The 130,081-nt window shown below is 38.0% G+C and overlaps 8 protein-coding genes across 25 annotated transcripts in view; 5 read left to right on the top strand and 3 right to left on the bottom strand.

The window, feature by feature from the left end:
* Positions 1-9,510: 9,510 nt before the first annotated feature.
* LOC144963190 (proteasome subunit beta type-2-like) lies at positions 9,511-24,780 on the bottom strand. Its single transcript, XM_078896920.1, has 6 exons — positions 24,353-24,780; positions 17,676-17,798; positions 16,706-16,776; positions 15,524-15,686; positions 11,250-11,299; positions 9,511-10,212 (listed from the first exon to the last, which is right to left on the bottom strand). The coding sequence occupies exons 1-6, from the start codon at positions 24,441-24,443 to the stop codon at positions 10,105-10,107; spliced, it is 606 nt and encodes a 201-aa protein (XP_078753046.1). The 5' UTR covers positions 24,444-24,780; the 3' UTR covers positions 9,511-10,104.
* A 4,537-nt stretch (positions 24,781-29,317) lies between these two features.
* Positions 29,318-56,935, top strand: LOC144963200 (microtubule-associated protein RP/EB family member 1-like). Of its 17 annotated transcripts, none has more exons than XM_078896973.1 (9): positions 29,364-29,484; positions 33,533-33,664; positions 34,300-34,338; positions 40,513-40,619; positions 50,094-50,316; positions 50,971-51,077; positions 51,867-52,013; positions 52,561-52,596; positions 54,742-56,935. In XM_078896973.1, the coding sequence occupies exons 2-8, from the start codon at positions 33,544-33,546 to the stop codon at positions 52,561-52,563; spliced, it is 747 nt and encodes a 248-aa protein (XP_078753099.1). In that variant the 5' UTR covers positions 29,364-29,484; positions 33,533-33,543; the 3' UTR covers positions 52,564-52,596; positions 54,742-56,935. The 17 variants fall into 17 exon arrangements, with proteins under 17 accessions (XP_078753095.1, XP_078753089.1, XP_078753093.1 ...); XM_078896971.1 differs by having other exon boundaries at positions 50,968-51,077; XM_078896972.1 differs by having other exon boundaries at positions 29,366-29,496.
* A 7,440-nt stretch (positions 56,936-64,375) lies between these two features.
* On the top strand, positions 64,376-82,652 carry LOC144962911 (uncharacterized). The gene is given in 6 exon segments (XM_078896312.1): positions 64,376-65,625; positions 77,576-77,943; positions 77,976-78,308; positions 78,311-79,331; positions 80,455-80,489; positions 82,567-82,652. Coding segments are annotated over 6 exon segments (3,093 nt in total).
* Positions 82,653-86,261: 3,609 nt separating this feature from the next.
* LOC144963198 (uncharacterized) lies at positions 86,262-90,218 on the top strand. Its single transcript, XM_078896954.1, has 5 exons — positions 86,262-86,766; positions 87,308-87,563; positions 87,885-88,328; positions 88,955-89,204; positions 89,424-90,218. The coding sequence occupies exons 1-5, from the start codon at positions 86,454-86,456 to the stop codon at positions 90,015-90,017; spliced, it is 1,857 nt and encodes a 618-aa protein (XP_078753080.1). The 5' UTR covers positions 86,262-86,453; the 3' UTR covers positions 90,018-90,218.
* A 302-nt stretch (positions 90,219-90,520) lies between these two features.
* On the top strand, positions 90,521-95,274 carry LOC144962899 (uncharacterized). Its single transcript, XM_078896287.1, has 3 exons — positions 90,521-91,134; positions 92,207-93,945; positions 95,183-95,274. Exons 1-3 carry the CDS (start codon positions 90,521-90,523, stop codon positions 95,272-95,274), a joined length of 2,445 nt encoding a protein of 814 aa, XP_078752413.1.
* LOC144963199 (DGAT1/2-independent enzyme synthesizing storage lipids-like) lies at positions 95,254-107,470 on the bottom strand. The gene is made up of 8 exons (XM_078896955.1): positions 106,469-107,470; positions 105,776-105,943; positions 103,621-103,719; positions 102,353-102,447; positions 101,630-101,693; positions 100,717-100,792; positions 97,151-97,214; positions 95,254-96,611 (listed from the first exon to the last, which is right to left on the bottom strand). Exons 1-8 carry the CDS (start codon positions 106,728-106,730, stop codon positions 96,513-96,515), a joined length of 927 nt encoding a protein of 308 aa, XP_078753081.1. The 5' UTR covers positions 106,731-107,470; the 3' UTR covers positions 95,254-96,512.
* A 285-nt stretch (positions 107,471-107,755) lies between these two features.
* Positions 107,756-118,440, top strand: LOC144963197 (putative RNA polymerase II subunit B1 CTD phosphatase RPAP2). The gene is made up of 9 exons (XM_078896953.1): positions 107,756-107,985; positions 109,686-109,784; positions 110,359-110,424; positions 110,760-110,884; positions 111,226-112,225; positions 112,726-112,823; positions 113,743-113,823; positions 116,913-116,981; positions 117,513-118,440. Exons 1-9 carry the CDS (start codon positions 107,857-107,859, stop codon positions 117,673-117,675), a joined length of 1,830 nt encoding a protein of 609 aa, XP_078753079.1. The 5' UTR covers positions 107,756-107,856; the 3' UTR covers positions 117,676-118,440.
* An 8,553-nt stretch (positions 118,441-126,993) lies between these two features.
* LOC144963189 (uncharacterized) overlaps positions 126,994-130,081 on the bottom strand; it is a 6,654-nt gene continuing 3,566 nt past the window's right edge. For both annotated transcript variants that reach the window (XM_078896917.1, XM_078896919.1), the window contains exon 2: positions 126,994-130,081. This exon is cut by the window's right edge and continues 1,926 nt beyond it. In XM_078896917.1, coding sequence (XP_078753043.1) covers positions 128,749-129,321 — 573 coding nt within the window. In that variant the 5' untranslated portion in view covers positions 129,322-130,081 and the 3' untranslated portion in view covers positions 126,994-128,748.

Here is a 130,081-nt window from a genome sequence, read left to right as displayed (position 1 = left end):
CATTTAAATTATTTCTTTTTTTTTCTCGTTTTCATTAAGTACTTCTCAAAACTCATTTATTTAAATTGTTTTCTTATTTGTTTTTTGTTGTTTTTTTTTTGTTTTTGTTTTTTAACAAATTAATTTGTTAGTTCTTTTTTTTATTATTCTTAAAGTAATTACCGCTGTATTTTTATTGCCAGACTAAATAATTTTGCAAAACAATGTAATTTTCTATTGTATTCCCTCAAATAAAATAAAACACTTTTATTCAAAAGTCACGACTAAATAAATATATAAAATACAACCACCATTTTGGTTTTCTCAACAATTGAATTAGTATACGAGAAATACTCTTCTGAGTAAGGAGAGAGTTGAATTCTAAGTTATAGAGGAAATAAATACTTTTAAAGGAAGGGTGGGCAGATTCCGTACTTGCCCGTCCTGAAGCTAATACATAAGATGGTTCGCGACGAAGAGGCGGGAAGCTAGGGGTTGGTTGGGGAAGGAGTAAAGATAACACGGTCGTTATTGTGATAGTATAACGAATGCATGAGGAGAGATTGATAAAAATTCTTTTGTCTTAATTGTATTGTGTGAATTATTGGCGAAAGCCTAAGATTAAATAAACTTTGTAATATCGTATGGTGGTAACCATCATTGTCGACGACATCGTCGTTGTCATCATCATCATCATCATCATCATCATCATCATCATCATCATCATCATCATCATCATCATCATCACCATCATCATTAACAACAACAACAACAACAACAATATTAACAGCAAGTACAACAATCGTCTCCACAACTATCATTCCAACCAACAGCACCACCAAAACCACTATCATAATTACATCCTCCCTCACCGCCTCGTCTTCCTCCTCCTCCTCCACCACCACCACCACCGCTACCACTATTCCAACCACTACCACCACCGGCACAATCATTCTAACCACCAAGACAGCAGTAAAAATGATGCAATTTCAGCTCTGAATGAAACTCGAGTCATATCGCTGTTGTTGCTTTTCGATGAAAACTTTAAGGTTACTACATACTACTGAAAACCAGTAATGTAACAGAAATATTAATCTCGCCGTTGAGGGATTAAAGCATCTCTTTAATTTTTCGAGTGAACGAAATGGACTTCTATTGTCAAGGTGTTGTCGCATTATGTCTCGTCGCTTTATTTTTTAGTTGTATTCTCTTTCGTGATTATTTTTTGATTACTTTTGGAATAATTAAAATCTACTGGTATTGTCATTTCATTGTGAATGTGATTATTTGTGGTTGAAATATTTTTTTTTAAAGGTGAAAAAAAAATTATAATTTAAAAAAAAAAAAAAAAAAAAAAAAAAATATATATATATATATATATATATATATATATATATATATATATATATATATATATATATATATATATTTTATATTATTTTATTATATTTATATATTTATGATGTGTTGCAGGTATTCGTTCGGTACGAAAGTGCTCGATGTGGTTGGCTAATAAAAATGTTATAATTTTCAGTACATTTATTTTCAAGACGATTTCGTTTCTGTGTTCCCACTTCATCAGTCGGCAGAATCCATTTTAAAATATATATATATATATATATATGACCGGATCATCTTTGCCCAACCACTGTAAATAGGCTAGAACCGCCACTGCGTATCGTAATCATCATTGTCGACGACACGTCGTTGTCATCATAATCATCATCATCATTAACAACAACAACAACAACATTAACAACAAGCACTACAATAGCAATAAAAACAATATCAACATCATCATATAATTTCCATCATCGTCTCCACAACTATCATTCTAACCAACAGCACCACCAAAACCACTACCATAATTACATCCTCTCTCACCGTCTCCTCTTCCTCCTCCTCCTCCACCACCACCACCACCGCTACCACTATTCCAACCACTACTACCACCGGCACAATCATTCTAACCACCAAGAGAGCAGTAAAAATGATGCAATTTGAGCCCTGAATGAAACTCGAATCATATCGCTGTTGTTGCTTCTCGATGACAACTTAAAAGTTACTACTGAAAATCAGTAATGTAACAGGAATATTAATCTCGCTGTTGAGGGATTAAAGCATCTCTTTAATTTTTCGAGTGAACGAAATGGACTTGTATTGTCAAGGTGTTGTCGCATTATGTCACGTCGCTTTATTTTTCAGTTTTATTCTCTTTTGTGATTCATTTTTGATTACTTTTGGAATAATTAAAATCTACTGGTATTGTCATTTCATTGTGAATGTGATTATTTGTGGTTGAATTTATTTTTTTAAGGTGAAAATAAATAAATAAATAAATAAATATATATATATATATATATATATATATATATATATATATATATATATATATATATATTTATATATATATATATATATATATATATATATATATATATATATATATATATATATATATAATATATATATATATGACCGAATCATCTTTGCCCCACCACTATAGATAGGCTAGAACCGCCACTGCATACAGCTTCCTATATTCCAAACTCCCCTCCCCCTCTTCTAAGTTTGTAATTTTTTAAAAATCATGTTTATTTTATATCCTCCTTTCCTACTTGTTGGGGTCCGACTCATTCCGACATGATACTGTTCTATGACGGTTTGACAAAGATATGAAGGGTTGTATATTAAACAGTGACAAACAAGGCCAAATGAAACATATAAGAAATAAATTCATCCTAAAAACCCTCAAACCGATCCAAAACTGTAGTTTTTTTAAAATATATAAGTTTATAGATTTCGTAATACATACCTGCCTGCCCACATCCTTGCCCAAAGAGGCACCCATTGACAGGAAGATGACACACAACTGAAGCTTTGGGTATGGATGGAAGAGAAATAACTTGATAATTGACGTAGCAAAATTTCCACTAAACATGCTCAATCGCTTTACAGGTTCTTCCCAGTCAACAAAAACATTTAACATGTAGGATAAGACGTGACGCCCAAAAGGCAATATTGTATTTTTTTTCAGACACAATGCTGTTAATGGCCAGGTACTCATTATACACCTCAGTACGACTAGAGACTTTGACTAAAGAGCCTTTCCTAAGGACTCAACTATGTGTCGCTAACGGTGGGACTCGAACCCTTTACTTGACCTATCGGTCCAAAGACGTGCGTGCGTCATACCACAAGACCTCATTGCCGCACATATCTTAACTATAATCGTTGGTCTTCGTCCTTCTCAAATATAACGACTGACTTGGTACGACTGAATGTTACTCTCAATGTGATGGAACAATGAAAAAAAAAGAAGATAAGGACCTTCGTTATAGTCAGTCACAGTGCGTGTTTGGATGTCTCACTATTTTTCAGTATTCTTAATAAACTCATATTTAAAATTTTGGGTAGAAAACTCCTCCTTCCACATCGGAAGCTGCCAACTCACAACATCAATAGAATTATTGGAAAATCATCAAAAGTCAGAAATTCCGGTCCGATCGTGAAAGGTAGATTCTATGGCTCCGCGTACAAACCTAAAAAGCCAAATGTTCTTGAAAAATGTGTTAATGTTAAAAATGTATCACTTATTACTTATTAGGCATCGTTTCTTTACTTTAAAAAATCAAGCTTGGATAATTGGGAGAAAAATATTGTATTTTATCGAAACATAACTTTATGTTTGATTTTTCTCAGCTGGATTATAATGTACGTTTCAGGTTCATGCTTGTAGTCACAGTGATATTAACTTTTTTGGAGGTCTGATAACCCAAATTGTTAAGGACTCATTGAAACTTTCAAATATACACAAAATATTTTCCATTACAAAAATGTTAATCAAACGCACAATTGTTTTCGGTTATCAGACTTGAATGTATGCGAACGTAGGGTAACAGAAGTTTAAATTAGAAATCAACATTTAAAAAAAAAATTGAAATCAAAATAACCCAAGTTAGAATAACAAAAGTCTAATTTTTCTTATTTTGTTTTCGTTTTTGACATTAGAATTCTATTTCCAACACACAATTATTACGACCGACATATTTTCAAGGTCTGCTAACCAAATACAATCATGGGCTTAATAATGGACAATATTTAGCGATTGTTTGAGAGTATTTGCCTCTTAACAGTTTGGGTTATCAGCCTTGAAAATATGGACACGTCGATCACAACATAACATCACTTTGAAACAATTGATCTCACATTGAATTAAAGAACAGAAATAAAAATATAATACTCACCAACACGTTTAGACCCTTCATGATGACTCTGAATGAGAACGGTATAAACACAAAGACACGAGTTTGTCGGGTTTTTAATGATCAGAAGGGATCTCTGACGTAGTCAAGGTTTGACACCTGTCAATCACATGCCATGTGCCTAACTAACGGATTTATAATATATGTTGATGATGAAACATATGTTTTAAAACCGAAACATTATAAAAAGATTAAATTTCTAATTTCAACACATTTAGGAGAAGACACATAATTCTTGGTTGATACCAAGGTTGATATTTATTGTAAATTTGAAGCTGATCAAGAAGCTGAACTCAAAACAGTGAAAATCCGGGAGAAAAAATGTCTATTTTTTTAGGCTGCCAAGCCACCGATAGCCGATCGCCTCGAAGAATATAAAGCTCGACGGGATTTACGAGCGACCGACCGTCCCTCTGTTTCTCATTCAGTTATTTGACCATACACGTTTTGATTTCACTACGATTTCCTTCAGTCTTGCCTGTCTCCGGTAAAATTCATTACGTGTATGGGCCCTCTTAAAGGCCCCATATACCTGTCATCTGCATTTTTTGCGGCCGCAAATATCAGGGCGATCCGCAAATTTTGGCAAATTTCCCAAAATTGGCAAATCGTGGCAAATTTTGGGAAAATTGGCAAATCGCGTGGCAAATTTTGGGGAAAAAAAGAAGCGAAAACAAAATAACGAAAAAAAAAAAGGTGCGAAAGTTGAGAAATGTTGCAGCTTTGTCTGGGCCCAAACCAAGGGAAGCTACTCTCTACGGATAATGATCCTTTAAAATCTTTGTAACAACGCTATTGTGTAAATTAATAAATGTAGCCTCCTTAAATGTAATATATTGTCTTTTATATATCTTTGTTTCTGTATCGCGTGTTAATTTTTACTGAAACACTTAGTTCTCCTCTGCAAATTTTTTGGCAAATTTTGGTCTTTTTGGCAAATTTCTTGGCAAATTTTGGCAAATTTTAGGTCCCAATTTGGCAAAAAAATGCAGATGACAGAATATACGTGGTGATATCTACCAGTGACGATCTGGGGATAGACTCATTCTGCCTTGCTTAATATTTTTCAAGGCGATTGGCTATCGGGGGCGTAGCAGTATAAAAGAGTGGGCAATTTTTTCCCCCGGATTTTCGCTGTTTTGACGTCAAATTCTTGATCAGTGTCAAATTTACAATAGGTTTGATACCAAGAACTTTGTCCAAAAATGGTTGAAATTAGAAATCAATTTTAATTAAAGGTTAGGCTATGTGGTCGACAGAACAGTGCCCCTGTCGTCATGCCTCGTCATTCATATCGTGTTCTTGTTGGCTTGGGATCCATTGGAAAGCGCTTTGAGCGCGTCTAGTGTATATTGCGCCAAATAAACGCTGTATTATTATATTTTTAAAATAATATTTTTATAAATTTTGAGTCAGGGAGAAATAAATGAAGAAAATGTTTCGTTTTTCTTCAAGTTTTTGATCACCGTAAAATTAATAATGGGTTTCATACAAAATAATAAATTTCTTTGATAAATCAGTTTAAGAAAAATAGATTTCCGATTCTCGTAATGTTTATTGTAATAACTGGGGGGGGGGGGGGGGGGTATGCGGGAGGTAACCGAGAGGACTGTCAGCCCGCCATGGGAGCGCTGTCGATTTATTTATATAATAATAATAATAATAATAATAATAATAATAATAATAATTAATAAAATAATATATAATAATAATAATAAATAAATAAATAATAATAATAATAATAATAATAATAATATAATAATAATAATATATAATATATAAATAGTGATGATTGTTATGCACCAAAGGCAGTGCATACAAAGACTGACAGGGAGGACACTCATTGGTGGCCAGTCAACAAGTCATTTAAATTTCAAAGTCTTATAAATCATACTATTTCACAGACTTAGTAATATTTAACACGGTAGCATAAAATATACATAAACAGGAATATACGTTGTCTAATATAACGTCAATGCACGTTTGTAGGTAACTAATGATACGAATATAATGTATTCTTAAAATGTATTCAATTGTGACATTATTTAGAAGTAATTAAATGTAATTTAGTGTGTTATTTATGGAAATACAATATTGGCAATACAATTGCCAAGGTCGATCGATACCTCAATACACCATAACAATGATGATGATGACGACGACGACAACGGCGACGATGATGATGATGATGATGATGATGATAATGATGATGATGATGATGATGATGATGATGATTATGATGATGATGATGATGATGATGATGATGATGATGATGATGAACGTTGGTTTGGAGTCTTCTACGGACATTTCTTACAAATAGATTATGCCGACTGATGAGGTGGGAACACTGAAACGAATCGTCTTGGCAAGAATAATGTGAGTGAAAATTTACATTTATATATATATATATATATATATATATATATATATATATATATATATATATATATATATATATATATATATATATATATTATTATTGTGTGGTGTGTGTGTGTGTGTTAAGGAAGATGACTCTACGTTCTTTTAAGGACTCTAATTTTTTTATAGGTTTAATGGCGCTTATTGAGAGGTCATTGAGGTCATTTTAGGGCTAGTAGAATGGAAGAAGTGGGATACCAGTAAAAAAAAATCCTAGTTTTACAAGACATGATAGACAATGAACAATAGACTAGCCCTACATGCCTGTCCATTTATGATGATGCCTAACCTACAATAGGCTAAGCATCAATGTCACCAGTATTGATTAAGGTAAGTATCAACGATATTTGGTCCACTGGTGGACTGAAAACACAGTTCCTTCACTTTCTTTCACTCTTTCTCTACTTTCGTTTTCTAAATAAAAAGAAGTGGTTCTACATAATATGTCTTTACTAAAAAATTTAGTTTACGGATTCAAAGATGCTGGGTACCTGGTAGGCGATATCGGGCATTTGAACTGTTGGAGATATGTTGTGAGCGGGCGATTACGGGCGATTTGGACAGCAATGGGTTTAAAATGTTATATCTATGATTAATCTTTAAATAAAATAAATTCAATGGAGGAACTTAAATCGTTCTGACGTTCTTTCCTTGTCCTGAAAAGTTGTTTATGAAACTACCAGGCTGGGTGGGGTCTTTTGACCTCCCATGATGGGAAAGAGGTCATTTGCTGTGCCTTCTATACCCCTTGTGCGGCGATGTGGTCAATTGGTATGACACTCATTTTCAGATCGGAAGGTCCTGGGTTCAATCCTCACTCAGCGCACAGTTGAGTCCTTGGAAAAGGCTCATTACTCACATCCTCTTACTGTGCTCGGGCGTAAAATGAGTACCTGGCCGTTAACAGCGTTGTCTCTGATGGAGAGAAAATGTAATATCGCCTAACAGGCGTTTGCGTGTTGCTGTTGGTTAGTTACCCTTTGTAAAGCGCATTGAGCATATTTAATGGATATTGCGCAATATAAAAGCTCAAGATCTGTTTTCTGAGTTACTTTCTGTCTTTGTCTTGGAACGGGACTACTTGGTTTTGTCTGAACCTTTGCTGAGAGGGAATGTGTGTTGAATTCCTATTTTCTTCCTTTTTAATGGCGCTGATATGACGTTATGTGTTAAAGCGCCCTAAAACCCTTAAAAACAAACACTACACTGCCGGTTGGGGTTCCTGACCTCACATTGGGGGCAGAGAGGCACTTACTATGTCTTCTATCCCCCTATATCTGTTTTCCAACATGGTTTCTGTCTTAGTCTTTGAATAAGATTACTTAGGTTTTGTCCTAGCCCTGGCTGGATATGATATTTTTTGTCTTGTAAATCTCTGTTATGCACTGTATTATTTTTATATTATATATATATATATATATATATATATATATATATATATATATATATATATATATATATATAATATATATATATATGATTTGTAAACATTTGAGTGTGTTCCTCTTAGTGGGGACCTGTGCTTGTGTCAGGATGATACATTTAGGTGATCTCAAACTAAGTATACACTAATACAGTCGACTACGCTTGTAGCGATGTCGTCGGGGGACCAGAAAAAAGATCGTTACATCCAAAGTTCGCGACAGCGGTTGGAAGAATATTCAAGGGAAATAATTCTGACTATTCAACTTCGTTGTAGAGTTAATATATTGAGTTACTGCCCTTATCTTGACAAAAATTCATCGTGACCACTGTAGACAATTAATTAGGTTTTTTGGGGTTTTTTTTTTTTTTTTTTTTGTTTTTTTTTTTTTTAAAAAAGAACTCGTTGCGCTCTTTCAATTTCATTATTCCCGATACGGTGTTTGCTGATACTCCAAACTCAGATGCTGCATTCTTTTGCTTTTTTCCGTTCTCAATTGCACCAATCAGTTCTATTTTTCTCTTCAAAGAAAGCACAATGCATTTTCCTCCTGTCGCCATTGTTAAGTCGAGTTGTAGTTGTTGTCTGTGGTTGAGGCAACACACTTAATACGCTGTACACTAGACTACAACACATGCGAGACAGCACACAAAGGCACTTGGCGAAGTGAGAGAGGTATAGTCTATATCTAGTGAAAGAGAAGAGGAGTTTGTTTCGCTCTACTCTGACACAGCACGCAAGACAAGCAGCACATATTATATCAGTGGTACATTACACACACAAAGTGTATTGTATGTGTTGTATTGACACAGGCGCTTGGCGAAGTGAGAGAAGCAGTGAGGAGAGTGTGTTTCCGTTATATTTTTACTATAAAGTATTATGTTCGGGGATAAGAATACGCATCACTATAACCGTCATGACGGATGTAGCGAAGTCATTACAACCGTTTGTATTTTATTGAGTTTGTGTTACACGGGTGCCTGTTCTACAGAAAAAGATCGTTACTTCCGAAGATCGCTACAACCGACTTCGCTACAAGTGGAGTGAACTGTACTGACAAACTGATAGTGTGCTCTTGGAATCTACATCTCTTCCCTATTTGAACTTTTTACTATCCCATTTCCTTCCTTTTTACTGGCACTGATATGACCTAAATGTATTACAAGCGCTGTAAAACATACCTGATTAATCAGAAGGTCTGAGTTTCGATCCCCAGTCGAGGTAGATTGATTTTTTGGGATGGTTTTTTTTCTTCTATTTTTCTTTCTTCCTTTGTCTGGCACCTTTCATACACACTTCTTCAGATCTTTATCTAACACTGGTGCCTGCTCCTTAATTTCTTAATTGATATCCTAGCCATACCCAAGGCAAGCAAATAGCAGCAATGTCATATAAAAAAGAATTAAAGAAACAAAGGATAAGTACTTTTGTTCTCAAAATTTAATCACTTGTTAACAAAACCTTACAACTAATAATGTTTTCACCACAATCTCATACAGCCCAAAAATAATAAAATGCAATCTTTCAATTCTTCACCTGATTAAAATCAATCAATTACTTCAATCTAAACCAATCATTCAATAAAATACACATCAGACTAATATTGCAAAACTGCTGTTTGGGAAAATCTATGACAACCCAAAATACCTGATACCAACCAACTTTATTCAAATAGATTATAAAGGTAGTAGATTAGGGCAAAATCTGTAAGTGACAAATGTGCAACACTTCTTCGCCTTCAACTAACACAAATAACTAATAAAAATGTGAGCCAAACAGTCAATGTTGTCTTCGGGTTATGAATTTTCAACACAGTAAGTTGATGGTAATTTTTAAGCCATCGATATATAAATGTTTGAGTCGTTCTATTTAGATAAAGAAGTCGAAAAAGGTTTTGGGCCAAAATGTTGATCGGTGTATAGCAGGGTGCGACAAAGTCTGACTGTCATTCAAATATCGCACAATGATATCACATGCACACACAACACCATTCATTAAAACAATCAAAACAATAAATTACAATGAATTGGGCTCTGCTTTCATGACACCTTCATCTTGAACGCCATCTTTGCCAACGACCCTCAATCGAAAACTTCCAAGGTTCACAATAAAACGCCTTTGGATCTGATCAGAAGAGAAAAACAAAGGGATAACTCATTACACGATTTCAGACAATTACTTTTTACATAAATTTACAACCGTTACAAATGGAAGCAAAATCATTTTTTTAAAACAGGCAAGTCTCCATTTTCAAAAAAGTCTGAAATATAAAAACAGCATTAAGTGATATATGTTACAGTGAATGACATAATCAGTCGGATGGTGAAAAGGTTTGAATTGAGATATTGCCAAGTTTAGTTAGAAGGTCAATTTTTTATCAAAAATGAGTTCTTGTCATAAATGATTAAATCAACCCTTTTTGTACATCTTTGGGAAATATCAAAGCTTAATTTCACTTCTAAATATTTTTTTACAGGTAGTCAAGTTGAAAAAGTATAAAATTTGAGAAAAGTACTGGATACCTTTCCCATAAATCTGACCACAACATCATGAAAAATCACCCGCTTTACTTCAAATAAAGATTAAAATATTCTCGTGAGCGTATTCTTTAAGAAAATGAAAAAAAAAAAGCAAATCCAAAATTTTCAGCTTTCAACTGTTTTTGTCATGCAGACACATATATCAACTGTTATCAGTTCATCTTTCAATATTGAAATAAAGTTTCCATAAATATGTTGAATTAAAAATATAAAAATAAAATAAAATTCCCTTTTTTCATCCCATAGGGGACATTTGTCTCTAGGGTCTATTCCAAGGGAAGACTGGAATAACCCAGACGTCAGCTGCAAATTGAGCTAGGGCGAGGTGACTTGCTCCAGGCCAAACAGCGCAGTGGGTAATCTGTACTGAGTTTGACTACTCGCCTCGTTGTGTGGCCTTGAGCAAGTCATCTCGCCCTAGCTCACTTTGGGGCGCTGCACTGCAGCTGATGCCTGGGTTATTCCAGTCTTCCCTTGGGATAGACCCTAAAGATAAATTTCCCCTTGGGAATGAATAAAGGGAATGTTATTTTTTATTTTATTTAATTTAATCTTCATTGAAAGAAGTGGTGTTTTACTGTTGTGCATCAGTATATGTCAATAAATTGTTTAACAACTTACCTCATTTATACATTTTAGTAACAAGTCCTTTGCTCCAGCCAAATCAAGATCTGGAAATATCAAATTAAAAAATTAAGGAGCAGGCACCGGTGTAAGATTAAGATCTGAACAAATGTGTATGAAAGGTGCCAAACAAAGAAAGAAAGAAGAATACAAGGGGAAAAAACATACAAAAAAATAAGTGACTGATTTTTTGGTATGGTTTTTTTTTCTTGTATTTTTCTTTTTTTCTTTGTCTGGTACCTTTCATACACACTTGTTCAGATTTTTATCAAAATCTGGAAGAGGAAATGGGAGACATTTTCTTATACATCGATGATAAAAGTTTAAAAAAAATTTTAATCTGGAGTTTATCATGTTATGCTTTGCATGACGTTGTGTGTGTGTGTGTGTGTGTGTGTGTGTGTGTGTATGTGTGTGTGTGGGTTTGTGCACATGTCTATGAAACCTATTGTAATGAATGTTTGCTTAACTATAAAGAAAATATTTGTCTATTTCTTTTTTATTTACTTTTTCGGCACTAAACAATCGAACCAGCTATTCAATCACTACTCAGTGGACAGAGGTCAGGAAAAACCTCTTACACATCTGGGTCTCATACTAGGAGCACTGCTTACTGAGTAGCAAAACCTGTGTAGAGTATCATACTTACAAATTGATATCCTTGAATTATGCTTTTTCCTATACTAGGTTAAAACATTGACAATGCCATTAATATTAGAACAGCAACATGGGACCTCAATCAATGACTTAAAAGAATTAGGCCACTAACTAATAGGGTTGCTGATTCAAGAGGCAAAGATTTACTGAAATCTTACGAGAACACATCGAGCAGCCCCTATCTGAGCACCGAATTCCAATACAAAACATTAGTAGATATTTACTTTTTTTCCATTCAGAAGGTATTTGGAAAATACTGAGGTTTTTAAATATACTGAATTCCGTAAATATATGGAAAATCGGCAACCCTGCTAATATGACTAATGTTTAGTGACAGTTAAGCATTTAAAATCCCGTGTGGTGTCCGGGGTCCCTCAACTGAGAGGGTCAAGAATAGCCCAACGCCAAGCCAGCGTGTCATAAAAGGCGACTAATGGTGTGTGATTCCCCATCTTTGAGTCACCTGGTCCTCCAGGTTGGGGGTTGGCAAAGGGTTAACACCCCTTTCCGTTAAACTCAAACCGTTACAGAAACACAGACAGACAAACCAAATCCTTTTTTTTAGCTTGGGCGACCGAAGAGTTTCTGGAATTACAGAATTTATGAAGGACAACAGACAAAGCCGAAAGGACTCTGCTGACCCGATGACGTCTTCGCCAAACAAGCAGCTTCGAATTGCGTCGTGGAACGTTCGCACCATGTATGAAGCAGGAAAAAGCTCTCAAGTTGTGACTGAGATGAGAAGATACAGGCTGCATATACTTGGAGTAAGCGAAACCCACTGGATACAATCCGGACAGAAACACCTCAAGTCTGGGGAGAAGATTTTATATTCAGGAGAGGGGACGGGATTCATACACAGGGAGTAGGAATAATTCTAAGCAAGTTTGCCCAGAAGTCACTTAGAGGATGGGAACAATGCGGAGAAAGGATCATCATGGCGTCCTTTACAACACGGAGTAAGAAGATCAGCATGAACATTGTACAGATCTATGCCCCAACAAATGATGCAACAGATGAGGACAAAGATACATTTTATGGTCTGCTACAACAAGTCATTGACAAGTTGCCAAGGAAAGACATCAACATATTGATGGGAGATGCTAATGCAAAAGTGGGACAGGATAACGTAGGCTATGAAGGTATCATGGGACGTCATGGCATGGGAGAAATGAATGATAATGGTGAGAGATTTGCAAATTTCTGTGCATTCAACAGTTTGGTGATTGGAGGATCAGTGTTCCCCCATAAGAGGATCCACAAAGCAACTTGGGTCTCACCAGATGGTGTGACAGAGAATCAGATTGATCATTTTTGTATCTCTCGTAGATTCAGACGTTCATTGGAAGATGTGACAGTACGGAGAGGGGCAGATGTTGGATCAGACCACCACCTGCTATTGGCAAAGCTTAAGCTCCGACTCAGAAAACACGGGGCCAGATCACATACAAGAAGAAAATTCGAGGTGAATGCACTTGATGGGGAAAAGAATGAGGAATTCAAACTACAATTGAGTAATAGATTCCAACCTCTTACTGAGCTCGAGGAGGACATAGATGTAGAGTCACATTGGGCAAAGATCAAGGAAGTTTACATAACAACTTGCCACGAGGTATTGGGGGTAAAGAAATCGGAACATAAAGAATGGATAAGTCCAACCACCTTGGACCTTATTGAAAAGAGGAGAACAAGGAAGGAACAAGTGAATGCAAGCCGAACAAGGGCTTCAAGACTGGATGCACAAGAGCAGTATCGAGCCATAGCTAAGGAAGTCAAAAGATCTGTGAAGAAAGACAAGGAAGCATTCATGAACAGACTTGCAGAGAAAGCAGAAGCAGCAGCGACTGGAGGACACATGAGGATCCTTTATCAAACTACCAAGACACTTGCTGGAAAATATGGGAAACCAGAGGTACCAGTCAAAGACAAAGATGGGAAAACTATTTTTGGAAAAGAGGCTCAATCTGAACGATGGAGGGAACATTTCAACTGCCTTCTGAACAGACCACCACCAGACAACCAGCCAGAAATTTTGCCTGCAAGGAATGAGCTACCAATTAGCTGTGATCCACCATCGATAGCAGAGATTGTGGGTGCCATTAACAAGATGAAAAGGGGGAAAGCTGCTGGACCAGACCAGATTCCACCGGAGGCTCTAAAAGTTGATGCGGAAAGAAATGCTGAGGCCCTGCACCCACTATTTGAGAGAATCTGGAATGACGGGATATTCCCAAAGGATTGGAAGGAAGGACATCTTATCAAGCTTCCAAAGAAAGGGGACCTCAGTAATTGTAATAATTATCGAGGCATCACTCTTCTTTCTATCCCAGGAAAGGTTTTCAACCGTATTATTTTAGAGAGAATTAAGAATGCAACAGATGCTAAACTGCGGGACGAACAGGCAGGTTTTCGGAAAAACCGTTCAACCACCGACCAGATTGCCTCTCTGCGAGTCATAGTGGAACAGTCTATAGAATGGAACTCTCCTCTTATTGTCAACTTTCTGGATTACGAGAAGGCTTTCGACAGTATTGACAGAGCAACATTGTGGAAAATTCTGGCACATTATGGACTCCCTGAAAAGATAGTAAACCTCATTAAGGAAATGTATGAAGGATCAAGTTGCAGGGTTGTACATGAAGATCAGCTGACTGACAGCTTTGAAATTAAGACTGGTGTCAAGCAGGGATGCTTGCTCTCTCCATTCCTGTTCATCCTTGCCATTGATTGGCTAATGAAGGAAACCTCCAAAGGGAGAAGAAATGGGATACAGTGGACCCCCTGGACACAGTTGGATGATCTGGATTTTGCAGATGATCTGGCTCTTTTGTCCCACACCCAGGACCAGATGCAAACAAAAACCACAATTATAAACAGCCTCTCGGAATCAATTGGTCTAAGAATACACCCTGCAAAGTCAAAGGTCTTGAGGATAGGTACGCGTCAAAGGGAGCAGATCAAAGTAAAAGATCAGGAACTCGAAGAATATAGACACTTTCTGCTATCTCGGAAGTATAATTGACAAGGATGGAGGCACGGAAGCAGAGGTGAAAGCACGAATAGGAAAGGCACAGGCTGCATTCACATCTTTGAACAGAGTTTGGAGAACTAAAGATATCTCCCTTCAACTAAAGCTAAGACTTTTCAACTCAAACGTGAAGTCTGTCCTACTGTATGGATGTGAAACTTGGAACGCATCACAGGCATGTATAAGGAGGGTACAGATTTTTGTAAACAGGTGCATGCGTAAGCTACTCAGAATAAAATGGATGGATAGAATAAAAAATGAAGAAGTATGGAAAAGAACACAGCAGAAACCAGTAGGAGAGGATATAGGAAGAAGACGATGGAGGTGGATGTGACACACGCTTAGAAAGAATGACTCAACTATAACAAAGAAAGTATTGGACTGGAACCCTCAGGGCAGAAGATCAAGGGGAAGGCCACGAGGAACATGGAGAAGAATTAAAGAAGCTGATATACAGAGAAGTGGTAAGACCTGGAATGAGATAAAAAAGTTGGCTCAGGATAGAGAAGGATGGAAACTGTTTGTCTGTGGCCTATACCCTGACCCAGGGTGAAAAAGGCAATGATTAAGCATTTAAAAAGGTCACCTTTTTTGTAGTATTTGTCCATGATACTCAGGCCAAACAGACTTCCGTAACCATGAATTGCAAAGGGCAATTTGTTGAGGGATGCCAAATAATCCAAGAAATATAAGCATGGCCCAGTCTCCTTGTCATATCCAGCAATTAGCAAGTTTACTTGGTGACTTTTCTAAAAAGAGGAAGAGAACGGAAGTCTTACAGACATTTGATACTCACGACATGATGACAATAAAGATTAAATTAAATAAAACGACAACAACAACATCAAACATCAAACTCATTAAAGATTTCACATACAAGTCCTCTATCAACAAAACAACAATAACAAAAATCTATAAGTAAATATTGAAGTCACTGATGGACATATTTATACTAGATACATTTTTAAAAATATGTCAAAAATTATGCCCTTCTGCCACGACATCATAAGATATCGTCGTCTAGGCATTCCACAAAGAAATATAGATAATTCATCAAACAAGCTGTCTGATGTCAACAGGAATCACGCATGTTGTCCAGTGACCAAATTGGGGGTTAATAATCTTGCCCAAGCAAGGCTCGAACCCGGGACCATAAGGATCACAATGCAATGCCTTAACCACTCTGCCACTTTGCGCCCCCCCCCCTCCCCAGACACTTATAAACACATAGAAAATTCATTTTTTTAAATTATCATTCTGTACTTGTCTGCTACTTTCCCTGCCCATGGTAGGACATAAAATTACAGCTTAATCAAATTTTAATTTCAAGCCAAACTTACTTTTAAAATCTCAAATACAAACATGGCAAGTTTTTATAAATCAATAGTTGCATCTCTTGTACATAAATTTCTTCATAAGAAACCTTATCTTTTTACAGGCTTTCAAGTCATTTATATTCTGTGATAAAATTGTGAATTTAAATACACTTGAACACTGTTTCCTCAAACTCTTTGGGACATGCAAAAAAGTCCAAGAAAACTATTTTGAGGAAATCACATACAAAAAATAATTGTTTTTAAATTTGGGGCATTCAAATAAGTTCGGGGAAACCGTACAAGAGTACTGACTTCATTATTATTTACAAAAATTTACTAAAGTGAGGACATAAATGTTACAGTGAATGACATAATCAGTCGGATGGTGAAAAGGTTTGAACTGAGATATTGCCAAGTTTAGTTAGAAGGTTAATTTTTGTGATAAAAATTACCTGTGATCGCAGACTCTCTGCCATGTTTCTACGGGTGAAATTAGCAGCAGCATGAGGTGACAGTTCATAACCTGAAAATAAAAGTGAAGCAAAAAAAAATATTTATAAATCTCCGAAAATTGAAAATGTTGCAGTGGAAAACCAACTGTAAAAAATGAGCGCAGTACAAGAGACAATAATACATATCAACAATGCCTGAACAATTATGCCTCTCATCCCTTGATTTTATGAGGTCAATAATTTGCTACAAATACTTGTCAAAACATACATTTTTTTCTAAGTTTCAAAATAAAGAAAAATATTCAGTTTCAAATACATTTTCGTTTTGTTTAGTTTTTAAATAACATACAAAAGAGGAAAATATAATACAAAAGATGACAATAAAACAGCTTCAATAGAGAGTTATAATTTCTCACCATCTTTGACTTATCATCACATACGGCATAATTATTTTATGAAAGGTTGATCATTGCTATAGAAGGATCAATTTTGATGTTTATATAATGTGCTGACAAAATTGTTTTGTTTACAACAAAAATAACTCATCTGTAGGTAGCAGTTCATGTGCTGTGTCGTGCATTGAGTACAACTCTCACATAAAATAACAAATTATGTAATACGTGAATGGAATGACCAGATCAAGTGTCTGCATGCAGCTAAAAAAAATACTGAAATATTAATTTTCCACGTAACCCAAACTGTAAAAGCAGTGACAGGTGGCTTTTGGTAACAGATGATCTAGCTATATGTGGATGTATCTTCTCATTTTAAGTAGCCCTCTCTTTTTTTCCCCATGTTTTCACACTGTTTATTGATTCGATCGAAATGTGAAGAGGACAGCTTTAATAAAGCAAAAGATGTTTAAAAATAAACATTACAGGGTCAAACTATTCCCTTGCCAAAAAAAGAAACTGGGTGGGTATCCTGACCTCCCATAAAATGAATTATTTTGGAAATATTTCACACTTACCATTTCTCATTTTATACAGTTGAACATTTTTGGCAATGTACTCTGAAAATTGAATGCTGTCACCGGACTCGCCACAAACTGACATCAAAATGTTGTCACTCAAAGGATACATTTTGTCTTGGTCTGAATTTATTATTTTTTTTTTTAAATAACAGAGGAAAGAAAGAAAGAAAATTAGAACTTAAAAATTCCAAAGTTCATGCATTCAAATTCAAGCTAAGTCCAATCCACAGACAACAAAAAATTAAAGAGCATAGGAGCATTCCCCTTCATGAAAGAAGAGAATGTCTTACATGAATTTGAATGTTGTCTAAACAAAGAGTGGGTTTAGAGTCATAAAAGCCATTACATGAATAGTATGAGTTCATCGTAGAGGGCCGGTGACCCGTTGATGGTCTTTGGATCGGTCTCCACCAACTTGTGGAGGTCGAAAGGCTGGCTTCAATGGGAAATCAGTGCTGTATTTTAGATCCTGCAGAAAATTGTCAATTTGGCTTTTAAAGCTGTTTATGCTTGGCGCTGTAACTATTTTTTCAGGCAGGCTATTCCATGTCTCAACAATTCACTGACTAAAGACATTTTTTTGGATGTTTAAACGGCAATTTTGTTTGTCCTTGTTATATGTGAGGTAATCTTCTACATTTACTTTGTAGAAACTGTTGGTCAATTTATAATAGATCTCTGAGTCTTCTGTACATGAGGCTAGGGAGGTCTAATGCTCTGAGTCTATCTTCGTAGCTGAGGTTTGAAATTTCGGGAACAGGTTTGGTGGCTTGACGTTGGACATTTTCAATTAGTAAAGCATCTGATTTATTGATACACAGTTTCCATATTCCAAGTCTGATCGTATTAAACTTTAAAAAAGAGTGGTTAATATGGGTTTGTTTATATAGTCGAAAGATCTTCTGACAAGTCCCAGGATTCTATTTGCTTTGTTAACAGTCTTTTCACAGTGCTGGCTAAAATTCAATTTGGGGTCCACATATATTAGCAATGACTATCCCGCACAAATCTTTGGGCCTCTTTTTCGCTCACGAAGTGCCCAAATTCGCGACAAAATATGGGACAAAGCCAAGTGGTACATGCTATTTTAAAAAATTAATTACGAAGCTGTTTATCGATGAATATGACTGAAAGTTGGCACACAGTTAGAAAAGAGGTCATTTTAGATTATGTCAAGCGACAAAACTCGTACGATTACCAGAAGACCGTTAAAAATAGATTTTTACTATTTCGAGTACAATATTTCTAAAACTACAAAGAGGAGAGATTTTGTCGCTCATAACGTTATATATGCATATTTCTTCTATTTATATTTCAAATTTCATTGGATTGTGTTAAGTACTTTTCCCGTATTCTCACAAAACATCAACCCAATTTGCATTTCAATGAGTGAAAATATGGAGACGGCCATTTTGCTCCACCATCGCGCGACACGAAAATGACGTGAGCGAGGCAAGGCTGCCAGGTGGCCAGACTTTAACCTGACCAAATTCGACTTCAAAAGTGGCTAAATAGAAATCATATGGCTTTCACTATTAAGACTGGCCCACTTAAAATGAACTAAATTTTAACAAACAGAAAATTGAATAGACTAGGATAAATGTCAATGAGGCAAAAATAGATGAATAAAATTTAATAAAAGAAGCAAAATTATATATTTGGCGACACAAGTGGCCATCTGGCAACTTGTTCGCGGTAACTGACGACACAAATCCTCGCGCGCTGTTTTTAAATTAGAGGCATTGTTTCATTGTTATGTCATAGGGATAGTAGATTAACTCTCTCTCTCTCTCTCTCTCTCTCTCTCTCTCTCTCTCTCTCTCTCTCTCTCTCTCTCTCTCTTCTCTCTCTCAAATAAATACTAGAAATAACATAAGCCATGGTCTCACGGGACTGATTGATAATAATTTAGCAGGCATTTTTCGTTTGATTTGTATGTGCTGTAGACACAAAATTACACTTCGGAAAAGTTCCAAATGATCAATATTATGTATATTTGAAAACAAAATTATAGTTGACCCTAGCCATACAGCTCTAAAACTATACAAGTTAGAACTTTTCTGATGTCTTCATCATATTTTCTGATAATTTTGCCATAAAATTGCCAAGTTTTAATATCTAATTCCACGTATTAAGCGAGATACAGCCACAAACCAGAATAAAACGCAGAAAAAGCGTCCCATATTTTCCGTATTTTTTTCTATTTGTGAGTCATCCAAATAAATGACATTTGAAACTGCATAACTTTGTTATATATTAATGGATTTCCAAAATTCAAAAAGATTTTTACTCAGTGGAGATAGGGCTTTGATTTAAGAGGAGTATTTCCTACAAAAATAGAAAACAAAAATTTTCATAGTCATCGCTACATATATACACCAAGGTCTTTTTCACATAAAGTACTTTCCAATTTGATTTTAGCTCCCTTACTATCCTTCATCCTGTAGACATATTGGTGGCTGTTGTTTCCTAGGTGCATAACCTTGCATTTAATTGCATTGAAACCAGGGCTGGCGGAGTCGGTTATTTTTAAACCGACTCCGACTCCGACTCCAGCCTTGAAACCGACTCCCGACTCCTCAAGCATAGTATTAATAGGTAATAATATGCAACCAACACTCGCAGCTACTTTTAGCTTTTCCCCAGTATATGTATTATAACAATACAAGCCGCTTCATATTTGAAACTAGGACAAAAAAGGAACTGAAACTAGACAAAAAGGAAACTGAAACTAAGACATGAATAAAACTGTCATTAAGACCAACAAAAAGAGGAAAAGTGAAATTAAGACAATATTGAAACTGAAACCATTTATACTAAAATAAAGTCACTTCTTATGGTCTTATGGTTATCCCACTTTCTAATAACCTAACTTTAACATTGAAGAGTCAGCATCCCCACCCCTCCCTCTAGTCAGGTACGGGGTGATTGGCATTGATGCCAACTTAAATGTACAGCACGAGAGCATGAAGGTTGGGGAGGAAAGGGGGTTTTGGAAGCATAGTTCACCTTTAGCTAATACCAATGTAATTTTTTTCAAATTCTATAGGCCTGGATACTATCTATATCTAGTATCTAAAATATTACACATTGAATGATATAAAAATGCGGTGTGTCTTTTTTACGAAACCCGCCGAAACCCTGCGAAACCCGGCGACAAAGTTATGGGAAGTAGGTGGCAGTGGGGAGTGAACCTAGAACTCAGGGAAGTGTGCACCATTGGGGAGTGAACCTGGGACTGGGTTTCGGCGGGTTTCGTAAAAAAGAACTAGTGCTTTTTTACGAAACCCGCCGAAACCCGACAATATCCAGCAACGTTATGGGAAGTAGACAACTGTGGGGAGTGAACCCGAGACTCAGGGAAGTGTACATCAGTCGGGAGTGAACCTGAGACTAAGGTTATCGGCCGGTTTCGGCGGGTTTCGTAAAAAAGAATTAGTGCTTTATTACGAAACCCGCCGAAACCCGACAATATCCGGCAAAGTTATGGGAGTTTGACAACAGCGGGGGGTGATCCTGGGAATCAGGGCGGTGTACACCAGTGGGGAGTGAACCTGGGACTGTGTAAAAAGGATATCAGTGGGAAATAAACCTGGGACTAAAGGGAGATGGATACCATAGAAAGTTGATAGTTGGATATGGGAGTTGAGTACCAGAGGAGAATGAACCTGACACTATAGGAGATGGGCGCCAGTGTGGAGTGAACCTGGGACTCAGGGAAGTGCACACCAATTTGGAGTTAACCTGGGACTGTGGGAGATGGATAACTGTGGGTATCCGAGCCGAACTATAGGAGTTGGGTACCAGGGGAGAATGAACCTGACACTATAGAAGGTGGGCGCCAGTGGGGAGTGAACCTGGGAGTCAGGGAATTGCACACCAGTGGGGAGTTAACCTGGGACTGTGTAAAAAGGATGTCAGTGGGAAATAAACCTGGAACTAAAGGGAGATGGATACCATTGAAAGTTGAAGCCGGATATGGGAGTTGAGTACCAGAGGAGAATGAACCTGACACTATAGGAGATGGGCGCCAGGGTGGAGTGAACCTGGGACTCAGGGAAGTGCACACCAATTGGGAGCTAACCTGGGACTGTGGGAGATGGATAACTGTGGGTATCCGAGCCGAACTATAGGAGTTGGGTACCAGAGGAGAATGAACCTGACACTATAGAAGGTGGGCGCCAGTGGGGAGTGAACCTGGGAGTCAGGGAATTGCACACCAGTGGGGAGTTAACCTGGGACTGTGTAAAAAGGATATCAGTGGGAAATAAACCTGGAACTAAAGGGAGATGGATACCATTGAAAGTTGAAGCCGGATATGGGAGTTGAGTACCAGAGGAGAATGAACCTGACACTATAGGAGATGGGCGCCAGTGTGGAGTGAACCTGGGACTCAGGGAAGTGCACACCAATTTGGAGTTAACCTGGGACTGTGGGAGATGGATAACTGTGGGTATCCGAGCCAAACTATAGGAGTTGGGTACCAGAGGAGAATGAACCTGACACTATAGAAGGTGGGCGCCAGTGGGGAGTGAACCTGGAATCAGGGAATTGCACACCAGTGGGGAGTTAACCTGTGAATATCTAAAAAAGGATATCAGTGGGAAATAAATCCCGCTTCAACTCCCAATGGTATCCATCTCCCTTTAGTCCCAGATTTATTTCCTACTGATATCCTTTATACATAATCCCAGGTTAACTCCCCACTGGTGTGCAATTCCCTGAGTCCCAGGTTCACTCTCCACTGGCGCCCACCTCCTTTTGTGTCAGGTTCATTCTCCTCTGGTACCATACTTTCGTATTCGGCTTCAACTTTCAATGTTATCCATGTCCCTTTAGTCCCAGGTTTATTTCCCACTGATATCCTGTTTACATAGTCCCAGGTTCACTCCCCACTGGCGCCCACCTCCTATAGTGTCAGGTTCATTCTCCTCTGGTACCAAACTCTCATACCCGGCTTCAAATTTCAATGGTATCCATCTCCTTTAGTCCCAGGTTTATTTCCCACTGATATCCTTTTTTACATATTCCCAGGTTAAATCCCCACTGGTGTGTAATTCCCTGAATCCCAGGTTCACTCCCCACTGGCGCCCACCTTCTATAGTGTCAGGTTCATTCTCCTCTGGTACCAAACTCCTATAGTTCGGCTCGGATACCCACAGTTATCCATCTCCTGGTGTGCAATTCCCTGACTCCCAGGATCACCCCCAACTGTTGCCAAACTCCCATATAACTTTGCCGGATATTGTCGGGTTTCGGCGGGTTTCGTAATAAAGCACTAATTCTTTTTTACGAAACCCGCCGAAACCGGCCGATAACCTTAGTCTCAGGTTCACTCCCGACTGGTGTACACTTCCCTGAGTCTCGGGTTCACTCCCCACAGTTGTCTACTTTGCTGGATATGGTCGGGTTTCGTAAAAAAGCACTAGTTCTTTTTTACGAAACCCGCCGAAACCCAGTCCCAGGTTCACTCCCCAATGGTGCACACTTCCCTGAGTTCTAGGTTCACTCCCCACTGCCACCTACTTCCCATAACTTTGTCGGGATTCGTCGGGTTTCATCGGGTTTCGGCAGGTTTCGTAAAAAAGACACACCCATAAAAATGCAATGTCTGAAAGTGGTAAGGAGTCGGAGTCGGGACTTCTAAAACCGACTCCGACTCCGACTCCACCCTCAAACAACCGACTCCTACCGACTCCGACTCCGACTCGCCAGCCCTGATTGAAACGGAGTTGCCATTTTTTTAGACCACAACTGAAGCCAGACTCTTAAGTGTTAAACAGACAGTAATGAATAACAATAACAATTGCTTTTGACTGTCTACCATCTGGACAATAAATGAAGTGAGTAGGAAAGTGCCAGACGACAGAATAAAAATTTAGCAGCGGCGATGGGGGCTCGAACTCGGGACCTTATACTGGTACAACAACCCCACCTGGCCGGGGATAGCGTGACTATACCGTTTGAGCTATCCACCACTCTAAAAAAGTGGTTTCACACCCTATGTCTATCTTGAGCCACTCTACCCGACTTCTTGGGGTCACGGATTCAACACACACAAGACAAACGCCGTGAAGTTAGTTGGTCATTGAAGCTGAATAGCCAATATTCTCAACACAAACATGTAACATAGAAACGATTGAGTTTGAGACATTGAGTATGCTCCGGTATTTGAATTTGGGATGAAATTTACAGAAAAGTGAGTGGAGCAGGCCCTTGCCGTGCCTTTACTCATGTTGATAATAACTAATAACAGTAAATGACAAACAACTAGGCGGCGTTTGTGTGTGTTGAACCCGTGGCCTCAAGGAGTCGGGTAAAGCGGCTAAATAGACATAGAGTTTGAAACCACTTTTTTAATTTATTTTTTTTTTTTTTTTTGGAGTAGTGGAGCTCATTCACTCATTTCATACGGCACGGCAGACCGGTAGAAGTAGAAGAGAAGTCAGGTAGTCACGCTCTCCCCAGCCAGGCGGAGTTGTACCAGTAAGGTCGCGGGTTCGTGCCGCGCGAATTTTTTATTCTCTATTGTCGTCTACTTCTGGCACTTTCCTACTCACTTCAGTCACTTTATTTCTTGTTATTATCAACATAGTATAAATTGCCTGCACCACTCCAACTCTGAATCTCAAAAAAAAATTTGTCAAGTCTAGATTCTAGATCGAGCGGTATACCGTTTTTCATAGCAACAACACTCCTGGCAGATGTCATATCTGATGCCATGAGAACAAAGTCTTTCCCTTGGATTCCAATGAGACATTCCATTTTCACAGTCAAGAAATTGTTATTTTTAATTAATAGAGAATAAATAATACAGTGGTAACGACGATAAACGAAAGTGAATCAGCCTTTATTTTGCACTATCATGAAAGGAAATATCAAAAACTCAAAGCGACGGAAACGAACCACGAACTCAGTTAAACTGGGAAGATAATGTTTTGTGAGATCTCTAAAATCGTCATAGTAAATAAATCAGCCTTCAGTTATAATACTAGCTGAGTACATATTCGTATATGAAGACAAAATTTATATTTTAACATTTTAATCATTTATCTAATTTCGATTTCTATAAACATTTTTCTTGTTAGTTTTTTATTCAACCAAAGAAAGAGACATGTCAATCAGCCAATCTGGCTAAAACTAGCTGAATTGAATTTTTTTCTCCTAACTTGAAACATAAATCCTCTTACAACGGCATTGATTCAGATGTAGTCACGAGTAAGGATGTAAACTGAGTGCATTCAGTTTCTTGCCCTCCATTTGACCTTTCCTCTCAGTCGGTCTATTGTTTTATTATAGCAAACTGAGTGCAACTCACTCGTTTTAGTTGCCGAACCGAACAGGAATCGAATGCGAACGTTTTATCTCGGAATTAAAATTTCTTTCAATTTCCTACCATCAAAGCGAAACTACACACTGAGTTTCTTTGCTATGGTTTTAAGAACACCTTTGGGTGATCAGTTCTCACAAAATAAATGTTTGAATGATAATATAAACGTTTTAGGTCACGCGTAGTTTTGTTTGCTGACATGTTTCATGTTTTTGTTGTGAGTGAATTACCGAAGTGTGGTTATGCGGTCTTGTGGGATGACACTCGCTTTCATATCAGAAGGTCTTGGGTTCGAGCCTCGCTCGGCGCATATTTTTGAGTCCCGTGGAAAAGGCTCTTTACTTACATCCTCTCATCGTACTCGGGTGTAAAATGAGTACCTGGCCGTTAATAGCGTTGTCTCTGTCGGAAAAAAAATTGTAATATCGCATAACAGGCGTCATGTCCCTTTCTACATTTACGTGTTGCATTTGGCAAGGGACCCTATGTAAAGCGCTTTGAGCACGTTTAGTGGATATTGCGCGATACAAAAGCTCAAGCTTTTTTTTTTTTTTTTGTTATGGGCTCAGGCCGATTTGCACTTATTTTCAGGTCTGATGACCCAAATCGTTCTGGGCTCATTGTTGTAATGGAAATACTCTCAAACCAACGCAAAACATTTGGAAAGGCACCTATAAAAAGTCATGGCCTAGGCTTGTTGAGGCATGGTCTGATGATTGTCCAAGAGCTAACTCGACTACATTTATAATATAAAGATGTCATAAATAAGGCCCCCATGATTTACTAGTTACATTTTAAAAAGAACATATATGACGATTTGTTTAAGATGATATGAATGGAAAGTTGAATTTTAATGATGTTAGTTTTCTTATAAATGAATATTGATCAAATGAGAAATGAACGAATTCGATGGTTGACTGAAGTGAAGAATGTATCAATAAAGATGAGAGAAATGGACGATTGAAATGGTTCGAATATGTAAAGAAACGAGAGAGGGAGTACGCGTGAAGGAAAGTATTGGACTTTCAATTACGGGAAAGAGAAAAAGGGGACGCCTAAAGACTAGATGGTTGGATAAGGTAAAGGATGATATGAAAGAACTGGGCCTGAAGGAAGATGATGCTTTGAACCGAGATGCATGGAGATGTGGCATTCATTATGGGAACCCTGCAAGTATGATGATCACAGTTACAAATGAGAATATGATGATATTACGTTTCTTATACGATCTTGATGACATGATGATAATGTTAGAAATTGCCTGCGGACCTGGGTTCCACTTCCAGTCTGAGAGTAGTTGCAGTTTTTCCTCTAACCGGTCCGGGCTTGATAAATTATTGACAGTAATCCAATTTAAAGAGAAAGCTATAAAAGGAATGATAATCTAATATTATTAGTAAAGCTCTTCTAAACCTACCGAAATATATCTGGAGTGAGATGAACTCCGTTCTTATTTTTATATATTAAAATAAAAATTTAGAAAAATAAAGGTAAAGCATTTTTTTTTTTTTAATGAGCTTTTATATAGAGCAATTTCCACAAAACATGCTCAAAGCGCTTTACAAGGTTTCCCTGGCCAACAGCAACATTTAACATTTAAGACAGGACATGACGCCGGTTAGGCGATTATTACAACAACAAAAATTCGAACAGAGACAACGTTGTTAACGACGAGGTACTCAAATTACACCTGAGTACGGTGAGAGAATGTAAGTAAGGAGCCTTTTCCAATGACTCAACGAGGCTCCAACCCAGGACCTTCCGATCCGAAAGCGAGTGTCAGACAAGACCACATAGACTCTTGTTGTGTGACAGTGTGGTCTAGCACCTTTTGAATATAAGGGCTCAAACAGAGTCGAGGCCGAATCGACGCGGAATCGTTTTTTAGACTTCTTTTTGATGACGGCAGCAGCCGCCTCTCATGGTTCTCACACTACTATGTTATCACGATCGACCCAATCAGCAAAGTCCGGTCCGCATTCGTGTACCGTCGCGAACCCGCCCGGTAGCATCGTCACAACACACCGTTCAACTGGATGCACTGCCGTTTCGGGTTCTTGCCAACATCGGGTACATGTAGGACAGGTGGAAAGTCCCCACTGATGAAGCGCACTTGCTGTTAGGCAGCTCCTCGACCGAAGCCGATTCGCAGCCACCCAGTGTCTCCTCTTACTGGTATCAAAGCCTGGCGACTTCTCACCAAAGCTTAGAGGAGTGTACGTCCCCACCCTCACGAGGGATTGAATTCGTCCAAACAGACTTCCACCTCTGTCCGTAGTCAGGGAAGCTGCGTACAAGGGTTGCCGGGACTTATTTCGGCTCGAAACGGGGGCGTCGTCCATAATGCGCTTCAGAGGGGTATCCCCATTCCCTCTCTCTCGGATCTTATTTAGCCAGTTTACCGTAATCGTCTCCCTCCGGACATCGGGAAGGGGGGGGGGGGGGGGTGGTGGATTGCTGCCATTATCGGGCCCCATTCTCTAGGCGTTGTTGCCAGCGTCCCTGACACTATGTGCATTGACTTGCGAAGTTTTACATCAACCTTCTCAACGTTTCTGCTTCTACCCCACACTGGAGCGCAGTACTACGCGGTGGAATAGCATAGTGCCAGGGCGGACGTTCTCAGGAGTGCTGGGTTAGCGCCCCAAGTCGATCCCGCCCAGCTTCCTCAGAAGACTGTTGCGTTTCACTATCTTCCGGGCAACTCCTTCGAGATGCACCCGATAGGTAAGACTGCGGTCCAGCGTCACCCCTAAGTATTTTGGATGCGGCTCATATGGGAGTGGCTGGTCCCGATTCAGTTTACGATATTACATTCACCGCTGCTATTGATATAGTTGTGGTATACGTTTTATATATGTCATGTAACTTTTGTATATATATTTATTTGTAACGTGCATTGAGCATCACGCGAAGATGAAAATGTGCGATATAAATGCCATGTATTATTATTGTTATCATTATTAATTTATGTGTAATATTGAGCGTTTATAATATGATTAATAAAATTTAGTGAGAACTATTTTAAAAAATGAAGTGGTTATTCAGTATCAGATACTGAATAGTGCTTTGCCACTATTCAGTATCCATAAGGAACTCTTTTTTATAGAGAGAGTGAAAAGTGCGACAATCTCGGTTGAACTGCTGACCTACTTCCAGATTGAACAAGCGCAGTAAATGACAGCCCGATTCAAAGTTGTAAAAATATTTTGATCGAAATTTTTAAATTTCTGCTATCGTGCAATTAACATAGTTCAAAATATAAAAATAAGAGAGGCAGTCAAATACATTTTTTAATGTCTGAATAGACACGATTAAATGTCTCTAAAAGTTCAGTGACACCATGGCATGGTGGATATAAGCTGTTTGACTCTGAGCTTAAGGTTCGAGAGTTCAAATCCCGGTAAGAGTAACTTTTTTTTTTTTTTCCCAATATTTTTTAAAAATTCCTTCTGTCTATTTATATCCCCCCTATTTTGTTATTGCTTTTTTACAAAACCCAGAGTCCCAGGTTCACTCCCCACTGGTGTACACTTCCCTGAATCTCAGGTTCATCCCCTCCTCCCCCCCCCCCCCCCTACACACACACACACGCTGCTGCCTACCTCCCATAACTTTGTCGGATATTGCCAGGTGTCGTCGGGTTTCGTAAAAAAGTAATTGCTTTTTATTACGAAACTCGCCAAAACCCAGTCCCAGGTTCACTCCCCACTGGTGTACACTTCTCTGAGTCCCATATTCACTCCCACAGCTGCACTCTTCCCATAACTTTGTCAGGTTTCGGAAAAAAAAAAAAACACCGTATTATAGTGCAAAACCACTATTCAGTGTCAGATACTGAATAGTGCAAAACCGCTATTCAGTATCTGATACTGAATAGTGCAAAACCACTATTCAGTATCAGATACTGAATAGTGCAAAACCACTATTCAGTATCAGATACTGAATAGTGCAAAACCACTATTCAGTATCAGATACTGAATAGTGCTAGCCTTTAAAAAATGGCTTGCTACGAACAATGACAAAGAGCTGGGTGGGGCCAATTTCGTTTCTTTCCATCTGTGAGAAAAGTTCAACTGAGTGATTTGATGACTGAAAGTCGCTTCCACTCCGTTTGTGTCAATCGGCGCGTAAACGAATCAATATAAAGAGGCGAGTAAAACGCCAGCAAAGCGACTCCACTCTGTTTGAGCCCTAAGAAAATTTTGTTCGAGGCGTTTCTCTTTTATGAATAGTTCTAGTAGCTACTTTTTGCTTCAGCTCCTCGTCTTTTGCCTATCAAAACCAAGTGTGGTGATGATTAACTGCCAAAATATTTTGCAATTTTCGTAAATTCGTAGAACCTTTCTTATCTGGCAATTCATTTCAAGGGATGGTCGGTTGTGTCAGAACCGCAATGTACGTTCATGACTGATTATAGCACTAAATCGGAAGTTCCATATATTGCAGATAGACTCTGTGCTGTATTATTTCGGGGTTTGTAAATAAGTAAGATCGATGGCATGTGTATAATGAAATGATTTTGTCTATGACAATATAGGTCAACCTTACTCTTTATATCTGTATCTCGCTCACTTTTTTGGTCTTTTCCGGTGTTATTTTCTCATTCCTCCTTTGATGTGTCATCTCTTGTTTCTTTTACTTTTCCTTTTTTTTTTTTTAAATCATGGATATAAATTTTAAATATAATAAATTGCGAATATCTTCGATGGATTCGTACATCTTCTCATATTATCAAACCCAAGAGTAGTTTTAATCATATTCTTTTCATTTTCTTCATTGAGTCGAGATTGGAGATTGCTGAGCAAACTGCAGAAGCAGAAGACTCACATCAACGTATACCGAACCCGTGACAGTGACGGTAAAAAACTTGCTGAATGACATTTTTTGTGTCATCTACTCAGGTCTCTGTCAATATGTATCCTTTTCATTTTCACACGAAATAAACTGATTCAGCAGAGTTGATAAATTCCATAATTTAAATTTAATTTACCTTCTTTTAAAAAACTACTCATTTTCATTTTCATGGGTATGATTACGTATAATTATGGATATATATTTATAATAATATGTGTATGATTCTTGTATCATGGATATAACTTATGGATTATAATTGAATTTGAATACTGACCTACCCCAAACATTCCCCAACATCACGTGCACATCTTATTAGTATTATTAGCAGGTCTGATAACCTTATACTAGGGAGTTTAATAGAAATTCTAAATGTAACTCACACACTTGAAACCAATGTCATATGAAAGAGCTGGCAACACAGATTACAAAACAGTTTGAATTTTGTATCTATCTTGATTTGAGTTACGGCAGTTCAAAGTCTGAAATTTTAGACCGACTTTTACCCCAAAATTACCATTGCAAAGTTGTGACTGAAATCGCGTGATGTTAATAAAAAATGGTTAAAACAGTCAATATGGAGTTCTTATCATATATTGTATACCAAAATCATTCGTTTTATTGAGGACAATGCATTTACATTAATAAAGAGGAAGATAAACATTTCAAATTGTCACATTATTACATAATATGACGCAAATGTTACATAATTAAAAGACGTAAGAAACAATTTGCTATATATCACTTTTGGATTTATCCCCAATATCTCACTGAAACAATTGCAAATAATTCCCCTCCTTTGATTTAAAACATAGAGAATAAAAAGGGTTTGAGAGTTTCTAATAGGTACTTTGGTAAAAAAATTCAAATTGTATTGAGCTCAATGGATCCTATATCATTTTAAAGTGCTTTTCAACACGATTCTAATGATACCAAAATTGTGAAAATCAGATAACCAGAAGAAAAGTTATGTTAATTTAAAGGCTGAAAAATGGTCTTCTATTTGCCTTTGTTATTTACTGACGGACTTTGTGACCTGAAAATTGTTGCATTTCCGGTAGTAACCACCATTTGGTTTTTAAAACTGGTCTAAAATGGCCGCTAAGATTTGAGTAAGGATTTTGCTGGAACGAATTTCATGGATGCGGTATACAACTTTGCCCTGAAATTAATTTTGTATTAAAGTTAAGATGTTTAGTAAACTTTATTTTATTAAGTTCTAATCTTTTAATTATCCAAAGCTAAATTATACCTTATTTTATCCACAATCAAAAGATATACTAAATTGTCATTGATTTTAAGATAAACTACACCAAACGATAGAGTAATTTCTCCTGAAGAAAATAAGACATATAAATCATTAAAATCCATCCATAAACAAAAAATCTATGGAACTTTTTCTGAGACCCATCACTCAAAAGTCCATAAAATCGGGTCACAGCCACTATCCCATTTATCGGCTCCCTGCTGGAGGGCCAAATGGACGTTTACCAAAGTACCTATTTCTAAATGAAAAGATATAAACATGTTGCGTAATGACATAATGAGTTTATTTTTACCTCTGGCAATTTAATTGCATATAAATAAAATGGTAGATTGAAAACGTTCAAATAAATTGAAACTGATTCCCTATTTTAATTAGAAGGAAATTTCTGGCTTTAGGTTTATTGCTATTACATCATTTGAACTGACAATTAATAAAATTTTTTTCGCCCCCCCCCCCCCCCCTTCTCTCTCAATGTGCAGGGGTGTCAAAATTTTTAACTATAGAACTTCTTACCATAATAAGTATTAAGGCTAAGGCCTCTAGAATATGGATACAAATGATAATACACATATCTAAAAATATGGGAAAGAAACTTGATGACTTGATTAAATTAGCAATTGGTATTTTTAAAATATCGATATTATTAATATTGAATTTTACAAAGAGAAGAAATATACAAACTTTTAAAACAAAAACCACAAAATGCCCATGAAAAAAGTTGGAAAGTATGTATTCAAAATGAAAACAAAGTAAATAATAGTACTGAAAATATTATGGACTAAATTTAAAATAATATAGAACTAAATTAAAATATCGATATGAATATCGATATCGTCGGGCAGCCATGATTAAAAGATGATGTAAATATGGCATTTCGGCGCAGAGTTAAAAAGTGTCTGCACATAGATATAGAGCCCTGAAATTTGGCATGAATAAAGTTTAGATGTTATTCTAAAAACAAGCGTTTTTATTTTAAAAACACACGCGGTAAATAAAAAAATAAATGCATTTGAAAATTGCCAGATTTCTACTTCATATAACTTCTGTAATTTTTTATGGATTTTTCCTTAATTGGCACCATTTAAAAGGAAATTGAAAGACGAAAATAATGATACCAAAATATCTGCGATATTACTCTTTATAACGAAGTTATGCATCTTTAATTGAACCCCCCAAAACGCGAACGGCAATTTCCAGTCACAACTTTCCTATGGGCGAATTGGGTCACAATTTGACTGCCACTGCTGCTGCTCACTGAACTGCCTACTTATATAATTATGGGATTTTAAAAAAACGTAAGTGTAAGGGGCCATATTTTGCTTTGCATTTAAAGTATTTCCATAACAACAATGAGCTCATAGCATCAGACCACCCCTTCCTCTCGCCACACCAGGCTTTCGTTTCATTCCGACTCCATCCCACAAGGAGTGCACACTACTGACACTACATTCTGTTTATTTGTTGAGACATTTTTTTTGTTTTGTTATGCAGACGAAGGGTTTACATAATTTACATTCGAATTGTTCATTGTTTGCTTTATTTTATCCCTAAGCATTTTGATTCGTCCCTGCCTTCAGAAAAAAAAAATTTTCATTCTCTATTGTCTTCTGGCACTTTTCTATTCACTTCATATCTTGTTGTTACCAACATAAGTGCCTGCTCCACTCACTTTTCTGAATTAAAAATTCACCCCATACACCGGAGCATACTCAATGTCTCAATCGTTTCTATGTTATATGTTTGTGTTGAGAATATTGGCTATTAAGCTTAACTGCTGGTCAAAATTATTCGCGATGGTGGTGTACGAACGAATCGGCGGTCTCAAGAAGTGGGTGAGAGAGGGATCTAGTAATGACTTTGAGTTTGAAACGAATATTTTTGTGTTCGTCGATAGCTCACATGGTAGAGCCACGCTCTCACCTGCCAGGCGGAGTTGTCGTACCAATAAGGTCGCAGGTTCAAACCCCACCACCGCCGCGAAAAATTTTCATTCTCTATTGTCTTCTGGCACTTTTCTATTCACTTCATATCTTGCCTTCAGACAACCATTTAGCTCTACCACCATGCTGATAAATTCACACGACAGAAGTTGTTGAGGGTAGCTAATTTTCAACTTACGCGTGCGCGACTCAGGTGTCGAATAATCTGGTGACAAGATGCACCCAAGTTTTGGATGTCGAATAACACTGTTAAAAAAAATAATTATACATATATTATATATATATATATATATATATATATATATATATATATATATATATATATATATATATATATATATATATATATATATATATATATATATATATATATGTATATATATATATATATATATATATATACCATCTATAGCATTCGGTTTTAACTTTTTATGTTGTTGTTGTTGTCATTTTCATTTTCTAGTTTAGGCAAAGATGGCGGTAAATGTGCATAGCACGAATGCAAACGACAACAACCTCAGTCGTCATGACATCATTCAATGGGTAAATGACACACTACAAACAAATTATGGAAAAATTGAAGAATTATGTTCAGGTTAGTACATTCATAATTTGTACATTTATATAGCTCCAACATCTCATGCACTAAAGCTCTTGGCGCTTTACAAAAATAGATAACATTATATAAAATTATATCATTTTACCCATTAATAGCTCTTAGATTTAGACGGATACATATTCAATATTTTAAAGGCTATCAACATTCTACCTGTAAAATGTACATTATAAAAATATAAAAGAAGAAATCGAGCCAAGAAATGTTTTCTAAATAAGCAATTTGTCTTTTATAAATAATTAAATGGTTTATTAATTGTAGTTGTACAGTGATATATGTTGTTAAATGACCAACCTGGCAAATTAGTGGAGTGGGCTAAATTTAAACCATTCATTTCTAGTCATTTGACTAATCCAGTTGGAACTTTTTACAAGGTTTCTTACATTCTCCACCAATTTACTTGCTTTCACTGATATCTTAATGCATTTTTCAAATTGCCAACTGTTTTGGTAAACAAAGATTTTATTGGTAATGGTGTTTTTTGTGTGTGTGTGCATTTGGCATTAATTTTGTCTTTCAGGTAATACTTCTTTTTATTTTAATTAAGTTTTAAGTTAATACGAGTCCTTTTTAAAAAAAAAAAAATTTTTATATATATATTTTTTTTTTTACAGGAGCTGCCTATTGTCAATTTATGGATATGTTATTCCCAGGTAAGCCAGAAATGTCAAGTATTGAACAAGAATTACGTTGTGAATTGCAAGTCGCCTATAATGGCACTTTATGGAATAAATTCTCATTTCAATATAGCTGAATTCATTCATACGCGACCTTTGTTTTGGTAAAATCTTTTCATCTTTGGTCTTTGTTTTGACATTTTTACAAAATTTATAAAGCCTGAATGTAAAAAAGTTCACTTTAGTATAATTTAATATCCCTAAAAGACTGCTCTTTTTAATCACCTGGGGCAATTTTGTATTCATAGAATATGAAAATCTCTTAACTAATATAACAGACCAAAGCCAGGTTCAGCATGAAACTAGTCTCATATTTTAATCTGGCGTACACAAATTGTTTTAAGATCGTTTTTTGAAATTTATCTCTTAAAATTGTCAGTGAGATTATGAGGAAAAAAACAAACTTTGAAACGAAGAACTTGATAAAATTATTAAAAGCATCCCATGTCCAGTCCCTGATACTTAGAAAGGAGCTTTCTTAAATTTTGTTTAGTGCTCAGTGTGAAATGGTAGCCATTTAATCAAATGTAATGTTAACAACATACCACTTCGGTATTAAGACTGCTCATATCGAACAGATTAAAGAATTTTTTAGCCTGCCCCTAAGCATGGAATTTTTATTTGTAATCATTGAATTTTGAAAGTTTTCAGTCATCCTTCAGGAAAAGAAGCATACTTTTAGCACTTATAACTTATAGATGGAGCTATATTGGGTAAGTGTGGTTAAATAATATATGCAGAAAATTTGGCTATTACGCGTCCTGTGTGCATATAGCTTGACTATGCTTACACAGCAGATCAACGTAGAATGACGTTACAGCAAATTTACATTGGTTGCCCGTCTTGTACCCCGTGTGGTGTCCGGGGTCCCTCAACTGAGAGGGTCAAGAATAGCCCAACGCCAAGCCAGCGTGTCGTAAAAGGCGACTAATGGTGTGTGATTCCCCCATCTTTGAGTCACCTGGTCCTCCAGGTTGGGGGTTGGCAAAGGGTTAACACCCCTTTCCGTTAAACTCAAACCGTTACAGAAACACAGACAGACAAACTAAATCCTTTTTTTAGCTTGGGCGACCGAAGAGTTTCTGGAATTACAGAATTTATGAAGGACAACAGACAAAGCCGAAAGGACTCTGCTGACCCGATGACGTCTTCGCCAAACAAGCAGCTTCGAATTGCGTCGTGGAACGTTCGCACCATGTATGAAGCAGGAAAAAGCTCTCAAGTTGTGACTGAGATGAGAAGATACAGGCTGCATATACTTGGAGTAAGCGAAACCCACTGGATACAATCCGGACAGAAACACCTCAAGTCTGGGGAGAAGATTTTATATTCAGGGAGAGGGGACGGGATTCATACACAGGGAGTAGGAATAATTCTAAGCAAATTTGCCCAGAAGTCACTGAGAGGATGGGAACAATGCGGAGAAAGGATCATCATGGCGTCCTTTACAACACGGAGTAAGAAGATCAGCATGAACATTGTACAGATCTATGCCCCAACAAATGATGCAACAGATGAGGACAAAGATACATTTTATGGTCTGCTACAACAAGTCATTGACAAGTTGCCAAGGAAAGACATCAACATATTGATGGGAGATGCTAATGCAAAAGTGGGACAGGATAACGTAGGCTATGAAGGTATCATGGGACGTCATGGCATGGGAGAAATGAATGATAATGGAGAGAGGTTTGCAAATTTCTGTGCATTCAACAGTTTGGTGATTGGAGGATCAGTGTTCCCCCATAAGAGGATCCACAAAGCAACTTGGGTCTCACCAGATGGTGTGACAGAGAATCAGATTGATCATTTTTGTATCTCTCGTAGATTCAGACGTTCATTGGAAGATGTGACAGTACAGAGAGGGGCAGATGTTGGATCAGACCACCACCTGCTATTGGCAAAGCTTAAGCTCCGACTCAGAAAACACGGGGCCAGATCACATACAAGAAGAAAATTCGAGGTGAATGCACTTGATGGGGAAAAGAATGAGGAATTCAAACTACAATTGAGTAATAGATTCCAACCTCTTACTGAGCTCGAGGAGGACATAGATGTAGAGTCACATTGGCAAAGATCAAGGAAGTCTACATAACAACTTGCCATGAGGTATTGGGGGTAAAGAAATCGGAACATAAAGAATGGATAAGTCCAACCACCTTGGACCTTATTGAAAAGAGGAGAACAAGGAAGGAACAAGTGAATGCAAGCCGAACAAGGGCTTCAAGACTGGATGCACAAGAGCAGTATCAAGCCATAGCTAAGGAAGTCAAAAGATCTGTGAAGAAAGACAAGGAAGCATTCATGAACAGACTTGCAGAGAAAGCAGAAGCAGCAGCGACTGGAGGACACATGAGGATCCTTTATCAAACTACCAAGACACTTGCTGGAAAATATGGGAAACCAGAGGTACCAGTCAAAGACAAAGATGGAAAACTATTTTTGGAAAAGAGGCTCAATCTGAACGATGGAGGGAACATTTCAACTGCCTTCTGAACAGACCACCACCAGACAACCAGCCAGAAATTTTGCCTGCAAGGAATGAGCTACCAATTAGCTGTGATCCACCATCGATAGCAGAGATTGTGGGTGCCATTAACAAGATGAAAAGGGGGAAAGCTGCTGGACCAGACCAGATTCCACCGGAGGCTCTAAAAGTTGATGCGAAAAGAAATGCTGAGGCCCTGCACCCACTATTTGAGAGAATCTGGAATGACGGGATATTCCCAAAGGATTGGAAGGAAGGACATCTTATCAAGCTTCCAAAGAAAGGGGACCTCAGTAATTGTAATAATTATCGAGGCATCACTCTTCTTTCTATCCCAGGAAAGGTTTTCAACCGTATTATTTTAGAGAGAATTAAGAATGCAACAGATGCTAAACTGCGGGACGAACAGGCAGGTTTTCGGAAAAAACCGTTCAACCACCGACCAGATTGCCTCTCTGCGAGTCATAGTAGAACAGTCTATAGAATGGAACTCTCCTCTTATTGTCAACTTTCTGGATTACGAGAAGGCTTTCGACAGTATTGACAGAGCAACATTGTGGAAAATTCTGGCACATTATGGACTCCCTGAAAAGATAGTAAACCTCATTAAGGAAATGTATGAAGGATCAAGTTGCAGGGTTGTACATGAAGATCAGCTTACTGACAGCTTTGAAATTAAGACTGGTGTCAAGCAGGGATGCTTGCTCTCACCATTCCTGTTCATCCTTGCCATTGATTGGCTAATGAAGGAAACCTCCAAAGGGAGAAGAAATGGGATACAGTGGACCCCCTGGACACAGTTGGATGATCTGGATTTTGCAGATGATCTGGCTCTTCTGTCCCACACCCAGGACCAGATGCAAGCAAAAACCACAATTATAAACAGCCTCTCGGAATCAATTGGTCTAAGAATTCACCCTGCAAAGTCAAAGGTCTTGAGGATAGGTACGCGTCAAAGGGAGCAGATCAAAGTAAAAGATCAGGAACTCGAAGATATAGACACTTTCTGCTATCTCGGAAGTATAATTGACAAGGATGGAGGCACGGAAGCAGAGGTGAAAGCACGAATAGGAAAGGCACAGGCTGCATTCACATCTTTGAACAGAGTTTGGAGAACTAAAGATATCTCCCTTCAACTAAAGCTAAGACTTTTCAACTCAAACGTGAAGTCTGTCCTACTGTATGGATGTGAAACTTGGAACGCATCACAGGCATGTATAAGGAGGGTACAGATTTTCGTAAACAGGTGCATGCGTAAGCTACTCAGAATAAAATGGATGGATAGAATAAAAAATGAAGAAGTATGGAAAAGAACACAGCAGAAACCAGTGGGAGAGGATATAGGAAGAAGACGATGGAGGTGGATTGGACACACGCTTAGAAAGAATGACTCAACTATAACAAAGAAAGTATTGGACTGGAACCCTCAGGGCAGAAGATCAAGGGGAAGGCCACGAGGAACATGGAGAAGAATTAAAGAAGCTGATATACAAAGAAGTGGTAAGACCTGGAATGAGATAAAAAAGTTGGCTCAGGATAGAGAAGGATGGAAACTGTTTGTCTGTGGCCTATACCCTGACCCAGGGTGAAAAAGGCAATGATGATGATGATGCCCGTCTTGTGGAGTAAAATAGTCTCATAAATTCTTGAAAATTTTTAGATATTCTTTTCTTCTTTGTGCTCTTTAATTTTCGAGCCGTGTTGTTAAGAATAGAATGTTGAGTTTGTTTTTAAGTTGATATTGGAAGAGATTTCATTTTTTTTTCCAAGCAAAAGTTTTTTGATCTGTTATCTTGGTTTCCAGAAGAACTATATTTGCCAACAACGAAATGAATTGTATGATTCATGTCAATTGCATATTTTCATTTGTTGGAACACAGGACATCTTAGAAGATAAAGAATTTGCACAATAGGGAGGGAAGCAAACTATTTATTGCTGCAATTCAATACCTCGCTAAACCCTTGCTCCTGCTATTTGCCTTCCTCACCAATTGCCTATTTAATGCAGAGAGGGGCTTTATTGAAACAGTGGTAAAGCTTTACACGACCTATTGTCTGCTCGCCCCAAGCATGGCAATAAATGATAAGAAAATTGATGTGTCAATTTCAGCATAATAATAATATCTTTGGTGAGACAGCACAGGAAATGCCTACGAAAATTCTCAGCACAATATTTGACATTTCTACATTCATTCTGAATGTGTTAGGCTTTAATTCATTCAGTCTTTAACTCCCTCCTTACCAGCCATTTCCAGAATTTTCCGTGCACCATCAAGTCAACCCAAAACAAAAGTAGATTTTTCTTACTCGCGTATATTCTATACATACTATAAAATGAACTCTACAACACAGTGTCAAGTTTTTATAGCTATAACAAAAACTTTTCTCTAAATTTTGTGACATAAAGAAGAAACTAGAATGAAAAAATTGTTGATTTCATTGTAACGAATGTGACGATTTCCCTATGGTTGGTAAGGAGAGGGTTAAATAGATCCAAAGATACAATATTTTAAAGATGGGAGGGTCTTGAAATAAGAAAATGGCATCTTAAATGATCATAAACAACATTTCAACACTGGCGTTTACATACAGAAGTTACTTGTTAATGCAATTATTTGGATTTTTGAGTGGCAAGTTGATTTATGCTTAGCTGATTTATATGTCAAACTTGTTTTATTTTTAAGATATCCCAATGTCGGGTTTGATATCCTCTGTTTTGTCTCCTGTGACTTAGACTTGTGTTTCCATTGCTGCCTCATATTTACATTTAAACTGTTGAAACGGGTTATGATTTGTTACTGAGTGTGAGATGAACAGAATGAGCTTTAAAAAAATAGAACTTTTATTCTGCGCAATATCCACTAAACATGCTCAAAATGCTTTACAAGGGGTCCCAGACCAACAGCAACGCTTAACATGTCGGACGAGACATGAGGCTTGTTATATTACAATTTTTTCGGACAGAGACGATGTTGTTAACGGCCAAGTACTCATGGTGAGAGAATGTGAGTAAAGAGCCTTTTCCAAGCACTCAACTATGCACCGAGCGAAGCTCAAACCCAGGACCTTCCGATCTGAAAGTTGAAAGTGACTGTTGTACCACTAGACCACATAGCTGATTGGGTAGTTTGGTCTGGCATAAGTTAATACAGAGATTGCTTTTCGCTAGATTAATGTCTCTTTCAGAGGATGGCGAAGAAATGGAACTGTCTGATTCCGGCTTCAGATATTAGCATTCATTCTGGCTCCACAGGTCTGAAGAATTCCTTTAATATTAATACTTGTTAATGGAGATGTTCTGTTCTAATTAATACAGAAAGAAAAAAATATGATTTAAAAAATATAGTCAGTGTTATAATAATAATAATAAAATATATTTATATAGCACCAATCCCATGTTGCCACAGCTCTAGGTGCACATTGACAGGAGTGGAAATCATACATCCTACATACAACAATTAAAATTACACAATTATATACACACAGTTCCATTCATAACATTATTGATGTAGAAATACTATAACAAAATTTCCAGAATTGTTATTTTACTTTTAGGCTCTGGTTTCTTTTTAATCATTATTGCACAGACCATCCTTAAAAGGGATTAAGTTTTGAAGTGATATTGTCCCGAATAACGAGCCAACTTTGGAATTGCTTCTCAGGTTCATTAAGCTTAAAAAAGGTGAAGTTCAACACAAAATTAGAACATGAGTACATCCAGAATTGGAAGCAGGTGCAAGCCGGCTTTAAAAGGCTCGGGGTGGACAAGGTGAGGTATCGACCAACTCAAGCTGGTTTCAGCAACTGCAAACTGCTTTTGTATCTTTGACTTGTTAAGCATTAATAACTGAAAAAGCTTTGAAGCATTGTGCATGGACAAGAACCCTCTATCTAATAATAAAGATAAGATGTCCTTGCCGTCAGTGAGTAGTGGCATAGGATTCGTCTTATTTTTAAAAATATATATTTTATTTTTTTTCCTAACATGGAGCCAAACATAAAAATAAAAAAGGGAAAGACACGAGTGTCCTTTTTAATTTTTTCGTGTGGTCAGTTTCTTATTAATATTAACGAAGGTTCATGGGGTTTTCTTTTAAAGTTTTTACTCTTTTCTCAATTTTGGTTCTACGGATGGAAATTGTGATTTATATTCACCATGACCATGGAGTTGAAGTTTGCCATCTTGCTTCACTTTCTTCTTTGGCTTGGTTCCAATTAGCACATTGTATTCTTGTAATTTTGAATTCCACTTATGCATGTATTCATTACTAATCTGGTTCATACGTAATCAACCTCCCCCATTTCGCTGTGAATGGTCATGATGATGCAAAGCTTCCAGGATCAGCAATAAACCATGCAAGAAGTAGAATGCAATCCAACATGTATTCGTCGAGCATGCATTCGCTAAAATTGGCCATCCTATGAACGTTATTTATTTATTTATTTTTTTACCTCTGCGAGGTGCAAATGTAGCTGCTTGAAGCTCTAAAAATAAAATAATTTTGTTTTTTAAAATGATAAACTTCGTGCTTGTATTTTAAATATTATTGTCATCATGCCGTCTCAGATCATATATTTGGTGTCATTTTATTTTAGTTGTTAAGTTGTGTGAATATTTCCTTTTTCTCTGGAATTTTTCATCATTTTATCAATCTGTAAGAAGGAGCTACTAACCAATATATTTTACTCATCAAAATCGTGTCTATGAATTAAAATTTAAAAAACAAAAAAAAACAAAACAAAGCCAAATCCAATTTCCACTAGCTCCCTTTAAAAGGAAAAGAAAAGAAAAACACTGAAGGGATTAGATGTTTTAGCTGAGAACAAATACCCTGCCCAGGGATTGAAGATGTCTGGTTTATTTACAATCCATTGAAAAACGATGGAACATTTTTGAAACACAGCGGTCTTGACAAATGCTTGTTGGATTGTGCCTTCTTAAAGATCAGCTTACTCAGCCATATTCTTGTGATGTGAAAATTATGCTTTGTCATTTTGTTTTTTTTTAAGGGCAAAGTGACTTGATTTTACAGCCTTGGGTTTTACATGACCATGTTTGTTTCATAATCTTGATGTTCAAATTTTAAAAAACAAACAAAAGAAAACAAAACAGGAACCCAAACGCTTGAATATCAATTGATAAAATTAAGTACTGCAGGATGGATTTCATTAAAATATCTAAATATATGATTGCAAGATCACTTTTAATAAATACACTTAAAATAAAAAACAATGCCATGTGTTCCTGTTTTGGCAAATTGTAAATGCTTTTTAATTTTCATGTCTTTCGTTTTGATTTAGTTCGTCATCTGTTCAACAATACTAATTTCTCACAGGCATCGTACGTCACATGATCCAGCAGGATGACCTCTTTGCCCTTTCCTCCTCTTTGTTGGACGTCTGCTGATAGATATTTTAGTAGTTCATGTGTATCCCAAAACTGAGCCAAAAATTTCTTGTGTCATATTGCAGGGTCGGTGCTCTTAAAAAAAGTAAAATTCAATACAAAATTAGAGCACGAATACATACAAAATTTCAAGCTGCTTCAAGGGTCTTTTCAAAAATTGGGCGTAGACAAGGTGAGTGCATGAAATCATCCTGTGATTACTATGTGCCTCACATTTTTTAAAAATCTTTTTTTTTTTTTTCCTTTTTTTTTTTCCATTTGATTTTTGAGTCATATGATGTGATGCTGTGGATGTTGTGAGTTCTCATCAGATTTCATGACTTTGTCGTTAATTGACGTTTTTCAGACCTCTTGCTGTGGTTCGGGCACTCATTCATTCCATTTTTCTTTTCTTTTTTTTTTTTAAAATAAAATTTTAAAAAGTCTTTTCCAATGTCTCTTTATCTTTGAAATCTCATCGTTACTGGTCAGTTGTATTCGTAATTGTTTGTTTTGGGTTTTTTTCCTCCCAATATTGGAGATTCATTTTGATCTGTAAAAAATAATACAACTTTAGTAAGTTTCCAATTTGATTTGACTAATGTTTTGAAAATCACCTCGTGAAATCCCCACCCCCCTCAATATTTTTTTTTTTGGCTGTTCTTGTAAGATAAATGATAAAGAAAAAGAATTTTGGAAAATTAAAAAAAGATTTATTTGTAATTTTTAGCAAATAAGTCGAAAAGAGATTGATGTACTCAAGATATCATTATTTGCATCTTCTGCAACTTTTCGACAGAAAAACTCGGCCCGCCAGAAGAACTCAAAAAGACGAGTATCTTCACCTTTAAATGGGACTCCAGACATAAAGGCATACGAGAAGAAGAAGATAGATTTCTTTTCATTTCTGTATTTTTCCTTATTTTACTCAATCGAGGTATTTAAGTAAGGCCCCGTCAATATTTTACCGTAATGGATCAGACTGCCAGTTTTAAAACCCCTCTCAATAGCAAAAAGCTTTTGAAATATTGTATGTTTGATTTAATTATTTTTATTTGAAAAGGAATTTTAAGGTTCTTGTGACACATTTCTTTGCTGTTTTAGAATCTCTTTTGACAATAGAAATTAATACCGGTAATTTAAACAATAGGCAGTGGACACGCATTCCTCATCCTTTAGGATCTGTACTATCCGTCTCAATGTCTGTACATGATGTCTTCTTTGTGCCAGTTTCACATAGTTCTCGTCTCATTTCAGGTCGGATCAGTTGCAAAATAGGTTTCAGTTTCAGTCACAAGAAACTAATAAAAATCATCTCTCCACCACCCACCCCACTTTCTCCCCCTCCTTCTTGAGATCTTTAGATACCCGGTCTTAATCCTCTCACTTTCACTATCACTATCAACACAACACGACTTCACATGCTTTGCCTGTGAGTCAGTAGGCATGATAGCAATAACACTAGTATTGTGATGTCATTACAAATATTAACAGACTTTGTATGCATCTCAAGCCACTTGACGAGTTGATAGAAATAGAAAGACCCCACTCCATCCCTACAACCCCTACACCCAGCAGACTTGAGATTAATCAGCGCTGCTCTTCAGCTCCAATGCTAAATGTAGACCAATGGAATGATAAAGGAGGATACATTAGTCACTTATACAGGCATGCGCTTGTTAGTGGGCATTGCCTCCAGTCACTCGTTACTATTCGTCAGTGCCATCCCTGCTTCTTTCTCATACTCATATTGATACTGTGTGTGTCAGTGCATGACAATAATCAGTCAGAAGGTGAAAATTTTGGATTTGCATTTTTTTTCCCCCATTTTCTGAAGGAATATGCTCCACACAGCATTTTAATCTTTATATGAAGTAAATCGGGTGATTTTTCATGACATTATGGTCAGATGTATGGGAAAGGAATCCAGCAACTTTGCTCAAATTTCATAATTTTTCAACTTGACTACCTGACTGTAAAAATTAATTAGAAGTGAAATTAAGCTTTGATATTTCCCGAAGATGTACAAAAAGGTTTGATTTAATCATTTATGACAAGAACTCATTTCTGATAAAAATTGAACCAACTAAACTTGGCAATATCTCAATTCAAACCTTTTCACCATCCGACTGATTATGACATGCACTGACACATATATCTTCATCAATGGCACATACACCATTGCCTGCCATGATCAAAATTCTGTTTTGTTTGCTTCCTTGTTTCATTGATTACTTGTCCAAATATACATAGTTTTTGTCCTGTCAAGGATAAGGAATGCTTGTCGCACTGTAGTTACTAAATATGCATACGCATTCAGGATGACATCTGAAATGTTTGGTTGCTGTCATGTGCTACATCATGTGCTGTCAATGTCCCATCATTTTCATGTCTATTCCTCTCTTTTTTCCTGTAATTTATCAATGTATTTAGTTTGATTTTTTTAAACCACACTCTTCATATTATTGTGTTCAATGATCGTCTCTGTATAAAGGGACTCTTGTCATTCAAATCATAGTTATTTTTTAACGTTAACTGGAAAAGCATGTTATTTAAAAATTTGGTCAGAAAACTTGTCCTTCAAAAATAAATTAATTTAAATGATCCTCATCTTTGTAAAAACTTAAACCTGGGACTTCTCTTTGAACTAGATTTTTAAAAAATCTGTGTCTTTGACTTTTGTGATTATATAGATTAGATAAGTGGAATATGGTTGCTCAGCAAGAATGTAAATTCCTTCCCCCTCCCGTTTCATGAGATGGATTTTTGTTTTAATTTTAACAGAGTTATGGTTATTATATCAACAACTAATTCGGTTTGCATGTTTTGGGTAAAGGTTTTTGATCATACTTCCCTCACATAATCATCATTGCCTTTTTCACCCTGGGTCAGGGTATAGGCCACAGACAAACAGTTTCCATCCTTCTCTATCCTGAGCCAACTTTTTTATCTCATTCCAGGTCTTACCACTTCTCTGTATATCAGCTTCTTTAATTCTTCTCCATGTTCCTCGTGGCCTTCCCTTGATCTTCTGCCCTGAGGGTTCCAGTCCAATACTTTCTTTGTTATAGTTGAGTCATTCTTTCTAAGCGTGTGTCCAATCCATCTCCATCGTCTTCTTCCTATATCCTCTCCCACTGGTTTCTGTTGTGTTCTTTTCCATACTTCTTCATTTTTTATTCTATCCATCCATTTTATTCTGAGTAGCTTACGCATGCACCTGTTTACGAAAATCTGTACCCTCCTTATACATGCCTGTGATGCGTTCCAAGTTTCACATCCATACAGTAGGACAGACTTCACGTTTGAGTTGAAAAGTCTTAGCTTTAGTTGAAGGGAGATATCTTTAGTTCTCCAAACTCTGTTCAAAGATGTGAATGCAGCCTGTGCCTTTCCTATTCGTGCTTTCACCTCTGCTTCCGTGCCTCCATCCTTGTCAATTATACTTCCGAGATAGCAGAAAGTGTCTATATCTTCGAGTTCCTGATCTTTAACTTTGATCTGCTCCCTTTGACGCGTACCTATCCTCAAGACCTTTGACTTTGCAGGGTGAATTCTTAGACCAATTGATTCCGACAGGCTGTTTATAATTGTGGTTTTTTCTTGCATCTGGTCCTGGGTGTGGGACAAAAGAGCCAGATCATCTGCAAAATCCAGATCATCCAACTGTGTCCAGGGGGTCCACTGTATCCCATTTCTTCTCCCTTTGGAGGTTTCCTTCATTAGCCAATCAATGGCAAGGATGAACAGGAATGGAGAGAGCAAGCATCCCTGCTTGACACCAGTCTTAATTTCAAAGCTGTCAGTAAGCTGATCTTCATGTACAACCCTGCAACTTGATCCTTCATACATTTCCTTAATGAGGTTTACTATCTTTTCAGGGAGTCCATAATGTGCCAGAATTTTCCACAATGTTGCTCTGTCAATACTGTCGAAAGCCTTCTCGTAATCCAGAAAGTTGACAATAAGAGGAGAGTTCCATTCTATAGACTGTTCCACTATGACTCGCAGAGAGGCAATCTGGTCGGTGGTTGAACGGTTTTTTCGAAAACCTGCCTGTTCGTCCCGCAGTTTAGCATCTGTTGCATTCTTAATTCTCTCTAAAATAATACGGTTGAAAACCTTTCCTGGGATAGAAAGAAGAGTGATGCCTCGATAATTATTACAATTACTGAGGTCCCCTTTCTTTGGAAGCTTGATAAGATGTCCTTCCTTCCAATCCTTTGGGAATATCCCGTCATTCCAGATTCTCTCAAATAGTGGGTGCAGGGCCTCAGCATTTCTTTCCGCATCAACTTTTAGAGCCTCCGGTGGAATCTGGTCTGGTCCAGCAGCTTTCCCCCTTTTCATCTTGTTAATGGCACCCACAATCTCTGCTATCGATGGTGGATCACAGCTAATTGGTAGCTCATTCCTTGCAGGCAAAATTTCTGGCTGGTTGTCTGGTGGTGGTCTGTTCAGAAGGCAGTTGAAATGTTCCCTCCATCGTTCAGATTGAGCCTCTTTTCCAAAAATAGTTTTCCCATCTTTGTCTTTGACTGGTACCTCTGGTTTCCCATATTTTCCAGCAAGTGTCTTGGTAGTTTGATAAAGGATCCTCATGTGTCCTCCAGTCGCTGCTGCTTCTGCTTTCTCTGCAAGTCTGTTCATGAATGCTTCCTTGTCTTTCTTCACAGATCTTTTGACTTCCTTAGCTATGGCTCGATACTGCTCTTGTGCATCCAGTCTTGAAGCCCTTGTTCGGCTTGCATTCACTTGTTCCTTCCTTGTTCTCCTCTTTTCAATAAGGTCCAAGGTGGTTGGACTTATCCATTCTTTATGTTCTGATTTCTTTACCCCCAATACCTCGTGGCAAGTTGTTATGTAGACTTCCTTGATCTTTGCCCAATGTGACTCTACATCTATGTCCTCCTCGAGCTCAGTAAGAGGTTGGAATCTATTACTCAATTGTAGTTTGAATTCCTCATTCTTTTCCCCATCAAGTGCATTCAACTCGAATTTTCTTCTTGTATGTGATCTGGCCCCGTGTTTTCTGAGTCGGAGCTTAAGCTTTGCCAATAGCAGGTGGTGGTCTGATCCAACATCTGCCCCTCTCCGTACTGTCACATCTTCCAATGAACGTCTGAATCTACGAGAGATACAAAAATGATCAATCTGATTCTCTGTCATACCATCTGGTGAGACCCAAGTTGCTTTGTGGATCCTCTTATGGGGGAACACTGATCCTCCAATCACCAAACTGTTGAATGCACAGAAATTTGCAAATCTCTCACCATTATCATTCATTTCTCCCATGCCATGACGTCCCATGATACCTTCATAGCCTACGTTATCCTGTCCCACTTTTGCATTAGCATCTCCCATCAATATGTTGATGTCTTTCCTTGGCAACTTGTCAATGACTTGTTGTAGCAGACCATAAAATGTATCTTTGTCCTCATCTGTTGCATCATTTGTTGGGGCATAGATCTGTACAATGTTCATGCTGATCTTCTTACTCCGTGTTGTAAAGGACGCCATGATGATCCTTTCTCCGCATTGTTCCCATCCTCTCAGTGACTTCTGGGCAAACTTGCTTAGAATTATTCCTACTCCCTGTATATGAATCCCGTCCCCTCTCCCTGAATATAAAATCTTCTCCCCAGACTTGAGGTGTTTCTGTCCGGATTGTATCCAGTGGGTTTCGCTTACTCCAAGTATATGCAGCCTGTATCTTCTCATCTCAGTCACAACTTGAGAGCTTTTTCCTGCTTCATACATGGTGCGAACGTTCCACGACGCAATTCGAAGCTGCTTGTTTGGCGAAGACGTCATCGGGTCAGCAGAGTCCTTTCGGCTTTGTCTGTTGTCCTTCATAAATTCTGATATTCCAGAAACTCTTCGGTCGCCCAAGCTAAAAAAAGGATTTGGTTTGTCTGTCTGTGTTTCTGTAACGGTTAGAGTTTAACGGAAAGGGGTGTTAACCCTTTGCCAACCCCCAACCTGGAGGACCAGGTGACTCAAAGATGGAGGAATCACACACCATTAGTCGCCTTTTACGACACGCTGGCTTGGCGTTGGGCTATTCTTGACCCTCTCAGTTGAAGGACCCCGGACACCACACGGGGTTTCCCTCACATAATTCTACTAAAATGATATGGATTCAATCATGTGGATTTATAGTGGTATTTTTAGGTGATTGTTGACATCAAAAAAGTTTTTTCTCAAAGTCTACCTTTGTAATTGTAATAAGATATATTTTAAGAAAAGAATTTTCGCTACGTCTTATTCTGATCTTCATCACTGTTTGTGTCCATAGATTGTTTTATTTTAAATTTATCTGACTCAGGAACACAGCATTTCACGAAAGGGCATGGGATCTCTTTTTTGAATGGTTGTCATTTCATCAATATATTTGATTTGAAAAAAAAATTGTTACTGAATGATGTTGACAGCAGTTTCAAACCTGCTTACATTTTTTACTTGATTACATAATGGTCGAAATTGTGCTTTCCATGTCTGCAATGATTGCTCTCTGCCCTGTCTATCTATGTGACCCACTTACTCAATTTGGTATCGTATTGGATGGAGCAAGATGTTGAATTAATGGTTCATTCTCTTGGAATAGCTTGTACTATCGTCTTGTCAACTGTCAAGCCATTTTAGTAGATTACTGCAACCGACTATCTCCATTCTGTGCAGTTCAAGACATTCTTTAAAAATAAAAGACAGTTCCATTGTAGTTATGACTATTCCATTATTAAATAACGTCTCTCCAATTCTTTTGTCTGAGAAAACAATTATGTTTAACTCATATTTCATAATTCATGCTTTTAATTCATTCTGATTATCTCATTCACCTGGAAAATTGTCCTGTTTATGTCATGATCCATCAATAATGGTTGAAAAAATTTTTTTTTTATAGATTAAAGAAAAAGAAATGCAATCCCTATCAAATAAAAAAAATCAAAATTTTGCTCGGCTATGATAGTTTTTCTGCATAATTATCAGTTAACAAAAAGTTCTGATTCTGATTTAACCAAATGATTTGAACGATATGTTTATCATTTTCACATTGTCCTAATACTCATTAACTTCATTTTTCCTTTCACTTTAACCATCACATCTTGTTCTCTATAATCTACTTCAGCACACTTTTTAATTTGTTTAAAACATTTTTAAATCATTTGTGTGGTGGCCCATGAAAACCAACAGGAAGATGCACTGGCTTTTTTTTTTTTTGTTTGTTGAGATTTGGGTAAAGTTCACAATTATTGGATCACATAAATCTTGACCTAAAAAAACTTAGTCTTTCTTAAAATAATTAATAGATAATGTGATGAAATAAAGTGCAAAATGATAAAATAATGAAATTTAATTATCTCAGAACATGTAATTCCACCCATAGAGTGAGAGTTATTCCTGGGCTACTACACACTTACTGTTACCTAGACATTGGTTTCATCTTTTTCATATTTGTATTATTTTAGTAAGGTTGTTTATCAGCCTAATAAAGAACGTTTACAGTAATCTTTCATAACTATTCTTAAGTTCTGTGATAATTATACAGTTTGAACTGTAGCCTTTGGAAAAAGAAATTTGTGAGATTTATGTCACTACAAACTGGGTATTTCAAACTAATAGTCATGATTATACATCTCCTTACGACTTTTCTGGTTTAAAAATTTCAAAATATGTTTTAAATGATTGGAAAACTGTAATGTACTCTTTCATTATTAAAAGTTCTTTCTTTCTTGTTTTAAACATTAAAATCTTTTTTATATATATGCTCCTTTTTATAAAATTCATTTTTGAAAATGAAAAAGTGTCATATATAAGGCAGAAAAGGGAGATAAATTCGAAAATTAAATGTTGCAGATGGTGGTGGTAGAAAGGCTTGTAAAAGGAAAATTCCAAGACAATTTTGAGTTTATCCAGTGGTTCAAGAGGTTCTTCGATGCCAATATGGATTCGACTTGTGCTAATGAATATGATGCTGTAGCAGCAAGAGGAGGAATTCCTATGGGGTCTGCCAAGCAAGGTGCCCTTAACCGTCCCCCACAGACAAAAGCCTCCGCCCCATTGGCCAAGCCAGCCAGAGGTTTGTGTATATTTGTGTTGGACGTACAGTACTGATTGGATTCTAGCGTGCTGAAATCTAGCATACCAAAATCTCTAGCTCATGGAAGGTAACCAATACATTCGGTCACACAGCTCCACTGTGTCGTACTGCATAGCGTGCTGGAATTTGGTATGCTAGAATTCAGCAAGTACTGTATAGATTGTTTATTTGTACGGTATAGATTTTATATTTAAAAGGGTGAAATAACATTTTTTTCCCCCAGGGAGAATCAAACTGCAGTGATATTATTTTTGTATTCTTCTTATTAAATATTATATAGTAGCTTTTTTTTTTTTTTTGAAACAAATTGCTACATGAATGATCAGAAAATGCTAATGTACAAAAAACAATCCTGGCTTGATTTACTAGGTTCTCCATAGTGTGTCTTGTTACATGTCGATGTGATGTTAAACTATTATTTCCATAAAGGAAGACTAAATTATATCTTAACTGATCTTATTTTCATGTAGCGCTGTGGATCATATGATTTTTTAACTGGTCAATTGATGACAAAATTACTATAGCAATAAAAAGCCTGTTGTAGTAAAGGCAGTTTAGTGTAATATTTTATTAAGGTTGATAAAGTTCTAACATTAATTCCCCCCCCCCCCCCCCTCCCCTCCCACACAGCAGCTCCTGCCCCAAAGCAAATGATGAGGAGTCCCCTTGCTGGTGTAAAAAAATCTCCAACACTTGGTAATGGAGCAGGCGGTCAGATAGTGGAAGAGCTGAGAGCCCAGGTAAGTCACAGGGTTGCCTCAAGGTGACTTTCTTTTTGTGTGTGGAATTGTCCTTCAGGAACATCAGACATTTACAACCAATCTGAATCTGAATACAACAGCTGGAAATAGTTATTTTATGAATTTATTTTTTCTTCAAAGTTTCAAAGCCATGTGAAATTATGCAGTTCCATCTTGTAAAAGATATTGTTGATGATTGTGTGTGGGTGTGTGCAGCCATGCCTACTACTAATCAAAACTAGTATCTTTACGAAATGAGTGTCTTAAGTCATTAAAACTTATTGAAAATGAAAGTTGATACCAGACTACATGATTGTAAGGATTTGTGCAAGTGTTGTTTTCACCCACATGAGGGTAAATTGTTGATCTCTAAAGTTAAATATAGTGACTTCTATTTTTATTTGCTTAAAACTACGAATTTTTAAATGTTCAGCTAGGCAGCTCTGCGTGTGTGTGTGTGTTCAAGCATTATTTTATCCCTTGGTTTCCAATAAAACATGTTTTATGTAGTAGTAAAATACTAAGTTATCAGAGTTCTGTTAATTCTAGTAATGATGGTGGTGAATGTTGTCATAATTATTATCATTATTATTATTACTACCACCAGCTAATACCCGTTCATTGAACAGCTTAGTTTTTATCACTCGTAGCTTCGCTGCATCACTGCATATTCTAAAGATGAAGAGAATTTATTAGGTTCCTTGATTCATATTGGACTATTTTATATTATTATTAGTTTGTTTTGCTCAAATTTTATTTTTTTTATCCTTTTCATTCTCCTTTTGCCAGGTTGATAATTTAAATATTGACAAAGAAGGTTTAGAAAAAGAACGGGATTTTTACTTCAACAAATTAAGAGACATCGAGGTGATCTGCCAAGACCACGAGAGCGAGGCCTGCATCAAGGAGATCATGGAAGTCTTATATGCAACAGAGGTTTGTGGCTTATTTTTCATCAATAGTATCTGGATGGGGTATTTTCTCCTCCCAGAGCGGGCAGAGAGGCACTTACTGCGTCTTCTACCCCCTTATATCTGTTTTCCAATTTGCTTTCTGTCTTTGTCTAGAGTTAGATGACTTGGATTTGTAAAGGCCATGGCCAGAATCCTTGGCTGAGAGGGAAACATTCAAATGTATAGTATAATTTTGAGAGGTGATATTTTTTCCATTGTAAATCTTCTATCTGTTATGTACTGGTATAATCAGGGCTGCCAGATGTTCGACGTTGAAAGCGGTTTCATGAATTTTCGAGGCCATAAAAAAAAAAAAAATTTTTTTTTACAAAAAAAAATAGCGATTGTTTTTTTTCTCCCGAAAATTAACTGGCGACATTATTATGGTTAGAAAGAAGCTCCTTTTCGAGGAATGAGTAGAGATATGTAGATAATATTAACATGGGGCAGTAAATGGTTACTTTTTGAGGATTGGTGGGGCCTTTGAAATTGACGTTGTTTAGTTTGTTTAATATATTTCTTCTACACAGTAATCCCTCTATCTACTCTGCACTCTCTTGTTTAAGGTATGTATTGTACAATAATCTTTACTAAATTATATTGAAATGCCTGGGTGGGGATCCTGACCTCCTATAGTGGGCAGGGAGGTACATGCTGTGTCTTCTATCCCCCCAACCCGTTTTCCAATTGTTTCCTGTCGTTGTCTTGGAATGAGATTACTTGGTTTTGTCCTGGTCCTGGCCGGAGTTCCTTGGCTGGGAGGGAAACAGTCAAATGTATAGTTATAGTTTTGGGAGATGATATTTTTTTTTCATTGTAAATCATCTCTCTGTTATGCATTGTATTATGTTTAGTTGACATATTATATTATATGATTTGTAAACATTTGAGTGTATTTAGTTGGGACCTGTGCTTGTGTCTGGATGAGACTTTTAGGTGTTCTCAAACTAAGTACTTTGACGGAATGCTCTTGGAATAAATCTACATGTTCCCTATTTGAACCAATTCCCCTTTGTCTCACCTTTTCTTTTGTGCTTTAATTGTAATTCTAGAACTTTTTATTATCCCATTTTCTTCCTTTTTACTTGAGCTGATATGACCTCAATGTGTTGCAATCGCCGTAAAACCCTTAAAAACATTTTTTTTAAAAACATATTGAAATGCTAATTTATAAAGAGTAACATTTTTATGTACCTTACTTCAAAATTCAGTTTTCGTAGTGATTTCTGAAATTCAGTCCGTGCCCAAGAGACACCCCGTTTGGTTGGAGCGGATTTTTTCAAACCTGCCTGGCAGCCCTGATATATATAAATTTATATATTTATATATTAGTTTTGAATAGGAATCATGGTTTTTAAACATTTGAGTGTGATCCTTTTAATGGAGACTGTGCTTGTGTCTGGATGAGACTTTTAGGTGATCTAAGTACACTGATACTGTGCTCTTAGAATCTACAACTATTTCCCATTTGAACCATTCCCCTTTGTCTTACTTTTTCTCATGAGCTTTTGATTATAAATGTAGAATTTTTCGACTCCCATTTTCTTCCTTTTTACTGGCACTGAAATAACCTAAATGTGTTGCAAAAAACCCCTTAAATTCAAACAATTGGATGTGTTATGTGTTAAGCGCTAACAAGCCACTTTTCACAAACTCTGTGATTCTCTCAAGTTATTCTTAAATTCTTGCGGATTTTAATTTGATTTGGAATTTTGAAACGGAACAACAACAAAACAAGACACTCTGCATTTAATAGCTCATATGGTAGAGTGACAATCTCCCCAGCCAGGCGGAGGTGTTGTATCACTGATACTATCAGTAAGGTCACAGGTTCAAGCCCCCATCACCGCTGCAAAGTTTTTATTCTCTATTGTCTTCTGGCACTTTCCTACTCACTTCATTTCTTGTTATTACCAACATAAGTGCCAGCTTCACTCACTTTTCTGAATTATAATATCAGATAGTGCCTTTTCGTACGTTGCCTACTTTTTCTGACATGGCGTCCGTATAACTTTTGTTTAGTGGTCACAGTGGTTTGGTGCTCCTTTTCTCTGATGAGTTCTACAGACTTGCCTATTACAAAGAAGAAAATAATAATAGTAGCAATACAATTTGTTAGACGTAGCTATAGAATCACATTAGGTTCTTAAAAATCAACGACACTGAAATGTAAGACTTGGACGTGGATTTTAAAAGTGGAGAGCAGAGAAAACTGATAATTTGCGGAAAAGTAAAGAATAATGCATCATACTTTTTTTCCCCAAGGAAAGCTATACAATTTTTTTTTTTTTTATTGAATTTTATTTATAAAGATCTGAACAAGTGTGTATGAAAGGTGCCAGACAAAACAAGAAAGAAAAATTAAAGAAAAAAATTCATGCCATATAATCGTCCATCTCGACTGGGGATCGAACCTCAGACCTTCTGATTAGCGGTCAGACGTGCTACCATTACACCACAGGGGCTCCCGATAGTTGGGACACTTTTAGTGTGTACCTATATTCTTATGGTGTAATGGTAGCACATCTGACCAGTAATCAGGTCTGAGGTTCGATCCCCAGTCAAGGTAGACTGATTGTTTGGTCTTTATTGCTTTGTCTGGCACCTTTCATACACACCTGTTGAGATCTTTATCTTACACCGGTGCCCACTCTCTAGTTTCTTAATTTTATGTATACATTCTAATTGGTAGTAATTTATTTTCTATACAGGAAGGATTTGCACCACCTGAGGATGCTGATGGACAGGAGCTGTATGGAGAACAAGAGGAATATTGACGACATCTGCATAATCCTAAGCTATGTTATTTAATTAATTTTAAAAAAACAGCTTTTTTTTTAACTTCTCCTAAAAATAAAAAATAAAACCTATAAAAAAATAACATCAATCATTAACATAATAGGTATTGAAAGCGTGTAGCTTTAAATGTGAATTGACATTTTTTCTTCTTTTCATTTTGTCAATTCTCATTGCTAGTATTAAACTTAACTTGTAAAATTTTATTGCACTTGTCAGGAATGCTATTTAACATCACGTCAATACTTTTGTCATTTTTGTACCAATTTGTTTGACTTAGGATATTGGTTAGGCACTATAACTTGCTGTCCAATGTCACGAGATTACCTATGTATTGAATTTGATTTAGTGGGGGGTTATGTCAGTGATAGAAGCTGTCTGTATTCCACTTGGTTGTTTTTTGTTTTTTTCCTACTTGTGTATCTAACCCAATCACTGAGTTAAGCTTGATGTGGATGTGTAAGTGTGGCAAGAAGTTGTTAATACTTTGTATTTAATTCATAATTTTTAAAGTTTTGTAAGACAGGCTGTCTTAAACGAATGTAATTTAGTAAATTCATGTACCTGTTTGCCTTATTCTGCATTATAAATAATAATAAATCAGGGTTTATTTATTGTCCCAAACCCCCATTTTTTTTGTTTTGTTTTGTTTTGCCTTTTATTCTTCTACCTTTTTGATACATCCGATAGATGAAAGAACAAACAGATCACGGGCTAGGTCTGCACGGGTTGGGCTAGGCGGGTACAGAAGAGGGAGACTAGAATGGAACTTTTTACACTTACTTACTTAGATATGTATTCGTGTGGATATAACGATTTTAAACGAGTGCAAATGGGCTTGAAATTATCGGGGCCTTGTATAATTTATCAATAAAACTCCTTTGAATGTGTGCTCACACATATGGCACCTTTAGTTTTTTTTTTTTTTTTTTTTTAAGAGATAAGTCTTCCTCCCACAAGTTGACCGATATTCCCTTGTGATTTAAAATATTTTTAATGAAAGAAAACACGATTGCCGTCAAGGGTTGCTGAACTGAAAATCTGCAAAGCATAAAAAACTAGAAAGGAAAGAAAGAATGCGATTCTCGTTGTTAATAATTTTTTGCTCCTCTGTTTGGGTTTCTTAGTGAGTGTTATGATGCAACTTATTGTTTTTATGCATTTATCTAACCAATGTTTTGTGATAGATGTATAATTTCATCCTAAACTGCCTCTTTTTGCGTGATTCATTTTTCTTTTTTTTTCTCACCAAAGTTTTTTATTTTTTTATTTGCGAGATCCCAAAGTTGTATTTAGTGACAGATAATCAGCCAGATATCATCACATTTATAAAATGGTCAATATTTTTGTTCTATCACCATTTAGTTATTTTTTTCTCTCTTTGACTCCCAGTTATATTTAATCCAAGAACAAGTAGAAGGTGATTAGATATTGGATATACTCTATATATCTTTTATTTTCTGAGATACTTGATTTTGATATTATATGGTCGCAGGTTTTATACACAACCCTTTTGTTTTATTGTGTCGTACAATATGCTGAAGAATGAACTTAATTTTTTAAAAGCTTTATAGTAAATAAATGCATTTTTGATGAAAAATATGAAAAGAAAACTGGGACAGCATATAAATATAAAAAGGCCAGTAATGAATAATAATAATTAGAGGACAACATTTAGGTTGAAAATTTTTTGTTTGTTTTTTTTTTTTTTTTTTTTTTGTAAATTATTTGAAATGAAATGAAATTTGTATCACCAGAAAATATAGATTTATTTCAGTACATGGCATTTCACAATATTCTTACCATTGCCTTGTGTAGCAAAGGAGACAGAGAGAACTGATATCCTCGGTGGGTCATCGTATTCTATCATCCATTATGAACAAGATACTGCCTGGCACCATTTTTTATCCTCGTTTGCTTGCCTCCGATTCAATGTCAAGTGGTTACTTTTTGAATGAAAGACTGAGCGAGATGGTTGATCTACTCTGGCTCTTTTTTTTACTCTTTCTTTTCCTGGTTTTTTTTTTTTCAAGGTGCCACAAAATTCATTTACAGGGCGCATGTTACTGATTTTGAAAAGATATTCAAATAAAATCCATGCTACTACAACTACCTATTCTTCGTTTTTTTTATAAATTACAGTAATTGGATTGGTCTTTTTTTTTTTATACCTCGCATAGTGGGCAAGGAGGTCACTTGCTGTGTCCTCTACCTCCCCCCCTCCCCTATGCTTGTTTTCCAACTTGCTTTCTGTCTTTGTCCTTTCCCTAGCTGGGAAGACTCAGGCTCGGGTCAGGACATAACCCTGGGTGGGGTTTCTGATCCCCCATAGTGGGCAGGGAGGTACTTACTGTGTCCTCTATCCCTCTATATCTGTTTTCCAACTTGCTTTCTGTGTTTGTCGTGGAATGAGATTAGTTTACCCTGACTAGGAGTGGGAGAGAAACAGTAAAAAATATAGATACAGTGCAACCTCGATATAACGACATCGTCGGGACCGGGAAAACGTGTCGTTATAGAGGGATGTCGTTACAGAGAGGTTTCCTATGTGTGTATATCAGGAGGTGTTTTGGGACTTGTGTAGTGAATGTATACTTTTTCATTTTCCCTCTGTTGTTTATCCGGGCTTGGGACCGGCAATGAATGGAGAGTGGACAAAGGATTTATAAACAGTCCAGTGTTGACCTGTCACAGGCATTCATTGGATGAAAGGCGAGCCTTCTGATCGGTGAAAGGCGAGCCTTCTGATTGGCTGCGGTGTTGTACAAATGTGACTATTGATTGGCTGAAAAAGAAGCATTTTCATTGGCTACAATAAGAACTAGCTCTGGGCTTATTACGAGTAGACAACATACATAGAATGGAAGATACCACTTGTAATAGTTACGAACAATTTCATGGTGGACAAACACCTTCAAGGTTTGTCGGACCAGAAATGTCGTTATACAGGGGTTTTGCTGAACTGTACGTCGCTATAGAGGGGTTTTTATTACTAATGATATATAGTAAAATAAAATGGGACCTGAGTACCATGACGTTATACAGGGAATGTCGCTATAACGGATGTCGTTACATCGGGGTTGCACTATGTTTGCCCTTGGCAAAAAATCTCACAACATTGCCATCCGGAAGTATAACGCACCAACACAAAAAACTATGTGTAACCTTGAACATTTATAGTCTAGATAATACAGTTAAGTGAAAATTACTCCTAAACGCGGATGGCAAAAAACAATAACAAAGACCTGAGTGACGTCATCTTCGCTCTATCTGTAGTTTTGGAAGATGATATATTTTTCCTTGTAAATCATCTCTCTGTTATACACTATTATGGTTTGTTTATTATATATGATTTGTAAACATTTGAGTAATTTGAGTGTATTCCTCTTAGTGGTGACCCGTGCTTGTGTCAGGATGAGACTTTTAGATGAACTCAAACTAAGTACACAACTAAAACTATACATTTGACGGTTTCCCTCCCAATCAAAGACTCTGGCCAGGCAGGACAAAACCAAGTAATCCCATTCCAAGACAAAGACAGAAAGCAACTCAGAAAAGTTACAATGTGATAGAAGACACAGCGTAACCTCCTGCCCACTATGGGAAGTCATGATATGATCCCCACCCAGCTTATCCTAGTTTCAATAGCGTGAAACAGACAATAGTAATTGCTTGATATCCTTTGGATACGATGCTAGTCTATCACAAAGTACTTTCCACCAGATCTAACAGACCCAGCTAGCTTCACATTCGCTGCTGGTGAGTGCTCTACCAACTGGGCTACCGGGATCCCCTCCAAAGGCAGAAAGCAACATGGAAATAGAAGACAGCAAAAAGTGACCTCTCCGCCAAGGAAGGTAAAAAAACCCCAACAAAAATCCCTGTTGATTGAGCGACAATGACTTCTATAGATAGGTCAAAGTTGACGTCACTCAGGTCTTTGTTATTGTTTTTTTGCCATCACGTTTATGAGTAATTCTCACTAAACTATTAACCAGACTATAAACAATCATGGTTACACACAGTTTTGTGTGTTGGCCAGTTATACTTCCAGATGGCAATGTTGTGAACTTCTTTGCCAAGCGCATACTTTCTATATTAGTATTGGACCTTGGATGCAATGAAAAGTTCATAAAACAAATAGATAATCAATTAGGATATTTTTATTGGCCACCATTCACGTTGCTCTGTACTACATACATTATTTTGATATTGAAAAAAAAATTCCACTCAACAATAAAATCTATTAAAATATGTAAATATAAATCATATACGAAGTGAATGAAATTCGTATGAATTATTTTAGGTCACTTTAACCCAAGAAATAAAAAGAAAACAAATAAATAAAAAACAACAAAGGCTGGAAATGAAATGTATGTAAATAAATTCAAAATCAATGTAAATGGCTTTGGCCCCAAAATGGCAGGAATGGAGAAATAATAGAACTACCAATAAAAATACATGCATTGAAATACATTCATATATTTCTTCAATTCAACAATTTTTTTCTGACTGTAAGACATTCATTCATGACAATAAATGGGATAAGTGCAACAGTTTGGTGATTGGAGCTGATGGAGCACGTCCAGATCATAATATTGGGGGCGGGGGGGTTCTAAAAATTTATTCATTGCATCGTTTCTCAGTCGCATTCATCAAATTCTCTAAAAGGACTTTGTAAAGTTCTTTTTTTCCTTCTGTGCATTTATATCCTTAACCTAGCAATTATTCTAATATCAAACATTCTACAGTAGAGAACAAGCAACAATGACAGTAGAGCACCCTGAAAACTAAACTTATAGAAATGTTAGTTTTGTTTTTAAGGGTTTTACGGCGCTTGTAACACATTTAGGTTATATCAGCGCCAGTAAAAAGGAAGAAAATGGGATGGTAAAAAGTTCTAAAATTACAATTAAATTGAGCACCCAAGAGACAGTAAGACAAAGGGGAACTAAAGCACCTAAGAAAAAGTGAGACATAGGGGAACTGGGAACAAATAGAGATCAGATGTAGATTCCAAGAGCACACTATCAAAGTACTTAGTTTGAGACCACCTATAAGTCTCATCTGGACACAAGCACAAAATCCAACAAAGAGGAATACACTCAAATGCTTACATTATAAATTCATAACAGAGAGATGATTTACAAGGACAAAAATATCTCCCAAAACAATAACTGCATTTGACTGTTTCCCTCCCAGCTAGGACTCCGGCCAGTGCCAGACAATGTATGTTTGTTTTTAAGGGTTTTACGGGGCTTGCAACACATTTAGGTTATATCAGCGCCAGTAAAAAGGAAGAAAATGGGATAGTAAAAAGATCTAGAATTACAATTAAAGCACCGAAGAGAAAGTAAGACAAAGACAAAGGTGAACTGGGAACAACTAGGGATCAGATGTAGATTCCAAGAGCATACCACCAATGTACTTAGTTTGAGATCACCTTTCAGTCTCATCTGGACACAAGCACAAAATCCAACAAAGAGGAATACACTCAAATGCTTACATTATAAATACATAACAGAGAGATGATTTACAAGGAAAAAAATATCATCTCCGAAAACAATAACCATGCATTTGACTGTTTCCCTTCCAGCCAGGACTCCGACCAGGGCCAAGAAAAAACCAAGTAATCTCATTCCAAGACAAAGACAGAAAGCATGTTGGAAAACAGATATAAGGGGATAGAAGACTATGTACCTACCTCCCTGCCCGCTATGGGAGGTCAGGATCCCCACCCAGACCCTTTATTTCTAATGGAAGAAAATTAACTACAAACTACAAGTAAAATTATATGATACAAAACTGCTAGAGGCGGTGGACTGTAAAAAAAAATAATTAAAAAATGAAAATAACAGCTTTCAAAAAGAACAAAATACCAAACATAGAACGTTTCGGGCTCAAAATCATTTTCAGTCAATAACAAAAAAAAAAACCCACACAAAAAAACTCAAAAGTGAAAAGATGGTATGTAATTATTTTGTGTTATTCGATGAAAAACAAATTGAATGATTAATGTAAGCAAACAATGAAGACTTTAAAACAGGCATTGATAACATTTCTTCTTTTCCTACTTCATAGGCCAGTAACAAATTTTATATTATTGTTTGTTTGTTCGTTTTTAAGGGTTTTACGGCGCTTGCAACATTTAGGTCATATCAGTGCCAGTAAAAAGGAAGATAAAAAAGACATATTAAAAAGTTCTTGAATTATAATTAAAGCACCCAAGAATAAGAGCAAAGGGAATTGGTTAAATTCAAATAGGACAAATGTCAATTCCAAGAGTCACACTAATCAAAGTACTTAGTTTTGAGATCACTTAAAAGTCTCATCCAGACACAAGCACAGGTCCCCACCACAAAAGGAACACACTCAAATGTTTACAAATCATACATATGTAAAAGGAAAAATAATACAGTGCATTACAGAGAGATGAATAAGGGGAAAAAATATCATCTCCCAAAACTAACTATACACTTGATTGTTTTCCTCCCAGCCAAGGCCAGGATAAAACCAAGTAATCTCATTCCAAGACAAAGACAGAAAGCATATTGGAAAACAGATATAGGGGGATAGAAGACAGTATGTACCTCCCTGCCCACTATGGGAGGTCAGGAACCCCACCCAGATATTTATATTGCAACACCCCCCCCCCCCCCAAAAAAAAAAAAAAAAAACAACAACAAAAAAAACAAAACAAACAAATAAACCAGTAATATATGAGCATTTTGAACTTATAAATAACAAACGGCAGTACTTGGCACTACCTACCTGGCAGTTCTTTCATCTGAATGTGACTCAGTTGTAAAATTTATCTTAATCTTAATTTCGAATTGTAAAAAATCTCAAAATGGAAATCTTGAACTGAAAATAAATATAAAAAATTAAGCAAATGAAATTATAAAGAGTATTATAAATAATGCTTTGTGACGTTTCACATATCAACAAACTTGAACAGTGATAAAAGGGCAAGTGTGGCTCAGCCGACTGGCGTTTACTTCATACCCAAAAGGCACGGAGTTCGATCACCCGTTGCGCAGTGTGACCTTGAACAAGTCACCTTGCCCTAGCTCACTTTGCTGTGCTGCACTGCGGCTGATACCTGGGTTATTCCCAAAAGACAAATTTCCCGAAAGGGATAAATAAAGGGAATTTTATTTATTATCATTTTTAAATAAATATAACAACAATAACACCATAAATAAGTCTTTCCTAACAACCTGGTGTTCAGACATTTCCTGAATATCAAAATTCCCAATACCTCATCAGATGATTGCATTCAAAAAGAGTGGCCCAGCACAAGAGAAGGCTTTGTTACAAAACATAGCTTAATTAAAACTATAAGCCATTTGTCTGGGATGATTATCTTGGAGAGTCTTTTTTGTGTGTGTGTTTTTAAGGGTTTTACGGCGCTTGCAACACATTTAGGTTATATCAGCGCCAGTAAAAAGGAAGAAAATGGGATAATAAAAAGATCTAGAATTACAATTAAAGCACCGAAGAGAAAGTAAGACAAAGGTGAACTGGGAACAAATAGGGATCAGATGTAGATTCCAAGAGCATACCACCAATGTACTTAGTTAGAGATCACCTTTCAGTCTCATCTGGACACAAGCACAAAATCCAACAAAGAGGAATACACTCAAATGCTTACATTATAAATACATAACAAAGAGATGATTTACAAGGAAAAAAATATCATCTCCGAAAACAAGAACCATGCATTTGACTGTTTCCCTTCCAGCCAGGACTCCGACCAGGGCCAAGAAAAACCAAGTAATCTCATTCCAAGACAAAGACAGAAAGCATGTTGGAAAACAGATATAAGGGGATAGAAGACTATGTACCTACCTCCATTCCCGCTATGGGAGGTCAGGATCCCCACCCAGACCCTTTATTTCTAATGGAAGAAAATTAACTACAAACTACAAGTAAAATTATATGATACAAAACTGCTAGAGGCGGTGGACTGTAAAAAAAAATAATTAAAAAATGAAAATAACAGCTTTCAAAAAGAACAAAATACCAAACATAGAACGTTTCGGGCTCAAAATCATTTTCAGTCAATAACAAAAAAAAAACCCACAAGTGAAAATATGGTATGTAATTATTTTGTGTTATTCGATGAAAAACAAATTGAATGATTAATGTAAGCAAACAATGAAGACTTTAAAACAGGCATTGATAACATTTCTTCTTTTCCTACTTCATAGGCCAGTAACAAATTTTATATTATTGTTTGTTTGTTCGTTTTTAAGGGTTTTACGGCGCTTGCAACATTTAGGTCATATCAGTGCCAGTAAAAAGGAAGATAAAAAAAGACATATTAAAAAGTTCTTGAATTATAATTAAAGCACCCAAGAATAAGGGAGACAAAGGGAATTGGTTCAAATTCAAATAGGGAACAAATGTCAATTCCAAGAGCACACTAATCAAAGTACTTAGTTTGAGATCACTTAAAAGTCTCATCCAGACACAAGCACAGGTCCCCACCAAAAGGAACACACTCAAATGTTTACAAATCATACATATGTAAAAGGAAAAATAATACAGTGCATTACAGAGAGATGAATAAGGGGAAAAAATATCATCTCCCAAAACTAACTATACACTTGATTGTTTTCCTCCCAGTCAGGGCCAGGATAAAACCAAGTAATCTCATTCCAAGACAAAGACAGAAAGCATATTGGAAAACAGATATAGGAAGATAGAAGACAGTATGCACCTCCCTGCCCACTATGGGAGGTCAGGAACCCCACCCAGATATTTATATTGCAAACACCCCCCCCCCCCAAAAAAAAAAAAAACAACAACAAAAAAAAAACAAAACAAACAAATAAACCAGTAATATATGAGCATTTTGAACTTATAAATCACAAACGGCAGTACTTGGCACTACCTACCTGGCAGTTCTTTCATCTGAATGTGACTCAGTTGTAAAATTTATCTTAATCTTAATTTCGAATTGTAAAAAATCTCAAAATGGAAATCTTGAACTGAAAATAAATATAAAAAAATTAAGCAAATGAAATTATAAAGAGTATTATAAATAATGCTTTGTGACGTTTCACATATCAACAAACTTGAACAGTGATAAAAGGGCAAGTGTGGCTCAGCCGACTGGCGTTTACTTCATACCCAAAAGGCACGGAGTTCGATCACCCGTTGCGCAGTGTGACCTTGAACAAGTCACCTTGCCCTAGCTCACTTTGCTGTGCTGCACTGCGGCTGATACCTGGGTTATTCCCAAAAGACAAATTTCCCGAAAGGGATAAATAAAGGGAATTTTATTTATTATCATTTTTAAATAAATATAACAACAATAACACCATAAATAAGTCTTTCCTAACAACCTGGTGTTCAGACATTTCCTGAATATCAAAATTTCCAATAACTCCGCCATTGCCGGTCCCAAGCCCGGATGAGAAAGGAGGAGGGTTAGGCGTAGGGCCAGCAACTCCACCCTGGAAAACACAAGCCGCTACAGAAACGTCGACGAAAGAAAACCCAACTACTACTGTTCTGGGAGAGGAAGGGTCTTTGCGACACATGACGCTTTGCAGTGAAAGCCGAGAGGAAGCTACAAGGCCGACTTTCCTTCTTTCGACCAGAACCATCAACGTCGGAACATGGAATGTGAGGACCATGTATGAGACGGGAAAAACCAACCAAGTAGCAGCAGAAATGAAAAGCTACAACCTCACACTGCTTGGAATCGGTGAGACCCGTTGGACCCAGTCAGGGCAGAAGAAACTGATCACAGGAGAGCTCTTACTGTATTCCGGGCACGAAGAAGAGAACGCTCCACACACAGAAGGTGTGGCACTCATGCTGTCAAAATCTGCACAGCAGGCCCTGTTAGGATGGGAAGCACATGGACCGCGAATTATCGGAGCTTCCTTCAGAACAATGAATATAATACAGTGTTATGCACCAACAAATGAACATGACGAAGAGGTAAAAGACAGGTTTTACAACAGATTGCAGAATGTCCTGGCCAAGTATCCAGAGAAAGATGTGAACATTCTCATGGGTGACATTAACGCAAAGATAGGGACAGATAATACAGGGTTCGAGGAAGTGATGGGAAAACATGGACTGGGAGTAATGAACGAGAATGGGGAGAAATTCTGTGCTATGAATAACCTGATCATTGGAGGTAGCACTTTCCCCCACAGAAGAATACATAAGGCTACATGGGTATCACCCGACCTTGTTACCGAAAACCAAATTGACCACATCTGCATAGCTAAGAAATTCAGAAGGTCCCTGATGGATGTACGGGTGAAAAGAGGAGCAGACGTTGCATCGGACCACCACCTGGTTGTAGCAAGGTTGAAATTAAAACTGAAGAGAAATTGGATGGAAGCAACGAAAAGAGAGAAGTACAATGTCAATTTGTTGAAAGATCCAGATACCCGAGGAAAATTCAGTCTGACTCTCACCAATATGTATAAAGTATTAAAAGATCAGTTTTTGGAAGAGAGCAGTGTGGAAGATGATTGGCAGAAAGTGAAAGAAGGACACAAGACAACCTGTCAGGAAGTGCTTGGGCCGATGAGACACCACCATAAGGAATGGATTTCAGCCAAAACACTGCAAAAGATCCAGACAAGGAAGCAAAAGAAGGCAGTCATAAACAATTGCCGGACAAGAGCCACAAAGGCAAAGGCACAGAAAGACTTCATAGAAGCCAACAGAGAAGTTAAGAGGAGTGCAAGAACAGATAAGCGCAAATACATTGACAGCCTGGCGGAAGAAGCAGAGAAAGCAGCAGCCAGCAACAACATGAAACAGCTGTTTGTTTGTTTGTTTTTAGGTGTTTAACGGCGCTTTCGACACTATTTAGGTCATTTAAGCGCCCGTTTCTGTCTTTCATCAATCTTTTATCGGCCCCGAGGGGCCACAGCTGATCAAAACGTGTACTGTTGTAATAAAATCTTTATAAAATCATAATAGTTACATGTTTGTTAAGTAAAAATATCTATTTACAATTTCTGCAGGAGTTCACATTCCTGCAGATACTTTAAAATTGTAAGCGGATCGACCGACTGGAACAGAGACTTCAAGTCTCTGTTATCATAATGTTGTGACCTTATCTGTTCTAATTCTGTACATTCAATTGAAATGTGTTGAACTGTCAGGTCACAGTTACATCTTCTGCAGAGGGGTTTTTCATCCCTCTCCAGAAGGAAACGGTGAGTGAGGGCAGTATGTCCGATCCGGAGTCGAGTTATTTTTACCTCGTCTCTTCTTTTTAGCCCCGAGTTGGGTCTGGGGCCGAGGTCACTTTTAATTTGTTTTAATTTGTTATGTACATCTCGACTCCAGGATCGTTCCCATTCCTTTCGGACATGTTTTTTTATATTGATCTTTAAATCCGCGTGTGGGATTTTACTGCCCTCTTGTAATTCTTGGCTCACCGCCTCTTTTGCCAGTCGATCCGCTTCTTCGTTCCCCTGGATACCCACATGACTAGGTACCCAGAGAAAACTAACTTTCTTTTTCTTAATAAATAATTTATTTGCACCTTCCAAGATACTTATGAGTCTTGGATCGGTGCAATAAAAATTTGAGATCCCCTTAAGTACGGACAGCGAGTCAGACAAGATCAAGAATTTATTTTTATTCGATCTCTCAGCCAAACGGAGAGCATTTAGGATTGCTCTCGATTCCGCTGTAAAGATCGAAACATTTCTATCCAGGCGAAGTGATCCTGTGCCTTCCAATGAGTGATAGGCACATCCTACTGCATCTGCGCTCTTTGAACCATCCGTAAATATGTGAGTATGGTTTTTGTATGTTTGTAATATTGCTTTTAGTGTCTGTTTGTAAATATGTGGGTCTGTTTGTGATTTTTCCAGTTTTGTTAGGTCCAAATTTATGTTTGGTCTATGTATGGACCATGGTGGTGTCTTTGCCTGGACGTATGGATGTATCCTATCTAGACTGATGTTCATGTCTGCGATGTCTTTTTTTATTCTGCAACCTAATGGTGGTGTCATTTTTGGGTGCTTGCGAAATTTTTCTTCTAGTGTCCTATCCGTGTAGTGTACATGTTTGTGTGCTGGGTTGTCGTGCAGCGATGTGACCTTAGTAACATACTGGAGAGCCAGTTTTTTCCTCCTGAGATGGAGAGGTGGCTCATCTGCCTCAGCATAAAGGCTTGCCACTGGAGAAGTGCGGAAAGCCCCGAGTGCCAAGCGCAGTCCCTGATGATGAATTGGGTCCAGCATGCCTAAGTAGGATGGTTTTGCAGAGCCGTATACAAAAGATGCGTAGTCCAGTTTTGATCGAATAAGGGTTCGGTATATCTTTAGAAGAGTGTTTGTGTCCGAACCCCATTCCATGCTCGACAGAACTCTCATTATTCTCATTGCTTTCATGCATCGCAGTCTGAGATCTTTGATATGGGCGAGGAAATTTAGTTTCCTATCAAAGATCAAACCCAGGAATCGGGCTTCGTCCTTTACCTCAATTCTGGAATTGTTGAGATAAAGGTCAGGCTGTCTAATGCAGGTGCGTTTTCGGCAGAAGTGGACAGCTACTGTTTTTGATGGGGAGAAGGAGAAACCATTGAGATTTGCCCACTCCGACAGTTTGTTTGTTTGTTTTTAAGTGTTTAACGGCGCTTTCGACACTATTTAGGTCATTTAAGCGCCCGTTTCTGTCTTTTATCAATCTTTTATCGGCCCTGAGGGGCCATAGCTGATCAAAACGTGTACTGTTGTAATAAAATCTTTATAAAATCATAATAGTTACATGTTTGTTAAATAAAAATATCTATTTACAATTTCTGCAGGAGTTCACATTCCTGCAGATACTTTAAAATTGTAAGCGGATCGACCGACTGGAACAGGGACTTCAAGTCTCTGTTATCATAATGTTGTGACCTTATCTGTTCTAATTCTGTACATTCAATTAAAATGTGTTGAACTGTCAGGTCACAGTTACATGTTCTGCAGAGGGGTTTTTCATCCCTCTCCAGAAGGAAACGGTGAGTGAGGGCAGTATGTCCGATCCGGAGTCGAGTTATTTTTACCTCGTCTCTTCTTTTTAGCCCCGAGTTGGGTCTGGGGCCGAGGTTACTTTTGTTTTTGTTTTTTGTTTTTAGGTGTTTAACGGCGCTTTCGACACTATTTAGGTCATTTAAGCGCCCGTTTCTGTCTTTCATCAATCTTTTATCGGCCCCGAGGGGCCACAGCTGATGAAAACGTGTACTGTTGTAATAAAATCTTTATAAAATCATAATAGTTACATGTTTGTTAAGTAAAAATATCTATTTACAATTTCTGCAGGAGTTCACATTCCTGCAGATACTTTAAAATTGTAAGCGGATCGACCGACTGGAACAGAGACTTCAAGTCTCTGTTATCATAATGTTGTGACCTTATCTGTTCTAATTCTGTACATTCAATTAAAATGTGTTGAACTGTCAGGTCACAGTTACATCTTCTGCAGAGGGGTTTTTCATCCCTCTCCAGAAGGAAACGGTGAGTGAGGGCAGTATGTCCGATCCGGAGTCGAGTTATTTTTACCTCGTCTCTTCTTTTTAGCCCCGAGTTGGGTCTGGGGCCGAGGTCACTTTTAATTTGTTTTAATTTGTTATGTACATCTCGACTCCAGGATCGTTCCCATTCCTTTCGGACATGTTTTTTTTATATTGATCTTTAAATCCGCGTGTGGGATTTTACTGCCCTCTTGTAATTCTTGGCTCACCGCCTCTTTTGCCAGTCGATCCGCTTCTTCGTTCCCCTGGATACCCACATGACTAGGTACCCAGAGAAAACTAACTTTCTTTTTCTTAATAAATAATTTATTTGCACCTTCCAAGATACTTATGAGTCTTGGATCGGTGCAATAAAAATTTGAGATCCCCTTAAGTACGGACAGCGAGTCAGACAAGATCAAGAATTTATTTTTATTCGATCTCTCAGCCAAACGGAGAGCATTTAGGATTGCTCTCGATTCCGCTGTAAAGATCGAAACATTTCTATCCAGGCGAAGTGATCCTGTGCCTTCCGATGAGTGATAGGCACATCCTACTGCATCTGCGCTCTTTGAACCATCCGTAAATATGTGAGTATGGTTTTTGTATGTTTGTAATATTGCTTTTAGTGTTTTTGTAAATATGTGGGTCTGTTTGTGATTTTTCCAGTTTTGTTAGGTCCAAATTTATGTTTGGTCTATGTATGGACCATGGTGGTGTCTTTGCCTGGACGTATGGATGTATCCTATCTAGACTGATGTTCATGTCTGCGATGTCTTTTTTTATTCTGCAACCTAATGGTGGTGTCATTTTTGGGTGCTTGCGAAATTTTTCTTCTAGTGTCCTATCCGTGTAGTGTACATGTTTGTGTGCTGGGTTGTCGTGCAGCGATGTGACCTTAGTAACATACTGGAGAGCCAGTTTTTTCCTCCTGAGATGGAGAGGTGGCTCATCTGCCTCAGCATAAAGGCTTGCCACTGGAGAAGTGCGGAAAGCCCCGAGTGCCAAGCGCAGTCCCTGATGATGAATTGGGTCCAGCATGCCTAAGTAGGATGGTTTTGCAGAGCCGTATACAAAAGATGCGTAGTCCAGTTTTGATCGAATAAGGGTTCGGTATATCTTTAGAAGAGTGTTTGTGTCCGAACCCCATTCCATGCTCGACAGAACTCTCATTATTCTCATTGCTTTCATGCATCGCAGTCTGAGATCTTTGATATGGGCGAGGAAATTTAGTTTCCTATCAAAGATCAAACCCAGGAATCGGGCTTCGTTCTTTACCTCAATTCTGGAATTGTTGAGATAAAGGTCAGGCTGTCTAATGCAGGTGCGTTTTCGGCAGAAGTGGACAGCTACTGTTTTTGATGGGGAGAAGGAGAAACCATTGAGATTTGCCCACTCCGACAGTTTGTTTAGTTGGAGTTGTAACTGTCTCTCAATGGTGTCCATACTCGATTTACTTCGATAGCATACAAGAAAGTCATCAACATATAAGGAACAGTCAACATTCTGTCTCATTGCATTCACTATTGAGTTTATTTTAATCTCAAACAGAATGGGAGACAGAATGCTACCCTGTGGAACTCCCTCTTCCTGATCAAATGGATCAGAAAAGGTGGATCCTGCTTTGACCTGAAAGGATCTGTTGTTTAAAAATGCTCTGACAAACATTGGAAGGTTTCCTCGTAGACCAAGATTGTGCAGATCTTTGAGGATTCCGAATTTCCAAGTTGTGTCAAAGGCCTTCTCAAGGTCAAAGAAGATTGCTACCAAGTGCTCACCTTTGGCAAAGGCCTCACGAATGAAGCTCTCTAGTCGAACAAGGTGATCAACAGTTGATCTGTTCTTTCGAAAGCCACATTGGAGGTCGGAGAGGGAGTTGTTGTGTTCCAAGTAGAACATCAGACGCTTGTTGACCATTTTCTCCATCAGCTTGCATAGGCAGCTGGTGAGGGAGATTGGTCGGTAGTTTGAAGCGTCCGAATGGTCTTTCCCAGGTTTTGGGATTGGAATCACGGTGGCCAGATTCCAACTAGGTGGAAAAGTCTGTGTTGTCCATATCTTGTTATAGATATTCAAAAGGACAACCAGACTATCTTGTGGAAGATGTCGGAGTATTTCATAACTGATGTTGTCAGGACCCGGTGCTGTGACATTTGTGTCACGGAGGCAGGCACCCAACTCCTCAAGTGTAAATGGTTTGTTGTAGTCTTCAGTGTTTGTAGATGTAAAGTTTATTGGTGTGTTTTCTGCGTTTTGTTTATGGCGCAGAAATTGTGGTGTGTGGTGTGCAGACGAGGAGCTGTGCGCCAGCCTCTCGGCCAGAGTGTTGGCAATTTCTTGTTCTGTTTCAGCCACGGATCCATCGGGACGTGTCAAGTGATTTAGTGAATCACTATCGGATCCCTTCAGTTTCCGTAACATCTTCCACACCCTATTCAGGGGTGTCTGGCTATTTATTTTTGAGACAAAGTTTTGGAAGGATCTCCGTTTGTTTTCTCGGAAGATCTTCCTACACTTTGCTCGTAGTTTCCTAAATGTTGCGAAATTCTCAGGGATTGGGAATCTCATCGCTTTCCTGTATGCTTTTTTCTTCTCCCGTAGGGCCGCTCGACATTCCTCTGAAAACCAGGGATTGTGTTTTCTCGGTCTACCAGAGGTTGTTGGTATTGTCGAGCTGCAGATATTTGTTAAAATATTTTTGAATTTGTCATAGCTGTCCACCTCTGTCGTAAGGAGTCTGTGACACTCCTGTGAGAAAGTTTCCCAATCTGCTCGCCGTACACTCCAACGTTTGGGCTGTGGGGCCCTTGAAGTCGGGGTGATGTCGAGGCAGACTGGAAAATGGTCAGAACCGTGATCGTCATCGATCACAGTCCAGGAGAGATCTGGAGCTAATGTAGGATCACAGAAAGTGAGATCGATGGCAGACGTGGTAAGATTGTGAATATTTACCCGTGTTGCCTCGAGACCGTTTGCCAAGTATACATCCATTTTCATTATGAAAGCCTCCACTGCCTTTCCCCTCTGGTTTGTGTCTGTGTTTCCCCAGAGAGGACTGTGAGCATTGAAATCTCCCATTATCACATAGGGAGGGGGGAGTTGGTTTAGAACTCCCTCTAGCTCGGCAGACTGGAGGCGATGATCTGGTGGGATGTACACAGAGCAGATGGTGATTGGTCTGTGCAATGTCACTCTCACTGCTATTGCCTGTAGATTTGTTTTCATTAGTATCAAGCGGTGGGGGGTGCTCTTCTTCGTGAGAATTGAAACTCCCCCACACGCTATCTGGCCATCAGAGTGAATCAGATGATTGGCCGTATATCCTTTTACTGTGTAGTCGTCTGCTGGTAATTTTGTTTCCTGCAGACAGACTACATCAGGATTCCTCTGGAGGAGGAGGTCCAATTCTGTTCTATTCGATCTGATCCCTCTGATGTTCCAGGAAATTAATCTTGTCTGACTAGGTATCCTAATTTTTTGTGGGGAGGTTAGGCAGTATGCCTGCCTTCAACCCTTTTACTTTTATTCTCCTAGGAGGAGAGACTTCCATAGGAGAAGGAGGCCCTGTGGAGGGCCTCTCGGTTTTTTTAGGGCTGAGTTTTTTTGAACCCTTGGGATTTTTAGGTCCCTCTGGGTTCTTAGATTTTTTGGGGCTTTGAGGCCCCTCAGGGGGATTTGTGGATCCCCCGACTGGTGTTGGTGGCTCCATATTCTGGGAAGGGGTGGAGTTTTGTTTTTGGGGGGATAGAGAGGGCTCACGGGAATGGAGATGGGGGGTGGGTCCAACATCCACGCCCATGAGGGGGAGAATTTTTTTGTTTGGGGAAGGAGGGGGGGTGGAGGTCGCCTTGGAGGTGGATGTGGAGGGGGCTGCAGGTTCCACATCTTGAACCTCCAATGTGTCAAAAAGATTTTTTGACACATTTGCGACCTTGTTTTTAGGTCTTGATGGCTTTTTCTTTTGAGGACTGTCTTTTCTAGTCTGTGTGATTTTGCCATGGCTGTTTTGGTTATTACCAGCAGCCCTGGCAACTTCTGCATAACTCTTGGCAGAAGCAGCGACCTGCCGAGGGGGGCAGATCACTGCTTTTGCCTGAGCAAACGTACCGCCGTAAGTGGCTCTGTATGTCAAGATTGCCTTTTCTTCTTGCCACTTAGGACAATCTTTCGAATGTGCTGCATGCTTGCCTTGGCAGTTCAGACAACAAGGGTCCACTTTGCAGTTTTCCTCATTGTGGTCTTCTTTGCCGCAGCGGGGGCATGTAGCTTTACGGCGGCAGTTTGTTTTCGTATGGCCGTACCGGTGGCAGTTAAAACATCTCATGGGGTTCGGGACGTAAGGCCGAACCTCCAAGTCGAGGTATTCAATTCTTATTCTCGACGGGGGTCTCGGGCTGTCAAAAGTCAGGATCCAGGTGTTGGTCTGGATTGTGCTGTCGCCGCGGCGGATGCTAACCCGCCGAGCTTCGACAACACCCTCCAGTTCCTCAACCATCTCCTGCTCCGAACAGCCTACCAGATCTCTGCTTCTTATGACACCTTTTGACCTATTGAGGCTCCTGTGAGCCTCAACGGTGACTGGGATGTCAGAGAATCTGGTACATTTCAAGAGGTTCTCACTCTCTTGTCGACCCTGCACTTGTATCATTAAAGTGCCAGAGTTGTTCCTGTTCACTGCCTTTGGTGTACCGGCGCCATTTGCTTTGAGTGCCTTGCTGATGGTGAAGATACTCAAAGTGTTCAGTTTGATGTTTTCCTCATTCGGTTGAATTACCAGGAACGGCGAGAATTTTGGGGTTGCCATTCCTGGTAAGTCATCAAGAGTCATCGGGGCAGTTATCTTTCGTTTTTTACCTGTCTGGGGTGGGGCTTTAAGGGGAGAGTTTTTCATATTTTTGGCCATGATATATATAAATTTTTATTCAACCCGGCTATATTGTGCCCACTAGCACGGCTCAGTCCCACACTTGGGGGGTAAGGCACTCACGAAGCTATACTCCTCAAGTCTGGCCTCCTCTTGTCCTTCCATGGTCCTTGGGGGGAAAAAAAAAAAAAGGACTCGAGGGGTGGAGTTGGGGGACGTCCCGCCTCCAGGCCTTTCTCTCGGATTGACCCTAATCTTTGCGTTGCACAAAGACTGACTGCTGATTCAGAGATGACAAACCATGATTAAAAAGAAATTTCATGGGGGACAGGAACTAGATATGGTTTTAAATCTAGTCCTTCCAATCTCTTTGCCTAAATGGAGGGGAGTGCCAAAAAATAGATTTGGCATCTCTGCGTTGGGTAGCTCGGGCCATCTACAAGGTAGGCTACCCACCCGTCTTTAGAGAAGCGTCAAGCCAAAGAGGAGTGTTGGGGTAGAAACACCTCGCAAGGTGAACCCCCCTCAGCCTCCAGGATCAATAGCTCCTCCTTATCGGGGTCCTCTCGGAACTGCGCACCCTCAGCAGAAAGGTGCCTGCTGTGCAGGATTTGGAAAGGAATATCTCCTCGTTGAACCTATTTCAACGGTACAGGGTATAGAGATACTGGGGGATAGAAGACAGTTAAGAAGGCTTGTTTTCCTCCGTTCTTTCTCTCTCTCTGTCCTGGCAACTCAATTTTGATAAGGAAGGGAAATTTGGAATCATTGGGGAAATGGGGTATGGAATGGAAATCATAGCTCAAATATGGTAAAAGGGGGTGGGATTTGTGCTATGCCATCGCCTTCCCTTGCTCTCTTTAAACTGAAACCGTCATTCCTCAAAACATCTTTTATATACTACGTTCTTGGGATTTGGGGGGAGAAAAAGTTTGGGGATGATTGCCAGGACAAGAAAAATAGCAAAATGGGTGAATGAAGCCATTCTCATAAAAAGGGCTGGGGTATGGGTCTGTGGGCAGCCATTTCCCAGTCGGTGGTTTTGTGTACACAACGAATGGCTCTTAGTCCTTCTAGAACGCATGGCTTCGGTGCTCAATCTTTTCCTCTCAGTTGAGGACCGAGACCAGGGTCGGGTTTGTTGTTTATTTCGTTGGTTACCATCCAGATACCAGAATGGTATCCTCTTTTAGTCGCCTTCTCACGACATTTCGCATGAGCTTACGAGTGACTTGAACATCAATTCTTGTCATCTCCTCACATATAGTTGAGGAGAGCGGAGCCCGTGAGACCCATCGATCAGATGGTCAGAGGGATCTGCTTTGACTGAAATTTGTTTTAAATTTGTTCAACATTGAAGTTTACCCTCTCGACCCAGGATCTGTAGATCCATTTCCTTTCGGACATGTTAGTTTTTATAGTTGTAAACCTGTCTCTCAATGGTGTCCATACTCGATTTACTTCGATAGCATACAAGAAAGTCATCAACATATAAGGAACAGTCAACATTCTGTCTCATTGCATTCACTATTGAGTTTATTTTAATCTCAAACAGAATGGGAGACAGAATGCTACCCTGTGGAACTCCCTCTTCCTGATCAAATGGATCAGAAAAGGTGGATCTGCTTTGACCTGAAAGGATCTGTTGTTTAAAAATGCTCTGACAAACATTGGAAGGTTTCCTCGAGACCAAGTTGTGCAGATCTTTGAGGATTCCGAATTTCCAAGTTGTGTCAAAGGCCTTCTCAAGGTCAATGAAGATTGTACCAAGTGCTCACCTTTGGCAAAGGCCTCACGAATGAAGCTCTCTAGTCGAACAAGGTGATCAACGTTGATCTGTTCTTTCGAAAGCCACATTGGAGGTCGGAGAGGGAGTTGTTGTGTTCCAAGTAGAACATCAGACGCTTGTTGACCATTTTCTCCATCAGCTTGCATAGGCAGCTGGTGAGGGAGATTGGTCGGTAGTTGAAGCGTCCGAATGGTCTTTCCAGGTTTTGGGATTGGAATCACAGTGGCCAGATTCCCACTAGTGGAAAAGTCTGTGTTGTCCATATCTTGTTATAGATATTCAAAAGGACAACAGACTATCTTGTGGAAGATGTCGGAGTATTTCATAACTGATGTTGTCAGGACCCGGTGCTGTGACATTTGTGTCACGGAGGCAGGCACCCAACTCCTCAAGTGTAAATGGTTTGTTGTAGTCTTCGGTGTTTGTAGATGTAAAGTTTATTGGTGTGTTTTCTGCGTTTTGTTTATGGCGCAGAAATTGTGGTGTGTGGTGTGCAGACGAGGAGCTGTGCGCCAGCCTCTCGGCCAGAGTGTTGGCAATGTCTTGTTCTGTTTCAGCCACGGATCCATCGGGACGTGTCAAGTGATTTAGTGAATCACTATCAGATCCCTTCAGTTTCCGTAACATCTTCCACACCCTATTTAGGGGTGTCTGGCTATTTATTTTGGAGACAAAGTTTTGGAAGGATCTCCGTTTGTTTTCTCGGAAGATCTTCCTACACTTTGCTCGTAATTTCCTAAATGTTGTGAAATTCTCAGGGATTGGGAATCTCATCGCTTTCCTGTATGCTTTTTTCTTCTCCCGTAGGGCCGCTCGACATTCCTCTGTAAACCAGGGATTGTGTTTTCTCGGTCTACCAGAGGTTGTTGGTATTGTCGAGCTGCAGATATTTGTTAAAATATTTTTGAATTTGTCATAGCTGTCCACCTCTGTCGTAAGGAGTCTGTGACACTCCTGTGAGAAAGTTTCCCAATCTGCTCGCCGAACACTCCAACGTTTGGGCTGTGGGGCCCTTGAAGTCGGGGTGATGTCGAGGCAGACCGGAAAATGGTCAGAACCGTGATCGTCATCGATCACAGTCCAGGAGAGCTCTGGAGCTAATGTAGGATCACAGAAAGTGAGATCGATGGCAGACGTGGTAAGATTGTGAATATTTACCCGTGTTGCCTCGAGACCGTTTGCCAAGTATACATCCATTTTCATTATGAAAGCCTCCACTGCCTTTCCCCTCTGGTTTGTGTCTGTGTTTCCCCAGAGAGGACTGTGAGCATTGAAATCTCCCATTATCACATAGGGAGGGGGGAGTTGGTTTAGAACTCCCTCTAGCTCGGCAGACTGGAGGCGATGATCTGGTGGGATGTACACAGAGCAGATGGTGATTGGTCTGTGCAATGTCACTCTCACTGCTATTGCCTGTAGATTTGTTTTCATTGGTATCAAGCGGTGGGGGGTGCTCTTCTTCGTGAGAATTGAAACTCCCCCACACGCTATCTGGCCATCAGAGTGAATCAGATGATTGGCCGTATATCCTTTTACTGTGTAGTCGTCTGCTGGTAATTTTGTTTCCTGCAGACAGACTACATCAGGATTCCTCTGGAGGAGGAGGTCCAATTCTGTTCTATTTGATCTGATCCCTCTGATGTTCCAGGAAATTAATCTTGTCTGACTAGGTATCCTAATTTTTTGTGGGGAGGTTAGGCAGTATGCCTGCCTTCAACCCTTTTACTTTTATTCTCCTAGGAGGAGAGACTTCCATAGGAGAAGGAGGCCCTGTGGAGGGCCTCTCGGTTTTTTTAGGGCTGAGTTTTTTTGAACCCTTGGGATTTTTAGGTCCCTCTGGGTTCTTAGATTTTTTGGGGCTTTGAGGCCCCTCAGGGGGATTTGTGGATCCCCCGACTGGTGTTGGTGGCTCCATATTCTGGGAAGGGGTGGAGTTTTGTTTTTGGGGGATAGAGAGGGCTCACGGGAATGGAGATGGGGGGTGGGTCCAACATCCACGGCCATGAGGGGGAGAATTTTTTTGTTTGGGGAAGGAGGGGGGGTGGAGGTCGCCTTGGAGGTGGATGTGGAGGGGGCTGCAGGTTCCACATCTTGAACCTCCAATGTGTCAAAAAGATTTTTTGACACATTTGCGACCTTGTTTTTAGGTCTTGATGGCTTTTTCTTTTGAGGACTGTCTTTTCTAGTCTGTGCGATTTTGCCATGGCTGTTTTGGTTATTACCAGCAGCCCTGGCAACTTCTGCATAACTCTTGGCAGAAGCAGCGACCTGCCGAGGGGGGCAGATCACTGCTTTTGCCTGAGCAAACGTACCGCCGTAAGTGGCTCTGTATGTCAAGATTGCCTTTTCTTCTTGCCACTTAGGACAATCTTTCGAATGTGCTGCATGCTTGCCTTGGCAGTTCAGACAACAAGGGTCCACTTTGCAGTTTTCCTCATTGTGGTCTTCTTTGCCGCAGCGGGGGCATGTAGCTTTACGGCGGCAGTTTGTTTTCGTATGGCCGTACCGGTGGCAGTTAAAACATCTCATGGGGTTCGGGACGTAAGGCCGAACCTCCAAGTCGAGGTATTCAATTCTTATTCTCGACGGGGGTCTCGGGCTGTCAAGTCAGGATCCAGGTGTTGGTCTGGATTGTGCTGTCGCCGCGGCGGATGCTAACCCGCCGAGCTTCGACAACACCCTCCAGTTCCTCAACCATCTCCTGCTCCGAACAGCCTACCAGCTGTATGACATATCAAAGAAACTGTCGGGGAAAAACAATAGGCCCGAGCGACCAGTCAAAGACAAAGAAGGAAACACCATCCTGGGAAAGGAACAGCAACTAAATAGATGGGCTCTTCACTTTGAAGAGCTTCTGAACAGACCAGCTCCGTCGAACGCCCCAAACATCAACCCAGCTGATACAGACCTTGACATCAACTGTAGACACCCGACTAAAGAGGAGATCAGGAACGCTATCAAACTATTGAAGAATGGCAAGGCAGCTGGGCCAGACAACATTCCGCAGAAGCTTTAAAGACGGACTTAAAAACGACCACAGAAATGCTTTATCCTCTCTTCAAGAAGATCTGGGAGGAGGAAGAAGTACCAACAGAGTGGAAGGAAGGGTACCTCGTCAAACTGCCTAAGAAAGGCGACCTCAGCAATTGCAACAACTACCGAGGAATAACGCTTCTGTCAGTGCCAGGAAAAGTCTTTAATAGAATAATCTTGGAGAGAATTAAAAGTGCTGTTGACCCCCTCCTTCGCGACCAACAGGCTGGCTTCCGCAGGAATAGATCATGTGTCGACCAAATTGCAACCCTACGCATCATAATTGAGCAATCATTGGAGTGGAATTCCCGTTGTACATCAACTTCGTTGATTATGAAAAAGCGTTTGACAGCGTGGACCGAGAAACCTTATGGAAAATACTCCGCCACTATGGGGTTCCAACAAAAATAGTCAGCCTGATCCAAAGTTCCTACGAGGGAGTGACCTGTCGAGTAATCCATGGGGGACAACTGACAGATAGCTTCAATGTGAACACTGGAGTCAGACAGGGATGTCTTCTGTCACCCTTTCTCTTCCTTTTGGCGATTGACTGGACAATGAGGTCAGCAGTGGCAGGTAGGAGAAATGGGATTCAGTGGACATTGTTCGACCAGCTCGAAGATTTGGACTTTGCAGATGACTTGGCCTTGCTGTCCCACAATCACCAACAAATGCAGGACAAGACAACAGAGATAACAGCAAAGTCATCACAAATCGGACTCAGGGCCCATGAGGGTAAAACAAAGGTCCTCAAAATAAACACAAATAGTAAAGAACCAATCAAACTGCACGAGAGCGAACTGGATGAGGTTGACCACTTCACGTATTTAGGCAGCATATTAGATAAACAGGGTGGCACAGATGCAGACGTAAAGGCAAGAATTGGCAAGGCGAGGGTAGCATACTTGCAGCTTAAAAACATCTGGAGCTCCAAGGTGGTGTCAACCCGAACCAAAATAAGACTCTTCAATTCAAATGTCAAGTCAGTCCTTTTGTATGGAGCGGAGACCTGGAGGACCACGAAGACCACCACCGGAAAAGTACAGACCTTCATCAATAGCTGCCTCAGAAGGATCCTCAAGATTCACTGGCCAGACAGGATCAACAACGCAGACCTGTGGCAGAGAACATCTCAAATGCCAGCAGAAGACGAAATCAGACGCCGCCGATGGAGATGGATTGGGCACACCCTGAGGAAGCCAACCAATAACACCGCTAGGCAGGCGCTGAGATGGAACCCCCAGGGAAAACGGAAGAGAGGGCGGCCTAGAAACACCTGGCAGCGAGACCTGGAGGCGGACATGAAGAGGATGGGACACACCTGGGGAGAGTTGGAGAAGATGGCCCAGGACAGAGGAAGATGGAGGACTGTTGTCGATGGCCTATGCTCCACTAGGAGTGACGGGCATAAGTAAGTAAGTAAAATTTCCAATACCTCATCAGATGATTGCATTCAAAAAGAGTGGCCCAGCACAAGAGAAGGCTTTGTTACAAAACATAGCTTAATTAAAACTATAAGCCATTTGTCTGGGATGATTATCTTGGAGAGTCTTTTTTGTGTGTGTGTTTTTAAGGGTTTTACGGCGCTTGCAACACATTTAGGTTATATCAGCGCCAGTAAAAAGGAAGAAAATGGGATAGTAAAAAGTTATAGAATTACAATTAAAGCACCCAAGAAAAAGTAAGACAAAGGGGAACTGAGAACATATAGGGATCAGATGTAGATTCCAAGAGTATACCATCAATGTTCTTAGTTTGAGATCACCAATAAGTCTCATCCGGACACAAGCACGGCCCCCACTAAGAGGAACACACTCAAATGCTTACATTATAAATTATAACAAATATAATAATACATAACAGAGAGATGATTTACAAGGAAAAAAATATCACCTCCAATACAATAACTATGCATTTGACTGTTTCCCCCCCAGCCAGGACCCCGACCAGGGCCAGGACAAAACCAAGCAATCCCATTCTAAGACAAAGACAGAATGCAAGTTGGAAAACAGATATAGGGGGATAGAAGACAATAAGTACCTCCCTGCCCACTATGGGAGGTAGGAACCCCACCCAGAGTCTTTTTTTTTTTTTTGGTTTGTTTTTAAGGGTTTTATGGCACTTAACCCACATTTAGGTCATTTCAGCGAGCGCCAGTAAAAAGGAAGCAAATGAGAAAAAGTAAAACAAAGGGGGATTGTTCAAATACGGAACATATATAGATTCCAAGAGCACACTATCAGTAAGTATCAGTGTACTTAGTTTGATATAACCTAAAAGTCTCAGCCAGACACAAGCACAGGATCCCACTAAGAGGAATCCATTCAAATGCCTACAAATCACTATACATTCAAAACAAAAGATGTAGCAGTACAAAACAGAGATAATTTATAAGGAAAAAAATGTCATCTCCCCAAAAACTCTTATTATACATTTGATTGTTTCCCTCACAGCCAAGGACTACGGCAAGGGCTAGGAGAAAACTCAGGTAATCTCATTCCAAGACAATGACAGAACGCAAAATCAGAAAACAGATATAGAGGGATAGAAGACACAGCAAGTGACCTCCTGCCCACAACGAGAGGTCAAAAATCTTACCCAGAAGATGGATTTAGAAAACAGTTGAATTTCACATGTTAGATCCCTCTTGCCTGTTGATACAAGTCAGAACAATAGTATCATCAATGAAGAAGCATTTTGGATCTTTTTGTTCCCATTCATTTTAGAAATCAATTTTAACCAGTAAATTATGTACATCAAGTTGCTTTTGATTGTACGCCTAGAGTTGATTCTAAAGGTTTGGGAACATTACAAATAATTTGCATTATTATTGAATCTTCTACACTCAACAAGACCTCTTGACACAACTAAACAAAGCATCAAAATAAACAAGAGGAAAATCTGAAAACGTGTGAAGGATTTTATAGTGGGAAAAGAGACTAGATAATAGAGAAGACTATATCAATAGTAGGTCGATAGGAACATCAGGGAGATGCCATTTTATCCACATGACCACCTTTGTACAGATAGTGTTTGTTTTTGTTTTCTAGGGTTTTACGGCGCTTGCAACATATTTAAGTCATATCAGCACCAGTAAACAGGAAGAAAATGGGATAATAAAAAGTTCTAGAATTACAATTAAAGCACCCCAGAAAAGGTAAGAGAAAGGGGAATTAGTTCAAATAGGAAACAGGTGTAGACTCCAAGAGTACACTATCAAAGTACTTTGTTTGAGATTACCTCATCAAGTCTTATCCAGACACAAGCACAGGATCCCACTAAGAGGAACACATTCAAATGTTTACAAATCATATAGTTTATACACTGTATGTAAAACAAAATCTATTTCAACATATTACAGAGAGATCATTGAATTAAAAAAAAAAAATATCATCTTCCAAAACTCGAGCTATGCATTTGACTGTTTCCCTCCCAGTCAGGGCTAAACCGAGTAATCTCATTCCAAGACAAAGACAGACAGCATGTTGGAAAACAGATATAGGGGGATAGAAGACACAGTAAGTGCCTCCCTGCCCACTATGGGACCTTTGTAAAGATAGTGAACATGATTAACATCAAGCAATACAAGTGAATGCTATCTTTTGACTAGGAATTCAACACATGTCCCGTCCTACACGTTAAATGTTGCTGTTGACCAGGGACCCCTTGTAAAGCGCTTTGAGCACATATAGTGGATATTGCGCTATATAAAAGCTCAATTAATTATAACACATCCTGTTTGTATGCAAACCTCTGACACACCTTCGTCCCATCAAATCCAAGCATCAGCAATTCCTTTTACAGTCACCCACAATATGTCCAATTCTGATGCTATGGCACAAGACTAAAGGGCGAGAGCTCAGCTTGTTAAATTAAAGGGTCTATCTAGTACGTACATAAGTAAGTAGGAAATTTCATACACAAATTACTGACCTTTATAGTAGAGATAATTGAAAAGCCTAAATCATGTGGCAATTCATTTATTTCTTATATCTATGAGATAAAACAGTCACAATGTAGAACAGATATTTGACAGTACAGGTCAAAAACTTGTTTTCTCTCTTTAACATTAGAAAATGAACTCGTATAATGTCAAATTTTACCAGGATGGTTAAACCGAAATATCAATGTCGGTGACACTCAGTCTAAAAAAAAAAAAAGGAATACAATTGATGACTGGCTAACAAAATCCTGCTAAGAGGTAAAATATAAACGTCCAATGAAAATGCAGATATCCCACAGTGAGGTTGTTACTGGTTCTAGTAAGTGAGAAGGTAATTTCATGTACACAATATTACTGACCTTAATTCTTAATAGTAGAGATATTTGAAGAGTGTAAATCGTGTGGCAAGTCATTTATTTCTTACATGCCTGAAAGAATAGTTACAATGTAGAACAGATATACCGACTGTACAGCCCAAAGTCCTGAGTTTAGGGATTTTAGTTTAGCTCTCTATAACATCAGAAAATGAAGCACTGGTATATTGGTGTAATGTTTCCAAGTAATTAATTTAATGAATTACATCCCCTGTTTTACAATTTACTTTCACTTTCAATACTTCCAGTCTTCTACTTTCACTTCCTGTTTTTTTGGTTATCTTTGTATCCTGCCGGCAAGCAGCAACCAACTCTGTATCATGCTTATCAATAAACTTTAATCTTCATCCATCCATCTTTGCATTATTAAATTATCATTTAATACCCATTCAAACATTACATTGGCGACGAGAGGGTACATCCACGCAAGTATTTACTACTTCAAATAGAGTATTTTATCAAATGCTTAACCTATAGTTCATCACAATCGTGTTTGTAAACAATGGCTTCTCTAGGCTTGCCTACCTACCCAACATTCGACTGTGCATCAGCAGGTCGAGCTGTAAGATGGCAGAAGTGGGTCTCTCGTTTGAAAAACTTGTTTGTTGGCTATGGAATAGAGTCCGTTGAAAGACAAAAAGCGCTGCTACTCACCTTTGCCGGTGACGAACTCAATGACATCGTTGATACCTTCACTGAAGAATAACTAACTCCGAGAGGCAATGAGACACACTTTTCAAAACTTTGTGATACAATCACCAACCATTTTAGCCCACAAAGCAATAGGGAATACCAACGATATGTTTTTCGACATACACACCAGTCATCTGATAACATCGAGGAATTCTACGCAGAACTGAAACAGTTATCTCTCACTTGTCAGTTCCACGACGCGGATGCCGAAATTAAATCGCAGCTAATATCAGGATGTAAATCGCAAAAAGTACGTGAAAAAGGTTTATCCAGTCCAGATATTAGTTTGGCTGACCTTCTGACTTATGCCCGCACCATGCAACTAACCACAGTCCAGGCAAAGCTCATGGCATCAGATTCTCCTGTAAACGCAATCAATACGAACTTCGGTCAAAATCACAATAATCAAAGACAACGATCTACCCTACCCCGCAATCAACGTCATCATCATGGCAAATGCAACAATTGTGGAGGTGAATGGCCACACATTGGAGGTCAAAACCACTGTCCCGCTCGAAACAAAACATGTCGTGCATGTAACAAACTGCATCATTTTGCCTCGGTATGCAAATCTACTACAACACGTCATCAAGACCAGCCATCTCAATCGCAATCTCATTCCAGAAGACAAGGTCAAAGTCACAACCTAAGGCGTCGCGTCCACGTCATAAATTCAGACTCAGACAGAAGACAAGGTCAAAGTCACAACCTAAGGCGTTGCGTCCATGTCATAAATTCAGACTCAGACTCGGACACTCCAGTCAATCGTCTCAACACCACCGACACGTACAATTACAATGATACAGAATACGTGTTTGCCACAAACAAGGGAAGTAACCTTCCTCACTTCGCTGTCTCGATAGGAGACCATGAATTTCAGTTTCTTGCTGACTCAGGTGCTACGATCAATCTCTTAGCAAAGGTTGACTTTGACAAGTTAAATCCCAAACAGATGCTACAAACATCATCCAAACGAATTTCAGCATACGGCTCTCCTTCACACATTCCTGTGTTGGGCATCTTCCATGCTACACTGCGACATGGTACCACATCAACTACGGCTCCTATTTACGTCGTCGATCGGAATGAACGCCCCATCTTAGGCTGGCAAACATGCCGTGATTTGCAATTGATTGACACCATCAATCATATCTCACCAAACCAGAGTGCTCTCGTACAAGAGTTTTCAGACTTATTTACCGGTCTAGGCTGCTTGCAAAACACTCAAGTCAAACTACACATAGACCAAAACATTCAACCTATAGCGCAGCATTACCGACGCATTCCATTTCATATCCGCCAAGACGTTGAAAAACAACTCAACAAAGATGAAGAACGGGTGTCATCGAGAAAGCTACTGGCCCTACCCCATGGGTATCTCCTATCGTTGTTGTGCCAAAACCCAAGCAACCTGGTAAAGTGCGTGTATGTGTGGACATGCGCTCTGCCAATACAGCCATCAAACGTGAACATCACGCGACACCTACACTCGACGAGCTAAAAACTGAACTATCCGGAGCGAAAATATTTAGCAAAGTAGACCTGAATCAAGGATACAACCAAATTGAATTAGACGAGGCATCAAGATACATCACAACATTTGCCACGCACAAAGGACTCTACAGATACCGCCGTCTTTTCTTTGGAGTAAATTCCGCAAGCGAAATCTTTCAAGAACAGATCAGACAAGCACTCACCGGTCTGCGAGGCGTCATTAACATCAGCGATGACATCCTCTGCTTTGGCAATTCGCAACAAGATCATGATGCCAACCTACGGGCATTGTTCCACCGCTTACGAGAAAAATGTCTCACTATCCACAAAGAAAAGTGCAAGTTCAACCAAACAGCAGTTGAATTTCTTGGACACACCTTCAGCAAAGACGGAGTCACTCCAAGCCACGAGAAGGTCAAAGCAATTCTCAACCTAGCTACACCCACAAATGCTTCTGAGGTGCGTAGCTTACTCGGCATGATAAATTTTTGTGGTGCACACCATATTCCACACTACGCATCACTCACACACAATCTGCGCCTACTCACCAAAAAGACCGTCCCATGGGAGTGGACAACCATCCATACCACCGATTTTAACTCTCTAAAAGCATCTCTGAGCAAAGCAATCACCTTAGCCTACTTCGACCCAAACAAGCAAACCGATATTTATACAGACGGAAGTCCCATAGGGATATCGGCAGTACTTGTTCAAGACGGTCGCATTATACAGTTTGCAAGCCGCCCACTTACACCCAAACCGAACAGAGATACTTGCAAACAGAACGCGAGGCTCTCGTAATAACTTGGGCATGTGAATATTTTCACATTTACATCTTCAGATCACCCTTCAAAATACACACCGATCACAAACCTCTTACCACCATCTTTTCAAATCCTAAAGCCAGGCCATCGCCAAGGATTGAACGCTGGATGCTACGCATGCTACCATACCACTTCACCATTTGCTACAGGCCAGGATTTGACAATCCTGCCGACTTTTTAAGTCGTCGCCCAGTCACACACTCTCAAAGCTGTAGAGAACAAACCATAGCCGAAGAATACATTAACTACCTCACACATACATCCACACCAAAATCCATGACCCTAGAAGAAGTGGCACACGAAACATCACAAGACCAAACCCTAATGCTCGTTATCCAATCAATACGATCCAATAATTGGTACACCAATTCTCAAGAAGTCAACCAAAAGCTTTTTCAAACGCTCTATCTCTGCCGCTCTGAACTCGCCATTGCAGACAATCTCCCTGTCATACTAAAGGGTCATCAAATCGTCGTACCACAATCGCTTTATGAAACAGCCATCAAACTAGCACATTCTGGATATCAAGGCATAGTCAAAACTATATCCTTACTTAGGGAAAAGGTCTGGATACCAAACATGCAGAACAGAGTAGAGAACACTGTAAACAACTGCATGCTGTGTCAAATTTCTACACCGAAAACACGCAAACCGTTACAAATGTCCTCGCTTCCATCAGCCCCGTGGACAGAACTCTCAGCAGATTTTGGTCATCTGCCTAATCTGTCATCGTGGTTTTTCGCGGCCGCAATGGCAAATTTGCGGCCGCAAAATTCGCACTTTTCCGCAATTTACCGCAAATTTTACAAATTTCATGAAAAATCTAAATTTTTCACCATTATTTAACCCGAGTGGTTTTTTTAAAGTGGCGAATTTCCGAAAGTCAGCATCGTCCCTTTCTTTCATTTTCTCATAGCTCCTGGTCTGTTTAAACTGCTACTGGAAGCTGCCCAGTCTGGTTTTTAAACTGCCATACTACTAACAGACGTTACATTGCAATTAAAAGGAGTTTTTCTACTTTCACTTTCACCTTAGTGACGAGTGACGCTATTATTGTTATCTTCAATTGGTTTCGCTACCGGCGTTCTTTTCTCTTACATCTACTTGTTGATTACAAACTCGCTATGGACAAGTTCCTTGGTTTAGACATGAAGAAGGCAAAATGTGCTCGCCATGTCACTGCACACCAGCGACACTCAGAATACAGCCAGTGGACCCACGTCAGTGGTTCAAAGCTATTCTGCACACCATGCAACAAGGTTATTGACCACTTACGAAAGTCTTCTGTGGATAGCCACCGCAATTCCGCAGACCATAAAACAAAAGAAGAAAGAATGAAGAGGTCACATGCCACTGACGTGGATGAGAGTGAAGCGGTGAAGAAGCAGAGGACATTGGATTCTGTTTTGAAGAAACCGTCTACAGTTTCAACGCAAGGTGAGTGGTGCACCCTTTCCCTCTAAATGAGTACTTAGTTTTGGGTGGATATTGCTCTATAAATCTATACAATTACAACTATATAAAAGATGAGGGTATTATTATTACTATTATTATTATGATGATGATGATGATGATGATTATTATTATTATTATTATTATTATTATTATCATTGTTGTTCTTTTTATTATTACTTTGTGGTATAGTGAAAAGACACTCGCTTTAGGATCGGAAGGACCTGGGTTCGAGCCTCGCTCAGTGCATAGTTGAGTCCTTGGAGAAGGCTCTTTACTCACATTCTCTCATGAAATGGAGGTGTAAAATGAGTACCTGGCCGTTAACAGCGTTGTCTCTGTCCGAAAAAAATTGTAATATCCCCTAACAGGCTTCATGTCCCATCCTACCTGTTAAATGTTGCTGTTGGCCACGGACCCCTTGTAAAGTGCTTTGAGCACGTTTAGTGGATATTGCGCCATATAAAGCTTATTTTTTTTAAGCTATTCATATTAACAAACTATTTTTTAAATTTCTTTCTTTCAGCAAGAAATGATATCTGCAATGAAGTTGTTTCAATGTTTGCTGCAGCAAACATTCCCTTATCGAAGGTTGACCACCCAGCAGTCAGAAACTTCTTGCAGACAAGAGTTGAAAACGGTGGTGCCATTCCACAAGCTCATCAGCTGCAGGAATGCTACTTAAAGAGGGAGTTCACCAACAAAAAAGAAGTGGTGTATAAGAAAGTTATAAACAAGCCTGTGGCCATCATCTGTGATGAAATGTCTGATGATGTTGGAAGGTGGGTTTTGTTTTTTGTTTTTGACTGACAATGTTTGTAGAAACTAAAGCGAAAGAGTAATTTATATATAGGAGTAGGAGGCAGGTGAATACACACACACACACACACACACACACTCACGCACAATCATATATATATATATATATATATATATATATATATATATGGGCGTACTACACAACACAACATACACAGTGATCAGTTCGAATCCTTAGTTTGAATTCTATAATTAAATGCTGAGAGCAATTATGATATCACTTTTGCATCCTTCCCTATATGTTATTTTGTGTTTTCTCTTATTTGTATCGCCTATCTTTTCAGGTTTGTCCTCAATGTCTTAGCTGCACCACTGGAACCCTTGAGCGCTGATGTGGACAAAGTCCAAAGTTACCTCTTGGACACAAGATTTTTGTCTGTCACAAACCACACAACCGTTGCGACGGCCATAATTGAATGCTTAGTCTCCACTGGCATCAAGTTTACTGACGTTGTCACCGTAAACACAGACAATGCAGCATACATGAGGAAGGCTTTCAATGATGTATTGAAAGGGCTCATGCCAAATGCTACGCATATCACATGCATGGCTCATATCATGAGCCTAGTGGGTGATGCCTTCAGAAAGCCCTTCAATCGCACCAACAAATTCGTCAAAGCTGCAAATGCGATATTTTGGAACGCCAATGCCAGAAAGGCAAGATATCTGCGATTCCTGACACCACTCGTCAAATCTCCAAAGATGCCTCCAAACCCAATCGCTACACGGTGAGATTTTGAGAATTTTCCTTTCTTGGTCATGATTCATCTGGGTCTTTAAAAAAACTTTTTTCACCTAAAGGTGACACATTGTTAATATTGGATATTGACAAATAGGAGGGTCAGTCATTCTTATTACCTAATTTGATATGTTAGTAAACATATTTAGTAGTATCATGTTACAGTTATAGTAATCTGCTCCCTTTTTTTTGTTGAAAAGATGAGCTTTAATTAAGTATCTGACTGGGAAAGTGCTTGCTATGGCTTAATAGAATTGATTATTCCATTATGTTATCTTTTTAGATTGTCATCATTTTTTTATTTCAAAGTTAGTTTGCTTTAACCATTGATATAAGAAAATGCACTAGAATTTTTAAAAATAAATATTGGAAGCTATCTTGCACAATTATTTCGGGGTAAAGTAAGAGGGTCATAGTCAACCATTAAAGTCAATGCCTAACATTAGTCCTCACTAGGTCAAGTCATATGATGATGGTAAATTCAACAGACTATACTATAAGGCCAAAAACTGATAGATTAAGTAGGTATAATGTTATCTTCTTTTCAAATAAAAATTCAATTTAACAAATGAATTAAAAATGCATCATTTCTTTTACTTCCTTTTCAAAATCCAGATGGAATTGTTGGTTTGAAGCGGTCTCATACCATGAGAAAAATTTGCAGCACTTTGCCACATTCATTGCGAAGGAAATGGAGCACTGTGGGCGCACGGCTCCAGAGTCGTTAGTCTACTTGAATGATATCCTCTGCTCGGTGTCGGAGCGCCAGTTAATTCAAGCAGAGATGAGCTTTATAATCCAGCAGTCTCAGTCCATCGTTGTAGCTACTGATGTATTCCAAAGCCAACGTCCAATCGCCATGACAGTAAATATTCATTTTCTCCTCCTACCTTTAAATCTTATTTTATAAGATTAAGAGCAGGTATCATTATTAATGAAACGATTCCATCTTTGTTGAAACTCTGCCTTTGGACACAACATTATAGTTGAATGTCTTTGACTAGAGCAAGAAAAGAATTACAAAACAAAAATACTTTCTTATGTTTTTTAATCCTTGCCTTATTCTTATTTCTATTTTCACCAGGCGTGGTCAAAGCTCATGGAAATTAAGGACCAGTTTTCATCTTGCCATGTGACCCTACAAGATGTAGAAAGACACTGTCCGCATGACCTGGACCAACATCTCAAGCTTCAGCTCCAGGATAGTTTTTGTCAAGCTTTCTCTTTGGCCAATGAAAAGCTTGAGAAATATTCATCGACGGAAGGCCAACCAGGGATGGAATTATTGAAGGAGATACCTTTCTTCAATCCTTGCAATTTAGTGTTCATTGCTGACTCTGATATTGATTCTTTGACCATTCCTGGTATTCATGAAGTACCTCGTGTAGAAGTACTTCGATATAAAGAGTCTCTTGGTCCAAGAGCAGTGTCGGCATCTGGAGGCATTCCACTTGATCTGACTGTTTTTTGGAACAGTGTTAGCTCAGATGTTCCCCATCTTGCTACGCTGGCAAAGAGATACATATACACCTGCCTTAATTCTGCTGATGCTGAGAGGTCCTTCTCCATTTATAATCTTGTATTTTCAGACAGGAGAAGGCGGCTCAACGAAGCAAACTTAAAGGCTTTGGTGTTCCTTTATTATAACAGTTTTATTTCCTATGAATATCTTGTTTAATTAAATTTTGATACCTCTCTTTGCAGGTTTTTCGTACTTTTGTTTTGATATAAGATTAAGATTGATGTTTTAAATCATTTTTCATTCTGATCTGCACCTGAGTGACTTTTGTGTGCATCTTCAGATCATTGTAGTATTTGGGGTCCCCGGGAACGAAAAAAAGTTATCCGATTAGTTAACAAAATTTGCAAAATTTGGCAATTTTTACGGCAAAATGTGGCAAATTTTTCTATTTTTTGTGGCAAAATTGTCATTTTTTTGTGGCAAAATTTGGGATTTCAAATGGCAATTTTCCGCGATGCCAGCCTAATGGCCAGTACATATTGGTCGTTACAGACGAATATTCCCGCTACCCCATCGTGGAAATACTCGACTCCATTCCAGGTCATAGCGTTATTCCCCGCCTGGACAAAATTTTCTCAGAATTCGGCATCCCGGAATCATTGAAAACAGATAACGGTCCTCCCTTCAACGGACATGAATTTTCCAACTATTGTCACCACATGGGCATCAAACACCGCAAAATTACCCCATTGTGGCCTCGTGCCAACGCCGAAACTGAACGATTCATGAAAACGGTCAAAAAGACACTCCGAAATACCCCAACTCCACAGCTAAAACAACAACTGTACCGATTTCTAATATCATACAGATCAACTCCACACTGCACAACAGGCGTTGCTCCTGCAACCATACTTTTCGGCCGACAACTTCGAACAATGCTCCCACAAACGACCAAATCCTTCGAAGATAACTCATTGCGTGAACGAGACGTCCACCAAAAAGCCAAAATGAAGCATTACGCTGACAACATAACATATGTAAAGCCTTCAGAGCTCAAAATTGGCGATCCCGTTCTCCTAAAACACAACAACCTTACAAAACGCGACCCCCCATACGAATCACAACCTCTTGTTATAACCCAAAAGAAAGGATCCATGATCACAGCTGCAAGAGGTCAACAGCAAGTTACTCGCAACAGTAGCTTCTTCAAAAAGTCGCCTCGACCACCAACAACTGCTGAAATAGAACCAGATCATCCCGATCCAGACTCGACAGACAACACTACCCAAAATACCAATACCCTACCGCATTCCCCACCCGTGTGGTGTCCGGGGTCCCTCAACTGAGAGGGTCAAGAATAGCCCAACGCCAAGCCAGCGTGTCGTAAAAGGCGACTAATGGTGTGTGATTCCCCCATCTTTGAGTCACCTGGTCCTCCAGGTTGGGGGTTGGCAAAGGGTTAACACCCCTTTCCGTTAAACTCAAACCGTTACAGAAACACAGACAGACAAACTAAATCCTTTTTTTAGCTTGGGCGACCGAAGAGTTTCTGGAATTACAGAATTTATGAAGGACAACAGACAAAGCCGAAAGGACTCTGCTGACCCGATGACGTCTTCGCCAAACAAGCAGCTTCGAATTGCGTCGTGGAACGTTCGCACCATGTATGAAGCAGGAAAAAGCTCTCAAGTTGTGACTGAGATGAGAAGATACAGGCTGCATATACTTGGAGTAAGCGAAACCCACTGGATACAATCCGGACAGAAACACCTCAAGTCTGGGGAGAAGATTTTATATTCAGGGAGAGGGGACGGGATTCATACACAGGGAGTAGGAATAATTCTAAGCAAGTTTGCCCAGAAGTCACTGAGAGGATGGGAACAATGCGGAGAAAGGATCATCATGGCGTCTTTTACAACACGGAGTAAGAAGATCAGCATGAACATTGTACAGATCTATGCCCCAACAAATGATGCAACAGATGAGGACAAAGATACATTTTATGGTCTGCTACAACAAGTCATTGACAAGTTGCCAAGGAAAGACATCAACATATTGATGGGAGATGCTAATGCAAAAGTGGGACAGGATAACGTAGGCTATGAAGGTATCATGGGACGTCATGGCATGGGAGAAATGAATGATAATGGAGAGAGATTTGCAAATTTCTGTGCATTCAACAGCTTGGTGATTGGAGGATCAGTGTTCCCCCATAAGAGGATCCACAAAGCAACTTGGGTCTCACCAGATGGTGTGACAGAGAATCAGATTGATCATTTTTGTATCTCTCGTAGATTCAGACGTTCATTGGAAGATGTGACAGTACGGAGAGGGGCAGATGTTGGATCAGACCACCACCTGCTATTGGCAAAGCTTAAGCTCCGACTCAGAAAACACGGGGCCAGATCACATACAAGAAGAAAATTCGAGGTGAATGCACTTGATGGGGAAAAGAATGAGGAATTCAAACTACAATTGAGTAATAGATTCCAACCTCTTACTGAGCTCGAGGAGGACATAGATGTAGAGTCACATTGGGCAAAGATCAAGGAAGTCTACATAACAACTTGCCACGAGGTATTGGGGGTAAAGAAATCGGAACATAAAGAATGGATAAGTCCAACCACCTTGGACCTTATTGAAAAGAGGAGAACAAGGAAGGAACAAGTGAATGCAAGCCGAACAAGGGCTTCAAGACTGGATGCACAAGAGCAGTATCGAACCATAGCTAAGGAAGTCAAAAGATCTGTGAAGAAAGACAAGGAAGCATTCATGAACAGACTTGCAGAGAAAGCAGAAGCAGCAGCGACTGGAGGTCACATGAGGATCCTTTATCAAACTACCAAGACACTTGCTGGAAAATATGGGAAACCAGAGGTACCAGTCAAAGACAAAGATGGGAAAACTATTTTTGGAAAAGAGGCTCAATCTGAACGATGGAGGGAACATTTCAACTGCCTTCTGAACAGACCACCACCAGACAACCAGCCAGAAATTTTGCCTGCAAGGAATGAGCTACCAATTAGCTATGATCCACCATCGATAGCAGAGATTGTGGGTGCCATTAACAAGATGAAAAGGGGGAAAGCTGCTGGACCAGACCAGATTCCACCGGAGGCTCTAAAAGTTGATGCGAAAAGAAATGCTGAGGCCCTGCACCCACTATTTGAGAGAATCTGGAATGACGGGATATTCCCAAAGGATTGGAAGGAAGGACATCTTATCAAGCTTCCAAAGAAAGGGGACCTCAGTAATTGTAATAATTATCGAGGCATCACTCTTCTTTCTATCCCAGGAAAGGTTTTCAACCGTATTATTTTAGAGAGAATTAAGAATGCAACAGATGCTAAACTGCGGGACGAACAGGCAGGTTTTCGGAAAAACCGTTCAACCACCGACCAGATTGCCTCTCTGCGAGTCATAGTAGAACAGTCTATAGAATGGAACTCTCCTCTTATTGTCAACTTTCTGGATTACGAGAAGGCTTTCGACAGTATTGACAGAGCAACATTGTGGAAAATTCTGGCACATTATGGACTCCCTGAAAAGATAGTAAACCTCATTAAGGAAATGTATGAAGGATCAAGTTGCAGGGTTGTACATGAAGATCAGCTTACTGACAGCTTTGAAATTAAGACTGGTGTCAAGCAGGGATGCTTGCTCTCACCATTCCTGTTCATCCTTGCCATTGATTGGCTAATGAAGGAAACCTCCAAAGGGAGAAGAAATGGGATACAGTGGACCCCCTGGACACAGTTGGATGATCTGGATTTTGCAGATGATCTGGCTCTTCTGTCCCACACCCAGGACCAGATGCAAGCAAAAACCACAATTATAAACAGCCTCTCGGAATCAATTGGTCTAAGAATTCACCCTGCAAAGTCAAAGGTCTTGAGGATAGGTACGCGTCAAAGGGAGCAGATCAAAGTAAAAGATCAAGAACTCGAAGATATAGACACTTTCTGCTATCTCGGAAGTATAATTGACAAGGATGGAGGCACGGAAGCAGAGGTGAAAGCACGAATAGGAAAGGCACAGGCTGCATTCACATCTTTGAACAGAGTTTGGAGAACTAAAGATATCTCCCTTCAACTAAAGCTAAGACTTTTCAACTCAAACGTGAAGTCTGTCCTACTGTATGGATGTGAAACTTGGAACGCATCACAGGCATGTATAAGGAGGGTACAGATTTTCGTAAACAGGTGCATGCGTAAGCTACTCAGAATAAAATGGATGGATAGAATAAAAAATGAAGAAGTATGGAAAAGAACACAGCAGAAACCAGTGGGAGAGGATATAGGAAGAAGACGATGGAGGTGGATTGGACACACGCTTAGAAAGAATGACTCAACTATAACAAAGAAAGTATTGGACTGGAACCCTCAGGGCAGAAGATCAAGGGGAAGGCCACGAGGAACATGGAGAAGAATTAAAGAAGCTGATATACAGAGAAGTGGTAAGACCTGGAATGAGATAAAAAAGTTGGCTCAGGATAGAGAAGGATGGAAACTGTTTGTCTGTGGCCTATACCCTGACCCAGGGTGAAAAAGGCAATGATGATGATTCCCCACCTGCATATTCATCACCCGAAAATTGTGTAACAAATGGTCCCCCGATAAGACCACGTCGCAACATTCGTCGTCCCAAAAAATTTGACGATTTTGTACTAAATAATTAATTGTCTTAATTAAATCCTCAATACGTAGTGTTAAAAGTTGAAACCAATATTAATCATATATATATATATATATATATATATGGTGGATAAGAATTATTAAATAAAAAACCTTGTGCCCGTGTCTGGAAGGTTTTTTTCATTAAAGTGATAACTACAAGCATTTAAAAACTATATTTAAGATTTAGTCTTAAAATCTTGGCATGACATCAGTTCCCACTACACCATAATGTGAAAACCTTGTGCCCGTGTCTGGAAGGTTTTCTAATAAAAAACTAATACATATATAATATGTGTGTTATCAGTTATTCAAATACTCAAGTTAGCAGTGTACCACTATCATTAAACTCATCTTATTCTTACTATTATTTCACCCTGAGGAGGAAAGATCTATGCTATCATTGGAATAATATCAGAGTATACGACATCATCAAGTCTGGGACAATTAATTTACTTTGCTTTTCCTGATCTTGACATAACTGCAAGATGTTTGCAATTTATTTGTGAATCAATTTATTATTGCTACTATATTATATTCAACTCAGTTTCCCTGCTTTATCTTTAAACATTTTGTTGTTGTAAATATATCAATTAATCAACTACATTTTCTTTATTAAAAAGGGGAGTGATGTAATGTTTCCAAGTAATTAATTTAATGAATTACATCCCCTGTTTTACAATTTACTTTCACTTTCAATACTTCCAGTCTTCTACTTTCACTTCCTGTTTTTTGGTTATCTTTGTATCCTGCCGGCAAGCAGCAACCAACTCTGTATCATGCTTATCAATAAACTTTAATCTTCATCCATCCATCTTTGCATTATTAAATTATCATTTAATACCCATTCAAACATTACAATTGGCATCAATTTTACTAGAAGATGGTTATATAGAAATAGCGAACTATCAATGTCGGTAATAATCAGTCTTCTTCTTTCTACAAACACAAACAAACATTAATAAATGGTTGCAAGGTCAGTCAAAGGATGCCAGATGGATCAACATTAAATTCAACAAGAAAAAACAGTGAAAAAATAGTGAAATTAAAAAAAAACAATATTGCAATGTTTTTGTACAAACAAAATTGCATTTAATGAAAGATGTGGTTGAGATGTTGAGATTCCTCCAAAAATGAGGCTTTCACTTTTGACTTTCCTTGTCCAATTTCTGCATTCTTAATAGTTAAAATTTAATGTTCTTATTCATTCGGAAATAGTTTGCAATATATTTAGTCCTTGCAATGAAATGAAGGGGACTCTATAGGTATGAGTTATTAAATTATTACAAATTATAAAATCTTAAAAAATATAAGATCAAATTTATCATTTAAAAAAAAAAACAACTTAAATATTGGATGGGGGACGAGAAATTTAGTAGATTTATGAAGAAAAATAACGGTAGAACCTGGAGAGATACAGTGTGTTTTCAATACATATTTTGGTGATGACATTCTTTTAAAGCTTCTATGATTATAGTATGTTTTTAATCAAAGTTTAAAAGATAAATTTGAACAAAAAAATTCACTATTTAAAAAAAGAACAATAAATTTATTAGTGAGATAATATATCATGTTTAAGAATTGTATTTCAACTTCAAAATATTAAATAAGTTTAAAAAAAGGTTGAGAAATATTTTGGTATATTTTCAAATTACGGCAAACCTAATGAAATGGAAACAATGGGTGACCAAAGATGAAGAAAATCAAAAGTTCACCTACATCTGCCATTATACATATAGAAATGTACCAAACGGAAAAAAAAAGGAAAGCAACTATAAAAGATTACAGAAATCAATAGTTGTAAGCAGTTGTAAAGTTTTTATTTATTTATGATTTTATAAATATGGCTGGACAGAAATAACTGCTTGTTTGAAAACAGAACACATGGCCACTTCAAAACAACTTGACAACAACAGATGGTAATATATAAATTATTACATAACGCAGAATTTATGGACTCAATAGCTGCACTATAGGATTGATTGTATAAGAGGAGACATCACAGTATAAAGATGAATCTACAGCACGACTATCATAGTCATCTTCTGAACATGGGTATTCTTTCAAACAATGCTCGTAAAATATTACCAGGCCGCTTTTGATGGGTGTTTATCAAATTGTCAACATTTTCTTTAATCTGGACATGGATAGAAAGGAAAAAAACCCAAGATTGATTAAAAACAAAACCCATAAAAAAAAAAAACCCGGAAAAATTACATTGAATATGATTTGGCACAATGAAAATGTAAAATAAAGAACTGAACAAGTGTGTATGAAAGGTGCCAGACAAAGCAAGAAAGAAAATTACAAGAAGATAAAAACATCCCAAAAAATCAGTCGACCTCGAGGTCTGCTCTGAGCAATGCATAACCAGGTCCTTGAACGATTAGCTTTACTCACATTCTCTCATCACCCCTAAGTGTAAAATAAGCATCTGACCAATAATAATGTTGTCTTTGTTGAAAAAAATAATAAATCAATAGCACCATACAGGCGACATGTCCTATCCTCTACACGTATAGAGTTGATGCTGACTTTGGACCCATTGTAAAGAAAGTTGAGCACATTAAGCGGATATTGCTCTACACAAGGCTCGTTTTTTTGTGTTTTTCTTTCTCTCTTTTTTATCTGACCGTTACAAATTGATATCTAAACATACAGTTTCGAAATGCTTACAATTTGAGCAAATTCATGAGGTGTCACATTTGGGGTTGGAAAAATTGGTTCTCCAAATATCGTTCTGAAAAAAAAAAAAATTTAAATAAAAAAAAACATTTATGAATAGTAAATAACTCATTTCGACTCAAAAACAAGTTGCACAGTCACTTTCAATAACACTAACTATATTTTTCTAAATCCAAATAGCCATATACTTTGGAATAAGCCTTTATAGGAAAGATTCAAACTAACTCAATCTAATCAAACGAGAATTTCTCCGATCATTTATCTGAATGCATCCACAGTTGTTACTGTTTTTATCAAGTGAGTATTAACAGCAATCAAATTTAGCTAAAAAGAAGCCTATGTCACATTGCTGTGACTGTTCTCTTAGTGAAAATATAAGAAATATAATGCCTTGTAATGCATGATAAATTTTCAAAAATTTTGACTGTACTGAATATATTCAGAAAAGTGAGTGGAGCAGGCACTTATGTTGGTAACAACAAGATATGAAGTGAGTAGAAAAGTGCCAGAAGACAATAGAGAATAAAAATTTTTCGCGGCAGTGGTGGGGTTTGAACCTGCGACCTTATTGGTACGACAACTCCGCCTGGCAGGTGAGAGCGTGGCTCTACCGTGTGAGCTATCCACGAACACAAAACACAGCGTACACAACGACAACAGTTTAGTTGAGACGGGATCCCATTCCTGACACCTGCTGACCCGGTCACGGTGAGCGGTCAATCACCGAGAGGAATTTACCTAACGGGGATTGCCGTTTCACTCAATTTAACAATGTTTTGTTTTATTGTCTGTTAGACACCCATATTGAATGAGTTGAAATATCACTACTTGGTATAAAAGTTTATATTTTCTACTTTTACTGTGTGTTTTTTATTTTTTCATAGTATTACTAGATTTCTCAATATAAGTTATCAATGAACGGTAACAAATTACACAAAAAATATAGCGGGTGCAACATTTCAAAAATTAGAGAAAAAAAAACGTTGCTATGGATTTGTCTGAATTTTATGTATTATAAAGAGAAGATGTAAATACTTCTCCTCACAAAAACGTATTTTTCCTCAACACAAATATATCCGCTACGAGCATTCAAACTCGTCAGTGTAGTTTGGGGCTGGTCTTTAACTGAATTGCGTTGATGACAAATCGCATTTTATTCATATCATTGATAATGCCGGATGCTCTTTTTTTTCCAATTTTGCTGTTGTTTGGTGACAGGTCTCTGTGCCTTGTTCTCCAAGAAGTCTAAGTCCAAACTTATATTGAGTGATGTGTGGTATGCACTGGTACTCAAGGAGGTGTTGTTTTGGGATTATTTTGTTTGGAAAATATTTTCTGTATGTATCCGTGTAATGTTTTATTGCACTTTGAATATATTGGATCGTGTCTGCTTTGATCGATTTTGTGTGTGAAATAAAGTTGTGCACATGACTATAGGCCTTGTTTATATTGTCGAAAATTAATCCAATACTGCAAGCGTCGTCAATGATGAGTGGGTCGTGGGTGCAGTTCTTTGTTTGTTGGATAATTGTAAGTGTAGACTTTTTCTTGTTAGTATTTGTGGCAGTGGTTGCCAATGAATGATCTGCTGTGGTAAGCCTGTTGTGTAATGCGGTATTCTGTCCAATTCAGAGGCAATAAGACCATCCCTGAGGGTGAGTGGCTCGTGCATGAGATTTGAAAGTCTCTCCTGCGTTTTGGAGTTTGTTGTTATATTCTACTCTGTCGATATCAAACATGCAAGTGCAACCCGTTTCAAGGTTGATTTATTTATTATTAGCGTCTTGGCAATGAGAAAATACAAAGAAGCTAATGAGTCGTGTGTTCAATGTGCTTTATAATGTGTACTTTTTACACATAAATTATGAGTGTGCTCCTTGCTTGTCCAATGCCGTGTCAGTCCCATAGACTAAAAGAATGTTATTAGAATAATTTGAACATTTAAATGGTTTCTTGCGGGCACGTTTCTATTTCTGTGTTAAACAAAGCATACCACGACATGTCCTACATAATGAATTCACTGCTTGGTTATGACTTGCAATTGTGTGGTCCATGCTGTAAGAGAAAATTCAAAATTGACTGAGCGATGTAAGCAATGATATAGTGAATTAATGAATAAAATGAGTTTTAAAACACTCTGTATTACTTCTCATATCCATGCATACATAACAGCGTACATAAAATTTGGAAAAGAAAAACCAAATACTTCACCCAATTTGGTGAAAGAAAGGGGGGTGGGGGGGGGGGTGGGGCAGGAAAATTCTAACAAGCAGTTGAGCTAAGTTGAGGCCCAACACACAATGTCATTTAAAATTAAACATTAGCAAGATAATTCAAATTATGCAATTTAAAAATCAAATTAACTCATCATTGAAAAAAATAAAAAATAAAAATACAATTAACAATAAAACCGCAGCGAAATATTACGTTTCAATAACAAGGCTAAAGAGGTAATATCATTATTACCTGACCTACCACGGAAAAATAATCATTACAAAATAATGAAAACTGAAGAGTAAATGAAACTTACCTCATTTCGTAGTAAAACTTGTGCCTTGTGAATCACACCAAAAAAAAATTTAAAGTTTATAGCAACGTTTTTTTAGAATCCTGAGGTAATTACAAGTAATTTTATTTAAATGTTATAGAAAAATATGTGAATTTGAATCACGGCTTGTGGAATAAGTACTGGAGATATTGAAATAAAAATTGGACCGATGGAAAGAGGAGGTCTGCGAGAATTCTTTGCATTTGGGTGGAATTGCATCGTCACGAAGATCGTGAGGTTAATTGGTACGGAAATCATCCATTGGTATCACCCAATGCACGTCAAATCTACGTTCTGGGAATTGATATCGGCTGACCGCTGTTGACCCCGGTTACCTGTCGGGTGAGGTTACGTCGGCGCTCGGAACAGCGGGAAACTAAACGGTCAGATTTATAGTGCAGATTAGACGCCGTGGCACGAACACATAAAATATTCGTTTCAAACCCAAAGTCATTTCTAGATCCCTCTCTCACCCACTTCTTGAGATCGCCGATTCGTTCGCACACCACCATCGCGAAGTTATTTTGACCAGCAGTTAAGCTTAATAGCCAATATTCTCAACACAAACATATAACATAGAAACGATTGAGACATTGAGTATGCTCCGGTGTATGGGGTGAATTTTTAATTCAGAAAAGTGAGTGGAGCAGGCACTTATGTTGGTAACAACAAGATATGAAGTGAGTAGAAAAGTGCCAGAAGACAATAGAGAATAGAAATTTTTCGCGGCGGTGGTGGGGTTTGAACCTGCGACCTTATTGGTACGACAACTCCCCACCACCGCCGCGAAAAATTTTTATTCTCTATTGTCTTCTGGCACTTTTCTACTCACTTCATATCTTGAATATATTCTTTTTTTTAATACTATTGTTGATATGGGATCGAGTCTTGAGTAATTATACTAAAAAAAAGTATGCTTTTTCATGGCTTTCTGTCACTCATCCAAAAAAGTAAAATTGTTTCTGTAAAAAATATATTATATATTCATAGGATATCATCATGAACTTACTTCATTTTGACGGGGAAAAATCCATAAATAGGAACAATAGGCAATCTTGTCCTTTCATAAACACCCCTTAAGAGTACTGAAATGATCATGGAGAAAGACATTATCAAAATAATCTAAAACTAAAGTACAATGAATATTTAACAATAATAATAATAATAATTATAATAATAATAATAATAATAATAATAATAATAATAATAATAATAATATATGGTTTATATATAGCACCATACCCGTATATCAACAAGATCAAAGCGCTTAACAGTAACTGGCAACATACAACCACTCAAACATGCAGTATGAAACAAAGCAATAAAATTCTAAAGTGTTACAACTCTCATTGAATTTGAACAAAATTTCCATTTGACACAAGCCTGTGGACTGTCCACAAAATCGGTCACTTCCTATAATCAACCACTCATTCATAGCTGAATCGAGTGGGTTAATGGGAATAAGTTGCCTTGCTTGAGACCATAACACCGTGGCTACAATTTTGAAATTGGCATCCATCTCTTCAATGATCATGCTCAAAATTGCTTTAAATTTGTTAAAAGACAAGATATACTTTGCACTAATAGTCACTGATGCCACTTTAAGGTTATATACTGTCCAATTAGATATCAGACATTGTAAATACAAATACAAACACATGTCAGAATGTAAAAGTAGACTTCATGATAATAACAATTATTAATCTGCTGATTTATAGCAAGAAACAATTGCGAAAACCTGGCATAATAAACCGAAATTGTGTTTTCAGACTGGTTTATCTCACAATGCAAAACATAAAAGAAAATCCAAAAGATTGTATTATTTATGAAAAAGTTATCTTAAATATCATTTTTTGTGTATCAAAAAACAATTTGACGTTCCGAGACAAACTACCAATTCAGTAAAATGGAAAAAAAATGACCTCTGCTCCATCCAGGTGTTCTAAAAGCTTCTCGACAATTCATCGTAAACATTGGGATCACAGGCTGTTAAAAAAACAAAAAAACAAATAAAAATAGAAACATTAAAAGATACAACTTCAAATATAAGATAATATTAACTGTTTATATGACAGTGATAAATTAAGGACCAGGCACCGGTATAATATAGTTTTTGTTTGTTTTTAAGGGTTTTTATGGCGCATGCAACACATTAAGGTTATATAAGCGCCAGTAAAAAGGAAGAAAATAGGATAGAAAAAAGTTATAGAATTACAATTAAAGCACCAAAGAAAAGGAAAGACAAAAGGGGAATTGGTTCAAATAGGAAATAGATGTAGATTCCAAGCACACACTATCAGTGTACTTACTTTGAGATCACCTAAAAGTCTCATTCAGACACAAGCACAGGTCCCCACTAAGAGGAACACACTCAAATGTTTACAAATCATATATAATATGTAAACAATACATAATACAGTGCATAACAGAGAAATGATTTACAAGACAAAAAAAATCATCTCCAAAACTCTACTGTACATTCAACTGTTTCCCTCCCAGCTAGGGTATCCGGCCAGGGTCAGGACAAAACTAAGTAATCTCATTCCAAGACGAAGACAGAAAGCAATTGGAAAACGATACATATTCTAAAAATAAGACTTACAGCTGTTAGTAAAAGTGAAAAGGTTTGAAAATGAATAAATTACCACATTTGCTTGCAAAGCAACTTTGGCGAACCCCAGTCGCTTTCCCCACATTGTTTTATATTCTTCATTTCCAAAAAGAGCTTCTCTCACTCCACCTGGAATGGGAATGAACATATTATAAATTGTCAGTAAATATGAACTCTCAAAGCAAATGCAAAACAGAAATAGCCATTATTGTCAAAATCAGAAAATCCTCTTTCCCCTCCTCCCTCCCTGACCTACTTCATTTTAAACAAAGGCATGAATTTAGTTTTTTTCCCCCCCTATAGCTCAAGGATTCTAACTAGGTTTAAGGAAAATTCTCATTTCAAGACAACAACGGAAAGCCATATTAAGGGTACAACATATTCAAAGAAATACATGACACAGCAAGAGTTGAACGCCTCAGGCCATAATGAGCGATCAAGAAAATGCCATCCAAAAATTGGTAGGAGTGATCTGATTTAATTTGATTGATTTGAATGAGTGGAATATTTAAAAGTCGACAAAATAGATTAATAAGAGGAAGCCTCTGATATGGTGTTAATAGCTTAGTGGTACAGTTTTGTAACAAAAAAAAAATCATACTGAGCATGGTCATGTACCAAATGATGACAAAAAAAAAAAAACCTATGACCCTTATGATAAATCTTTTGGTGAAAAATTCTCTCCTTAAATCTTTTTTAAAAAATGAGCTTTTATAGCGCTATATCCGCTAAACATGCTCAAAGTGCTTTAAAAAGGGTCCCTGGCAAACAGCAACACTAAACACGTAGGACGGGACATGACGCCTTTTAGGCAGTATTAAAATTTTCTTCGTACAGAGACAAGGCTGTCAACGGCCAGGTACTCACTTTAAACCTGAGTACGGTGAGAGAATGTGAGTAAAAAGCCTTTTCCAAGGACTCACTAGACGCAGAGTGAGGCTCAAACCCAGGACCTTCCGACCTGAAAGCGAGTGTCATACCACAAGACCACATAGCCTTATAGCATTACTCAGTATGAATGAGTACCTATCAGTAGTGATGGACATTGGAAGAGTGTTTGCATAAAAAAAGATGCCCAACAGGAAACTTGTGCTGTGTGAAATTAAAATTTGGTTCCACAGAACCTGCTGGAGAAAAAGAAAATGGATTGTTAAGTGTTTGGAGCATGGTGAATCTGTAGAAATGTTCAATACAAATGTTCATATTTTTAACTCTCGAGTTCATCCTCATTGAAAATCGAACACATTTGTTTGATTTTTCATGCATATGAACTTGAGAGAGTTAATATTATAAAAACAATACCTGGTGCAATGCCAAGAATATGTCCATCTCTTAGGGTTTGAGCACAACTGGTGACGGTACCTGGCGTTACAGACAATACTTTCATCAATTTACGCCAGCCTGTACAAATAATAACAATAATTTAAAAAAGGATAATAAAATCATTCTTTGTTTTTCTCTTACAATTCACATGCAATGAGCAGAGCTGCCAATTTGAAATGTCAAGAATTCGTGGTTTCCAGGGAAAAAAAAGAAAAATTCACTTTAAATAGCTTTAGAAACAAACAATTTTCTCCCAGCATGATACAAAAATGCTCCAAAGTCCTGAATATAGGACCAAAGGAGCTAAACTTTCTTTTTCAACAAGATTTATTGAGTCAAAGAGACCTATGCAGCTCTGTAGCTGGAGTCAAAAATTTGTATTTCTACTAATTTTTCAAAGTACTAGGCAGGTCTGAATGAGTCAATGTCCATAAGTGTAGACTGAACAATCCAATACCATCTAACATTGGTTTAATACCTATTAAGCTAAATGTCATCACAATGGTGCAACAAATCCTTTTTAAATAGAGCAATTAGGCCCATGGAGCCGGAGTTTATCCCGATGTCTATAGCGTGAAACGGACAATAGCAATTGCTTGCTACCCTTTGAATAGGATGCTAGTCTATCACAAAGTACTTTCTGCCAGATCTAACAGACCCAGCTACCCTATCACTGCTGGGGACAGGGGTCAGAAATAAATCTCGACTGCACCCGGGATCGATCTCGGTCCCTTTGATTGTGAATCGAATGCTCTACCAACTGAGCTATCGGGACCCCCTTTATAAATCGAAAAGCATGGGATAAGTTTTGAGACATTGGTCATTTTCCATCGTATCTACTTTGAAAAATCAAGTAAATTTTAAACTGCAATTCCCCAAAATTAAATTAATCGTTTTCGGTTTTTATATTAATACATAATCTTATACAAAACTATACGACAATCTTAAACTTTTCATGATAAAATGGAAAGAATAAACTTAAACTAGGACATTTATATAGCGTTAATCCACTCAATGTGCTCAAAGACTCTATAAGGGGTCCCTAGCCAACAGCAACACTTAACATGTAGGACGAGACATGACACTTGTAAGGCAATATTACTTCTTTTTTCCAACACTGAAATGCTGTTAACACCCAGGTGTTCATTTTACACCTGAATACAGTGCGAGTAAACAGCCTTCTTCAAGGACTCAATTATGTACCACTCACAACAGGACTCAAACCCAGGACCCACAGGTCCGAAGGTAAATGTCTCTTTAAACACATTCTTTCACTGTACTTGGATATAAAATGTGTACCTGGCCATTAAAAGTTGTCTCTGTCGGAAAAAAATTGTATATTGCCTAACAGGCATCATGCCTCATCCTAAATGTTAAGTGTTTCTGTTGTAAGCCAATTAGAGCATGTTTAGTGGATATTGAGCATTTTTTTAGTTCCGAACGTGACAAAAACTAAAATCATACATTTCTAATCATTTCCGTTTTCAAGTTACTTTTTTGACAACTTGTTCACACCAACATAATACAGTGGAATCCACATAATGTCAACACTTCTTGTTGGTTCTAAATTTTCTGTTCTTTATCTAAGTGCCGAGCTGCCTACTTGAAATTTATAAAATTTGTCGTTTCCAATGGAAATAATGAAACAGTCACTATATATAGCTTTACAAATCAATAATTTGCCATCGCAATGATCCACATATGCTTCAAAGTCCTGAATATAGGATCTAAAGAACAAAATTTTTCTTTCCAACAAGATTTATTGAGTCAAAGAGGCGAATGCAGCTCTGTAGCTAAAGCCAAAAATTCGTAAAACTACGAACTGGATTCAATAGTCTGATGTTACGTCCGCCCAGCACCCAGCAACACGGTTCTAAACAAAGAAAATTGGTACACTTCATGCTGGCTAGAACTTTTTCACATGTCATGTGACCAGAATGTATAAAAGTCAAAATATGATCATATTTATGCTGTTTTTCTCCTCTGGATACACTTATATGCTCGTCAGAGAAGTATTTCATAAGGGCGATAATGGGGATAATGGCATCTGCCATTGTTCCAATAGTTTAGAACCAGATACAATGCGTCAATACAAGGGAAGTGACATCACGACTGTTGAACCCTGTTGACCAACCTGGAATGCTGAATAAAAATTTGTCCCCAACAGCATGAATGAGACGACCTCTCTCTAACAAACATGTAGCTAGGACATAGTAAAAATCAACGGGAATGACTCCATGGTAGTAGATGATAAGTGCTGGCCCTGTTCTTGGGATGTTGTCCAAGCCTTCAACTTCATAACCTGTTGAAATAATACAAAGCAAACATTATATCATTAAAATAAAGAGTGCGGCTATGTGGTCTAGTGGTATGACACTCGTTTTCGGATCAGAAGCTCCTGGGGTTGAGGCTCGCTTGCACATAGTTCAGTCCTTGGAAAAGACTCTTTACTCACATTCTCTCGCCGTACTCAGGTGTAAAATGAGTATCTGGTGTTTAAGTATTTATTGAATTGTTATCATTATTATAACTTATGAATATGTCAGTCTGGTTTCTTAGTTGTGTTATAATAGCTTCCTGAAAAGGATAAAGTTGCCTGGATCCACTACTGACAAAGTATTGAATTGAGACGAGCCTTTGGGAGGAATTCCATATATGTAGGTGTCACTTCAATGACTATTAGTAAATATATTGTAGTTGCGCACCTTGAATAATTTTTAATCTATTAAAAAAATTAAACAAATTGATCTCTGACTGATATTATGGTATGGTAAAGAGACTTCATATCAACTTGTAATGTGAATAAGATATTCATAGAAAAACTTACCATGCCATATTTTGCTTTGTGCATTCCAGAAAGCTGCAATTGCTTTCCTCGCTCCATCCCAGATGTCTTGACTGTAAGCATCCTTTATTTTGATTCGTTGGCCATAAACAAATATAATAAGGGCAGATATATAAATACACACCAGGATGACGAGAGGAAGTAGGAAGGAAATGATGACAGGATACAAAACCCAGAGGACCCATTTGAGATAATCAATGTCAAGACTATGAATGTATTCTATGCAATGTGTGAATGACTCCATATCGTTTGTCTCTATGAAAGGTGATTGATTAATGATTGTTCTTTTGCCACTCCACAACCCACGTCTAAATCCTTATACTTATAACTTATAATTATAACTGATATTGCGACGTGAGTCAGACGGAATATCAAAATCACAAAGATGCGGACAACATGGTCATGGTGTTGGTAATCTAATTTGATAGATATCTTATTTTTTTCAACAACAACAAAAATTGTTGCGGGATCTATCAACATACACAGTACAAGTACAAGTACAGGTACATTTGAATGAATCTGTTAGTCTAGTACGGTTAGGCACTACTCATGACGATAAGATCATGGCACTGAGCAGGAAGAGACAGCAATGGGTATTAATTGTTCACATTCACAATAGAACATTTCACACTGAGGTCATCTCCATCGCATAAGCCTATACATTCCTTGGATTTGTTTTGATTTTGAAGAACAATCTTGACGTTCTGTAAAGAATGAGAGTATCTTTCAAAGCAAGAAATAGTCTGACTATCTATCTGTTGCGAAATACACCCTTTAGAAGACAAATCAATAATGACGACAATTCATTTACAATCCATGACCATATCTTTACCGGTTCCCTTTCTCGCTCTTCCAGGTTGACAGTTTACATTCTTTACAGCTTACCAACCCCCAACATTATTCACAAGCCTACACACAACACTCACAACATTCAGATGAACTCGGGTGAACTCTGTGACGTGCTACTTATCATTCCTCCGGGTTAAGAAACTTCCCAATCAAGATTTACCAGATAAACGTTTCAGTTCACTAAATAATTAGTGTGTTTGTTGATCCCATTTACTTCATCCCTATTTCTTCATAAGTTATTTATTGAGTAAAAAATGGACACAAATTTTCAAGGTTGAACATTATTTAACACACTAGAGAAAATAATGAAGCTTATCTTCGAATAATGTATATCATAGATTTGCACTCATATTATAGTTGCAACTACACTATGGTCTTGGCATAGATATTGAATCATTTCCTTTGATTTTTTGTACTTTCGGTTTCGATTCCTTTTTGTTTACTCCTCAAAAACTGTGGTGAGGTGGTGGTTATCCCCATTGGAGCCTATCACCACAGATCAATTAAGACCTCGACAAATAATGGCCAGTGAACATTTGAAAAGGACTGAAGTGACAATCAGGAAAAGGGTCGAATGCGAGGAAAGAGCATTTCATATCGTCAACAAACTTGTCGATGGTTGTGTTGATGACGAGTACTTCTCGGAGTGTGTGAGTTGGAGTGGAGTTGATTTCTTCTCTGTCTTTGTCTTTATATTTTGTACTTTGTTGGTTCGACACTCTGAGTCTGATTTCGACTTTAACTTTAATATATCCACACTTAAGAATGGTTAAAAGCTTAAGCGTTATTAGCTTGTTGATTTCAACAAAGTTCCCCTTTGTCTTTATCACTTTATCATGCTAGCTTCCCCCAAAAATCTCAATTGTTGATGTGGGGAATGTAGAAATTCCGGTAAATTTTTAGCACAACGTCATCAAACATATACCGATAAACCGATTTTTTTGTAACATTTCTTTTGATGTAGAGTTTAGAAATGATGCTGGAAACTGGTGCAAATCACTTTTCAAACCTACTTAAAACTTGGGGGACCCCCACTACCCCACCTCCTCCTTTAGGTCTTTTTGGGATCATTTTGTGTCATTTGGTTTATATTGGAGATCCGCCATTTTGTTCGTAAGGCAGGCACTACTTGAAGGGTGCAGATTCCCTCTTCTTAACCCACCTCTTATTTTTCATTCTTTTAACCAGCGGGGGTTGGGGAGAGGAGAGAGAGAGAACAAAAAAGAAAGGAGTTGGTAGAACACTCACATCACACGCAATTTGACAGAGTGATCCCTCATGCAGTCGAGATTTTTTTCTGTCCACCCAGCAGTGATCGGGTAGCTGGGTCTGTTAGATCTGGTGGAAAGCACAATGTTAGACTAGTGTCCTATGCAAAGGATAGTAGGCAATTACTATTGTCCGTTTCATGCTACAGAAACGGGGATAAACTCCTGTTTCACGAGCCAAATGGCTATGAAGGACTAGTTTTTTAATATATATATATTTTTTTTATAGAGTCCATATCTGAAGTAAAAATTACCCATCTCACCTCTTCTATATTTAAGCTTTAATTGAGCTTTTATATAGCGCAGTATCCACTTAAAGTACTCAAAGCACTTTACAAAGGGTCAACAGCAATACGTAACATAAATAATGAGACATGATGCCTGTTTGGCGATAATACAATTTTTTTCCAGACAGAGACAATGCTGTTAACAGCCAAGTAGTCATTTTACACCTGAGTACGGTGAGAGAATGTGAGTAAAGAATCTTTTCCAAGGACTCAACTATGAATTGAGCGAGGCTCGAACCCAGAACCTTCTGATCTGAAAGCGAGTGTCATGCAACAAGACCACATAGCGCACATATTCATACACTTGTCATGGGCAGAAAGGTAATATAATTTATTTTGTTCCTTGCACCCCATGCAGATGAATCCTGCCAACCCCTAGCTTTATGTTGTACACTTTCCCCTGTGAAAATGCTTATATATAGATCACAGTTTTCAAGATAAAGACTGCAGCAATATTGCTGATAGACAGTCATGCTCACATTAATCAGTCTTGCATTCAAAATTCATATTTGAAAACTTAAATGCATGCTGCTTGCACATAGCAATTGGATGGAGACTATTATAGTGGTATGGTCTAGGCGGCTAAGTAACTTGGAGGTATCGAGTTTGACACACTCCTGCACTTCGTGGCTTTGATAAGGCTGTTTAGCTCCAGCTGACACCTAGGCTGTTCTAGTTTTTCTTTAGAATAGACCTTAAAGACCATTTTACCACAGGGATTAATTAAGGAAATCTTATATATGTATTTTTAAAAATCATTTTAAAACATGATATATTGGCCTTTTTTTCTTACAGGGCAAGCGGATAAGTCAAGAAAATTATGATGATATTGTAGAGGAGAGATCAATTGTCAATCTTTGTGGCTACTCACTCTGTCACGAGTCCTTGCCAAATGTAGGTAGATTATTAAAATCAAAGTGTTTCGATAAGTTTCATATTGTTATGTAATATTATTGTAATCAAAATCTGTTTTGCATCTTGTATGATGCAATGCGAGACAAAACAGACAGAAAATTCAAGACAAAATCACCCCCCAAAATTCAGGTTGTTTTTTTGTTTTCTTGGAAATAAGACAAAAGTGTGTGATTAAGACCAATTTTTAAAAAAGAATTATTTTCTAACGGAGGTGGTTCGAATCAGTTTTTAAGTCATAAGCTTTTTATTCTACCTCCTCTTCTCACCCAGCAATGAGATCTATTAGAAATAATTTTGTGATAGTGCAAAGCCCTCTCCGATTTGTAACAAGCAATTGTTACCATCATCTAATGCTATAAAAACAGGGATAAAATATAGGCCCAAAGGCTTGTTGACTTTAAGAGCAACTTTTTAAAATGATTTACTTTAGACTTCTGTCAATCCTCCAGCATTTCTGGGTGACTGTGGTCAACTTTAAAAACAATGTTAATATTATGATAGTAAACATTATTCGTTGAATCCACTATCCTTATTTTATATTTATTTATTTCAGGTGCCGAAAAAGAAATATCATATTTCCACAAAGGCGAACAAAGTTTATGACATTTCAGAAAGAAAGGTTTGACCTTTATCAATATTCATTTCTTAACTTACTCACCAATGTACTTGCTAAATGAACAAGTAAACAAACTTTCAAAAAACCGAAATAAAGGCATAGCAGGAGTTGACTTTCAATGAAATAATTGACAATGATTTTTGAATTATCATAAGATACAGATCCTTTCGCAACAGCTTCAAATTTATTTAAAAGTTGAGAATCAAATATACGACCCCTAATGTTAACTTTGATATTTTGAAACAAGGGTTATTTTTTTTCTGTTTTTGATTTTGTTTTCTATTTTCTCTTTTCTTTTTTTTTCATAATCAAATCCATTCTATATTAATCTATTCCAGAAATTTTGCAGTAATCAATGTTTTAAGGCATCAAACAATTTCAAACAGCAAATACCGGAGACACCAGTTTGGGCCAGGGATAAAGATAAAATTGAAATTCTGATTTCACCTCATAAGGGTGTACCGTAAGTTTTTTTTTTTTTTCTTTTCAATCAGCTTGAATTTTGGTTTACACATAATGAACTGTTAGACCTAAAAAGTCTTGAAAATATTTTGGTTTTAAAATCTGAAAAGGTGTGAATAATGCAGTGTCAAGACATAAAGAAAAATACAATCGCTCTAAGGAATGGACTGTACTCATTAGGAGATCAAATCGTAAACCTGAGTACTGATCAATGTAAATCTAGTATTTGCACAATACATCATGCCCAATCAAATCTCATTTAATTTTTTTAATTAAAAAAAAAGTCATATCGTACACAGAGACAAAAAATGTTTACATTTGTCAATTTTCTTTTTATTACAGAGGACAAGTTGGACATGAGGTGATTGGTCCTGTACCCAAAAAAGACTTGAAAAGAGAATTAGAAGAACTGGAGGAGCTGGATAAACGATTTGTAGAAAAGGATACAAGCACCAGAGCTGATAAGCCAGTTTTGAAAGAGTGTAAATACAAGGGTACAAAATTCACCGGAAATGAGGCAGAGAAAATAACAACAAAAAATTCCATAGCATCTGACAATGAATTGGTAAAGTCCAACAGTCATGATAGGGAATATAATGATATTGAGGATATTCAAAGTGATTTTGTCAAACTTGGTTTTAGCAGTTTGGAACCAGATCAGACCACTTCATCAAAACTACATGAATTTAATTCTACTTCTCAAAATACAGAGAGTTTCAAATCTCTCAATAGTAATAAAATCCCAGCATCTAAGATGGAGTCCAGTGAACGGAAATTACCTGAGACTTCTTCAATGTTGGAGCAGCTTCAAAAACTTTTAAATAAGCGCAAAAATGTGTTATCTGGTATGGTGGATTTACAAGAGAATAAAGATTCTAGTAAAAAGAGTGTGGGTGGAAAGTGTCAGAATGTTGAAAAAGCCGCTGATCCCAATAATAAAAGTGTTAGAAAGAGAGAAACACCAACAGCTAAGGTTCAATCGCCACTCTGTATTATTTGTCAAGTGCTAAAAAGATGGGTGTCAATCGGCACTGTGGAATATTTACAATTTAAAACACCCAGTTCTCCATCAGTAGAAAATGCAACAAAGAAATTTTCAGACCTTCAAATTCAAGTAGACTGTGTGTCTTTGTCTAAGAATTTGGATCTTCAGGAAAAACAGATCGGTAACATTCTTGGCGGTGATGCCGGTGGTGATGGTGATGCAGAGGATGACGTTGGTAATAAAGAGAAAAAGAACGTTCCAGATTATAACGTCTTGAAAAATGAAGCTGAAGAGTTTCAATTGAAAGTTACAGAGTTTATCACTGGTAAAAAGCCCAAACAAGAAACCAAAGAAAAGGTAAATTGTATTTTGTTTGTTAACTGAATCAGAGCTAAATATCGGGGGGAAAAAGAGAGAACTAGTAGTTTTCTTTTCTTTTCTTTTTTTTTTTTTGTAGGCCAAGAAAAAATTGGAGCTTGGAATGTTCCATTTATTTAGTTTTGCTCCTTATGAAAATCACCAAAATCCATTTTTTATGCTCTCATCCTCTTACAGTCTCTATTTTCGTTTCCGTTTTTGTTTGATCTGAGTTCAATATGTTCGGGTTGCACTGTATACATCTCATGAATGTTGTTTATCTAGCCTTAGTGGAATATACTGCAGAGCTCTGTCTAGTGTTAAGTTTTGTTTACTTTTATTTTCTTGCAGGTATTGCCATTAATAGCAATTTATAGTTTAACATGTAAATGGAAGAATTTTACTTTTGTGGATATATATTCAATTTTAATGTATAAATCTTGTAACCTTTGATCTTTTTGGCTCATACCCCCCCCCCATCCTACCTTTGTCTTCATCAGACTGATGACTCAGAATCTGGTGTTTACATACCAACGGTAGATGCCTATGACCAATCACACATCAGAGCAAAGATTGTTCTTGAAAGACTTGAAAAATCGTAAGTTTTTTATTTTATCACAAAGTGCTTAAATATTATTTATTTTTTAGATGTTTCACTTGGATTAAACGGCACTTTTACAAGACTCTTAAATAGGAATAACGGTTGATTTACATTTATCTTTTTTATAATTTCAAATTGAGAAGCTTTTATAGAGGTTTTAGAGAGCTACAGACTGATGCCAAAAAATATTTTTTCAGTAATATGAAACTAATTTCAAAAATGATTTGTTATATATATATATATATATATATATATTAATTTGGTGCTAGCCTATCACTGAATACTCTTTTTGGAACTGAGTTTAGATTCAACAATGTTGTCACTGCAAGATTAGTGAGTTGGTCAGTTGAAAAAGTTTGGATTTTAGATTTCGGGTATTTAAATTACGCTTTCCAAAAGTTAATTGGTCATTGCTGCATTGATGTAGGAGATATGAAAATTGCTTTAATTTGTATCTAAAAAGGTTTTATGTCATTAGGTAAATGTTTCCTTTCACAATGGGCTGAAGGAGCAAGACACACATATTGATAAAGTGGTATGATAAGAAAAAAATCCCTTTATCTATCATTGTGGGGGAAATATTTCTTGATTGTCTATTTCGAGAAAAGAATGAGATAAATCAGGAATTAGCTGCAGTGTCGCATCACAGATTTAAACAATAGTGGTAAAATGTCTTGCTCTAGGAAGAAAATCCAGGGATGCTTTTAGGAGATCTCAAATCCGGTCCTCTCGGTGTAAGTGCAATATCTTATCTACTCAATCATCCACCCCTTGATGAAATTTTAACAATTAATGAAATTATTGGTCATGGTCATGTGCTATGCAAATACTTTGTATCATATCCCTTTCGTTGATCTATATTAAAAAAAACTTTTTAAAAACTTGTAATTATTTACCACATGACCATCCCTCTCAGTCTGCCAGATCTGCTCTTTCCGATGGGATTGTCGATTCAAAACGTCTCCTCTCATATTAGAGAATTAGTTTACACTTTTAAGTAAGTATTTTTCTTTTTCTTCTTGGAATTATGTGGTTTCTAAAACAATATGAGTTTTTAATTATTAATTTTTAAGGATGAAGTTTTATTTATGTAGATGCAATATCTTTTATTACAAAAAATAAATTATCGGTCCAACCTTTCTTCCATCGTTTATCCATTTCATTCTGCTGTTATTGTATTTGTTTTAAACAAACAAACTTGAGTTTTTATAATATAGTGCAAGATCCACTAAACATGATCAAAGCGCTTTACAAGAGGTCCATAGCCAACAGCAGCACTTAACATGTAGGGCAAGATGTGATGCTTGTTAGGCAATACATTTTTCAGACCGATGCTGTTAACGTCCAGGTAATCATTTTACACCTCAGCACGGTGAGAGAATCTGAGTAAAGAGCCTTTTCCAAGGACTTAACTATGTGCCACTCGGAGCAGGACTCGAACCCAGGACCTTTTGATCCAATAGAGATTGTCCTACCACAAGACCACATAGCCGCATCTGCCAATCCTTCTATCTATTTTTACAGTGCTTCATCAGCTCCTTCATTTATCCGTCAATCCATCTAACAAGCAAATGTGTTCTAAAAAAGGTCTTATAAAACCATAAAGTAGAGTGAGGGCTTGTTCCGGTTTCTGTAGCAGTAACAAACTTTAACAATTATTTGTCATCTTTCAGATAGGACACTTGTCTATTTCAAAGTACTTTCTGCCAATTCTAGTAGACCCAACTAGCCAATCACCACGAGGAGGATAGAGTTATCGGAAAATGAAAATAAATAAAACTTGACTGAACCTTTGACTGTTATCTTGAGCTATCCAGACCATCGTATATAAATCCTAAAAGTCTTTCTTCCAATGTCTTGTTATCCATCTACAGTGCACTCTGGATACGTCGACGTTGCCTAAGTCGATTTTTACCCAAGTCAATTTTTTTTCTTGGTCCCTCCCCCTTCTTCCTATATAACATTAGTAAAAAAAAAAAAAACTCCACATAAGTCGATGTCGCTTAAGTCGATGTTCTTATCACTCGACTACAAAAAAATAATCACAAATAAACAAGTATTTCCATTGGTTAAAAAAGCTACCAGTAAGAATTTTAAGTGGTTAAGAATATCCGTGAACGATTGACGCACATCGATGTGATGTAGGTGCTTTGCCTGACGTCCGTGTTCAATGTACATGAGCAGTATTGAATAACTTTAATTTCTCCATCTCAAATTTTACATTGTCGCAACACTCAAGTTCAAGATTTTTTTGGTTCTATTCCCAGGCCATCCTATGTAATGGCCCTCTTAATTAGTATCAATTTTATCAAGAGGAATTCAAGTCAAGTCTACAACTACAATGGCAAACCTATCGCGGAAAAGGAAGATTTGATGCATTTGGAAAGTTTGGCATGCGACAGAAAATCATCGCATAGGAAATTGGCATACCAGCTATTTCTGTCTCGACGATTTACAAGAAGCATGACCTTGAGGCTCCTACCCTTCCGCTTTTCGCAGAATAATCTCACTTAATTGGTATACATTCCACATTCAAGGCATACTCATCGAGGAAAATTTTAAAAAAAAATCTCTATAGCGAAAAAAAAGTGAGCTATGGCTTATTTCGTCATCTCCTATGGTCAATCAACACACATTTTGTATGTCTGATTAGTCTCTTCAAAGTGTGTGCTGCTGATGTCAGATAATATTATATGTTTGGGAGGGGGGTTGACCTAAGTATTATTATTATTATTATTATTATTATTATTATTATTATTATTATTATTATTATTATTATTATTGTGACTCCAATTGGTGAGGTCAATGACCTTGGTAATATTATATGTTGGCTTCAATCCGTAATAATATTATTTGAGTACGGTCAGCTTCTTTCCCTATTTAATTTTAGCCCTGTGTGTGTGTGTGTGTGTGTGTGTGTGTGTGTGTGTGTACCGGCACGCGCGTTTGCTTGATTAGGTGTGTGTATGGGGGGGGGGGGGGGGGGGGGAGGAGGAGGGTCCTGACAAGGTTAAATCCATCCATTCAATGCTTTGCTCTCAGACGGCCAGGACCTGTGTGTTCTCTATTATTTATTGACCCCATTCTCAGTCTTTACACTTTGTACATTTTTACACATTTTTTATTTTTAATCATTTGAGTACTTTTGGATTGTCTATTACATTTTCTGTTGCAAAGTATGTCATACTCAATAACAGTAAGTTGTGTCCACTTTTTTATCTCAAATTCCGATTTTTATGTATTTTGATTCCTCTATGGGACTATTGGGGGTAGGAGCCTCTCATGACCACTACAGAGACCGCGCAATATGAAGGGACATACTTATTCTAGATTGGTTTGCTTTGTTCAAATGAGTTTTTGCTCATTTGGTTACACTCCGGTTAAGTTGATTTTCGGATAAGTCGATTTTTTTCTCGGTTCCCCTGGGCATCGTCTTATCCGGAGTCCACTGTATATATTTGCATAATGACAGATATTTCTTTGTTGTTGAGTTCAAACATTTTTACCAACTCCACCTTTTTTAACTGGATGGGGTTCCTGACCTCCCATAGTGGGCAGGGAGGCACTTACTGTGTCTTCTATCCCTATATCTGTTTTCCAACATGCTTTCTGTCTTTGTCTCGGAATGAGATTACTTGGTTTTGTCCTGGCCCTGCCCGGATCCCCTTGCTGGGAGGGAAACAGTCAAATGTAGAGTTAGGGTTTTGGGAGATGATATTTTAATTCTTGTAAATCCTCTCTCTGTTATGCATTGTATTATTATTGTTTTACAGATTTGTAAACATTTGAGTGTGTTTCACTTAGTGGGGACCTGTGCTTGTGTCAGGTTGAGATATTTAGGTGATCTCAAACTAAGTACACTGATAGTGTGTACTTGGAATTTACATCTATTCCCGATTTGAGATAATCTCCCTTTGTCTTCCTTTTTCTTAAGTGCTTTAATTGTAATTCTAGAACTTTTTACTATCCCATTTTCTTCCTTTTTACCGGCGCTGATATGACCTAAATGTGTTGCAAGCACCGTAAAACCCTTAAAAACAAAACAAACATATTTAATTTTTTTTCTTTTTCTTCTCCATTATGAAGGCTGGAGAGAGACACCATCATTTTCAAGCCAGCAGAATGGACACTGGTATCTCTGATTCTTCTTAAAATGTGAGTGCAGATTTTCTGGGAGAGAAATGTATCGATTTATTTTTCTTTAATGTTCTTTTAATTTAAAATCAGGAATAGCACTTGTGAGCTGCATGCGAGTTGTTCAAATTTAGAAATGCTGATACACGTTGATAGCAAACTTATAATGATTGTAAAAACAATGATGATGTTAGTAATAATGATGATGATAATAATAATAATAATAATAATAATAATAATAATAATAATAATAATAATAATAATAATAATAATAATAATAATAATAATAACAATAATGATGATGATAATGATAATATTTATAATAATAATAATGATGATGATGATGATGATGATGATGGTGGTGGTGATGATGATGATGAGAATGATGATGATGATAGTACAATTATCATTGTAATTATTAAATATATTGAGAACTGAGAAGCCTAATGATAATTTTCTTAAAAAGCAATTTTGTACTAACTTGATTCCCAGGTTTTAATTGGCGTCAGGTGTAAAACCGTTCTATTCAATTTTAATACTTTTTTTTTTCAGGCTCTCATTCAGAGTCAAATTAGTTCAAGAAGCCTTTGTGAAGGATTCAACAGGGCGGCATTTTTCTGTACTTCTCAAAGGAATCAAACATTCCGTGGAAGATATAGACATGTACACAAGAGACGTTTTATCTGAAGCAACTGTTGTATTTGAACCCAGTTAATGTCGACTGCTTATCAATAGATGTTATTTTATTGGTTTTATCCTGCATGTTATAATACGGTGTCATGTTAATACAGGTATATTCCATGGATGGCCCATGCTGAACAAAAAGTGTTGATATGTCGTTAACGAAAACAGACCATATTCTAGATTTTGGAATTTAAACATTTTTTAAAGTAGCCACAGGAGAATCGGAAAATTTCATTTTTCCATTGTTGAATGGTCATTTCGAGTTGCTAACTACCCTTTAGATAGGATGCTATTCTGACATAAGGTACTTTCTGACAGATCTACAAACCTAGCTATTCAATCTCAGATGCCTGAAATTTTGTTTAAATTAAAATGGTTTGGGATTACAACGAGAGAGAGAGCAGTTTGGGTTGTTTTTATTTCTTAGATTAAGAAACTAAGTCCCTATTTTAAACATCTGATTAAGTGTTCATGGAATTGTCAGACAAAGCGAAGAGAAAAATATCCCCCCCCCCCCCCAAAAAAAAACAGCCTGCCTAGTAGAAGGCTGGATTTTTGGGATGGCGTTTTCCGTGTATTTTTCTCTTTGATTTGTCTGACACTGTTTCATGCACACTTTTTTCTATCTTTATCAGACACCAGTGCCTGCTCCCTAATTTGTCTCCAAGTCCTTTTTGCTTACTTTGCTGGCGATTGAGATTTCTTGTTTTTTTTTATGTTTGTTTATTTTTTTTTCTTGAGATAGATGCTGAAGATAAAAATCTCCTCGAGATGAATAAAAGGAATTTATTTACTATTATTGTGTTTATCATTTATTGATTTGATCAATGACCTACATTAAGATTCAGGTGTCTTTTGACCCCTCAAGGACCAGCAAGAGGTTATTCTTTTATCCCCCTATGTGGACTTGTATGACACTCGCTTTCGTATCGGAAGGTCCTGTGTTCGAGCCTCATTCATTCATTGTTGAGTCCTTGGACTAGGCTCTTTACTCACATTCTCTTACCGTACTCAGGTGTAAAATGAGTACCTGGCCGTTAACAGCGTTGTCTCTGTTCGAAAAAATTATAATGTCGCCTAACAGGTGTCATGTCTCGTCCTACATGTTATGTGGTGCTGTTGGCCAGGGACCCCTTGTAAAGCGCTTTGAGCATGTTTAGTGGATATTGCGCTATATAAAAGCTCAATTTTCCACATTTCCTTCTCTCCTTGTCCCGGAATAAGATTACTTCAGTTGACCCAAATCTGATATTGATCCTCACCAAGATGGAAAAAAGTCAAAAGGACAGTTATTTTTTTTTTTTTAATCTTTGGGATCAGATCATTTTTTTTCTCTGTGAATCATCTCTCTGTTATATGATGTTTTAGTTTAAAGTTTTGAATATTATATTTTGTAAGCATTTAAGCGTATCCTTTTTGCAGGTGTTCGAATGAGACTTTTAGAACCTAACGGATGATTTGCTCTTGGGATCAACTGCTTTTCCATATTTTAACTCTATCATTCACTCAGTCCTCTCTGGGCCTGCTGGCACTTGAGGCGATGCAAGGGATTTCAACTACAGAGTTCCCTTTGTTTTACTTTTTCTTGGTTGAGGTTTAACAATAAGTTTTTGAATATCCAATCATTTTCCTTGTATCTGGCACTGAAATATCCCAGAAGTGTTGCAAGCACTTTGAATGTAATAAAAACAAAACAGAAAAGAAAAAAAAAACCTCAGAAGGTGATCGATCATCTCAAAACTGTAATACGTTGGGTTGAACCTAATCATTGGAATTAAAATGTAAGCACAACTTAATCGATTCAAGTTAAACTTATATTAACTTATATAACGCCACTCCTCGAACAAGCAGACGCTTGGCGCTTTACGTTTGAGGGTAAGAATTGTTACTGAGGAGAGTGATATATTTGGGTGAGGTTCTTGACCTCCAGTAATGGGCAGGAAGGTACTTACTGTGTCTTCCTGGGTGGGATTCCTGACCTCCCATAGTGGGCAGGGAGGTACATAATGTGTCTTCTATCCCCCTATATGTTTTCCATTAATGTTTAGGTAAGCATAACTTCTTCAATCCAAGTTAAAACTTATATTAACTTATATATAGCACCACTCCTAGAACAAGCAGGCGTTTGGCGCTTTACATAGGAGGGTAAGAATTGCTATTGAGGTTATTCCAGTCTTCCCTTGGTATAGACCCTAAAGACAAATTTTGCCTTGGGATGAATAAAGAGAATGTTTTTTCTCCATATTTGAACCAGTCCTCGTTATTTTAATACTTCTTTCACGCTTATAATTGCAATCTTGAATTTTAGACTATTGCATCTTTTAAAAAATGAGCTTTTATATAGCGTAATATCCACTAAATGTGCTCAAAGCGCTTTACAAGGGGTCCCTGGCCACAGCAACATTTAACATGTAGGACGGGACATGACGCCTGTCAGGCGATGTTTCAATTTTTTTTTTCGGACAGAGACAGCGCTGTTAACGGCCAGGTACTCATTTTACACCTGAGAACGGTGAGAGAATGTGAGTAAAGAGCCTTCTCCAAGGACTCAACTATACGCCGAGCGAGGCTCGAACCCAGGACCTTCCGATCCGAAAGCTAGTGTCATACCACTAGACCACATAACCGCACTATCTTGCTTTTTACTGGTGCTGAAATGACATAAAAGTGACGCAAGTGAAACATTTAAAAACAAGAAATGAAACAATTTTTTTCCAACACAATTCGTTCTCATTGATCACCACAAGAGGTGTCAGATTGGCCAAAAACTTGCTAAACGGTTTTTAAAATTTGGGCCTTAAACAATTTAAATATGAAGACAATTGTGGAGGAATGAAATTTAAATCGATCAATAATATAAAATTATAAAGTTTTCCAGTAAAAATGTTAACAGTCGTTTTGTCAATATACGTTAGATACATCCTTCAGATGAAAGAGATTATGATAAAATCAATAAAAGTGTATCTTTATATAAAAAGTAAAAAACAAAAATTGAATATAACAGCTTCAAAAAACAAAAAAAACAAACAAAGATAATACCAAACACGGAACGTTTCGGGTTCAAAACCCAACAACAAAAACAATGAAAACATATATACGTACATTAAATTTTATGCTTTCATTGCGTTTTGTTGTTGCCTGAAGAAGGGTTTTGAGCCCGAAACGTTACGTGTTTGGTATTTTGTTCTTATGTTTTTAAACTGTTATATTCAATTTTTGTTTATTACTTTTTTTTTTACAGTCCTCAACATCCAGCAGCTTTGTATCACTTTGACTTGGATTTTGATAGGACATTTCCACGGTTTAATTGGCTGCTTAAAAAAAAAAAACAAAAAAAAAAAAAACTCCAAACAAACGAAGACCAGGCATTTGTTGAAATCCCCATTATGGCAAAAGGAACGTTTGTTCTCCAGACCTCCCTGGGCTGGCTGATTCTTCACCTCATTACCGGTCCACGACCTTGCTAACCCCCCCCCCCCCCCCCCCCCCCCCTTGATGTCTTTTCCACACGTGGCTTTGTGATCTGGCTATGCACAATAAAACCATTTGGTTTCACATCGGCACTGGTCAGATTCCTGGGTGGGGTTCCTGTCCTCTCATAGTGGACAGGAAGGCACTTACTATGTTTTCTATCCCCCTATATCTGTTTTCCAACATGCTTTTCTGTCTTTGTCTTGGAATGAGATTACTTCATAGCCCTACTATAATACTCTTTTAGTACGCCATGGATTACTTGGTTTTGTCCTGACCCTTGCCAGATACCCTAACTGGGAGGGAAACATTCAAATGTAGAGTTTTGGGAGATGATATTTTTTTTCCTTCCTTCCTCAAGTATAAAATGAGTACCTGACCGTTAAGCAGCATTGTCTATCGAAAACACATTGTAATATCTCCTGACAAGCGTCATGTCTCGTCCTACGTGTTAAGTTTGCTGTTGGCTAAATACTCATTGTAAAGCGCTTTGAGCACGTTTATGGATATTGCGCTATATAAATGCTCAAGCTGTGTTTTTTTTTTTTTTTTAAATCTGGTCTCACAACCGTGCTGAGATGTCGCAGATTCTTATTCACGTCTGCAGGCAATGGTTGCTTAAAGAAAAAAAAAAAAAAACCCGAAAAATTTTCATACCGTTTCGGTACCTGTAACTAACCATTGTCGGATCGCAGAGCACAGTACACAGGGGGAGATGATCAGCCGATATTTCCCAAGGAATGAAATGAACTGCCAAATTAATGTTGGGTTCGAACACGGGTCCTCACGAATATTTAAGTTATCACAGGAGCAAGTCTGGTGTGCAGGAGGTCACTTGCTATGTCTTCGGTCACCCATTATCTGTTTTCTGAGTTGCTTCTGTCTTTGTCTTGGAATGGGATTATTTGGTTATTGCCTTGCCCTTTGCCGAAGTTCTTGGCTGCAAGGGAAGCAGTCACATGGATATATGGTAAATTTGGGAGATGAAATTTTTCACCCTTGTAAATAATTTCTCTGTTATGTAATGATAGATTTATTTTTTTTGTCTTAAACTATCTTGTAACCATTTGAATGTATTCCTCTCAGTGGGAACTTGTGCTTGTGTCTGGATGAGACTTTTAGGTGATCTCAAACTAAGTACACTGATAGTGTGCTCTTGGAATCAACACCTGTTTTCTATTTGAATCAATTCCCCTTTGTCTTACTTTTTCTTGGGTGCATTGATTGTTATTCTTGAACTTTTGACTAACCCATCATCTTCCATTTTACTGGAGCTGATATGACCTGATCGTGTCGCAAGCGCCGTAAAACCCTTAAAAACAAAAACAAGTGTAAAGAATGTAGCGATTCTAACTCACGATTATGATAATGGTATAGATCACAGAGCAGTGAAAAATCTAGGCTCTTCATTATCAAAATATTTAAGAGAGAGAGAGAGAGAGTGAGAGAGAGAGAGAGAGAGAGAGAGAGAGAGAGAGAGAGAGAGAGAGAGAGAGAGAGAGAGAGAGAGCAGGAGGCAAACAGACAGTGGGCAGTGTCGCTATTTACTGCCGTGTCTAAAAAATTACACGTTTAAAAAAATTGGACAGAGAACCAGTCCTTTAGATAAAAATAAATAAATAAAAAAAATATGCCCTTTCACCACATCATAAGATACCGTAGCCCAGGCATTTCATGAAGGAATATAGATAATTCATCAAACAAGATGTCTGATGTCAACAGGAATCACCCATGTTGTCGGAGTGAACAATTGGGGTGGGGGGGGGGGGGTAATAATCTTGCTCATGTGCCTGAAGCTGGGCTCCAACCCGGGACCTTCCGGGTCATAGTGCAAAGCCTTAACCACTCGGCCACTTCGTCCCCTTTAGATACTCTTCCATCTTCTTCTGTACTTGGCACAGACCTTTGCCTCCTCACTCCAGGTAAGATTGGAGACGCACAAATCTTGTTGAAGGCTTCTCCTCCAAGTCTGTTTTCTCTTGTCCTATGGGTTCCATTCGAGAGCCTGCTTGGTTATAATACGGGGCTCTTTCCGCAGGGTATGGCCAACCCATCGCCACTTTCTGCGTCTGACATGGACAAATGCATATCCAGGTCAGACTTTAGATATGAATGGATTAAAATGACTCTCATCTTGCCAAAAGCTCTCAAACACCGAGCTTCAATGCAGTCCCAGGCTTGAGAATCTTTGAGACTATGAGGGTCAATTTAATCGATATATTATCTAAAGGACTGGTTCTCTGTCTGGCCAAAAACGTTTTAAAACGTGTCATTTTTAGAGCACAGAAGTATACTAGCGACACAGCCCACTGTACTTCCTCTCTCTCTCTCTCTCTCTCTCTCTCTCTCTCTCTCTCTCTCTCTCCCATCTCTCTCTCTCTATATATATCTCTCTTTCTCTCTCTTTCTCTCTTTCATTCTTTCTCTCTCTTTCTCTCTCTCTCCCCCTTCTCTCCCTCTCTCTCTCTCTCTCTCTCTTTGTCTGTCTTCTGTCCGTCTCTCTCTCTCTCTCTCTTTCTCCCTCTCTCTTTCTCTCTCTCTCTCTCTCTCTCTCTCTCTCTCTCTCTCTCTCTCTCTCTCTCTCTCTTTCTCTCTCTCTCATTTAAAGAAGTATTTTCTGACCAAAATTTTGAAAGCGTGTTTTTTGTTTTTTTTTCTTCTTTTTTTTTTCGGAGAACAGCGGTATAGAGCCCTTATTCTTATTTAGAAGCGTTGAAGTGTCTTTGAAGGTCACTCAGGCAGATGAATCGATAAGAGAATCATAATTGATTTTATTTGTGACCGTCCTCAAAAGCGTTCTAACTCTCTATGTCGTACTTTGGAAAAAAAAAACGTATTAAAAAATTTGGCCAGAAAACTCGTCCTTCAAATAACGATCGATTTAAATGCCCCTCATCTTGGCAAAAAACTCTCAAACGTGGGATATCGTGAAGTCTTTATTAAAGGCTCAGGTTTGAGAGTTTTTACCAAGATGAGGATCATTTAAATTGATCGATTTTTGAAGGACGAGTTTTCTGGGCAAATCTTTAAATACGAGTTTTTCAAGCGTGCGGCAGTTTACTGGTTAAAACCTAGAATGATCGAATTTACCCCAGGTTCCCGTAGACTGGCCATACATAAACCATAATTTGTCATCGCACGATTGAATCGAAAGGTTTTTGACCTGTCCATCACACCGAGATTCGCGCCATTAGCCAAACATTTGTACGTTGATAAACAGACTGACCAATGAAAGCAGAGCTTTTATGTAGCGCAATATCCACCACATGCAATCCTTCATTAGAACCCCCCTCCCCCCCCCCCTAAAAACAACACAAAACCTCCAAAAAACTTGAGCTTTTATAGAGAGCAATATCCACTAAACGTGCTCGAAGCCCTTTGCAACAGCAACATGTAACATGTAGAACGAGACATGACGGCTGTCAGGCGATCTTATATTTCTTTTCTCCGACAGAGTAACGCTGTTAACGGCCAGGTACTCATTTTACACCTGAGTACGGTGAGAGAATATGAGTAAAGAGCCTTTTCAAAGACTTACTATTACTATGCGCCGAGCAAGGTTCGAACTCAGGACCTTCCGATCCGAATGCGAGTGTCATATCACTAGACCACGTAGCCGCATGTGTTAGAACCATGGGGCTAGCTAGAGTTTATCCCAGTTTTAAAACCCCTGAAACAGACAATAACAATTGCTTTATAAGAGACTAATCTATCGCAAAGTACTTTCCGCAAGATCTAACAGACTCAACTACCCAATCACTGCTGGGTGGATGGGGGAAACGGGGGGGGGGGGGGGGGGTCGGATAAAGAAAATCGCAGCATCGACCGGGATCGACTCGGCCCCTTTACGCATGAAGCGTTGTTGTTGTTTGTTTTTGTTATTATTATTATTATTATTATTATTATTATTATTATTATTATTATTATTATTATTATTATTATTATTATTATTATTATTATTATTATTATTATTATTATTATTATTATTGTGATGGCAATAATGATAAAAGGAATATACGAAATAACAATGACATCAATAGTCCCAACTGAAGACCAAAGATTGCTTTATAGATTTTATAGATAACCAAACGAAATCTTGAATGGTACAGGGAGGAGATGTGAATGGTTTGTTTGTGTGTGTCGCATTGCGTCATTGATTATCTACCTTGTATAGACTCCAGTGTTATCTCGTGTAGGTCTTCGATCGATAGGACATCTAAAGATTGTGTCACTATCAGATTCTGCAAACTATTATTATTATTATTATTATTATTATTATTATTATTATTATTATTATTATTATTATTATTATTATCATTATTATTAGTATCGAAAAAAAATTGCAATAGCGCCTAACAGGCCTCATGTCTCGTCCTATACATAATGAGTGTTGTTGTTGGCTTGGGATTAATTGTAAAGGGCTTTGAGCGCATTTGGTGGATATTGCGCTATGTAAATGCTCTATTTACTATACAGGCTGCATTCACTTTTCGGAGCCCTCATACATCCCGTCATAATAGAATAGCGTTTTGAGACCTTGGGTTATGAGTAATATTGTTATATAGAGAAAAATTATGTATAATATTTGCTGAAACCGTTGCACCCTAATTAATTTTTTGTGAGGCTATGTGGTCTAGTGGTATGACACTCGCTTTTGGATCGGAAGGTCCTAGGTTCGAGCCTCACTCGGCGCATAGTTGAGTCCTTGGCGAAGGCTCTTTACTCACATTCTCTCACCGTCTCAGGTGTAAAACGAGTACCTGGCTGTTAACAGCGTCGTCTCTGTCCGAATAAAATTGTAATAACGCCTAACAGGCGTCATGTCCCGTCCTAAATGTTAAATGTTGCTGTTGGCCGGGGACCCATTGTAAAGCGCTTTGAGCACGTTTAGTGGATAGTACGCTATATAAAAAAGCTATAAAAAAGGTCAAGCTCAAGATGTAGTACAAGGAAAAACAGAGGGCAAACGAGGAAAAGGAATACCAATTGAAGGTATAAAAAAACATCCTAGAATGGGCAGATATGAATGGAAGTGATCTTTATAATATACTGTCAATGAGATTTTTTTCTCATTTCGGCCCCTCTGTTTGGAACGCCTTACCACAGAGCATTCGTAAAAAAAGAATCTTTGTCTATTTTTAAACTTTCGCTTAAAACAATATCTGTTTCGATTTTAGTAGATGATATGAGAAGCAAGATAGGCGTCAGGTTTGTGTTATGTTGTGTGTGTGTGTGTGTGTGTGTGTGAGAGAGAGAGAGAGAATGAGAGAGAGGGAGAGAGAGAGAGAGAGAGAGAGAGAGGGAGTGTGTGTGTGTGTGTGTGTGTGTGTGTGTGTGTGGATGAGTATGTTTCAGCCAAAGTAATTTGTAATTTAAGCACTTAGAGTCTGAAGTTATAGCGCTATATAAGTTTTCAGCATTATTATTATTAGACGGGAGGAATGGGCAGACATTTGGCATCGCTGAGTTCCGACAGCCAACTTCAATGAGGACGACGCTGGATAGTGAGTAAGTAATAAACAGAGCACTTAAATACTGCAAGATCCACTAAACGTGCTCAAAGCGCTTTACAAGGGGTCCCTGGTCAATAGCAACACATAACATGTAGGACGAGACATGACGCCTGTTAGGCGATATTTCATTTTTTTTCCGACAGAGACAACGTGTCATGTACTCGTTTTACAACTGAGTGCGGTGAGCGACTGTGAGTAAAGAACCTTTTCCACGGACTCAACTTTACGCCGAGCGAGGCTCAAATCCAGGACCTTCCGAATCAAAAGCAAGTATCGTACCACAAGACTACATAGCGCACAAGTAGATAAGTAAAATTACGATCATTGTTGAAAGAATCAAGTTTCAAACTAAACCGTGTGTTCAATTTTTTTTTTTATGAAGCAGTCCAGAAAGTGATGTTTTACAACAAAGATATTGGCAGAAAACAACAATAAAAATATCAAATGTAATATCAATGAGGGCAAGAACTAAACACAATCTGTGGTCAATACATAGGCAATGTACATTGAGTGGTGGTTTGATGATGGCAATGATGATGAGAATACAGCGATGATGAATATATAGTACTGTCTGGAATAACTCATATTTTAAAATTTGGCCAGAAATCTTGTCCTTCAAATATCGATTGATTTAAATGACCCTCATCTTGGCAAAAAAAAAAAACAAAAAAACAAACAAAAACAAAAACAAACCAAAACAAACTCTCAAACAGTTTATTTGATGTTGCCAAGATGACGGTCATTTAAATCGATCGATATTTGAAGGACGAGTTTTCTGGCCAAATTTTGAAATATGGGTTTTTCCGGATTACGGCAGAGTAGTGGTGGAGGTGGTGGCGGGAGCTCCAGATTTGAAATTTTCTAACAAGATGAGGGTCATTTTAATCGATCTATATTTGAAGGACGAGTTTTCTGGCCCGAACTTTAAATTCGAGTTTATTGTTTTCAGAGTTGGGCAGTATTGTTAACAAGTTGAAGTTCGAGTTCAAGAGTTTATTTTAGGCCATTTGACGCATGAAGTGAGTGCTCTACCAACTGAGCTATCGGGGCTCCCAAAATAATCCTCGACCCCCTTCCCCATAATAAAAACAAAACCAAAACAAAACACCAACAACAACAACAACAAAACACAAACAAAAAACAATACCAAAACAAAAAGACATGTAACCCAGAGTCTGATAATTTTGAGAATATTATATTCAATATTATAGCATATGAACCAAGTCGAAATTGGACCATTCTGAAACTGTGGGGCACAATTTGCTTTGGTCTTGTTAGAAGAAAAAAAACCTCCTTTCTCAAATCAACGAAAAGTTTACTTTACGGTATGAACTTAAAGTAGGCCCACTATCGGATTTGGTTATCAAACTTGTAAATGATACAAAGTAATAATGACAGTCAATTCGCTCCTTTGAAAATTTGATGCTGATTCTGGTGAAAATGGTTGTGACGATGAAGGTGTTGGTGATGGTGATGGTGATGATGATGGTGTTGTTGTTGTTATTGTTGATTACGATAATGATGAAGATGATGACGATGCTGATCATGATGTCGATTTTAATGATGATGGTGATGAAGATGTTGATAATGAAAAGGTATCGGTGATGGTGATGATGATGATGATGATGATGATGATAATGATGATGATGATGGTGATGATGATGGTGATGCTGATGCTGATGATGATGATGATGATGATGATGATGATGACAGACGACTGTGATTATGCTAACATGATATTGATGAAGTAATGTTTTCAAAAAAAATTTTCATGGCAAAAATGTGACCCATCGTCTCAAAACGGTATTATGTCGGCACGAACCAAATGCTTAAAAGCCGAATTAAATGTTAAACTGGTCAGAAATATAAAGTGTTGGCATTAGCACCTTAAATTGTGGTATCCATTCTCCTCAATAAGATATACAAACTCAACACAAGTCTGATATTTCTGGCTATAAATTCAATTTTCAACATCTTAACCATCCCGACTTAATACCGTTTTGAGGCGAAGGGTCACAAATATGGACATCAACAACAGTGAAATTACAAACACCTGCAAACATGACTATATTTCCAATGTCGAAAATGCAAATATAATGAATGTACAACGCACTACATTGTTATGTGGACGGAAGTGACGATACGCTGTCACAGAATGTCACTCTTTTGGAATTCATATTACTACTCCCGTCTTTCTCCGACTCCAAACGGTACGAACCACTTTTTGCAATATCTTTATCACTACTGTCTGAATCGAAACTTCCATCACTTACAAGTTCCGAACATCCTTTCAATTTTTCAGAAGATGAAGAGCGATCTAAATTTTCTGAAGAGGCGTGAATGGACAATTTCGAAGACAAGAGCGACGCCATGATCTGCTCGAACTCCGTGGAATGAGATAGGTCTCCTAAAGCCACGCTGCTTCGTCTCGTTGATTTATTCTTCAAGATGGATTTGATTTCCACAGAGTCATTTGAGTTTTTCCTGGTTGAGTCGATTGAAGAGGATTGAATATCCAGGGACAGGCGCCTGGTCATTCTTCCCTGTGGAGGTTTTGCGTTGTTGATTTTATCTTTGATCGAAGATCGACTGGGAATATTTTTCCTCGAAGATGATGAAGAGTTCGGATTTTGTTTGCCTTTCATTGTTGGATTGGAATTGCTTTTGGAATTACTATTACCATTTGTTGCCATTCCAAATGAACTTTTCACATACTATCAATCAGTGTGTTTTATTCTTATAATTCTTAGTGATTTTCGACATTATTCGTAGACACAGAATGTCTAGTATTTAACCGTTATATGAAAAAAAGTGTGTAAAATATTTTTAATGCTCTCTAATTTGTCACGTTAGTATTTAATCTTATACGATTTCACTATTGCTTTAGAGTTGTCAATGTATTAAATAGAATGAGAGCAGAATGTAAACTTGTCAAGAATTTAACAAACTGAGAATGGTTGAGTTTCTTAAATCTTGAAGATTTTTCAAGGTTTGTAAAACAGAAATACGATACGAGACTGATTGCTAAATAGGCAAATATGTCAAAACTGATTAATCTATCATATAAAACTTGTTATGCTTTACACAGTAACACAAAGAGACTGTCGTATTTAGGCCAGAACGATAATGTTTCAGCTCAGTGTAGTTTCTTATACAAATATTAGTACTCAGCTGTTCAATATGATACATTAATAGTGTCAGTTATCAAAGCCCCTATAAAAAGTAGAACGACTGAGCGTTATTCCAAATTCAATAAAGGTATTGTTTACATCGATTGACTGCATTGTGATTGAAAATATGTGTTGATATTGACTCGGAAGAGCGTAATAGACTACAGGGTTTAACGATAAATCACCCTTTTATTTTCCCAGGTGAATAAAAGGAGTTGGTAGATTATTATTATTATTATTATTATTATTATTATTATTATTATTATTATTATTATTATTATTA

Source organism: Berghia stephanieae, chromosome 1, assembly GCF_034508935.2.
Source record: "Berghia stephanieae isolate SIO BIC M18660-M18661 chromosome 1, UCSD_Bste_1.3, whole genome shotgun sequence".
Lineage (NCBI taxonomy): Eukaryota > Metazoa > Mollusca > Gastropoda > Nudibranchia > Aeolidiidae > Berghia > Berghia stephanieae.
Note: the sequence above shows the minus strand (reverse complement) of the source record. Positions and strands in the feature narration are given on the sequence as shown.

Bases quoted from the DNA above. Each gene is read 5' to 3' on its own strand.
- LOC144963200 (XM_078896963.1), top strand. From the start codon at position 33,544: ATGGCGGTAAATGTGCATAGCACGAATGCAAACGACAACAACCTCAGT. The intron at 33,665-34,299 runs GTTAGTACATTC...TTTTTTTTACAG, and splicing joins AATTGAAGAATTATGTTCAG to GAGCTGCCTATTGTCAATTT. The intron at 34,339-42,322 runs GTAAGCCAGAAA...GTCATATTGCAG, and splicing joins TATGGATATGTTATTCCCAG to GGTCGGTGCTCTTAAAAAAA.
- LOC144962899 (XM_078896287.1), top strand. From the start codon at position 90,521: ATGGGCATCAAACACCGCAAAATTACCCCATTGTGGCCTCGTGCCAAC. The intron at 91,135-92,206 runs GTCCCTCAACTG...ACACGGGGCCAG, and splicing joins CCACCCGTGTGGTGTCCGGG to ATCACATACAAGAAGAAAAT. The intron at 93,946-95,182 runs GTGAAACTTGGA...CAATACTTCCAG, and splicing joins GTCTGTCCTACTGTATGGAT to TCTTCTACTTTCACTTCCTG.
- LOC144963197 (XM_078896953.1), top strand. From the start codon at position 107,857: ATGGCCAGTGAACATTTGAAAAGGACTGAAGTGACAATCAGGAAAAGG. The intron at 107,986-109,685 runs GTGAGTTGGAGT...TTTTTCTTACAG, and splicing joins ACGAGTACTTCTCGGAGTGT to GGCAAGCGGATAAGTCAAGA. The intron at 110,425-110,759 runs GTTTGACCTTTA...AATCTATTCCAG, and splicing joins ATGACATTTCAGAAAGAAAG to AAATTTTGCAGTAATCAATG.
- LOC144963199 (XM_078896955.1), bottom strand. From the start codon at position 106,730: ATGGAGTCATTCACACATTGCATAGAATACATTCATAGTCTTGACATT. The intron at 102,448-103,620 runs GTATTGTTTTTA...TTCCCATTCCAG, and splicing joins TATTCTTGGCATTGCACCAG to GTGGAGTGAGAGAAGCTCTT. The intron at 100,793-101,629 runs GTCATTTTTTTT...TGATCATTTCAG, and splicing joins AACACCTGGATGGAGCAGAG to TACTCTTAAGGGGTGTTTAT.
- LOC144963198 (XM_078896954.1), top strand. From the start codon at position 86,454: ATGGACAAGTTCCTTGGTTTAGACATGAAGAAGGCAAAATGTGCTCGC. The intron at 86,767-87,307 runs GTGAGTGGTGCA...TCTTTCTTTCAG, and splicing joins GTCTACAGTTTCAACGCAAG to CAAGAAATGATATCTGCAAT. The intron at 89,205-89,423 runs GTAAATATTCAT...TATTTTCACCAG, and splicing joins AACGTCCAATCGCCATGACA to GCGTGGTCAAAGCTCATGGA.
- LOC144963190 (XM_078896920.1), bottom strand. From the start codon at position 24,443: ATGGAATGTCTCATTGGAATCCAAGGGAAAGACTTTGTTCTCATGGCA. The intron at 17,799-24,352 runs GTATACCGCTCG...TAATAAATTCAG, and splicing joins TGTTGTTGCTATGAAAAACG to ACCAAGACAAAATGTATCCT. The intron at 16,777-17,675 runs GTAAGTGTGAAA...TTTTATTTTCAG, and splicing joins ACTGTATAAAATGAGAAATG to GTTATGAACTGTCACCTCAT.